Source organism: Embiotoca jacksoni, unplaced genomic scaffold, assembly GCF_022577435.1.
Source record: "Embiotoca jacksoni isolate LCO1_2020_lvr unplaced genomic scaffold, fEmbJac1.0.p SCAF_13, whole genome shotgun sequence".
In the NCBI taxonomy this organism is placed as follows: Eukaryota; Metazoa; Chordata; class Actinopteri; family Embiotocidae; genus Embiotoca; species Embiotoca jacksoni.
In genome coordinates this window covers 14,460,414-14,583,756 of record NW_027185263.1, presented here as the reverse complement: position 1 = coordinate 14,583,756, position 123,343 = coordinate 14,460,414, and the positions used below count along the sequence as shown (strand labels likewise).

Here is a 123,343-nt window from a genome sequence, read left to right as displayed (position 1 = left end):
ATCTCCCCGTGACATGTTCTGTAGTTTGCATTTCTTGTCCTTTCCAATAGTCTGTTTCCGAGACATTACAGACATCAGATCCATGATAGCAGTGTCTTGACTTGAATATTTCATTGACTGTCAGCCCAGCATCTGCTGACCTGCCTAACACGCAACATTCCCCTCTTACTGCAGACAGTCTGTCACTATACATCAACCAGTGGAGCGTCACAGTGTCCACTACCTCGCCCTCTCCTCCCCCTCCCTGAATTTCTTACAAATAAGCATCATCACAGCCAACTAGGCTTGGAAAGCAAACCGAATATGACAAATACATGTACTTGTGTGATACAGTCATGTGAAATCGTCGGTACATCCTGCGGAAGTTGACATATTTAGGCAAGCAAAAATTGGCTTTGATACACTGCCTACAGATGAAGTTGATTGAACAGCACCACTCTAAAATGCAAAATTCCTTCAGTTGCAAGACGTTTAAGAGTTTTCTTGCATGAACTGCCAGTTTCAAATTCCTGCCCAACATTCAGGTCTGGGTTTTGGACAGTGCCATTCCGTAACCCTCTGTGTCTTTTTTTTTTTTAACCATTACTTGTTGCAATTTATGTGCTTAAAATCGTTATCCTGTCAAAAAAAAAAAATCCTCTTTTGGTTCAGCTTCAACTTTTGGACAGATTGACTCACATTATCTTCAAACCATCTGATGCAGGATTTACAGTTGAATCAATGACCGCAAGCTGCCCAGTCACTGAGGTGCCAAAGCAACCCCAAACCATAACATTTCCACCCCCATGTAAACTCTGGTCAGTGAGCTGGATGTGTCTGGATGTTTTAAAAGTTGAATTAATGGTATTGATCACACCGGAGGCAAGGCGAGACTCCTTCTGTCCTTTGCTGTGTCCCCTCATTCAATGAGGTGTGATGCAGGAAGGGTAAACATCTTCAAGAATTGACATTTTGCTTTTAAAGCTTTGGGAACCTGGTAAGCATTTTTTTGGTGTATTTGCAAGTTAACCTAGAATAAGTCTGCAGCCATGCTACTCGCTCTGTGAGGCTGTATTGAGGCATGGATGTGCTTTTCTAAAATGCTAAAAATGGCAACGCATATATGCTGATGTTTAGCAGGTATAATGTATGTCATGTTCACCTATAGTTTTACATGTTAGAAAGATGGGAATGCCATCGTTCTGCAGGTATTTGGTTCTAAACCACCAACTGGAATACTGAGGGGGCATAAATATAGTATGTGGAACAAGTTTCAGGGCTAGTCTTCCGTTGGTTGAGACATTTCACTCAAAACCACAGAGAAGAAGAGTTGTGATCCTTAGGCGATACATTACGAGGGCACCATCCAATAAACTGCTATCGAGATTTTTCAGTCTGGACCAAAGTGGTAGAGAGGCTGTCTGGACCAGAATTGCTATGCTTAGTACCATACTGCTACGCTAGAGAGAACAGGTGCTTATATGTCTAAAAATGTTCACTTTGATCACCCTAACTATACTTTCTGGAAAAGTCGAGCAGACATGGGCAGATTACAAATTCCAGAAAAAAACTGAATAATTAAGTGGAGATGCTTCTATACACGAGTGGTCCCACTTGAAACTCGAGCTGTTCCGGCAGCTTGGGGAGGACTTTATTAAGACTTTATGTCGTCTTCTCCACCCGTTCCGCTCTTCTCCTCTCTCATCTGTCTTTATAACTCCAACAACAAACATTTACATGCACCTTCCAAACTCGCACCTTCTTGAAGAGCATCCCATGAAATGAAATTAGACTGCTTCTCACCTGGCACCTTCACACTCTTAGTAAGGACAGGAGCAGTGAGAGCTGTGAGCGTGGGGCCTTCGGTGAGGTCTGTCTAACTTGTTCCTTTCCACGTCTCCTGTCTCCTTCTGACAGTTTCAGTAGTGTTTCAACAAGCCTTTAATGGCTTACCCTCTGCCACTCTTGGGAGGCTCCAGAGTAAGTGTTAGGAGGAGAAAGACTTCTCCAGATGATGGGAGATGACGTGTCCTCCTTTCCTCTCTTTGCTCTAAGTCGAATAAGGCAAGAAGGATTGTGATCAACAACTTCTTTTATCATACAATTCCTTTTTTTTTTTTACTCTTGTCAAAAATTTCATTTCAGACTTATAACCCTGCTTTCATTATTATTTGATCTATTCATCAAATGTCCTGCTGTAGATAATGTCTGGCTTTCTCGTTCTGCTTTGCGGCACTGGTGTGGTTTATGGGCATCGCATGATGAAACAGGATGCTTATAGTTATGCTCATTATCTGATCTTGGCGATAGCTGCTGAACAGGGTCTGGCCCCACAGTGACGCCTCAAAACTAAATGTTCTCCTTTGTTGGCCAGGATCACATGAACGGGGCACATCCACAGGATACACTTTTAATCAGACAAGTATCGTTCATTTAGACGGCATGCTCCCCCTTCTCCTAGTACCCAATCACCTGCAGCTCAATGTCATTTTTTTTTTCTGCAGATGTGCACATTGTGTATGTTATAGACTGTACAAGAAGACCTAGCTTCAGGGTTTAAAATGTGAGGCCACTGCAGAAGTGCCTTGAACTGCGATGCCACCGACGGCCACTAGAGTTTGGCTCCAAAAGGTTCTGGCGCCACAGACTCCCATTCAATTTCTCTTTTTGAATACAAAGTCAATATATTTTTCCCCCAAGTCATAATGTTGTCATTCACTAAAGTCACTCTTTCTTATTAGTCGTCTGGCACGCCATCTGAAAATAATCACATAATTTATCTATCTATTATTAGATAGACAGACAGACAGACAGACAGATAGATGGATCTAAGCCTTTACGTTGGCTATATTTAGGCCTATATAATGTTTATTCATTTTAGGTAATTACCAGAAAAGGCATTAAAATGTAAAATCAATGTAGTAAATCAAATGCAGACATTTAATTTGAAAAAAAAAAAAAAAAAAAAACATTACAAACGTGCAATAAATTAGCACAGCAGCGAGCAGCCAAGTGCCGTCACTTCTAACATCCGACATGGTTTGTATGTTTACATTTTGTGGGCGGCAGACTGTGGGCAGGACAACGAGAAGGGTCCGGCTGTAGCCGGACCTTGTTGGAGTGAAGACGCTGTTTAAGACATTTCGAATTTAAGTATTGTAATTTCAGATGCACAGAGTTTATCTTTGTAATTGAACGATACATCTGAGAAACATGTTGATATTCCCAATGGCCTCATCTTTTGCCTTTGTCATTTGCATTTCCTGCATTACCTTAACTGTCTGCTAGTATGCTAAATTGTTATCCTCTGTGGCTTCTTGATGCCATCCATGTTGACATTGCCTTGCAGCAGTGTTCTCATCACTTGACCACTTGAACGACAAGCATCCCAACAGTGTTGGGTATTGACTAGTTATGTGTAACTAGTTACATTTAATTAGATTACAAAATAAATCCAATTGTAATATTTTTACATTACTTATTGGATTTTTGACGTGTTGCATTTTTTTTTTTTTATTAAGCTTGTGATTGGTTCACAAGCTCAAGCTTGCCAGAAGCTTGAGCCTCCACTTCAAATCCTACTTTTGAACTTTGGTGATGTTTGTAAAGTCTATGGCTTTATTTACACCAAGTATCACGTTTAACATTTTTTCTGATTGATTTGCTAATTGATTTATTAATAAGCACGATTATCACTCTGCCCCTACTGTCTTTCGATCCCAATCAATATATTTAGGTGGTCTGCTGCATATATTTTTAACATATAAATGGAAAACTGTGCCTGACAACATTATGGATGATGTACGGTTAGCTAATCCTTAGGAAGACTTACAAAAATCCAGATACAGACAGCTTCAAGTGGCTTACTCACTCATCTCAGGCTCGCACGGCATATTTCTGTTTCCGGGATCAAGTGAACTGTTAAAGAAAAGAAGGTTTGTCTGTTGATCGTTAAATCCATTTAAGTCTGAGCCAGGCGTTACAATGTCACAATAAAGGCCCAATTACATTATGGTCAGACAGGCTTAGGCTGAACTCAAAGACACCATTTACGGCAGGAAATTATAGGTACGAGAAATACGTTATGAAAAAACAGCATCTGTGAAAGTCTCTATTTTAAATGTAAAAGATAAGATTAAATAAGTTACATTTAGAAATGACAAGTTAACTTTCATTACTTTTTTTTAAATTAGTGACTTCCTTAATTAGAAGTACACCACCACACTTATTTAAAGTACACCTGGACTCTCCCACAGTAGACATTTTAACTGGTCAAACACAAGTGGAAAAAAATATCACTGCTCTGAGACGCTTAAACAAATTTAAATGATTGTTTTGACAAGAACTTTTGGTTTATAGAGGAGATGTGGCCCAAGATATACTGTGGGTTCTCATTTTGGAGTCGGATTTAGAGGTTTGGTGAGGTTAAGATTCTTAATGGGCTATAAATCCTGTGGTTGTCCCTTCGACCATCCATCTCATCTCACACACATCAGGTGCAGGTTAGAGGCCGATTAACATGTCCAGGTATTAGGATTGTTCGTGTGACCTGTGACGAATATTTGATTGCACCAATAGAGCCAATACATTTGCAGATTTGGGGAAAATGTCATAAAACATTCGGCAAAACTATTACCAAAGGTAGGTTTAGGACATTGCATTTGGCTGTCAAACATAAGGAGATTTCAAAGAATATTTTTTTCACAGACAATTTTGTTATTAGCCATTCAAAGGTAACCTGTTGGGAAGTTTATGGTTGTGTGAAGGGTGTACTCCTGTCTTTGTTAAGGAATTTTTGACAGAATATAACCGCGGCAGAGTCATGCAGGTGATGCTCCACTAATGTGTCCTTGTGGGCCTTTCTTGTTTTAAGACATCCATCTGACATCCCATAGCTGTTAAGGCTCTTACTCTGATCAAACCTCTGAAGCTGGGATTATACATCAATGGTCATCAATGTGAAACAGAGGTGAGAAGTGTGGACACCTAGAAAAGTTCATAAGTAATTCGACTGACCCGATTAAACAGCATGCAGACGTTAGCCTCATGAATCCAGGGCAACATACTGTGATGCATTAGAAAATGGGTACCAAACAGAGGTAGAAATCAAAGACGGATAAATGTTGTAACGATTTTTATCTTTAGTATGATCCTCATATTGAGTAGGATTTGACTCTTTTGCCCAAAATGTAGTACTCCTAAAGTGAAATGTAGACACACTCACTCACTGTCAGCACAGCTGTTAATCTTTAAGTCTTTATACATCACAATAAAATTATTTTATGACCAGGATTAAGTCAATTTATCTAACAATCAACCAATAAACAGTTTCTGATTTAACCACAGTCATTTTCTTGACAGTAGCTATTCAGTGCTATTATGCTTTTTGCTGATAGCCATATTTAAAATAAATCAAAGATACAATATGTCCGTTTACTAAGAAATGCAACCAGATTTAGTTTGAATCATTGAAATATAAATGCAACACTTTTGTTTTCGCTCCCATTTTTCATTAGTTGAAGTAAAAAAAAACAATACCTGATGTGACCACCATTTGCCTCATGTGTGACACATCTTCACCCAGAGTTAATCAGGTTAGAGCATTGTGGCCTGTGGAATGCAGGTCCAGAGTTCAAGGCAGTGACCACTTCAAAGCACACCTGTTCAATAATCATCCTGTTTAATCAGCATGTTCATGTGCCAGACCTGTCACGTGGATGGACTTTTGCTGCGTTCAAATGGGGTCGTATTTACTGCGTATACGAGAAGAGTCCATATGAACGACCCCCTCCAGTGGTATTCTTGACGGCGGAACTCAGAATTTTCTATAAGCCTCGAGTTCACAAGTTGTACCGTGTTTGCTGACATTTACAGAAATGGCAGAGGCCAAGTTCATTTTTCGTTGGATGTTAAGCTAATACAGTATATTATCATTTTAGTCATGTAAAATTTGTCTTCATAATTTAGATAATAGCCTACGTCTGATGAAAATGTTGATCTTCACAACAGCCTAAGTTCTTCCTCTGTACCCTTACATTTCCTGTATTACGTTCGCTTGCTAAATTGTTAGCCTGTGTGGCTTTTAGACACCGTCCATGTTGCCACTTGGACGGCAAGCATACGGTGCACGCCACTTACCATGCTGTAACCACGAGCTCATGAGTACCATTTGAATGCAGCATGTCTTGCGGAGAAGTGCTCGCTAATACCTGATTTTATCCAATTTGTCAACAACATTTTTGAGAAATACATCTTTTGTGTGCATAAAAGAAGTCTTAGATATTTTACTCGAACTCAAAATGGAAGCAAAAACAAAAAGTGGTGTGTTTATATTTTTGTCGAGTGTATACACAAATATAAGCTGCACAACTAATTAAAAATTGTATTAGTAAATCTGAATACAAATATGAACCATGTCAAAAACATCAAGTTAAAATGTAAATTTATTTAGTAAATTATTGTACAAAGCAACTCCAATAAGACAGGAGGTCTTTCATGCTGCTGCTGTTTTTCTCATCGTGCTCACGCCACATCTACATGTACAAACACAGACTCTCACAGATGCAAAAACCCAGCAGAGAGGAGAAGTGAAAAGAAACAGTTGACTCATCTCATTCCTAATTTCCTGCTGGCGACAGAGGCAGCTCTCAAGTGACTGAATCTGTATTGCTAAAATGTGTTGTCTTTTCACTTCAGATTAAGGTGAGAGTAAAGGCAGGAGGACGAGCTGGAAGCCTAGGATTTTGTCCAATGCATCCTCTGTCACTGCCAGTGTGTCTGCTGCTTTCAACACAAACACTTTCACATACTCAACACAGGCCCTTGTAAAGGAAAGCAGACTCCATCTTTACAACAACAGTGAAACAACACACACACACACACACCTCCAGCTAACCTTCAGACCAATTCAGAAATTGACATTGGAAAAGGCTTTTGCAAATTTGTCAGATATTTAAGATGCTGTTTTAGCCTAAATCAGACATCTCCAAAAAGAAAAAAAATAATTGCTGAAAAATACTGCACATTAATAATCCACAGGCTGTTTACAAAAAAAAAAATCCCATAGCCTCCAGGTCTGAAAAGAGAAGCGAACATAGGAGTGCATTGAAATGTAATACTACTGAAGGCCAGCTCCAAAAAACCTCTGGCTCCAATAGACTCCCATTCAAAAAGCGCCAACTTCTCTCATGAAAAATGATTTCCATTTTTTTTACCACAAGTCATTTTGGTGACATTAGTTAAATTTACTCTATCTGATAAGTGTCCAAATACAATCACTTTTGCCACCAAAAAAACCAAGATGGTGACAGCCAAAATGCCAGACTTGTGGCACTAAAACAGCAGTTCACAAACCAATGGGTGGCATCACAGTGAAACATTTCAAATGTCCAAGCAACATAGAACAATTTTATTAAATTTATATATTTTTCATGGTTGATAAATAGGGGACATTAAAGTATAGTATTAGCACAATTTCATATGATGATGATATAGACTATAATACAACAACTACAATTGAGAAATTGGCTTTTGACAAAATAGCCAGAAGGGAATGTACGATTTTAGCTCATCAAGCAAAGGAAATACCTTCATCGTCATACTTCATCATATTGGTGCAAAAATCCACTTTAGTCAAATGTCTCAACAACTTCTGGTTGGATTACCATGACACCTTGTACAAACATTTATGGTTCTATAATGATAGACTCTATGAGTTTCCTGACATTTCCTCCAGGGCCACCATATATATTCATACTGTCTCCTCCTTTCACTGCGTGATGTAATCATTATGACCACACAAATCTGGATGAATGTCTAAAGACGGATAGAACATCTAACTTGAGATTTCTGAGAAGTTTCTTTGAACGGATCTGACCTTAATCGAACTGCCTACGGGAACAGAGAAAGCTGGAGTGGTCAAAGTGGGTATGGGAGAGAAAGACACTGAGAAGTAGTCTTCCTTTTTGAATTTTGGCCAAACTGCGTGTTTAATGTACTACTTTATGAGGTGTTTGTGAACCCTTTAGAATTATTGATATTTCTGCATAAATATGACCTAAAGCATCATTGAATTTTCACATAATTCCTAAAGGTCTATGAAGAGAACCCAATTACACAAATGAGATTTAAACAGTATCCATGGTCATTCATTAATTGAGGAAAATGATCCAACGGCAAAAGCACGTGAACCGATTAGCAGTTAATTTGAAAGTAAAATCAGAGTCAGGTGTCTTCAAATAATAGGATAGTAATCAGGTGTGAGTTGACACCCTGTAATATTTTAATAACAGGGATCTATCATAGTTTGAGCTTTGCAACACATATTTATGTATCATGCCACTGCTTTCCAAAAAACACATTGCCTGTCTACAGTGTACTGCAGGTCATGTGGACAAGCCAGAGAGGCCGTTGGAAAAATGTTTTGTGGACAAATGAGACACAAATTAAACTTTTTGGTTTGAATGAGAAGTGTTATGCTTGGGGAAAAGAAAACACTGCAAATCATCTTGAGAACCTCAGCAGATCTGAAACATGGTGGTGGTAGTATTATGGTTTTGGCCTGCTTTGCTCAACTTGGTCGGGGACAGCTTGCCATCACTGATTCTGAATTGTACCAGTGAATTCTCATGGAAAATGTCAGGACATCTATCTGTAAACTGAATCTCAAGACAAAGTGTGTCATGCAGAAAGACAACGAACCAAAGCATGTCGTTCTATCAAACAATTGTTGAAGACGAATAAGGTGGGCAAGTCAAAGCCCTGACCTTAATCCAATGGGAGCACTGTGGAAAGACCTGAGGTGAGCAGCTAATGTCAGGAAATCCAATGAAATCTGAGAGTTGAAGCTGTTCCGTACGATAAAAGGGCTAAAATTCGTCCAAACCGATGTGCAGTTACCAGAAATGTTTAGTCGCAGTTAATGGGTTACACCAGATACTGAAAGTAAAGTTTCACACTTTTCCATTCAATCGATGAATCTGATGTTTTAGGTGGTACTTATGGAGGAATAAGGGAAATTCTAAAGGGTTCCCAACCCCTGACATTTTGCGGATTTGTGTACTTTCAAAGTCTGACTGAATAGAGATTGAAACGATTAACATAATCTTGTCTAGGGTGTTGGGTCACGAGTGGTCAATCCCAAAAGCACAGATGCGTCCTCAAACCTCGCCCACAGTTAAGAAGGGTCATAACGGGACAGAACTTGTCTGGAAAGTTGTTGCGGCACTTAAACGACATTTTATATGTTAAAAAAATCTGTTCAATTCCATTAAGACCAAGGACGACAAGCCGTTCACCCCCCAGAAATCCTCCTTGTAGGAGCCTTGTAGATAGCAATGGAAATCTGAGGTCCTCCCAGTTTACTGAGCTCTTCATCCGATAATAGACCAACAGCTCAGGCACTTTACAGAGGCATCCACTTCTGACCACGTGTTGGTGATCTTATTATATCTAATGCCACATAAAGTTGACTTGGTAAATGGAGGCTTTTCGTTGAGTCTGGTCTTTCTGTCCCACCATGGTCTGCATCATTGCAGCTCTAATCTCAGTTTACCTCTGATGGGATATGCTTTGATGTTTGTAAATGATCAGCATGTAGGTAGCACCTTTTAACTTTATTGGTCTCAAAGTGCTTTACTATTTTGCCACCCATTCACTCATTGACCCACCAATGGTGGCGAAGCTGCTCTGCAAGGTACCTGAACTTCAGTTCGATTCAGTGTTTTGAAGTGTCCATATGCTGAAGTGTCCTGAAGTGTCTTGAAGAACACTTCAGCATATGGACAGGAGGACCCTAAGACTGAACCGACAACTTTTCAATTGGTAGGCAACCAGCGCTACCATCTGAGCGATAGCCACTCCAATGTATCTCAATAGCTGTTTAAAAAACTGTTTCCATACGTAGATATTTCATATGAACACTTTTTCATACAAACACTGACATGTAGTGCAATAAAAACTACACAAGACATAGAAATGTTAGAAATAATGAGAAATAAGGTAATAAAACTACCGCTTTTAAACTAGTCACAGAACTCATTATCAATGGATGAATGAACAGATTTGGTTTGCTTTACTTACACTACACAATACTACTTTTAATCAATATGATCTGACACATCGAAACCAACTCTGATAAGTTGCACCTACTTATATCCTCACAGTTTTGAGTGAGTGGTAAATTACAAAATTTGGTATAGAATACTCAGGGCTGTCAATAGCTTAATAGATATTACAGTGTAAATGTCTACAGAAAATTTGCTAATCCCCTTCCAGGTAAACCTGGAAGAGGGATTAGCAGGTACTTTTATGTGGATTCTACGGGATTCCAGGTATACTGAAATTTGGGAGAATTCTAGGCTGAAGATTTGTTTGACCAGACTGGAGCCCATCACACTTGGTATCTGTTTGGCCGCTCCTAGTGCTATCCTAAATTTCTTCCAATAAATTACAGGTAGGTAAGATAAAACCAGAGGGGATAACAAGTGACCCATACATGCCTGACTTCAGGTCGAGACCATAGTTGGACGTTGTAAGACACGTATCAAGGGAACAGGCAGTAAGGTAAGTAAATGTAAATGCAGTTCCTTAAAGCTGTTGGTGTCTGTTGGTGTCTATGCATTTGTATGCCTCTCTCACATAAACCCATACATCGTCAGTGGAACAGCAGCCAACTACAAAGTCCCTTCTCTTGTCAAGGTGATGAAAAACATACAATAATTTTAGAGGAGTTGCAAGCAGCTGATTCTGTAGAAACTCATGACACAAGGAAGCTCAAATACCACAGATTATTTTTCCTGCTTGAATTTTGCTGCCTGCATGGCTCCATCCCCAGAAATATCCCGCCCAGGACTGGAAGAAGGTTGGCAGAGATTCCCGCCTGCATCAGGCACTTTCTGAGGTGTCAATCCAGTTTTGCAAACAGAATTAAAAAGAGGCTGACATTACGGTTTAAATTCAGTGCTGTTTGCATATAATGCAAGTATAAATATTGTAAATCAATATGGCTTACATTCAAACAAGTCAACATAATAATCCATACAGGAAAAATGCAGCAGATGTTAAGAGACACAGGTAATAGCCCTGGCTAAAGTTACATGTGTTAGCTTTATTTTATTCAGTCTATGCATTTAACTGAAGCAAGATGTGTAGCTGGTTCACACCGCATCTATTTGGAGATGGTGGATATGCTATTCTGCAGTCAACTTTCTCCATTATGGGACAGCTGACATGTCTTTCTTTCCACCTCTACTGTGCTGGCTACATCGAGTGGAAAAGGCATCCAGGGTCACAGTGCAGATTTTAATACCTTTTACTGGATCAGTGTCATCCACTCATCCTTAGCTGCACCTAAGGCGAGGTTGGAATCTCAGTATTGCTTTTGTCGGGCTGGGATATATTTGCCCTCCAAAAAACAATGCAGGTTCCACATCCCCACTGCAGCCTCCAGCAATGTTGCCATGAAAGGTGTGGGATGCCACCTTGCTACAAAATCCAGAAGTGGAGTCTCGGTGGTGTAAACCAATTGGAAAGCCTGTTAGAGGGCTGCTCATGTACATAGATTCTACTCCTCTGTGGTTTGGGAGTGAACATATGTAGGCAGTTTCTAAGCCTCCGCACGTGTGACAGGTGTAGTTAGAGGCATTATGTCTTCTGGGCATCCGTACATCCGTCCCATTCTCGTTCAACGCCTCAAGGGGATTTCTTCAGATTTGGCACAAACATCCACTTGGACTCAAGGATGAACTAAGTAGATGTTTAGGGTCAAAGATAAACGGACTGTGACCTCACGTGTCCCATTCCTGTAAACATATTATCTCTGAAACGCATTGAGTGAATTTCTTCCAAGTTGGCATAAACATTCACTTGGACTCAAACATAAGCTGAATCAATTTTGATGGACACTGTGACCAAAACAATGATCTTTTCATTAACCTAACAACATGGTTTTGATGCCAAAAGCTATAGTCACTAATTTTGGTTGTCTGTGGTTTGGGTAGGTAATGTAAATTGCACATGCACATCGAAGCTTCTTTTTTTGTTTTTTTGTTTTTTGCAGAAAACATGGTTGATGAGAATCTTATGAGGGACCCAAAATAGTAAAGCTTAGAATGCAAAACTAAATCTATGAAATACAAACAACCCATAGACCAGGGGGACCCGGGAATCTACTGTCAATTCTTTAAGAAATTATCATCAAGAAAGACCTCTTTCACACATTGTAATGTCATGTACTGCTATGTTGCTAACAAAAATAAAACATACTGTAGAGCTGATAAATAAAATAAAGCCAGTGACATCAACTTCATAGCTACTTACACCACTAACAAATCATTGCTAAAGTTGTGACTGCCTAAATAATAAAACAGTCATTGAAATGTTTTGACTAATTTAGCTTGAAACCAGTTTGGCAGTAAACATACCACAAAAATCACTCTTCCCACTGGGTGAGAAGGTTCTTTTTCCATGCATTTTCACCCAATACATTGTCTCTGCATTTCAGCAGCTGTTCAGGTACGACTCCACGAATGACATCCAAGTTGTTACTCAGCAACCTTAGTATACCTAAGGTATTACTTTATTGAATTTGTTGTTTTTTCACAAAGAATGATAGAAGTCACCAAGAAGTCTTGAAAGACTGCAAAGCAGTTAGGCGCATTAATGTTGCACAATATAGTGCATAATCAGAGGCTGTGACATTGTAGCTTCTCTATGAGCTGGAGTGCCACGCAGCTACACCAAGTGTCATGTAATATTGAGTATTGTGGAGAACTCTTGTCCTCTCAGGTCCCATCTACCACTGTTACATGCCCTCAGGCATAGAGGCAAGCTTATTTAGCTATGAAAGGTCTCTTCTGCTTTCAAGACAAAAAAAAACACACACACACACAGAAAGTGTTGAAAGGGCTATTCACAGAAGACATACCGCTACTAGGAGCTCCAAAAGAATTGAAAGATGATGCTCCAAAAAAACCTTTGGGCGAGGCCGGGTCGAGATGAGTTAAAAGGCGGTTCTACAACAGCCTTCTGCTGGCTGACTGATGGGATTTCTGACACTTATGGATCCCCGAACATGCACAGGAGTGGCAGGCTCGGCAAGACGAGGGGTAAATGATTCAAGAGCCAATCTAATGCGGCAATGCAACCAGAGAGACGCAGCATGCCAGGGATAAAGGTCTAAACCTTCATTAGCAATAATGTCCTCAGACATGACCTGTTTTATTCTCCGGCAAAATCATGAATGTGTTTTTGTCCTTCTCAGTATCAAGTTGGCTTTGTGGCTTTAGAACAACATGTTCTCCTAAATAGAACATCCAAAATGATTAATTTTAATATTTCCAGCTATGTGTGTGGTGTATGGATAGGATTTATTATTTTAGTATTGTACAGTCTCAGATAACTACAACATGGAAGCAAGAAAATTATGGTCCTGAGAAGGAGGCTTTCTTTACTATTTTATAAATGGTAAACGGTCTGCACGTATATATGGCTTTATCATATTAGCAGGCTCGAAGCACTTTACCCTGTTTAATTTCCACACAAACAGCTCCAGAGCTTCAATGCAAGGTGCTTGCCAGGCACTGCTGTTGATGGCAGGCAAGCATTTAGACAGGAGGAACTGGGGATTGAACCACCAACCTTACAATTATAGGGTAACCCTGTCTACCATCTGAGCCACAGCTGCCCTTAAACTATTATTCATGTTGTTCCAGATCAAAACTGGAATGTAGTGTGTTACACTTTGAAATTAAAACCAAAGCTGCCAAAGTTTAAATCCACAAACAGTTGTCAGTCGCTAGTTTCGACTGTCAGTTTCTCTGAAAGCGCTAATGAATTTGTAGGAAAACACATCTTCCTGTAAATCCAATAATTCAAAGCAAACAAAGTCATCGCGGTATAGTGCCTCAACAGGGAGTCAACTCTATTAAGAATTGAGCTTATTTCCAACAGAGGAAGTCTGTCTGCCACGCCAATGAGTCAAATGTTTAACTTGTTTAGGAAGCCAAAATATTTTTTAATTCCATTAGGTGAACCAAAGAGGCTTTTTTTTCCAACGGCCATTGGACATTTTGCAGCCGGTGCCACTTTGCACTGGGAGTTCACGAGGCTTTAAAATGGTTAGAATTGACTGGCGTCTCTTACAGCGTGTCTATTAGCCCCTGATTAAATTTGGGACTATATATTTATAGTCCCTGCAGCAAGAACAATGACTTGGCCCTCTCTTTATAATTAGTTGTGTCTCTGCCTCTGTTCCATTAGATTAGGTTGGCATCCCAGACACTAAGAGTCTGTGCTTGAAACACTGCTGTAAATGGGTAAATACAACCCAAAATTTGTTACTGCAGCATTAAGTTTATCTGGTAGACAAAATGTCTCTCTCAGAGGTCAGTGGATACGCACACAAGCCATTGACAGTAAATACACATGATTTTATACGCTATAAAATCAGTCCAGCTTTATCTACCTTTCTCTCCGTCTCAACTTGTGAGATCAAAGATATATTTTACATTAATAGCCAAATGATGGATTTTCTGATCATGAAAATTATATTTTGATTTTGTGATGCTTTAAATTGGTTCCAACAAACACATGCTACACAATGCACTATTTGCTTGAAATATGTGATGCCTGTACAATGAAATGTTGTATTCTGTGGTAGTATTATATTATACAAAATTTACTGCATGGTGTTTCTGATATTTTTGCCACCTCGTTTACATATGAAGTGCCCTCCAAAAGTATATTAACATTCTTGTGAAATGTGATGTTTTTCTGATTCAGGCATTTAAATTTGACATCATAACATGGCAATATTAGCTTTCATTTTACAATATTGAAGCAAACTAATTGTGTAGTATGATCTGTAGAAATACTTTTCCAGGCCTTGGAAGCAGCTGCCTTCAGTTGATGGTTGTTTTGGGGCTTTCTCTCTTCAATTTCTCTTTCAGCAGGTAAAACACAAATCCATCCTGCTGCCGCATTTATCTGCCAAAAAATAAACAAAGCAGCCACACACTCCCGGGTCACACCATTACCACCTCCTCTGATGAGCTGGAATGGTTTCAACATCTTTTTCCAAACTAACAAACACATTGTAGTATAGCCTCTGTAAGTCTGCTGTCGAAGTCTTCAATAAATTATGAATGGTGATACATTTGCATCAGGGCTCTCAGAGCTGGCCTTAATGACGTTGACTCTTGTTTTGGGGTCCTTTTTTACGGCTTAAAGGATTTTTCTGTTATCAACTGCAATTGTCTTCCATTGGTGACCCGCTCTGTGTTCATTTTAAAGTCAACCAGTGGTTTCTTTTTTAACCCATTGAACTTTCTACACTGCTGTACTCCACATATCCATTTCCTGTGCTACAGTTCTCAAATACTTTTTGTTGTTGTTGTTGTTGTGGTTTTGTTTTCTCATTTTCCATTCCAGTCAATTCTCTGGTCTTTATGTTGGAGTCTGCACTCTGTGCTCTGCAATCTCAACAGATCAAAAAGATAGACTGAAATGAAGGCTGCTGTTACATGCCCTCAGGCATAGAGGCATACAGGCATGTGTGAAACGGGGCCAGCGAGTTACACTTGTCAGTCGTTAACTTTTGCACACCTGCAATTGAAGGCAATCAGCACAATACAGCCATTTCTACGGAATAGTGAAATACATGTGCTTGTGAAGACCATTAAATGTAAGTTGATCATAATTGGAGGGCACTGTATGCAGAAGCAACCATGTTAGTACAAGACTAAGGCCCTGAGTTCAGTCCCTGGTGGACGGGTATAAGAACAGCTGTGGACACCACAGACACATAGTTTCTTTTGATACTACTTTCTAGAGTCTAGTGGAAATTATGCATTACTGCTTTTTCACTTCTTTTGGCATTAACAAGTAATGTAATTAATTCATTATTAAACTTAAATAACACAATTTCAATTCCTGAAATTTGGGTAACCTGTGTGAATGGTCTTTGTTTCCGTCTGTCTATAAGTGTTGGCCCTGTGATAGACTGGCGACCTGTCCAGGGTGTACCCTGCCTTCTCCCAAAGTGAGGTGGGATAGGCTCCAGCCCCTCCGTGACCCTGTTCAGGATAAAGCGGGTGTAGATAATGGATGGATGAAATTTAAGTAGTCTCATTATTCATTACTTTTGTCTTGCATATAAATAGTAATCAACAACTGCAGACTATTCCCCCAGTTTCCTGCCTGCCGGACTGGTGAGAGGAGAGTTGGGTACCCAGAGGCACTCGGAGGTGACCAAGTCGAAGCTACATCACCCTGCTGAGGTTAAGGTTCTAAGAGGTGGGCCAGGACCAAGTGTGCTCAGACAGGGACCCTGCACCAGCCTCCAAAATCTAAACTTCTCTAAATTATTTCTGTTTTCTTGTTTTATACTAATAGAGTAAAAAAGACAGAAAACGTATCTGTAACGCAGTGAGGCATCACCTATCTATCTCTATATATTCATCCTGCAGCTCGTTGTATCACTCAGCTCCTCTTTCATTGTATCGTTCAGCTAAGTAAGAAAAGCTAAAGTGATAGAGGATGGAGGTCAAGCGAGAAAATAGCCCGAGGCCAATCGGCTTCGGTGTTAATGACTAGACAGAGCTGATAATACTGTGCTTCAAGTAGACTGGTGGCTTTTAGTTCAAAACAAAGAAGAAGTGTGTGGACATGACCATGTGTATTCCGTGAATTATCTAAATGTTGGTCTTCAATATGCCAGTAAACATCAGGCTTTTCAAAGAGGAGGCATTGTTGAAGCGTACATGTGACAAAGACCTTCACTTCAGTGAACCCTTAAGTGAACTTGCTTCTATTGAAAACTAACGGGTCAGTTGTGCAAGCAGCTAAGATATTCTAGTTTCTAGTGCCCTACATGGGCTTAATGAAGATGAAATATAAGCCTTATTATAAAAACGTATCTTCTAGAAACTTAAGTATTTTATTTTACAACATCAACAAAATGTATTATAACAGCCTATTGAGGATGGTAGCATAGCCTCAGTAACTCTTGCAGTCAAGCAGTGAATGCACTCAACATTAACTGCAAGATTTCAATAAAGAATTGTGGTGTTTAAGTTGAAGAAAATTGAAATTAAGTTGCATGACTATTGTAACTGACACAATGGTAATAGATACAATAAGCCAATAAGGGTGAAGATCGGTGGATCAAAAAAGTTCTGATGCTGCTCCAATTGAACCTGAACGATTCACAGCACCATGATGTGCTCTAAGTGGGAGGAAGTTATACCATTTGTGAAAAAGTATTCCAAGTTTTGTTGCTTGGTCAACATCAGCACCAGAGTTACACATGTTTTTGTGACCACTGGTACGTACGTATCTGCAATTTTTCGATGTACCTGAAACTTCAGCAGAGAACATACATCAAAGTATATGTGAAATTTTGGGGAACGGAAAGACATTGCAGAGAGCCAAATCCAGCAAGCAACTTGCCTGTTGGAAAACCCAAATGGCATCGCACTGAATTTCAGCTGGTTTGCTCTGAGTGTTTTCCCTCTTACATCACAGGACACCAGAGTTGAAGTCAGTATTGGCAGTCTGACTCTTCATAACAAATTCACAGTGCCCAACTCCACGAATGTCAATGAAAATACACCATGTTGCGCTTATGACCAGACGCCCCTTTTTCTGTCTTGAACAGTGACACTCTGCCCCTCTTGAAACGCGATTGTCTCTCAAAATGTGTCATTGCTTCATTGCTGTACATTGCTGAAGCATTCAGAAGTTCGACACTAAATTTGCCGTGCGCCCTTTGCTCATGTCAAAGGAGAAATCGCGAATGTGCCCAGACCAGTGGTCACAAAAACGCATGTAACACAGGTGCTGATGTTGACCAAGCAACAAAACTTGGATTATTTACTCACCAAGGTTATAGATTCCCCTTGCTCAGTGCACGTCAAGCTGCTGCCCACTGTTCAGGCGCAACAGGAATAGTCTCTGAACTTTTGGATCCACCTCTGTAAAAGAAAAGGCCAAGAAAAAACGTAAGCCTCTTACAATTTGTGAGCCTTCACAGTCACACTCATACGGTTTTCACTGTGGACCAACGTAGCTATTAAACATTTTGATGTGAGACTGGTGGAAGTAACAAGCACTGAAAGCATGACCTCTTTGGCAGAATAAATAATCAGTAGATTAACGGATACTATTTCAATGTCATGTATGATATGATCAGTGATATGCACTTTTTACTGCATGTCCTTGTAAATTACACTTACATACGAAACACAGAAAAGATACTCCATGATTGAATACATAAATTTGCTATTTTTGTCATGATTCAGCTTCCTGCTTATGGAAATCTCAGCATGTAGATCTTACAGTCCAGATAAACAGATCCATGTGTTTGTGTCTACTATGTTACCAGTATGATGTCATAATTAAAACAAGACTCTACGGAGCCAAGACGACACTTGGAGTGACCGATCCTTAGACTTCTCTGCTCAGCCTTAAGCCTGCTCTTAGGTTATCATCCTGTCCTCTTCCTCCCGTTTGTCTTTTAAGAGTGCTCTCCATCCTTCAGATGTGATATGGACTTTACTGGCTTGCCCTTTAGATGACTTGCCAGGAATTCTCAGTGGCCTAACATTCTTCTGAATTTGTCCCAGGTGTGGACTGTGACCAGAGAGGAGAAATCCATGCACCATCACTCAGATTGATTACCTCCTTCCTGTTCTGCCGCTTCTCTCATGCTGTTGGCTGGAGCTGCGCCAGAGAAAAAATTTGGAGAAGAGGGTGTGTGTGTGTGTGTGTGGGGGGGGGGCGCCTCAGCTCATAGACCATCCCTCACAATAGTGGTGAGTGAGGGAACGCAGACCCCAACTACTGCATCCCCTTCCAAACCACAAACTTATTGTGTTTCAATGTTTTCAATGGTTGCAAGCAAACTCAAGCATGCAATTTCTGTGAATATTTACAGAAAGAGACGGAGAATGGTCTCTTATCTCCCAATCACGCCTCTCTGAACTCATTTTATGGCTTTGATTACATGTTACCGTTCACTATCTTGAAAGCCATATATCATTGGTGGGACCTGTGAGATCACTTCCTAGTCTGAGCCTTTCCGGCCTTGTAACTGTCAGGCAACACTCCACTTCACCCTGCACTCGTTGTAGTTCAGCTTTTGGTATACAGCACAGAGACAGGTTTGTTTTGGGGTTAATGTATCCAAGGAGGAAAGATGTACTAAAGAGACATGAAGCATTGAACTAAAGTTCTGCACTTGTTCTGGATTATTTGTAATAGGGTTTTATTTCCAGACTAATAGTAAAGATGTGTATATGTCCCTTTCTCTGTATGAATTAAAACGAGGGTTGTGAACTATTTTTTTGTGTAGTCTACATTCTGTGTAGCCTACATTCTTTTAGGAATGTCAATTTAAAAATACAAAAAAGGTAAAACACTTTGAAATTAGTACAAGTCATGTTATAATATACTTCAAAGATCTATGAATCCACCCATCCACTTGACCCAAATGCTTTTATGAGACGAAACATTCAAATGCGGAGTGTTTTATCTACTAAGTAGCTTCTCCAAGAATAGGCAACAGTTTCAAATTATTCAAATTAAGAGAGTTGTGTAACTGGAGAAATAGTGGTTTAATTAGTTAAAGATTTCACCTCAGAACAAAACAAAACAAGATAAAAAAAAAATATAAAAAAAAAAAAAAAGAAACAAAGATGATTAGACTTGGGAACAAAATTATGTATTTTATTTTTTTTTACTAAAAAGTAAAATAGCTGGAATTTATGGTAGCCTACTTGTTTACACTGACTTCCAATCTGTGTTTAGAATTTGTTGATTATGCATGGTTTTTTATGTGACAGAGTGTATATTACTTAGTCATAAATAAAGCTGCTGTTACACTAAAAACCTAAAAACATGTAAACCTCTCTTACCTGTATTAGGCCTCAGAATACAAAGAGGGGCTCCACTTTCCTTAATACCACTTTTCAATGTCCGTATGAGTTTACTGAAACAAAAACACAATGGGTGATTGACAAATTCTAAGAACATTTTTGGATTCAGCTGCAAAGATACATACAGACTGTTGTATTTTTTATTATGTTTTTATTGTTTTGCAGGGGACAAAATATTTGCTAACAAGTGTAATGGATGTGTGAATTATTCTGAAAAAAATGGGTACATTACAATGCAGTAGAGCTTAAACTTCAGGATTTAAACAGTGTGGTAAACAAATTTGGACATAGGTCAGTAAAAAGGCTAAACAAATAAAGTATTGTCATCACTAGAGACCCCTATGCTGAAGTTTTACACAAGCTCCCTTTATTTGGATCATTAGATTTGATGAGTTAAGATAAATGGCTACAGGCCTAATTAAATTTTTCTATGGAGGCACGTTAACGTTGTTTACCCACCTCACAATATGTGAAATGACATTTAATTACTGCTACTCTCACATTAAGTGGTTCATCCGCAACTTGCACATGTGCACATTAATTAGAAGGCCTGATGCACTTTAAAAGGAGGCTTTTATATATTTAGAGGTTGATGAGGAGAGAGAAGACATACGAAAGGGAGTAATCTGTTTACATGAAGGCTTGTATATCAGCTGAGAAACAAAAGGAGTACTTAGAAGTCAAACTGTTTTGAAAACGGAACGTTTCATGTGAATTGTAATGATTGTAATGATTTATCGTAAAAAAAACCATGAAGATTGTGTTTGATTGCAGACTGTTTTTTGGGACAGACAGAAGGTTGGGTGCATCCATCGCAGCCCGGGGCCAGTGAGGGGCTACCCGTCCTCTATTTTACTGCTACAGTCTTGTTTTCTTAAAGCAATGCAGCCTGATGTGTGCTGCTCCACAAAGGAAACTGGAACAGGCAACTTGAGGATTTGGACAGTTGCCTAAATGTGAAGTGACAGGAGAGAGCTCTTGGCTCTTTGCGGGATGCCAGCAAACCGGTGCCCTTAATTAACAGAATCATGGAGGCCCCCTAAATCAAAAACCCTGAGTGTTTTCAAGAAGTGGGTAAGTGTGGTGCCATGGCAACACAGCAGACAGTCAGGCTGCTATTAATTTCTCCATTTGTAATAATGATGATTATAATAATAATAGGATAATAACAATTATATACTGGTATACTATTTTACCACAAGTGGCAGATTAGATTAGCCTTTGGGTTTAACTCTGTAAATGACTTTAGTTCACAAGAAAGGTGCCTATTATTACATTAGTATTCGGCCTATATTTTTATTATTAGGCTATCTTTATTATCGCCATGATATCTTTGCTATACTTATTTAAAATAGTTCTGCATGTTGTCCCCGCCTTGCTCTAAAATCCGGCTATCAGGGTCTATCCTGAGCGCTGCAAGCCACGCCCACTGCTCTGCAATTGGTGCAGACAGTGAGGCACAGTGAAGAAATTTGGCCTATTAGTGTGCCATGTGAAGGGAGCACAGTCGTGTGACTGTGTAAACACAATTTCTTTGCCTCCCTCTCTGCCCTCTCCATAGGTACCACTGCAGTTTTTTTTTTTTTTGCTTTATGCATGGTGCCAAAGTGCGCTGCCCTCTCCTTGGTGGGTCCACCAGCGTGTCCTTACTTCATCCGCAACACCTGGAGTATTCTAGACACTTTCATCCCTTCTTAACACCTCTTGGTCATGCTAAAAAACTCACAAACTCTTCAAAAGATTGTTGCAAATTGGATTTGGACGCCCGTGCGCCTGCAGCAAGTGGGCTGCTTGTGACCCGAGTCTTACCGGATGCCCTGATGAGAGATCCAGTTGCCACAGCGGCTACCATGGCTTACCATCCTTTCCAGGTTCATCGATCAGGTGCCCTGTCCTTGTCAACCTTGCTCAGCAGCGCTCAACCCTCATTTCTCCCCGCAGCGCTGACTTTTCCGGACGTCGCTTCCCTCTCCGAGCCTCTGGCGGAGCAAGCCGCGTCTGACGCGGGGCTGCACCTGCACGCAGCTCTGGGACGCCAACATCGGCCGGTTCACCCGCGCTCCTTGAAGAGCCTGCAGACAGATGAGCGGCCGGATGACGACCCGAAAGTTACGCTCGAATCAAATAATTTATGGAAAGAATTTCACAAAATGGGAACGGAGATGGTTATCACTAAATCAGGAAGGCAAGTAGCCTAATTACTGCCAATTTTATCAGTGGATTAAATGCAGTTACTCTAATCATATAATTGGAGCGCTAACAGTACAAACGCCGTATACATGATGATTATTATGGTTAGGTAGTCTCATTTTAAATAATTCATTGTTTAATTAATTAATTTATCCCGCGGATTCAATTCTTTCATTCCGCCTGGATTAATTCCACTTGAATTCCTGTTCTTTTCCGACTGTTAAATCATCCGTTTTCCATCAAACATGTTCCAAAAAAAAAATACATAAGGAAGCTTCCTGCTTCAAAAAAAAGTCACAACTATTTTTAATGCTCATATATGAATTTAATTGAATTAATTATCTACCACAGGAGGATGTTTCCGCCTTTCAAAGTGCGCGTGGACGGGTTGGATGAAACAGCCAAGTACATCCTGCTGATGGACATCGTCGCTGTCGATGACTGCCGCTACAAGTTTCACAACTCCTGCTGGATGGTGGCCGGAAAAGCTGACCCGGAGATGCCAAAGCGCATGTACATCCACCCGGACAGTCCGTCCAAAGGAGAGCAGTGGATGAGCAAGCCCGTCGCTTTCCATAAACTTAAACTCACCAATAACATTTCGGATAAGCATGGATTTGTAAGTACAGTTGAGGATTGTTCTGAATTTATGGAAAATTGTCAATATTTTTCTAATTTTTTTTTTTAACTACAGACCTACTTATAAATTTGTGTCATTGCGGGTAATTATGCGAACAAAACTTATTTAAATTAAGTTGTCTTTCATTTTCCAGACAATTTTGAATTCCATGCATAAATACCAGCCCAGATTTCATATTGTGAGAGCCAACGACATCATGAAGCTGCCATACAGCACCTTCCGGACTTATGTTTTCCCAGAGACAGAGTTCATCGCTGTCACTGCCTATCAGAACGAAAAGGTAACCCCATCCTCCACATCCTCACGTGCAAAGGACACATACAGTGATAAGGGTTTTATTTGTATGGAAAAAGGTGTGACAAATTAGAGGAGTCTTGCACTTGCTGAGTTGATTTAGGAGTAAAATGTTAGAGTTGTAGGGCCTGAAAAGATTCTGCAGAAATGGGCCTTGATTTGTCCCACGCAGCTTTGTAAATATTGATATTGCACTTATCTGTCACTGTGCAAAGAGAGCTGTACTTTTGCAATGACTAACATACAGACTCCCCCCTCCCCCCCCCCCTCCCAAAAAAAAAAAAGATTACACAGCTCAAAATTGACAACAATCCCTTTGCCAAAGGATTCAGAGACACAGGAAATGGGAGACGAGAAAAGAGGTATGTACTTTGCAACTAAAGCACAGCAGAATATACAAAAAAAATACACCTATAAACTTAATCTCAATTTGTCGTCCATAGAAATAGACAGTTCAACATTTCTTCGCTGCACGACAATCATAGCAAAGCAGACCAGGACTGTGCGGATTCTGATGACTCGTGTGAGCAACCCAGTACCAGTGAGCCTTTTTATTCCCCCCGGGAACTGATCAGCAGCCCTCTAATGTCCACAACAACCTCCCAGGGTGAGTACTTTATGTTATTAAGCAGCCAATATTGCATAGTGTGCATGAATCCAACTGATTTTGTAGGACTAATTGTTGACCTAACTTTAATCTACAGTCACTACACATAGGTAATGATAATCTTTGGTTTTATAAATAGGTTTGTAACATTATAGCTGCAAAATAACTATGATTTTCAGCTTGCAAATTGAAATTTGATAATGTTTAAAATTGTCTAAACCCGGGAACTGTAGGAAAATTACTGGGGTTGGGAGGGGTTAAATCTTATAAATAAAACTTTCAAAACTGAAACTTTTGCGAGATATAACATTTAGTCCAAAGGAAACTGACAGGATTTTTGTGCTTCTTGTATAATGACGCAACTTTTATGAGCCAAATTGGGCTCTACCATCATCATTTACGGGCAATTATTTCCTGTTTTTAAATAAATACAACAGGGCAAAGATGTGATTTCAATAAAGTTAAATCTCTGCTCGACCAAGAAAACAAAACCTCCCCTAACCTTGCCCACCAGATGGTTTATTCCACAGAACCATCAGAGATCTGAGAAACAGTGTAAACTGTTTGGAAAAGGACAGGCTTTTTGAAATCGGATGAACCATCTGGCTATTACTGTTACGTCTATCACGGGATAATGTCACCCAATTGGATCATTGTTATTTTCGAACGGACTGCTGCCAGTCGCTGTGGTCACACCTAAATCACGCTCATAGCTGTCTGTAAGTCCCCATGGGATGGTGATTCATCGGAACGACTGTGATTCTAACACAAACGCACAACTTGAAGCATGACAACATGCTAGCGTCATATTTTGAATCCAGCTGGCCCACCAGGTTACCTCCCCTTAGCAAAAAGGAGAAATACATAACCCCTCACCTTTTATGAACACTGTTAAAACCCCAGCCCTACCTTACTAATTTGTTGTTGTTTTGTTTTGCTTTTATTTGGTTCTTGCTGTGTTTGAAACTTTATCTGTAGCTTGGATTCTGCCTCAGCATGCTCCCCGTATTTGCAATCTTGAACTTGAACTTGTTGTGAAAAAAGCTCCCATTTTCCCTTTTACAGCCTTTTTTTAGTGCGGTGCATTCAGGGCTTCTTATCTTAACTCTGGCAAGATCACAAAGTTAACAAAACTTTTTCACAAGAGACATTTGAACATGTCACAGTTGGAAAAGCACAGGGGTCTCCAATAACAGTAATGACGGCTTAGTTCTATTCAAATGTACAGTAATCCATGATGGTGTGACAGTAAGCCGGTGTGTTAGATACTACAACCCTTATACTGGAGCAGTTACATGGAATTTAGCCATAGTTTATTTCATTATTTACATATTTTGATCCACATTTATTTAGTTTTCAACCACTGTGTTTCTCAATTTGACAAAATAAAACTACTTTGCTTTGATAAATTGGCTGTTTAGTTACACATGAACATCGTTTTGTTCATGGTTCAAAATGTCTGCACTAAGTTCTGACTCTCAAAAGTCTTATCACCTGTGTGTCCATGGTGATACAGCAAAAATTTTCTCTTTTCACTTTTAACTATATAAAATTCTTTAAAATAATAATATCTTTTCCCCGCAGATGAGAACAATGTTGGAAGCGAATCCGATATCGATCTACAAGATGACGCCGTTGCAGAAGCCACCTGCTCCAAAACTGAACATACATTGACTTCAAGTCTCAAGGGCGAGGAGATACTTCAGAGCAAGTTTGATCTCAGTAAGAGTGACAGCAATCAGGAAGCAACTAAAGAAAGAACAATGTTTCGAATGACAGACGATAGTTACTCTGCGGAGTCAGAAAAGCAGATGAGTGAAATCAAAGATGGAGTCCTGCCTATAATGTTGCAATTGCCCAGCCCATCATCCGTCAGTGCTGGTCAACGTCAGACTTTGGATTTCTCAAGTGTGCACAGCCAACCGTTTATTAAGCTGGGAGCACCATTGTTGTTTCATCCTGGACAGCTGTCAATGAAGCCAGAGGGTTTTCCCACGATGAGTATGGGAGATGTATTTTCCTCTTTGCCTGGAGTAAGTGACTTAGAAAATGGAAGTCTGTCTTCTCGAAACATCACCTCTTCATCTCCCTTCATGCTTCATATGTCACAGCACATGCTGGCAACTCAGGTAGGCTTCACGAGGAGCACTGTATTCTCATGGTACGCATATTTGAACAGTGAACAGATGGTGAGCTGAGGTTGTTGGCTTCTGCGACCATTGTGGTCCTAAAATTACTCTCAACATAAATATGAACCCGTTACTTTTGTTTTCACCCTATTTTTCATGAAGTAAAAGACCTAAGACTTCTTCTGTACGAACGAAAAAGGATTATTCCTCTTAAATTGTGTTTACAATTATAGTTGAAATCTGTGTTAGAGAGCATTACACCTTCGTCAAGATAATTCATCCACCTCACGTGTGTAAGATAAAGATGATGATTAAACAGTATGATCATTTCGAAGGTGTACCTTGGACTGGTCACAATATAAGGCCACTCTAAAATGTGCAGTTTTATCTGCAATTTTTTAAATTACTAGGAACAAATATACAAATGGCTATGAGGGGCAGAAAACAAGTGAGTATCTGGTGTGACCACCATTTGCCATTTGCCTCCTGCGGTATGACACATCTCATTTTCATAGAGTTGATCAGGTTTGTTGATTGTGGCCTGTAGAATGCTGGTCCACTCCTTATCAACGGCTCTGACAAGTTGGTGGATATTTGGAGGAATTGGAACGCAATGTCGTATACGCAGATCATCTCAAACTTGCTCTTTGGTGAGTATGCATGCCATGCAAGAATTGGGATGTCTTCAACTTCCAGGAATTCTGTTTAAATTCTTGCATCATGGCCATGAATTATCATGCTGCAATATGAGGCAATGGTGGCGGATGAATAGCATGACGATGGGCCTCAAGATCTTGTCACGATATCTCTTTGCATTCAAATTTCCATCATTATTGCATTCCTTCAATAAATACACCTGTGTTCGTCGCCGGTAGCTTATGTCTGCCCATACCTTAACGCCATCGCTCATTAACACAGATTTCAACAAATCTGTGTGCAAAATAAACCTTTTGTGTGTATAGACAAAGTTTAGATCTTTTACTTTAACTAATGAAAAATGGGGGTTAAAAAAAAAAAAAAAAAAAAAAAGCGTTCTGTGTATAGTTTTGTTGAGAGTACATTTTAAGTGTCTTTCCAGATACAATTTGTTTGTTATTCAAGATAAACTAGCTCATTCTCATTCTCAGGATGTTCAGTAATGCTGTTTGAAGAAGGTCTTGTGACAAATTACATAGAGGGATAAAGTCAATGGTGAGATGAGGTTGTTGGTGGTTGGATGGAGCAAACCCAGGACTTCCATCTGGGAGGCTGGTTCGAGTCAATGAAAAAGCAGAAGTCAAAGTGAATTTCTTTTAAGTAACTTAAACCATGATTTTACCAGGCCCAAGCCAAGACCTTTATGTGTCTAACCAAATTCAGATTCATTATGTAGCGTAGCCAGACCCAAATTCACTGCATGAATTTATGGGTCTGGACACGCTACATAGGGAATTGTTTACAGTCCTTCCATGCTACTGGGCGTCGACCTAATGTTAATTTTAACCATCAGCATGTGCAGAAAACCAGCTAACATTTTGTTTTTAATTAACACCAGCAGCGTGTTGAGGCGATGAGTGTCGATTCTGCGCTGAGCGCTGATTGTTTGCCATTTATTTTCCAGTCACTGAGAGTTGAACAACGTTAACGCTGCGCTTGTCACTTTCACCAGCTGTCCAATCACAGCGAAGGAGGGGCTGGACAGACACAATCAACCACCGACACTGGTTGCTGATTGGTTTGCCCTTCAGAGTGACTAAGCGAACGTCAATATGAACAACATATCCAGACTATAATCACAGTGAAGAAAACTAATGCTGTGAGCGATAGACTGGCAGAGTCAGGCTATTATTTGAGGCCCTAGGAATGAGAACATGTTGGATGATCTCTGGACCTTTCTGTCACCTATTTGGCTTGGGAATCTTTCCTTGGCAAAAAGAAAACCTCCAATGAAAAAGTGTTCACAGTGAGATCTCTGGCTTGCCAAAAGTAATCAATTGAAATAGCTTTGAGCACCAAAAAGTTTATTCCACATAATGAGGAGCAGCAGTATCTTCAGAGAGGATATCTTAAAATCTCAAAACTGAAACTATCTTAATGGCTTGTGCCGCCAGGAATAGCCAAAAAGGTTTCCAGCTTCCTGCCAAAGCCATGACATCATGCCCTTAATGAACTCCCAAGTACTTCAAATTCCAAGTAGCTACAATCTGTACAGCAGAAAGAAAGTTGTGTATATTTGAGATGACATCATAATGTTACAGTTAATAGATTGCTCACCAAGAAGCACCGGGGTTTGAGACTCTCACAGGGGGTGATGAGGTGATTACAGGGTAGGAAATAATGAAGAAAATTCTGTTTATATTTATGACTTTTCTCTAAGGGTAAAATCCCTCGTCAACACAACTGAGTATACCTTATAGATCTAGCTTTGTATTATGGTATCACAAGCAAAACAGATTTCCTGCCTTTCACTTGGTGCCCAATTAGTTCTCTGTACCATTTCCGCTTCCCTGAAAAGAAAAACAAAAGTGAAAACTGACCTTTTTATTACCTTCTTGTTTTTCATTGAAAAGCAGTTGATTTATGTAAACAACAGTTTAAATGTGTAACTTAAATATGAAATTGTTAGCTTAAAGGTCTTCATAATTTTTGTCAGTGAAGCATACAGTAGGTGTTGGATTCTCTTCACACCCTTACTGACCTCATTTACCAACAATTGCCAGAATAAAAATCAGTTTAAATCAATTCCCAGAAACATGCAAGTATGTAGATTATTTGTCTGAAATATCAGGAATGTTAACAGCTTGATATTTTTTCATACAGGGACTCTCACTGTCACCTTTTGGAGGACTGTTCTCGTATCCATACCGCTACATGGCAGCACCAGGTGCAGTCGCTCCAGCTCTCCACACATGCCCTGCAACGCCTTCGCTCGCCCGAAACCACCGCTACAGCCACACTCAGCCATGGTTGCGATTCAGCCCTTACCAGATACCAACATCTGCCACCTTGGGCCAAAATCTGCTTTCAACCAGATTGCCTGGCAGGTCACACGCACAACCTGAGCTGACCAAATCTGGGAGCAGGGAGTCAAGTCCGGTGTCTGACAATCACAGTTACCAGACCAAAGCCAAGCTGAAGACTGTTCCACCCAAAGCCATCGTGAAGAGTTCCACTGACAAACTGCAAAACATACATAATCCGGTAAGAGGACTTAAAAACCCACCTCCCTCACAGTAGTCTCTCCTATATGTTGTTTTTAATCATACACGTGATGAATACATAGCTTATGAAGTTGTACATAACAATTAGCTAGAAATATTGTTAAAAACTGTATGTGTTGCTGCTATTGAACTTGTCACGATGCGAACATAAACCTGCCTCATAAACACTGATTTGGTGGTTTGCAGATCAAGACACCTTTACCAGCTATATTAACATTATATATCAGTGTGAAGTAGGTCATGTTAAAACACCAACCAGGTATCACACCAAAGCAATACACCCCATGACAGCGTGTCAGTGTTGGCGGTTGGCCTCGTTTTGGCGTAAAAAGTGAATGCACAAATATCATGTGACGGAGATCATTTGACGAAGGACTAAAATGTTGAAGTCCGTGTAGGGAGGACGGCTGGGGACGGATGGATGGATGAAACCTGGAGTTGGCGAGGACGCGATGTGGATTTCTTAAAATAAAGCATTGCCTAATCCAATTTAAGTGGTTTTGGTGTCTAACCCGATCCACGTGGCTTCGTTTTCCTAAACTTAACCACAGGTTTCTTTTCCTAAACCTTTAAACGTCACATTAACACATGTCCTGTGGTGAAGCTGCGGGTGTAATACTCGCTTTTACGTAATGCTGGGTTACAAGATGCGGCCATTTACACACTTTTAAAATGAGAGTTATACCTGTATTTCTTTCTTTTTTTTGACAAAAAAAAACACAACCACAACAACACCAATAAAACAACTTAAAACCAAATTCATTCCTGTTAACCAGATATTTGATTATCTTTTGATTTACAAAAGCATCAAATCAGTGCTTATTGAAAGTTCAATATTAATTAACATTCATTAAAATGATAGCTGCTCATTGGAATTCCCTGAAAAATGAGCCAGGTCAATGCCTAGAGCGGAATTTTCTGTGGGACAAAAAATTGACTTAATAATTCGAACATTTTTGAATGACATTATTCTTTATAATTGTGTAAATATTTGACTCTTTTCATTTTGGTTTTCACTTGCGTGAAAGTCAAAGTCAAAGCCTTTTGAGACATAATACTGTAACTGATCACAGTTGATGCTGCCAATGAGAAGAGGAAAGTGTTTACCACCTGTACTACATAGTTTCACATTCTGTTGATGCACCAAAGTTGCACCGTGGACTTGAAAGGGAAAACTCAGGATTTCTTTTTCTTTTTTTTACCAGCACCTAAGAAACGTGTCTTCAGTGAACGTAATCTGAGTATTCAGATCAATTACTTTTGTGTTTTTCACAGTTTAAATAAAGATGTTGTTCACGTTTTCTGCAGTTGTCTCAATTCATTGTTTTTTTTTTGTTGTTGTTTTGTTAAGCGGTTTACCATGGCACTCCAAAAAAAAAAAAATCCTAAAATCGTGCCTAAATGTGAAGTTCATCACTGCTTTTACACTCAATAATTCTGTTACACACACACACACACACACATACACACACACACACACACACACACACACACACACACACACACACACAGAGATGGGGGAGATCAGTATATATACTTGGACACATGCCTTTATGACTCAAGAGCTGGCGGATCCTCCATGCGGATGAGAGTCGGGACATTAGGGCACTCAGGTTAATCTAACTAAAGTAAGCTTTCCGTTTCAATTGCGTGCTTCCGTATTCTTTTTTGGCAAGGGCAGCCTGTGAGACTACTCTTGTGGCGTGTCCTTTAATCTCTGTTAATTTCTATCATAGAAATACTATGCCTTGGCCTTGTCATTCCTTCAAAATACACCATTTATTCTGATCATCTTTCTGTCACTCCAAATGAATTAACAATTAAATGAATTTTAATGCAAAGACAGCTCTTTATATAATTTCCCTAATTCGACAGTGTCAGTGTTTGTCACATATATTGTCTAATAACAGTGTTTTAAAAAGGCAAATACTTTTATTTTTTTTGTTAAATAGTAAAAAAAATAAAGGCCGGACTATTTACTTCATACTATATACTTCACTTTACTGTCTGTGTATTTCTGATCGAAGCTTCACACGACACGCTGAAAGCGTTGTTGTGCAACAGCTGCTGCTACTGCTCTCGGCCATGGCAGAGGTGGCGGAGCACTAAAGGTGAATGAGCGAGTCTGCGGTCGTCTGCACCTCATTCCGTATGCATGAGTGCGGCTCAGTGCTTGCTAGGGCAATTCCCAAAACATCACGGCTTGTGACAGCAAAGCTACACTTGAGTTGCTAATCCCTCTGCATCTCCCAGAGCTGCATGGCTAAAAACTTTTTATTTTAGGAATAATTAAAATGACATATTGACTCATATAGCCACTGGGAAATGGTTTGAAACATGTCCCATATTAAGCCTTTTTTTTTTTTTTTTTTTTTCTCCACACAGCATTCACCTACATTTGCTGAAATGTGTACAGTACACATTATATGTGTGTGTGACATACGAAAGGCTCACCAAGGACAAAGTATATTAAGAAGAAACATGATATCTGAACAAAAAGAGGAGTCATGGTGATATCAGGAATCCCTTCTTCCAAGCACATGGACTCATGGATTCAAATGAGAAAATCCTGCCCATCTCAGCTGCTCTAGAGATACTGGCACTCTGTAAACTGACAATGGTTCACACACTGGATCTGACAGTATAGCATCTTTGATTAATGAGGGAGAAAAACGAGATCCCTGAAACAGGTTCAGAGAGAAAACAATAAAACTCTGCCGTAAACTTGGCGCTTAGTGGGACACCGGGACAAAATGTCACTGACCTATTTAGAGATTATTCCATGCAGGAAAACAAATGGTAATAGTTGCATATCTACGCAAAAAGATGATGCACAACTACATTTACTCCTGAGCAGTGGCCCAGGTTTGTTGTGGCAGCAGGGTACATTTCCTGGAGTCAGTATTTTTTTTTTTTTTTAAATAATGAGCCACGGCATGAGGATTTTCCACAATAGAAACTTTTTTTTTTTTTTTTAGACTAGTTAGTTTTACACACATTTGTTTTCTTTTAGAAATGCTGTCTTTTGTATGAAGAAGAATGCAATCACCATTATTAACTTTGAAAATAGGGTGGCCATGTTGCTGTACTGTAAATCTTGTTCTCAATAAATATGTGCAGGTGGCCTGAGGGATAGAATTGTTTTTATACATTTTTATATTTATTATGATTTTTTTTTTATTTATTTATTTCTAAATTTTTGCAATTGATCTAAAATAAAAGCCTGTTTGATTATAAAAAAAAAATATCATAGGAACATATATTTTCAACATTAACAAACATTTCAACCAAATAAAATACAATTTATATAATTTCCAGTTCATGTTGAAGAGAAAGTGCAGTTTCACTTCCCAATATATGAATAATTGGTGGAACTCATCCAGTGTCATTAATACAGATGCTACATCTCGTAACAGTTAAATAACAACTATATTTTTAGGCAGTATTTTAAATTTCTTTAAAGTTTAATAGAATAATAAAGACTTACATCTGTTTATGCTTATTGTCATTCATGTTAAAATAGTCGGACAGTCATTGCAAAATTGTTTCTTTTCTACTATAGCTATTGGTGTTAAAAAACAACAAAAAAAAAAAACATGGTCACTCAGGAGGACAATTGATCAGAGAAGACCTCCCACTGTGCTGGGCCTTTCTTAAACCTCTGTTGTGTGCATTTTCTCCTCGGCTGAGCGGAGCTTCACACTGAAAGAACACGTCCACTGGATCAAAAATAAGGCGAGGAGGTCAACTGTAAAGTTTTAGAGTCAGCAGTAAACTTCCCTCCCTGCGGTTGTGGAGGCCGTCAGTGCCAACAGGAAAGAAGAGGTATTCTCCTGTCGACACCATCCTCCCTCACACACTCACACAGGAGTCTGTGCCTCTTTTGTAGGGCTATCTGAATAGGAATAAATTGTAAGGACACGGGACTGAAAGCAGCCATCTCGCACTATTATATTGAGCAGAAACACTAACTTATTAACTTATAAATAATCTAACGTTCCAACCTATGGTGTCAAGAGAAGGCAACACACTTTCAGGTCTGTAAAACTCAGATCGGGATTTTTAAATGAATCATTTTATTTTGCGTGACATCGTGTCAAAGCAACACGGAGCACGAAGGCGAACATATTCTGAGAATCTGCAGAATACTCAGTGTATTGGTACTCTTAAATTTCCTCTGAAAGGAAGTGCTGTGATAAAAAAAAATGTCAACACGGACAGCTGTTGAGATAGCCATGTGTAGCATACAATATGAATAATTTACTGTACATGGATAGCATCTAAAAGCCTGTGTTACTGTGAATAAAGCACTACTGTGTATGTTGGTTTTAGAGGGAGGATATAGAAAGGTTTGCAGGTGTTTCAGAAATCCAACAGGACAAACCATAAAAAAATAATAAGGGGCACATGCTGATGATTTTAAAATGTGGGAAGAATAACTGTCATAAATAGGTACCTTCATTCAGAAGATATGAAGGAAAAATGGTGAATTAATAACTGTGATGCTGAACAATAAAGTGCCAGGATTTCAAATGCACATGTCGTGTTACGTTTTATAGCTGATATGGAAAGATGTTGTCATTTGTATAGTTCATATCTTGTTCACCAGAAGCTGAATCGATGTTAAATGCTTTTATACTGTTAAATCTACTGAAAAATAACCCAATATCCAATCAAAGAGCAAAGAGGCACCATTCAAAAACAAAAGAAGACATCCTTCTTGTCCAGAGATAGAGACGGCAAATGTAAGGTCTCCTAAGCCATCTAGTGGATTACAACTGTAATAACAGTCCATTTTCTTTGTTTCTCCTAATATTTTGATAAAAAAAACATGGATTGCTAGGTTCCCTCCACCTCCCTCCTCTTAATTAAACTATAGTTTATAGCATGTATCTGGTTTAATTTTAACATTGGGCCCACGTCTCCGTGGTGTCAACTGCAGCTAATAATGTAGCTAGTTACTTAGACAAAAGTAGACAAAGTGTTTGTGCACTATTGAGATTGTAAAGTGCTGTATTGATTACAAGTATTATAAGCATGACAATCTGGCTTTAATGTCGTTTAATCCTTTTAAAAACACTTTGGTAAGGCTATGTAGTTTTTGGATTCTGAATCAGATGAGCTGGCCTCCATGTCAACAGAAACCTGAGCCAGGACCAGAGCTTCGACCTGTTGGGCATCTAAATCTGCTGTCGACCTTCACCGGAGAAGAAAAGTATATTCTAAATGAATTGTTAATTATTCACAATTCATTTTAAATATTACAGGCGCAACCCATTTGTAACAGCAATATTTAAGAAACAGTGGAAAAGGCTGCAAATATACTAAGCAGGTAATAATCAGTGCAATTTTTTAGTTAATTGTGTTTGAAAAAAACAATAAGAGGGCTACCCAAAACTGTGAATGCCTGTCTCTTGGTAATAAACTCAGATTTCAGGCTGCAAGCCGGCAACGTATATCCTAACTTGTGATCAGCTGCTGATTTTTAAACCCCAACTATGAACTAGAGAAATACATTTTCTGTTAGTATGAAAGTATATTCAGACATTGCTGTTTTGTTGACAGAGCACAAATGAAGCGTCTTCCTCCTGCTGCAGTTGCCATCATGCCACGGTAATAAATGTAGAGCGATCCTTGCGGTTAAACATCGTGCCAACTAAGTTTGTTCACGACTGGTCCGTCCTGAATAACAGAGAACAGAAACTGTCCAACGTGTCTCTCACAACTCACGTACCGACGACATCCCGGACATGTGCGCTTCTTCGATCACTGACAGCACACGCCGAACGTGCTTTCGCGGAACGCCTCTTCCGGGACCCGCCTCTCCCACGACGATCCTAAACTCGCCCGCAAGGTTTTTCCTGTAATTTGATTGGTCGTCTGCGAATGACCCTATCCTAGATCTAGTTGCAATAGATTGGACCTGTTTACCTTAACCCAGTGTTAGGTAGGTAGTTACTTTATTAATCCCCAAAGGGGATTTTTTTTTCTCTCGCTACAGCAGCATACAGGAAGCAATAAGATAATAATAGAATAATAAAAAGCAATAAAATAGCAGTAAAAAAATATTAAATATAAAATGCACAGTATATTTAATATTTTTGTACTGCTATTTTATTGCTTTTTATACTAGTGGCACTTAAGCCACTATAGTTTATAGTTTATTATCATGCAACTTTGAGTTGATGGAACAACGATTTTGCCATGGAAGCAGTTGATTGTCATCATTTGACTGGACAGTGCAACCTAAATGTGACCTAAATTGCACACTTACATTCATAACAGTCAAAAAGAAAAAAGTATGAAGGAACTCAAGGCAGTGAATATTGATATTAGTATTGCAACATATATGCATAGATTTCAGGGTGTTTCGTACCAATATAACACTAAAGGTGCAGCACCCAAGCATTTTTTTCCCCCCACAGCACTTAAGCCACTATAGCTTTATTACAACCTTTGTTTCACCAATGTTTGGTGATTTTTAAAAAAAAATTAAATATCACAATGACAAAAGTCCATAAGTATGTGAAAAGGCAAATGTGACCAATCTGAGCATTATATTGTTTTATTTAAGATGGAGTAGCAGCAGTTGTCATTGTCAACTTTACGAACTCCATTATTTTTCATGAAGTACCCAGACTTTGTTTTATTCATATTTTATATAAACTATAATTTCTAATACAGGGTACAATATTTCAACTCGTTTTTATGTTTTATTTTTTATTCTATTCTCTAGCTCAGTTGCACCGCAGCGTGCGTGACGTGTCTTTTCTAGCTACACTATTTCTATGGCGGAAGCGCCCGTCAGAGGTCAACGTCCGGGAGTAACCCGCCTGCGCATCATCACATCACCCCACTCTGCTGTCGGACCGTCTGTCGGAGCTGTTACCTCATCATGATGTGATTTTTTTATTTTTTTTAATTTTCATCATCACTGGACACAGAGATGTCTGATAGACATATTTAATTTATCGATCTCTGCGACTGAACTTTGTCACGATTACGTGTCGGTTTATCTCCACCGGTAAGTTATTAGCCTAAAAAAAAAAAAACTTGTTGTCAGAGTATGTTAGTTACGTTCAGAAGATTTTCGCCCATGTTACAGTGCAGTACAGTGCAGTGCAGTGCAGTGCAGTGCCAGTACAGTGCAGTGCAGTGCATTCTGCATGATCATATTAGCGCCGCTGCTGTAGCATCATAACTGTATTAGCCGCCGCCGGTGATGAGCAAAGCGTCATGAGCGCCTCGGCTTATCTACGACTCAACGGTCGCCCGAAAACGGTTTCCGCCAGTCAAAGTTGTCGGTAAATATCCGCCTCCCGAGTTCACGGTCCGGTAACGACGATGAACGGGGTCGCTCCTGTCGTTTCGTGATGCCCCCCTCGCTCGCCGTCGCGGCGTTTCTGCTTGCAGCGCTCGGCTTGTTTTTCTGGTCCCGCAAGCAGCTATCGATCGGTAAGGTGTGCCTCACCCGCCTCACCCGCCTCACCTGCCTCAACTTTTGTTTCCACAGTGTAACTGAGCAACTAAACGGCAACGCGAAAGAGAACAAGTCCACCATTATCGTTTGTCTTCAACGTGGCATACAAGTCGTCTCGCTCACTTGAGGGTGAAAGTCTTCTTTTTGTTCGCAATTGTTTTGGATGCAACAGGACTTCAGTTCAGTTTGATTTATAGGAAAGGATTCACATGCAACTTTGGCCCCGATACACTTCACACACGCAGTGGGATATAGGAAACAGCCTATTTAAACAACAACAACAACAACAAACAACCTCATTAGAAAATATAAATGTAAAAAAAAAAAAAAAAAAGTTTAAAGGGAATTAGCTAAAAAAAAAAAAAATCAATCCCAATGAAATGGAGATGTTAAATGGAGATGTTAAAACGACATTCAGTGCTGGCAAATGCCCCGAGAGCAGGGAGAGCACAAGGAGGCGATTGTGCAAGGTCAGTTTATCCTGCCCTGATTGTAAGCTCGATTAAAAAGATACAGTTTCAGCTTTGTTTTTAAAGTACGGCGCGTGTCAGCCTCCCGAACCCAAGTCGGGAGCCGGTTCCACCGGAGAGGAGCCTGGGAACCGAAGGCCCTGCATCCCTTTCTACTTTTGGAAACTGGTCCTGTTGGGATGATGGGTTACTAAGAGAGATCTGTGATATATAGTGGAGCTCGATTATTAAGGGCTTGTACGTCAGGAGCAGAACTTTATTTCCAGTTGTCTTATTTTATTTTCTGATTTTCAACAGATGATTACAGTGCATCACTTTGAATGCGTTCTTTTTTTTTTAGTAAGCGGCACAAATCGAGGGCTGCAACAACCTTCTGAACCCGCATGAAATGTGTCTGCGCTCTAAGTGTTGCAATATCGGTTGCATTATCAAAAAAAGTAAAGTTTATGTAACCCAATTTTGCAATATGACAAACAGCTTCACGTTCCAGCCAAAGCAATCTTGTGTCACACACGCGCTGTACCCTGATATGTGGACTCTGCACCTCCTTTATAACTCCTGCTGCCACTGTTCTGTTTCTCCTCAGTGTTCGCAGCCTGCTCGTGTCGCCCGGCCATGGCACAGCAGGACGGTGCTGACAAGAAGAACCCCGCTGTCGCGGCTCTGCACTCTCACTTCATGGTGGGATCAGTATCGGAGGAAAACTCGGAGGATGAAATCCAAGGGAAGCTGGACACGCAGCTGGAGGAAAAGGAGGCTCGGTCCTTGTCGCCGTCCTCAGGGAGCTCCGACAGCACGTACGAACTGGGATTCGACCACACTGATAGCGTGCAGAATCTAAGGTTAGAATTCGAATGTGGTCTGTCTTTTGACGTTTGTTTAAAAGTTTCCTTTACAAAAATATGCTGCATTTTCTCTGAACGCTTTGACTATAACATGAGTTATAAATGGATAAAGGTTTCAAGAATGTTTCAGGTTTGGAAGCATTTGTTCCCTAGAATGGAAATAGTTTTGAACTTTTGTTCATTCATTTGTAAATGTATTGCAATTAACATATTATACATTACCATACAGCTGTAAATGATTACAGTTATCTGTGTAAGGCATGCAAAGGTCAGATAAGGATAGGGAGGCTGTCACTTTGTGTGCTGTCTTTTTGGAACTTGTCAATGGGAAAAGGTTTTATGGAGCATGCTGTGTTCAGACGATGTACTTTTCCTTCACTGGGTAGCTCCTTTTTACAGCACGTGAAAAATGCAGTTTCTCTAGTTGCTAAAAGGTTTCTCAGTGTGTGAGGTTGTCCTGGAGACCAGGCGCAGACTTCTGAATATTAGTTTAAGGGAAGCTGTCAAATGTCCACACACACACACACACACACACACACACACACACACACACACACACAATTTTCCCAATCCAACAGTTGAAAGGAGCCATTCAGCACTGATGGAATGTCGTTTGAAGCCTGCAGCAATCTTTAGTCTGTCTGCCAGCTCCAAGTCTTTCACTGAGCGCCCTCAGGGTGCTTGCACATAACATTTTCCTCAAAAGCCTCGCGTAAAAGTTGGGTTTCAGGACTTAAGTTTCAGATGAGGTGTGCTTGCTCATGCAGGTAACGACGTATGGAATATCTTCCCTGTAATTACCCCCTTCATCCTTTCCCGTTGAGTTGAAAACAGCTGGACTGAAATCAGAGCATCCATTCAGTAGAAACGTATTTGCCTTGTGCCAGTAATCCCTGCAGTGATGCAACAATGCAGTGTCAGGCCACAGAAGCCAGCCAGCCAAACGAGCCGGGTCTCTGACACACCCTCCAGCTGATAGACATAGCCCTCCCCCTGTAATACCCTCTTCCTCTCATGGTTCGTTTTGGGGTGGAGCTTGATTCATAGAGCAGAACCAGTTGGAGGCACTTGTGTGCAATATATTCTACTCTTTCAGTAGTTATGCTTTAAGCAGAGTGCTTCATCCTCACATATAGCATTGTTTACCCTGTACTTTTGCTGGTGTATCACTTATGCCCAAATCATTATCATCATTTCTACGAACAGCACGTTTTTAGGTTTTGTTTGACATTTACTGATGTCATAGATTCAGATTCACAGACAGAAGTTTCTGTAATTCACCCACATCTGTAAAGTTCAAGATAAGAAACAGTAGTCAGATCCTGTCCTACTCAAGACGAGGTCTTCCTTATCATTATGAGTGATATGAGTTATCTTCTGGGCTGTAAACATGAACTGTTTTTAAAGCTCCGCTGCTGCTGTGAGAAAGTTTGCTTCTGACAGTTTAATAGCTACCTACTTCCTGTGCCATTATATATATATTCTGTATTATTTCGTTTCAAGTAGATCTAGTATGTCAGGGCTGCACCTGGTGAAACAAGGCAGAGATCGCAGGCGAATCGATCTCCAGAGGGACTTCACTGTCGCTTCTCCTGCCGAATTTGTCACCCGCTTTGGTGGCAACAAGGTCATTGAAAAGGTAACCGATTTAATTCCTGCGCTCGTAAAAAGACGCTCAAAGCGCTCCTGATAAAGTAAACCCTGTCATGTCCTGACATGAATCTCAATGTTATGTACCACCTTCTAAATAATGAAAACAAAACAAAAAAACACATCACAGCCATGGCATTTATTGACTAGTACAGTGTACAGTCATTATGTATATAAACATAGCACAACCTGACTGTCCTGTTAAGCACATAAGAAAAATGTTCATACTTTGACCTTGCATGTTTAGAAATGGAGTCAGAACTTGTGCTGCCACGACAATCGAAAGACACAATATCCTGCATATCTGTTCCATGACTTTACTGCTGTGACTTGATGACAGTAAGTCAACATTAATAACTCAACTCTTTTTGCTTATCCAGGTGCTTATTGCCAACAATGGCATCGCTGCAGTGAAATGCATGCGCTCAATCCGCCGCTGGGCCTACGAGATGTTTCGCAATGAAAGGGCAATCCGTTTTGTTGTCATGGTGACCCCAGAAGACCTGAAGGCCAACGCAGGTGAGCTTTAGCATGATTACTTGTTAGAAAAATTACTCAGAGGCTGGATTCAAAATCAAACACATCGGACATTCATTCTTGCAAGAAGGAGCAAATACACGTACCCTCAAAGAAAGATGTCCAGCATTGCTCAACGTCTCTCCTCCGTAGGGCAGCTTTTATACAGCGTGACGAGCAGTTGACATCCACCCCCATTCCCTTCACATCTGAGTTCAGTTGCAGGTCACAAGATAATGGACGTCGTAACATATGGACGTCGTAAATTAGACCACGCTGTGGACAGATAGTACTGAGTGAGGTCGTAGGGCACGAGATCAAGACACGGAGACGTCGTGTCTGAGACGTCGTGTCTGAGACAATAAGAACATGTTGTGCAACAGATAGACAAACATTCGACAAGTATGACGAGTTCATTATTTTTCCATCATTACTCCTCTAGCAAGTACACCAACTGGCATACTGGTACCAGACTAGGTTAGGATTCCTGGGCCTGACATGTCAATACAGGAGAGTTGAGATCCCGACCACAAATGTGAGAAAGTCTGATATCAGACCGGCACATCAACTTTGGAGAACAGAAAGTAAACACTCTGGTTCTTAGCTTAAATGCAGCAGCTTCATCAATCTCTCATTGAACACACAGTCTTCTCTTACTTACACAATCTCTGAACAATCATTTTCTTCTCGCAAATGTCTCTCACTGGGTTTATTTACCTCGCTGCCGGTTTCTGCTGCTTTGCATCATGTGGTGTAACAAGCTATTGCTATTTGTTGAGGAAGAAAGTGGGAAAGCTTGTTTCAAATCAGCTGATATCCCAAATGAAAATGCAGCAGAATTGTGGTCGTTTAGGAACGAGATCACATAGAGGCATAAATCAAGATCGTGTTTTTAATAATCGTACAGCTCTACTGGAATCCAGTGAGAAATTTTGTAAATGTAACTGCAACAAGATCATTTGGGGGAAATATCACTCGCTCTCAGTGTTGATAGTTACTGCTCAGTCTCGTGCTGTTGTGTTACACATAGGAATGGCGGTGTGAATACAGTTCACAACCTGGTGGGGAAACAGTTTACACTCTCGGTCTCCTGTCTTGTGGAACAGGGTTGAAAATGTTTTGAAGTTATTTGACAAATACTGTGTTTGTGTTTCATAGAGTACATCAAGATGGCAGATCATTATGTGCCTGTTCCAGGAGGGACTAATAACAACAACTATGCCAATGTGGAGCTCATCCTGGATATTGCTAAACGCATACCTGTTCAGGTACCACCAGACTCTTATTTATTCTTCCGGATTTCCACTGTAATTGATAAACTTTTTATTTTATGTTTTGAATATCTGCTGTGGAATTGTTTCATATATTATAGGCAGTGTGGGCCGGATGGGGTCATGCCTCAGAGAACCCCAAACTCCCAGAGCTCCTTCATAAGAATGGCATTGCTTTCATGGGTAAGGGAAAGTTGTCCCTTTGTTAACCATCTGTCTGTCTTTCCTACATTTTGCGGAAGATACTGAGATATTGTTGTTTTTTTTAATCCTTTTCTCAGGTCCCCCAAGTCAGGCTATGTGGGCTCTGGGAGACAAGATTGCTTCCTCAATCGTGGCTCAGACAGCTGGCATCCCAACCCTGCCCTGGAGCGGAACTGGTAGGTCATACATGGTTTACTCCCAGAGCTGTTCAGGATCAGCTTTGAAGAAGACATTTTCTGTGTTATTCAACAGTCCAGCTTTCCTGCATTTCTTTAGATTTCTATTATCTTTATGTAGTAGGTGATGGTTTGAGCAATGTCTCTTGAATGTGTTCTTATGTCTTTGTTGCAAATGTGTTTCAAGTCAGATGTCTAATAGTTCTTATAAAAAATAAAAAAGTACATCACACAACTGCATTTAAAAGTTTGCATGTCGAATATGTTGTCTGTTTTTCTCAGGTCTGACTGTAGAATGGATGGAGAGCCACCAAAAGAAGAAAGTCGTCAACGTTCCTCACGACGTGTACGAGCTTGGCTGCATCGACGACGTAGAAGACGGCCTGAAAGTAAGCCAGTCATCTAATAATGCCAGATGATTGTTGCATGTGCTTTAGTATTTTATGCATACTTGCATGTGTGCTGTACACCTGTATGTTTCTATTTCCAGGCTGCAGAGAAGGTCGGTTACCCTGTAATGGTGAAGGCTTCAGAAGGTGGTGGAGGAAAAGGGATCCGTAAAGTCAACTGTGCTGATGACTTCCCGAACCTCTTCAGACAGGTAAGAGCACATTTATACAATAGCACAATATTGTTGTGTATTTTAGTACGACTGAAAGGAACTTATTAATCAGGTGCGCAAATCTTGAGAGACGGCTGCTCTTATTGTGGTGAGAAGGAGATGCAGAGAAGGTGACTTTACACCTGTGGAAACATTTTGAGATGACGGAGGCAAAAATTAATCAGACATATCATTTGCCCAGTGATGACATTTCTGAGTTATTGAATGAACTGAATGATGATTGACCGCCAACAACCACGAGGAGCCGCGAAATACCAGCAATTAAAAAAACTTCTTACGACTCAGCATTTTCCTGGCTCTGGGTCGTTCCAGCGTGTCGCTGCTTGGATATCCCACCCAGTCCCGTTATTCAGGTGTGCTGTCACAGGTCCTGAATGTGTCCCGCAGAATTCACAGGTAGCTTCATAAGGTCCACGAGCACTCGCGAGGAACTGAATGAAAAGTCACCTGCTCATCACAGAAAGATCTGGACCTGCTGATCGGTGTTTGTTAGAGGATCTCATCCACCGTCTCTCCGGTTTTATTTGCAGACGTTATATTATTAAGCCTTTTTTTTTTTTTTTGCCTTTTTGTTTTTCCCCACAGTGTTGACTTTCTTGCTAATAATCTCCTACAAAGTGTTTTGTTCATGTTATATTTATATTTCTTCATTTCAATGGGATCAGATTTCCTTTTCGTTTTGAGGTTGCTCCCATTGCTGGAATCACTTTAACTCACGCAAACCCCTCATTTAAATACAGCGATTTGCACCTCATTTCAATGACACAATTACTCTTAGTAAATCACCCGCAAAACGGGTGCAAAAAATATGCAAACTTTTGGAAAGAACACGCAATTTAGTACCCTCTATTTGAGATCTTAGTAAATCAGGCCCTTAGTGTTTTCTTTGCATTTGGTGGCTGCAAGAATTATGTTAGAAAAATTACTCAGAGGCTGGATTCAAAATCAAACACATCGGACATTTATTCTTGCAAGAAGGAGCAAATACATGTCCACTCAAAGAAGGATGTCCAGCATTGCTCAACGTCTCTCCTCCGTAGGGCAGCTTTTATACAGCGTGACAAGCAGTTGACCTCCACCCCCATTCCCTTCACATCTGAGTTCAGTTGTAGGTCACAAGATAAGGACATATGGACGTCGTATAATTAGACGTTGTAAATGACATTGTAAATACTTCTTAAACCACAGGCAAAGAAAATAAAACTCATCTTATTTTCTTTCCATCAAATTTCCTTTGTCTTTGGTGGTTCAGGTCCAGGCAGAAGTTCCAGGATCACCCATTTTCGTCATGCAGCTAGCGAAGCACGCCCGCCACTTGGAGGTTCAGATTCTGGCCGATCAGAACGGCAATGCCATCTCCCTGTTTGGCAGAGACTGTTCTGTGCAGCGACGTCACCAGAAAATTATAGAGGAGGCTCCCGCTACCATCGCCACTTCTGATGTGTTTGAGGACATGGAAAAGGTATAACTCATCTAGAATTGTTTGAGTTGATTAATAGAGATCAAGACCAGCACGTTTCAGTCTTGACAGAGCTTGTTGTCTCTCCTTAGTGTGCAGTGAAGCTGGCAAAGATGGTGGGTTACGTCAGCGCAGGTACAGTGGAGTACCTCTACAGCCAGGATGGCAGCTTCTACTTCCTGGAGCTCAACCCTCGTCTGCAGGTGGAGCACCCCTGCACCGAGATGGTGGCTGATGTCAACCTGCCTGCCGCCCAGCTGCAGGTCAGTCTCACTCGCACGCTCGTACTGCTACAAAAGCATGGTCATAAACGGTGTGTTTTGAGACCCGCTCTGTCGCAGACAAAGTATGCACACTTCACCGCCAGCTGCTCTGGTGGGCCCCCTGTCTCTATGGCAACCGACTGCAAAAGACAGAGGCGCTATGCAGGAACATTGTAGTAGATCCAGGGGTTGTAGCAGCAACGGGTCACGTGGTGTGTGCAGTGTTTCGGAGTGTGTATAAATAGGTCAGTGGCAGTCGAGCTGAAGGGCTGGAAAGGCTTCGGCCTCAAGCTCATTGGGTGTTACTGTGGGAGTGACACACCCTCTGGCTCAGAGGATGAAGGTGTCTTTTTCAACAGCACTCTCGGTCCCTTAGTAAAATGTTTGTCTCGAAAACTGAAAATAGCTGTTAATAAATGTTAATAACCAGGAGATAAGCATGCCAGGGAAAAATTACAGGGTTCTTTGAAAGCCAATACATTCATAATCCATAGACCCTATATGGGCTGTGTATTCAGCTTGTTCACGTTTGTCCATGTTGGTTTATGAGCAGGAACACGTGTTGTGCTAATACCACTGTCTTTTGTCAGATTGCTATGGGTATTCCTCTTCACCGGATCAAAGACATCAGGATGCTTTACGGGGTCCAGCCGTGGGGAGACTGTCTCATTGACTTTGAGGGTCTGTCAACTACCCCGTCCCCACGGGGCCACGTCATTGCAGCACGTATCACCAGTGAAAATCCTGATGAGGTACGGTTCCCTCATCTTCTGGTATTCAAAATATTTGCAGCTGAAATTTTTACTTGGTAACTCGCTCATCCAATAAATAAAGACAATTGTTGTTACCTGTAAATGTTCCTGTTGTCTAAATGTAAAATTAGCCATTTTTGGTTTTGGTTCATTTTATGAGATGATCAAATGTGCTGTTTGTGTGCATGTGTGATTGCAGGGTTTCAAGCCAAGCTCTGGAACAGTACAAGAACTGAATTTCCGCAGCAATAAGAACGTGTGGGGTTACTTCAGTGTTGCAGCTGCTGGAGGCCTGCATGAGTTTGCTGACTCCCAGTTTGGACACTGCTTCTCATGGGGAGAGAATCGGGAAGAAGCCATCTCGTGAGTTAACTGAAAACATTCCTGTGTGACAAAGCTCACTCAATACATTTTTATGATTGAATACTATGAGGTGCAATCAAAATGTTCAGAAACTCTTCCTGTTGCATGTGGACGGAGAATTTAGTTATTACTTCTCTCTGCTCCATACGCATTACCGTGCTGCGCTCTGTTCACGTTTGACAGCATAAGTCTTGGACCTTTTTGATCACACCTCACATATGTTGATGTATATATTAACATTTCTGTGCAAATGTCTAATCATGTGTTGTGTCATTTTCTAGCAACATGGTGGTCGCGCTTAAGGAGCTGTCTATCAGGGGAGACTTCAGGACCACAGTGGAATACCTCATTAAGCTGCTGGAGACTGAAAGCTTTCAGCACAACACTATTGACACAGGCTGGCTGGACAGGCTCATCTCAGAGAAGATGCAGGTATGCACAGATGTTCCAGCTGTGACCACTGGACCCAGGACACTATAAAGACAAAATCCTGTTAACACACTGACCCACTTGATGCTGTCATTGCTGAAACCACACTATAGCCAAGTGTTGAGATAATTGTTGGTGTATCTTCCTGGCATCACAGTTTGTTCTGAAGCTTCAATATTTGATGTTTTCCTGTGAATGCTGCATGCAGGCGGAGCGTCCTGATACCATGCTGGGCATTGTGAGCGGCGCTCTGCATGTGGCAGATGTCAATCTGAGGAACAGCGTTTCCAACTTTCTGCATTCACTGGAAAGGTACAAATATGACATTTCAAGCAGCAGATAGTAGTGTGTCTTTTGAATGGAAAACATGAGACTCTCTTTTCTCTCTGACCAGGGGCCAAGTGCTGCCAGCGCACACACTACTTAACACTGTGGATGTGGAGCTGATCTATGAAGGTATTAAGTACGTCCTGACAGTGACTCGTCAGTCTCCCAACTCCTACGTGGTCATCATGAACCATTCCTCCGCTGAGATGGATGTCCACCGGCTCAGTGATGGAGGTCTCTTGCTGTCTTATGACGGAAGCAGCTACACCACCTACATGAAGGAAGAGGTGGACAGGTATGATAAAAAAATTTAAAAAAAAATCTATTTTTATGGAATCATCATCACTATTTTAGCTGAAACTTAACCACAGAACAGACTGAAAGCGAACATCTTTATTTTGCTAGTTCGTTGCCTGAAATTATCTTGACTCTGTTAACAGCTTTATAGGAAATAAGTGATGTACTTAAATCGTCAGATTTTAGTTTTTTAAAGACTGATTATCTTCTTTTTTTTTTCTGCAGGTATCGCATCACAATTGGGAACAAGACTTGTGTTTTTGAAAAGGAGAATGACCCCTCGCTGCTGCGATCTCCTTCAGCAGGAAAAATCATTCAGTACACAGTGGAGGATGGCGGCCATGTATTTTCTGGCCAGTGCTACGTTGAAATAGAGGTACAGTCTATTAAGGGTATATGGGTATTCTGTCTGCAAGAAATCATCATCAAATCAAATCAACTCAGAAAACAACAATAAAGTTATTGTTTTCTGAGTTGTAAAGGTGTAAACTTTCAAATTTATTATTTCAGGTGATGAAGATGGTCATGACCCTCACCGCTGTAGAGTCTGGTTGTATTCACTATGTGAAGAGGGCCGGAGCAGCCCTGGAGCCGGGCTGTGTCATTGCCAAACTGCAGCTGGATGACCCAAGCAGAGTGCAACAGGTACTCTACTGCATGTCTGATTAATGCAGTCTGCACAGGTGCATGCTGTATACCAAGTCGGATTTTCTCTGTGCGTGCTACAAAATGAACCATGATAAGTCATATTTCGTAGTTTATTTTAAAATATTGAATAGCATTTTAAGTTTGGCCATCAGTTTGAGTTTAACGCTCCTTTGAAAGTGGCTGTCGGAATAACAGACGGCTTCAATTCCATACACAAGAGCTGCACTCTGTAATTATTATGTATTAGCTGTTTGAGTGTGTGGATATGTGTTCATGACAAATGACTTTATGGAGTCAAAACATCAACGAGGCAGGACATTAAGGCTGCCAGCAAAGATGAAGGCTCAATTATCTGAGGGGAAGAGACCAGAATAATGTCGGGAAAAATGCACAGTAGACACCCACTGCTGGTACGTGTGTCACTGGTGGTTAGCCATCAATAACCATCACAAAGTGTAAACTACACATTTTCGGTATCTGTCTTAGACATTATTCATGGAAACTTCAGCTGCCTTCCACTTGCATTTAGAGTTGCTTTTTTATTTCAGAGTATGCCCCTTATGTCCTACTAGACCACACCATTGATCTGTACCTGAAGTGCATGCACAAGATCGTGACATTTGAGTTTGATGCCCGGTGGAGGGGAAAACCTGAGCATCCTTTCCATAATATCAAGGATGACCAATGCCACAGAATTGAGTTATTCATTCAATAGAAGCATGAAAGGAGAGCAGAGCCAAAACAAATAAAACAAGCTTTGATATGAGTTCACTGAAAAGAACGAAAATACAGAAAGCTTACCCACCTCCCTAACTCGCAGGAGAAATCAAGAAGGGAAAAAAAAAGTCTCTTCACCCCCGCTGCCACCGGGGGCTCTATTAATAACCATTTACAATATATACAACAATGATAATATCTGAAAATAGCAGCTTTACAGCAAATTGTTGCTTGACAAATGGGTCAGTTTAATAGTCAGGAAAAGGAGGCGGAGCAACCGGCATCGAGTAGGCATCTCTTTTAAAGTGGGCACCATAAATATGGAGTCCAATCACCGTCTGTCACCAGCAACTCAACCTACCTGGAAAAACAAAGGACAAAAAGAGACGCCCTACCATTAATAGCACCAGAAAAACATCGCAGGAGAAATATCACAGAATCTCATTTTTATGACTCGTAACACGAATATTAATTGTCTGTGTGTGTCTTGCAGGCAGAGCTGCACACAGGGGCCCTGCCTTCCATCCAGGCTGTAGCTCTCAGAGGGGAGAAGCTCCACCGAGTCTTCCACAGCACACTGGATCATCTTGTTCACATAATGAATGGCTTCTGTCTTCCCGAGCCTTTCTTCAGTGCTAAGGTAAGAATTCATACACGCGTGGGTGCACACTGGCTTCAGCTCTTCCACCGGTAAACGGCTCCTGACAAATGAACGCTCCCTGTATCTGTCCTAGTTGAAAGAGTGGGTGGAAAGGCTAATGAAAACCATGCGTGATCCCTCTTTGCCGCTGCTGGAGCTGCAAGACATCATGACCAGTGTGTCGGGCCGCATTCCCCCTGCTGTGGAGAAGTCCATCAAGAAGGAGATGGCTCAGTATGCCAGCAACATAACCTCGGTGCTCTGCCAGTTCCCCAGCCAGCAGGTGCCCCATTTAACACGCGCATACACCATGCTAGCTACGCCCACGGAATTCCTCCGACACATACCTCTGCAATTACAGTAAAACTCCTGTCAAACACCTCACAGTTCATTTTTCTTCGCCAACAATAATGGTGTTTGGTTTCCATGGTTGCACCAGGGCTTGTCAAACAGAAATAATGGTTTTGGACAAATTTACATAATCTTTGACACAAAATCTTAAGTGTGTGACAATAAATCTGTTGTATTTATTTATAGTTGTTAATTTATTACTCTCTTACTCTGAAAATTTCTAGTCTGCTAGGAAAACAGTGTCCACTTCCTGTTGCCTTTTTATATGGTTTCATATGCAGATTATTGCAAAATATTTTTTTTACATATAGTAGCTAGTCTTACCACTATTACTATTTCTAATTTCTATCTTTATAATTATGTCTTTAATGAAAACAAATCTTACTTTGGATTTTTTTTTTGTAGACATGTTGCATCTGATATGCTATTCAATTATATGAATAGCAAAGAAAGGCCTGTACACTTGCATTACTAGTAGTTAAAGGGTGTTCTCATTTACTTCTAGTTTTATTCATGAATTTCACACCCAAGATCTCATATCTTCTGTCCGTCCCTGTGCACAGTTCAGATATAACACAGACACATCAACTGAGGGGTCATCAGTGCCCGCTGGGGTTAAATGTTTATGAGTCTCTACTGCTGCTGGGATTAAATTCTTATTATGTTTATCTCCTTTGTTTCCAGATTGCAAACATCCTGGACAGCCATGCTGCTACTCTTAACAAAAAGTCAGAGCGAGAAGTCTTCTTTATGAACACACAAAGCATTGTTCAGCTGGTGCAAAAGTGAGCAACAGACCGTTCATCCCAATATAACAAAAAGTTGAATACGTGGATCAGTCTTTTCTGTATGCCTCATTAGCACAATTCTTCTTTGTGCCTGACCAGAGTGCTTTTGTTCCCAACAGATATCGTAGTGGCATCAGAGGTCACATGAAGGCGGTGGTGATGGACCTGCTCAGACAGTATCTGAAAGTCGAGATCCAGTTCCAGAATGGTGAGGAACAGCGACTGCGCACTTTAGCACTGGTTTTAAGGGTTCATTGTGGTGACATGTCGCATCAATCCAGGAACATCCAGTTGTAACTTCGCTGTGCTCAGATTTTTTTTTTCATAGGGATTGCATTGACTTTATCTCTCCATTTGGTGGAGCTCTTTCACCACAAGTCTCCTGTGCAGTATTTAACATAACTCTCATGTACTGGTCTGTTCACAGGACACTATGACAAGTGTGTGTTTACACTGCGAGAGGAAAACAAAGGCGACATGGCCAACGTCCTCAACTACATCTTCTCCCATGCTCAGGTCACCAAGAAGAACCTGCTGGTTACCATGCTGATTGTAAGTGTCCTTCCTTACTGAGTCACAACAGTTCAAAAATGGATAGTAAAAACCAGTTAAAACAGATTCACACATTCATGTTTTCCGTATTCATATTTCAGTCAAGTAAAGAGAGCTTTAATGTAGGGCATTTGGGGTTTTCATTGAGGTGCTGCATATGTTTATATTGATAATGAAAGTAATTATTAAAATACTTTTTACCCTCCTTGATTAATACAACTGCTGAAAACATCATATGTTACACCTCATAATTTTGTAAAAGTACAACATAATATATAGTGTATAACAGACTAAAATGTGAAATACGTCTAGCTCGTGATTTCATGTTGCTTTGTGTCATGCTCCGTCCTCTCCTGTGTCCAGGACCAGCTCTGTGGCCGTGATCCCACACTGACAGATGAACTGATGGCCATTTTGACTGAACTCACCCAGCTGAGCAAGACGACCAATGCCAAGGTGGCCCTGCGTGCTCGACAGGTAGGATGTGGACTCCATTTACTTGATGACAAATTAGTTTTATAGAAATTACTCAAAAACAATGGAAAAGTACTTTATATAGACAAACTACATTGTCAGGAGAAACAGAATGTGAAAGTGTGCTTGCTTAACTTAAAAGCTGATAAAAGTGCATTCTTCTTAAGTGGTTAAAGCTGTATATTACTCAGGCTAAGCCATGATCCATGGTGATAATTTTACCACTAGATGTCACTATGTACCCTCCGCTATGGCAGTGAGAAGATAGGGACTTTCTTTTTAACTAGTGCAGTGCTAGTTGAAAAATAGTCTGTTTGGCAGTATGATTGCCTGGCTTGTGGTATTGCTATGTAGCTTTATTGAGAACAGCTCGCTGCTAATGTAGGTGAAGACACACTCGACTACGTCAGCAGACATTTTCATTTTATGTAATTTTATCATTTAATCGAGGTGACGAAGAGGATTTACTTCCGGCGTGCGATCTAGCTCACGTTGAGAGGACCATAGCCAGGTGAAATAAACTGATGAACCTGTGCACCTTATAGCCAGCAATAACCTCAACATTAGTTACTTAAAGATGCTGAAAAGTTGAAATGAAAATGAGTTTTAAGTTCATCACACCACAGAAGTATGGGTTGTTAACTACCCATCCAAATTTGAATGAAAAAAAAACACAGACAAGTTTGTTAAATTAGGCTTTGAAATGGTGAGAAAATCATCAGTCTTCTCTGCTCCGAGGCTGGGGGGGAGTGTCCTGAAGGAGCTGGAGCTCCGCCCACTCGCTGGAAGGTGTTCAGTGTCCTGTATGACAGTCCTGTGGCTGCAGTTCTTTTCCCCACTAAGCGGTCCGTCTGACAACCAACCTCTCTGTGACTTTATGCATGATGTCCCACTGGTACTCTGTCTCTCTGGTGGACGGAGCAGCCTGCTTTGGGAAAACAGAATAGAATCAGAATTTATTTGTCCAATGAGTGAAACATACAGAAGCAATCAAATCCAGCTTGTCCCCCTGAGCTGTAACACAGGAGTCAAACTGGACACCAGAGACAGCAGACAGTGAGTCTCCAACTACTTCTAACACACCTGCGTTACAAGAGTGGAGATAATAAGAGAGAACGAGTTGATTTAGTTCTGTAACGACTGCAACATGAACAACGCTGCATTACATCACATCAATTCAAACTTTGAACCTGCTCAGGTCCAGCCGACAGTCTTTCTCTTTCACTGATGTCCCTCCACTTCCACTTCCACCACCTCCTCCTCCTGCTCTCTGCAGCCTCCTTCACATGTAGTCGGGCTCATTTATCCGGACCGGTACCGGTACATGTAACCGAGAAGGTCGGTGATTGTAACGCTACACCGGAGTACAAAAACAACAACCCTCATTAATCGGGAGGACTAGATCTCCTCTGGTCTTGTTTACCATCACCTCGACATGTAAAATACAGAGTTACATATATTATAATTCCTTATCGTAACTATATTGAGACGCACAAAACAATCTGCGGTTATCGGAGCATTTTCCTCTGAACTCTGCTACAAGCTCAATAGAAGCTAATTAACACATCAGCTCCCATTTCATGAAAATAAAGTTATTCTACACAGAGTAAAATCACGTTAGCGGTTTGCACCGCGGACTAAATGTAGTAGAGTTACTGTGGAAAAGTTATCTAGTATAATTATAACAAGCACACAGAACTTACGCTGAGTGGTGGACTGCTGGGGGCAGCGGGGGACCCTGCCGACGGCTTGCCAGTTTACAAACTCGGGTTTGAAGCAGATTGGACGAACTGTTGTTGAGCTATGCCAAGGGCAAACAAAACAAAACATACAAACGCAGAACTCTGAAATTATATAGAGAGATGAGTGAAATCCAAAACAATAGAAAAACTAGAAGAAAATATGTGTAATTCAAAACATGAAAGCTGGGGCAAAATGTGTAGCTTAAACTGTATGGAGGTAGACGCTGCCACTCACTGTAAGGAGATCAAGTGTATCATCTATTTAAAGAAGGACCACATTCATCTTGTGTACCCAGGTGTTGATTGCTTCCCACCTTCCCTCTTACGAGCTACGACACAACCAGGTGGAGTCCATCTTCCTCTCTGCCATTGATATGTACGGGCACCAGTTCTGCATTGAGAACCTGCAGGTAGGCTATAAAAGAGAAGTTATGGCTTCATCTATTCTTCTGAGACTTGACTTTAAGATGACTAATTCTTATTTTTTTTCCCCCTAGAAACTGATCCTTTCAGAGACATCCATTTTTGATGTTCTGCCCAACTTCTTCTACCACAGTAATCAGGTGGTGAGGATGGCAGCCCTCGAGGTGAGAGGAATAATCCCCTCGGTCTACTGATCAATTTGCTTCAACTTGGATTTAACAAACTTGCGTATCTGACTAACGCCGTGTGTGCCTTTGTCTTTAATCATCTCAGGTGTACGTTCGCCGAGCGTACATCGCCTACGAGCTCAACAGCGTTCAGCATCGACAGCTGAAGGACAACACGTGTATCGTCGAGTTCCAGTTCATGCTTCCCACCTCGCATCCCAACAGGTATCGCACATAAAAATGTCCGAACGCTCACATGCTGTGCATTACTTTTCCACTCCTCCGCCCCTCCCCCCTCCAACGGCACTGTGGAGTCAGTAATTCAAATAGTGTAATAATTAATTTCCTATTACTGGCAAGTTGACAGCACCACCATATATTATGGTAGTATAGTGTATATCAGTGTTTCCCAACTGGTCTAGCCTCAGGACCCCCAGTTTCTTTAGTCATTAAGTCACGACTCGAAGTCTTAACATTTTTGAGCCACTCAAATTTAATTCTAAGAAAAGTAGTGCAGTAACACACACTCCCGTCATGCATTAATAAAAACGTGAAATAAACAACAAAAAAAGAACTAATAGAACTAAAAACCCAGTAAAATAAAAAAGGGCAGACTTCTCTTGAATTGCCTTTCAAAGAAGTTACAACTTTTGATGCTCATCAACTTTCAAGAAACTAAATCGAACTGCATTAGATCTTTTTTTTTTAACTAAATAAAAAGGAAGACTTATTTTGAATTAAAATTAAAAGGCAGGCTTATTTAACCGTGTTTATATATATGCTTGAAAGAGAGCTAACTACTGACAATATTAGTTTTTGGTCATTGCTGTCAAAGCAACGCTGGCAGCAAATGGCTTCTACATTAACTGCATGCACACTGCGATACGAAAATGTTTGTCCTTCAAACTAAAAGCACAGCGTCAGAAAGTCTTTGACTTCAAAATAAAAGTTTGACTTTTTTTTCCTTCAACTTTGTTTTTGGTCAGATACACAAAATTATCCTGTGACTCACTTTTGGGTATCAACCCATAAGTTGAGAACCACTGGTATACATCTTAGTGGCAGCACCTGCAGCTACTGTATCCAAAGTTGTTACTGCTCACTGCTGTCTTTCTCAGAATGAGCCGCGTGTTTTTATGTCTTTTTCAAATCTACTACTGCATTAGTCGATTGCGTAGGAGTCTGTCGAGGTGGCGGTGTCACTCCAACATCTGGAAATGACTTGCTTTTTGTATTGAAACTATTATAAGATGAATATCAAAGTCAATGATAATGAGATAAGTTGTTTTGTCTCGATGTCATCCATGGTGCCACGGTCCCTCCCCAACATTCCCAGCAGTGTGTATTTGTTTTCCCTCTAAATGCTCCTCATGTGCAAGGTACTGTGGAAGACTTAAAAAATACTTGTAAATTCACTTAGAAAACATAAAGATGCTCTTGTGCCACGTAAAAGTTGAGAATCAGAGAAAAACCAGAGACACAGTCGGTATTTGTCTTGTACATGCTCAGCATTTAAAACAGCTTGTAACAGACACAGTACTGTGGTATTTCTGTTGCACTCACTTTTGGGTTTTTTTGCATCCCACCTGTGTCCAGTTTGACTTTGGTTGGGCGTGTGTATGTTTTAGTGTATTCGCTTGCCGCATTTGTGTTTTCCTTTGCTGTGTTGGGTGCAGTTTGTTTGCACAGTTAGTTGTAGAAGTCCTGCGAATGCCATCATTAACTCATTCAATTGCATGCTTGTGATTTCCTGCATGTGAATTAACCCTCATGTGTGTCTCATTAATGTGAACTACAAGACAGCATGAGAGTGTGAAACGATCCTCTGTCTTTGTTCAGAGGATAAAGGAACATGACGCATGTTATAAAGGGAGCAGTCAGGAAGTGAAATGCGTGTTCATTGCTAGACGTTCAAACCTTTTCCCTTTAATTCATCCTCCATTTTTACATTCATCGCATCCATTAAACAATGATGAACACAACAAAACGTTAAAGGACACACAAACATGCTCACACACGTGTACATACACACAAATTGCTCCACCTTGACTGTCTTCCTCTCCTGATGCCTGACACTAACCACTTAGTATCCAATGTTGTTTGATTGCAGAGGGAACATCCCCACTCTTAACAGGTATTGTAAACATTATTTTTATTGCATAGACTATTGGTGACTGTAGATTAACAAGCTGCAAATCCATAATTCAAGTTGAAATGAATTAATTGGGTTCTGCATTTCTTTTTGAAATTTCCTAAAAGGAAACAGATTTAGTGACTCAAGTGAAGTCTGATTGATAAGTGAAATGTTTCTTATTGTTACTGACAACAGCATGGCCCATGGCATTCAACCTTTGTATAAAATATTTGTGCGTGTGTGTGTATGTGTGTGTGTGTGTGTGTGTGTGTGTGAGTGTCTTGTGTGTGTCTTGTGTGTGTTATATTCCTAACTATTACTGCTCCAGTATTGTGGCGGTTTGGAAAACCATGGGATGTAATATTGCCGTAAAATAATCCAATACTATTTTGGGAGAAGTGTTGTACACCTGTGCAAATCTGTTGGAACTGAAACCTCTGACTGTCCTGCCAGGAAATTCTCTTCTCCCTTCATGGACAATGTAAAAGCACCGGACACTAAATTAGAGGAAACTAAAGCCCAGGACATTAAAGCACAAGCTAGTGAATCTAAGGATGATAGTGCTGAGAAGAGAAATGCCTCAGATTTGGAATCTTTGGACAGGTTTGAGACCCAAAACCTCTTTGAATGCTAACAGTGGGTGCAACTTCTGGGACCCCTTCTTACAATCAAAGGACTAACACCCACTAAAATGAAATGGGAATATTTATGTCTATCGGTGGTTTTATGTTTCTTTGTTTTTGTCAACTTCTTTGTCACACTACATGTTGGTTTAATTAAAACAAGGAAAATCCACTTGCACACTCTGTATTTACTTCCACTGTGTTCACTTCAATGGGTAGCCACTTGCTTTTTATATTTGAACCTCCTTCAGTTTTTATTGCAAAGAGTCTGTTACAATTACCACATGAGGCTTCCAAGGTTTTGGGGCTGGGGACATTGTGTCAAATCAGGCTAGCAGTATAGCAGATTCCAATTTGAACTGTACTCTGTCAACACCGTAGGATGTCATTCTCATCCAACCTGAATCACTACGGCATGGTGCATGTGGCCAGTGTGAGTGATGTCCTGCTTGACACATCTTTTACACCACCTTGTCAGCGTATGGGCGCCATGGTCTCGTTCCGCTCCTTCCAGGAGTTCACAAGGTAAGTCTTTGTGTAATAGACTTCTGAATTTGGCTATTTTGGTACACGCTGACAATACAGTTTGACTGACGGGTTGCGTGATTTTCTTTCCTTTGCAGGAACATAACAGATGTGTTGAGCTGCTTCTCTGACTCTCCTCCCCCGAGTCCAACCTTCCCAGAGGGAGGCAATCCCGTCCTGTACGGTGAAGAGGACAACAAGGTGACGAGAACAGACTTCTCTGCCAGTCACAAAACTGCATGAAAGTCTAACTTAGTATTAATTGTGTATTTGCTTTGTCGTCAAGGGTGTCCAGGATGAGCCCATCCATATCCTGAACGTGGCTATAAAGACTGACAGCGACATTGAGGACGATGGTCTGGCAGCCATGTTCCGGGAGTTCACTCACTCAAAGGTGGGAGCTGTTTGTTTCTCTTCTTTTCACTGGAGAGACTTAAATGTTTTAGATCGCTAAAAAAAAGATCAAGTCATGCTGACATTTTCCTCCTTTCAGAAATCTCTGCTGTTTGAACACGGCATCCGAAGGCTGACTTTCCTTGTTGCTCAGAAGGTGAGAGTTCTAGTTAATATTTACTTTGACAACCAGCTGTCTCCACAATCTGCTGCCTTGCATGTCACAGATTCATCAGTTTTGAATCACATGTAACAAAATGTTACAAATTAACTGAATCTTTAATCTTTCTTTTTGTAATTACTAACATTTTATCAGCATTCACATGGACTGACATTACTGTGATCATTTTAAAAATGATAATTTGCATTTGAAATTTAGCTTGTCTTTGTCTCTGTATCTCTTTCTGCATGCCTTGCTTTTGCTGCATTTTTGATGGCAGGATTTCAGGAAGCAAGTCAACTGTGAGGTGGACCAAAGGTTTCATGTAAGTAGATGAGGACAAAAAGAAATCTGGACAAGTATCACTGCTTTTGTGAAAAAAAAAAAAAAAAAAAAAAAACACCATTTCAAACCCATCCTACCAAGGAAGTGAGCGTTAGATATCTAGAGAGGCAGCTGCAAAATACCACTTATTTAATAAGAGACTATTGATAGAAGGCAGACCAATGAGCTCAAATGACAGTGCGTCCCGCAACTCCTTGATTTCAGGAGGAATCTTATTCAACTCTGTTTTGCCCAAAGACTGAATATAAAAGTGGATGTAGCTTCCGGGTCTGACATGAGGATGTGCCTCTAAGTGCAATACCACTGAGAGCCCTTAGGGGCTGGCTCCAAAATGCCTCTGACTCCATAGATTCCCATTCAAAAAGCATCAACTTCTAAAAGATAAAGATAAAAAGTCTGTTAAATTACTATCATTATGATCTCAATCACTCAATTCATTCCTTTTGATCAGTTTTCTGGTAGTTCTTCTGGAAATAATTCTCTAATAATTAGATATTAGGCCTGATTGTGGGTGTGTCAAGTCTCCGGTAGTAACATCCACCCCTCAAAATGCCAAACTTGAGGCTTCAAAACGGCAGTTAACAAACCAATGGGAGAAATCGCTGTGCGATGCTACTTGGTTGTGCCATCTTAAATAAACAAAATGTATCTTAATCAATAAAGGATTAGGTTGGCAACCTTTTTTTTAGCCAGTTTTCCTAGATACCATTAAACGCCCATCACTGTGGATACATGACATCACACATTTTTTCATTTTGTAAATGGCATGCAGTAATGTGAACACACATGGATAGCAAGGTCAAAGCTGAACCCCCAGTTATGGGAGCTTAGTTCCCTTGCTGATGTGCTTTTATACACAGCGCAGCATCTATCTTCCCAAGTTTGACCTATTATCAAGAGAGCAGCCACTAACATTCAGATGACAGCAGTAATGACGGGGATTTAGGGCAGGATTAAATTTAGAGAAATGCCTGATTCCTTCGCCTCTTCTGTCATTTCGACAATAGGCTTTGATTTGTCTTTTGATGGCACCACAGTCTCTGATGACATCTAATCATGCTAACTAATGCCACCATAATCTTGCCGGCCCCTGTTACATGGAGAGATTGCACCATTATGCACCCCCCCCCCCCCCCCCCCAAAAAAAAAAAAAAAGATTTTTCCTCAGTTCACTGTATTGTGGAGGGGGAATATGATATGCAATCACAGTGTCATGGCTGTGGAGGTTCCCAGTGTGTACTATTGCAACTCTCTCATCATCATGTAGGCTGAGAGTTGATGAGAGCATCTCCAATCGGTCTGGCATTGTTTTGGCAAGTGGGACACTTCATCTGATAACGTCAAAACAGGGTTAGTAGGCATTATTCAGAGGATCACATGTCTCTGAGGAAAGGAGATGTTTTATTCATTAGCAGAGTGAGGGATGCCGTCTGAGTGAATACACGCTGATGTCTTGATAGATAAATTACTGCAGTAAAAGAGCACAGGGCTCACTGCATGTAGAACAAGGTCCCGACCATCACTGCTTAACACTCAACCGTGGAGCAATTTAAACAAAGACCAGAACAGCTTGTTTCCACCTGCTGTCATTAGGTTTATAGTTGGTGTGTGTCTAACTGATTTCTCAAGCTTTTTGTTATGAACATTATGTTGACATATTTTTTTTCTTTCTGTCTTTATCTCACTATTATTCACAGAGGGAATTCCCCAAATTCTTCACATTCCGTGCCAGAGACAAGGTAGGTGTGGACATGGTGTCATATCAGGTAACATGTCATTCATCACTCTTTAACATTTTTTTATTTGAATACCCAAATTGAAGTGGTCCATATAAATGACCATAAGTGGAAAATATTAAAGCGTATCCTGTATGTTTCATTGTGACATTGAAAAGAAACTCAAAAATTCAAAAACCAACCAGACTGACCATCACCACCCCTCACCACAACAATGCTGAATTTCATTCCCTCGCAGTCAGTGATGGCTCTTCATTTCCGCCACCCCCGGTAGTTTCACTACAACGGTGGCACTAAAACTCATTAAAGTAATGAACTCTTTAATTACGTCTCCCATTTAAGAGAAATGACACCCATTAGCAGCTTTCTGAGATTGAGATTGCCCACGGTTTCATTCACTTAATACAGTGTGTGGCTTTCAGGCGCCTGTCCCCTCTTACACCCACTAAGGACTCATGACTTTGCCAAATTGAACTACTTGTGTTAAAGTGAGAGATGTTGGTGGGAAAGCCTAAATTGAGAAGAGCTGTTTTGTGTGGTGTTGCTGTTTGTGATGTTTTTTCCCCGCCTGTTTCTTGACAGTTTGAGGAGGACAGGATCTATCGTCATTTGGAGCCGGCGTTGGCGTTTCAGCTGGAGCTCAACCGCATGCGCAACTTTGCCCTGACTGCCATCCCGTGTGCCAATCACAAGATGCACCTGTACCTGGGCGCAGCCCGCGTGGAGGTGGGCACAGAGGTTACAGACTACCGCTTCTTTGTCCGAGCCATTATCCGCCACTCTGATCTGGTCACAAAGGTGAGAATACAAAACAACAAGGAACCTTTCCGCATTTCGTTTCCGTTTAGTTGCAATTTTTTGTTCTCTTCTGAGATTTTTCCACAAAGATCCATATGTTCTTTAATTATTTGATCCCCAAAATGAGTCATATCTGCCCTTGTTAACCATTATTTTGTTGTGTCCCTTTGTTAGGAGGCCTCCTTTGAATACCTTCACAATGAAGCCGAGCGTCTGCTGCTGGAAGCGATGGATGAACTGGAGGTGGCTTTCAACAACACGACTGTACGGACTGACTGCAACCACATCTTCCTCAATTTTGTCCCTACGGTGATCATGGACCCATCAAAGGTTTGTGAAACAATCCCACACACACATACCTAAGAACGCATTATGATCAGTGAGTTTGCCTCTTACTACTCTCTCCCCCCACAAACTTCAGATCGAGGAGTCTGTGCGCTCCATGGTGATGCGTTACGGCAGCCGTCTGTGGAAGCTGCGCGTCCTGCAGGCCGAACTGAAAATTAACATCCGCCTGACTCCGACGGGGAAGCAAATCCCCATTCGCCTCTTCCTTACTAACGAATCAGGCTACTACCTGGACATCAGCCTGTACAAGGAGGTCACTGACTCCCGAACGGGACAGGTGGGGCCCAAAGACCGACAGGTGGGGCACTCACACATCTTCCATCTCATCTGCTTATTGTCCAGTCTGGCAAAGGGTTTCAGCTCCATCCTGGAAACCTCAGCTCCCCCAGTGCAATTTATCAGACACTCTTGTAAAGTTGAATATAGAATTGGTCATTTTTACACATTAGAATAAACGCTTACATTTTTATTAATTTGGAGGAGAGATCCAGTTTGGTGTCTTGCCCTTAGCCTGGTGGACAATTGTTTTTAGTAATATGTGTCTTCTCGCAGCAGACCAGGTAAGTTATAGTTCATCCATCCAGCCATCCATTCATTCATCTGTTCACCCTCACTTCCATACATTCAACAGGAAGTAAATAGGTCAAATCTACATGAAACGATGACATTTTGCATGTTATTTTTCTCCTTTTTTCTTTCGTTGCTTTATTAGTTCCATAACAGTAAATGTGATAGGTATTTTATGAGTTTTCTATTTGAAGTTTGTAGACAAGGTTGAGACAGAACCTGTGGCATTTCCTTTAATTGTTTAATAAGATGAGATTCAGGAAAATACTGCACAATGTTGGAAGGTTACAACAAGAAGTGTAGTTGTTAGTGTGGAGTGGAATTCTTCTGATCTACAAAGGCATGTTGTTGAGCTTTTTTAGGATGTTGTTGGCCCTATTCACCAAAACACAAATACTATACTTCCAGCATTGTACACTTACAATCAGATGCTTTGTATTCATCAAAGTTGTGTCAGTGCAGCGGCTGTGAGAAATGATCATTGTCATAATAACCATCATGCTTAAAAATCATCCTTTTTGTTTTCCTAATGCCAAGGTTGTTAAAGAGGTCAGTATATCTGTAAAGTGACTCCCTTCATCCCTTGGTTCCAGATTATGTTCCAAGCATATGGAGACAAGCAAGGCCCCCTGCATGGCATGCTCATCAACACACCCTACGTCACCAAGGACCTGCTGCAGTCCAAGCGCTTCCAGGCACAATCTCTAGGCACCACCTATGTCTACGACTTTCCAGAAATGTTCAGACAGGTACCAAAACATACGTTTTGAACATTGGCCTCAGCTTCCAATTAAAAATAACTAAATGGTACATGATTTTATTTTATTCTAACCATTTAATTTAATCTTTCAGGCTCTGAAAAAGCTCTGGCACGCCAGTCAGGCCTACGCCCACTTACCCAAATGCCCTCTTCCTTCTGAGCTGCTCACCTTCACTGAGCTGGTGCTCGACGCCCAGGATCAGCTGGTGCAGATGAACCGACTGCCAGGGGGCAATGAAGTCAGTGTTTTAAGCTTCTTTTTTTTTTACTTAAATATACACATTGAAAAATAAGAATTACCTTTTTCTTTATCTATCCACATGCTGTTTCAAAATGTGCAGTTTCCTTTTCACTCTGTAGGTGTCTCTGTGTTTCTTTGGTTGGGTTCTGGATTGCTTGTTAAATACTTTATTGTTTTAAGCCAAAGTCTACTGTATCATTAAATAGAACAGTGCACATTAAGAAATAATACCTAAATCGAATACGTCTATCTCTACCAAAGATAAAATGCTGCTCTCTGAATCAGCCAGTCTTTTCAGCAACATTATTTGAGCCAATTTGTACACCCTCAAAATTATATATATATAAAAAAAAAAAAAAAAAAAAAAAAAAAATCATCAAATAGAGCATTTAAAATATATTTATTGAACAATATTCTGTATTTATTTTATTAAAGTGCATCTGTATTGTATATCCAGATCGGTATGGTGGCATGGCGGATGACCCTTCGAACTCCAGAGTACCCAGCGGGACGTGAGATCATCGTCATAAGCAACGACATCACACACAAGATCGGCTCGTTCGGCCCGCAGGAGGACATGTTGTTCCTGCGAGCCTCAGAGATGTCCCGGGAGAGCGGCATCCCTCGAATCTACATCGCAGCCAACAGTGGCGCCCGCATCGGCCTGGCAGAGGAGATCAGACACATGTTCCACGTGGCCTGGCAGGATCTAGCTGACCCTTATAAGGTCAGCCAGCAGTCTCAGTCACATGACGCTGTACCTGAAGGCTTCTTTCATTTTCAATTTGATGTAACTGTTTTAAGGTTCACTAACTGAAATCCAGCAATCGGTACTTTGATTTTGTTTTAGTGAGAAAACGTTTTAATTTTAAGAGTAATCCCAATCGCTGTCATTACCTCAAACATCCACCTGGTGGCTGTTTAGTTTATTGGCACAAACATATTAATCTGTTCTTTACTTAAAATGTAGGGGGACATTTTTTTGCCTTTCAAAATATGTGATGACTTTTTGTCTTTTGCGTCATTGTTTGTTGTAATTAAACTGTCAACATGTATGTCCCCTACAGGGTTTCAAGTATCTCTACCTCACACCTCAGGATTACAAGAAGGTTTCAGCTCTAAACTCTGTGCACTGCGAACACGTAGAAGATGGAGGAGAATCCAGGTACATTTTTTAACACAGGAAATGAGTCTGTCGGTCAAGTATACATCACTGTTGTAACCTTGTGAGCTTCAAACAGCAGACAACATGACAAGTGGAAAGCTATTGGGGTGGGGGGTATATCTGGCTCTTTGTAAATATGTGTGTTGTCATGCAGGTACAAGATCACTGACATCATAGGAAAAGATGAAGGGCTGGGTGTGGAGAATCTGAAAGGGTCTGGAATGATCGCCGGAGAATCCTCTCTGGCTTATGATGAGATCATCACCATGAACCTGGTAAGACTGAAGTGGGCACTTGTGTACAAAAAAAAAAACAGTCATACATGTAGTCTGCTCCTTAGTTTGAGCTGTACACTAGTGGGATTTTTCAAGACAAAGACTTACTTCATACATAAAGCTGATCAGCTGGCATGTGGTTACTTTGCACATATTTCATGCCTTGAAAAGATCACTTGCCACTTATTTTGTGGATGATGGTAAATTTGGTCAAGCTAAATCTGTTGTTCTTCTGGCACCAGCGCTGTCATTTGATGTGTACAGTGACCTAGTTGGTGGCCAGAACAACAATGTCTCGGTTAGCAGAGGGCGCTCTCGATGCTGCACCTAAACAAAAGCCAGCTCTTTTTGCTTGTGCTGCAACAACCTAGGTTTTTCTTTTTTAATATGAGCGCGGAGCAAGTTATGAACGAGGATACATTATACAGTGTTTTGGCTGGCTCGGATATTACAAAGTATACTGTCATAATATTTATCGTGAAAGGGCCAATGTTGCAGCTGCATTAACTGTGCAGGAGGATATGGTCGGTGGAGACCATCCAGAAACTAAGCTGCAGACAAAACAGTGCCTGCTGGTGCCTTTGCTCAAATTGCCCTCCAATTTGTTCTAAACAGGGACTGAATTATTGAAATGGCCTGTTTTAGTTAGATGCTGCCACCAACACTAACTAAGAGAGCCGTGTGTGCGTTACAATGCATTCAAGTTTTCTACTCACTTGAACTGACGTGTTCTGGAGAACTTCTTTAGGACAAGAAAAATGAACTAAAAACTAAAACCAGGAGGACTGAGAGAGCAGATGACCACTGAGTGACACTTAATACTGTGTTTTGTTGTTTACACGTTACAGTATATGGTCAGTACTAGTAGCTTCCTGATTACGAACCGGCATTCATTTCTTTTGCTCTCTGCAGACAATATCATCTGGTTGCTTGCTTACTTCTTCTTTTTTTTTCTTCAATGGTGCTACAATGAGAGAAACTTGGCAAATGGAGCCAAAGAATTAGGTGGTTAGGCATCAGACTCTTGCGCGCTATGCATCCTGGTACATGTAGGCACAGCTCCGCTAGCGAAAAAATAGCACTCACTGAGGAAACTATTGCTTTAGCTGACCACATATAACAGCAACACTGGGTGGACATCAACTTAAAAAATGGCGAATTTTTCCTTTAAGATGCTTGTCTTGTCCCGCAGGTCACATGTCGAGCCATCGGTATCGGGGCCTACCTGGTGAGGCTTGGACAGAGGACCATCCAAGTGGACAACTCTCACATCATCCTAACTGGAGCTGGAGCTCTTAACAAGGTAAAATGATCTAGAATAAATAGATATTTATTGCACTGTGCTCCTCCTGTAACGCAGAACGAGCACCAAATGAGCTGTCTTTAAATTCACACAATTAATACATCTGCATTTTAATGAGAAAATCTCTAAAAACCTTCATTAGTTGGCAATTAAATTTTTCAGCTATTATGAGAGGAAGCAAAACACGTGAGTAAAACAAAACATTATAACTGGATTTTCTGTTCTTCTTTTTTTATGGTGAATAAATACAATACTATAGATTCTGAAAAATAAAATAAGAGGAGGATGATGTGTGTGTACGTCAAAGAAACAAAATTAGAAAAGTGTACCGTGATCTTGAGGCTTGTTCCAACTCGCTGATCAGGCAATTTTGAGGCACGTTCCTTCTGCCTCGCTCTGTTCTACTAGGATTCCCTCTCCGATCCCAGCCTCGGGCCTGCCTGCCACTCAAAGTGGAATAATTGAAAGCGAACCATGAAGTTGTATTTGCATAGAAATAGAGTGACATGCCAGAGGCTGCAGTGCAGGACAGCCATATCATTTGTTTTTAATCAAAATGAAAAGTTTTGCTGATGCAGATTGTTTTTCTGCGTACAGTTGATTGGCCTGTGTGTGTGTATGTATGTGTGTGTGTGTGTGTGTGTGTGTGTGTGTGTGTGCGCGCGTCTGCACGCTTCACTACCTCCTCTTGTCTTGCTTTCCATTCTCTGTCCTTGTCAGTGCATTAAGATGACTCCATTTCAAATTAGATGAACGATCGCCGCATGACAAGCCATGCAAATGGCCCAATGATGGCGTACCTATTGGCTGGAGGCTCAATTGTTTTTAGATGGCCTCAGTCTTTAGCTCCATTTGTGGGAGCAGAATCATAATGATTACTGAAAAATGTCCACAATGAGTATTGTTGTAGTGATGCATAGCAATATATCAATTGTTTGCAAGACACTGTTTATTTGAAGATCCTGAAAAAGTGATTTCAATGAGAAGTAGTGTAGTTTTTTTCCCTCCTCGTTCATCATGTGGCTTCCTGGCTCTTAACTGAAACTTAATGGAGAGCAGGAGCCTGCCACCCAGAGATCATCATTTCATTAGCTGCTGAAAAGCACTCATATTTTCATGGGGACTGAATAGTAACTACTCGCACAAATACCCCAGTGAGCTGTTACTACCAGTTGGCCTCTTGTTTTCTTCCTCCCAGTCGTCTCCCGCTGCTCCTCCTCCTCCTCCTCTTCTTCCCCCTGCCGTGGAATCTTAATGAAGCTGCCGATGGCCAGAGGCACAGGGGTTTTGTGTATGTCAAGGTGACTGCAATGTTTCTCGGGGCCGCCAGCTTCCCTGACAGCTTTAGGAGAGTGCCCCAGATTTGTGGGCAGATACATAACCATTAATGGTAATAAAGAAAGTAAATGATGGCTGAAAAGGTGAGCGCGGAGGGTAGGGACTGAGTTCCTCTCTGATTTTTATGGAACCATGTCAGGGCCCTGCCACCTGTTCTCGGCCGCTTATGAAAATAGGGTGGGCTGGCAGGGAGGTTTTATGGCTTCAGATTGGCAAAGGAGCAACGTGACGACAAAAGAAGTTTGGTAGCTTCCATCTCATCCATCCATCAGTTGGAACAGAAATTGCTGTATGCGTCAGAATACATGACAACAAAAATGCATACAAGCCGGTTAAATGTATAACATTTTGAATACAAATCTTGGTTGTGAAGGGGCATGTGTTAAAGCACACCATCTGGTAGGAAGAGAAGCAGATGCTGCCCCCAACCTGTGACTGCTGTGATGGAGAGGTTTCTGGCTGTTGATCACCTGTATTGACGAGGATGCTGTCGCCCAGCATGTCTGTGTTTCAGGGTGATATCGCCGAGCCCAGTCACACAGTCCCGACACCACCTCTTGTTGTCGGCTAGTGATGCACAACATAGTTTTCTCACTTCGAGACCAGAGGGAGGCGGTTTTTAAAGGGTGAATCAACACTCAATTAGATTGACCTGTAAACTGCTGCTCCAGTTTATATCAGTGGGTTGCAAGGGAACACACTACTCTGTAAGATGTACCCTCAAAAGAATTGTTTACCTTCACGGTCCAGGGTTTTCTCTACCATTATAACACTTATGTGCAGCACACCTGTTTTTTCACATCACCTTTGCCACTCAAGCTTCACTACTAGCTTTGTTTTACCAATATTTGATGATTATTATTTTTACGGCAGACAGTGCATTCTTAGATGAATATTATAATGAAAATAATCCAAAATTACCTATAAATGCGTAGTTTTTAAGTGCAGTAACTGCCCACCACCCCCCACCGCTACCACTGCACCTACGCCCTCCAGAAACCAAAGGAAAGCCCTGATGGTATAAAATCCAGATTCAAATGGGACAGTCTGGGAGTCAACAGAGAAAAATATTACTTTTACCTTTTTCCTAACATAATATCCACTCCTTTGTGTTTTTCCTTCGTTAGGTGCTGGGCAGAGAAGTGTACACATCCAACAATCAGCTCGGTGGAATTCAGATCATGCACAACAACGGCGTGACCCACTGCACTGTTTGCGATGACTTTGAGGGAGTCTTCGCTCTTCTGCAGTGGCTGTCCTACATGCCCATGGTAACATTTAGCTATTTGGAATAAAATGTTGCATCAGTGTGAAAAATTATTTATAGTTATTGTCTGTGGCATTTGTGACTATAGAATAATGACTTTTCTTTTCTTCAGTGTAAATCTAGTCCAGTGCCCATCCTTCATGCCAAGGATCCCATTGATCGTTTGATAGAGTTTATGCCGACCAAGGCTCCTTATGACCCTCGCTGGATGTTAGCGGGACGTCCCAGTCAGAGTGAGTGCTGAGTGATTACGTATTTACATACCGCATGGTGTAGAACACATAGTTCAGGCACACAATGATGTAGGGGACTTATAGTTCTGGTGATTGACTGGTAGTTCTGTAATGACAGATCTTCAGATATTAAGTGTGGCGACGATATTTGTAATTATTTGATCAGCTTCTTGGATCCCGTGTAACAAAACCTAAAACATCTAAATTAGCTCAGTGATGAGTCAGATTTCTCTCACAATTAAATATTGCAGAATTGGTTGGTTAGTCAAGAGAAAACAAATGTTATGCATTAAGCCCCCCAAAAAATGGTTTCAGCTTGAGCTTCTCATATTTAAAGATTTCTCACATTACTTTAATTTCAGTGCCTTTTCAGTTTTGATTGTTGGGTGAAGAAAAAAAAATATTTTTGAGATGTACATTTGGGATCTGGGAAACTATAACTGGTATGTTTACCATTTTTTACATTTTATAGAATAAATATCCCGTATTAATGACCAATAATCATTCCACTAATTATTAAACCTGCAGTGTGGAACGTCCGTCTGCCCGTCAGTGTTATTACAAAAGCACTGTCGACATGTGCTTGCATCATAGGCTTCTCCCGTAGCTTACTCCATTTGGTCTGATAATATCTGGAAAGTCTACAGGAGCATGTTTGAATTATTTTTATCCCAATTCAAGTTAGCATTGAGCTAAGCAGGAAGTTGGCTGGCAGAAGTCTGTGGTGCACCTCCTTCACCCATAGAGCATGCCCAATGTGAAGCACGGGAATGTCTCACCAGACACCAGATTTAAAAAAAAAAAACTGTATGCTGTAAAATACAGACCGATTAATCTGGCAGTGATACGTTTTATCAGCTTTGTGTGAATTTGTTTAGTAAGGGCTTGAATCTAATGGACATTCATTTATATGTAAAAGTTCCACACTATAGCTTTAATGCTATTGATGTTGTAGTACTCTTATTTGCAGCCCTACATCAAAGCTTTTCTCTCTAAATCTGACCTGTGTTAAAAAGAAAAACAACCCCTCCTATTACTTTAAATAGCATCTAAGCTTTGACTATTAAAATAATTTATACACTTTCACTTTTCCTCCGCTAATCAGCAATAAGGCTTTATCAGCAGTTGTAAAAAGTCACACGCTCATTGTTTTGTGGCATCACAAGTAAATATAACGATTTATTATTACAGCCTGATATCCCAAAGAGTTAAAGGTTGAACTAATTCATTACAAGAAAGAGGCTATTAGACACTCAGAAAGAAACAGTGAAGCCTAACGTTTTGCTGCTAAAGGCAAGATCAGCACCAAAGTTGTTGCAGTGTGTTTTACACTGCAGGTCAGGACTGAGCAGGTTCCACATCAGTGTAATTACAGCTAAGGATGGCGAGGAGATCGGGGTACCGCGTGGGAGGCCAGTCAGCGTACGGCTCTGGTAGTGATGAGTGGTGAGGCTTAATTGAATGGTAACCTCGCAGGCTGGCCATGTTTGTCAGGGTGTGCAGGCAGAAAAAGAGCTGAGCAAGCCGGCTTCTACAGTCATCCATCACGGTTGTTGCCAAGATAACAGATTCTGAAGAAAAACACACACACACACACACACACACAAGATCAGACTGCATAGAGAAGAAAGGCAAGGGTTTCAAAAATAGCATGGGAAGAGAAAATAAATGCTTTCACTCCTTTTTACCTTTCTACACTCTGTTTACTCTGCTGCCCTCTCCTTGTTTAAAGCTCCGAAGGGTTCTTGGCAGAATGGTTTCTTCGACCACGGCTCTTTCATGGAGATCATGCAGCCGTGGGCTCAGAGTGTGGTGGTGGGCAGAGCCAGGTGAGCTCCACGTAAAACACTAAACCGGAAGACATATGAACCAAAAATGATCCGTTATGCCATAGATAAACATCTTGGCTTTCGAGAATGCAGTGAAGGTATTCTGTAGACGTCAATGTTGAACGACCTCTTGTTACAGACTGGGTGGGATACCTACTGGAGTGGTTGCTGTGGAAACCAGGTCAGTGGAGCTGTCAATCCCAGCTGATCCAGCCAATTTAGATTCTGAGGCAAAGGTAAGGGTCGCTCAATATCGATATATATTCAAGTGTGAACAGCAACATAAGTATTAAGATATTTACAGGCACCTCCTGTTGGTACTGAAGCTGATTTTCTGATTTGTGTATTTAGATCATCCAGCAGGCAGGACAGGTGTGGTTCCCAGATTCTGCCTTCAAAACAGCGCAGGCCATTAAGGACCTGAATCGAGAGGGCTTACCTCTCATGGTGTTTTCCAACTGGAGGGGCTTTTCTGGAGGAATGAAAGGTACTTCTGCTCCGTAAGCAGTCAGTCAATATGAGATTGAGCCCTCGCTTTATCTCATATGGATTTGTCCTTTTTCAGATATGTACGACCAGGTGTTGAAATTTGGGGCCTACATAGTGGATGGGCTGAGGGAGTACAAGCAGCCAGTGCTGGTTTATATTCCCCCGCAGGCTGAGCTGAGAGGAGGCTCCTGGGTTGTTATAGATCCCACCATCAACCCCCGCCACATGGAGATGTACGCCGACAAGGACAGCCGGTGAGTTTGACAGAAAAGGGAAAGATCTGTTATCTGTTTTTTCATACATAAAATCACCTTTGCTCACTTAAATCCTTCTTGCCTGCAGAGGTGGAGTGTTGGAGCCTGAAGGAACCGTGGAGATCAAGTTTAGGAAGAAGGACCTGGTGAAGACCATGAGAAGAATAGATCCCATCTACATGGGCTTGGCCGAAAAATTGGGTCAGTCCAGCACGTCAATTCTAATGATAGCTCTTTACGAGTGTCTTTGTCCTCCTCGGCCTTGTCCTCATTTAAGCGAGGAGCAATATGTCAAGTGGGAGCATGTGTGCATTCGCTGTCCTTCTTTATTTGGTGTTGATTGTGTCATCTTCAGCGCACTCCCCCGGGAGAGGTGTCAATCACAGCCTGTCCAGATCAATCACCAGTTCTCCTGTTTCTCCTGCACTAGACTATTGATTTTCCTTTGGTCCAATGCTGCATTGGCTCTGTGCTGTGGGCAAACTGGTGAAATGGAAATCAGTCTTTAGTGACAGCAGCGAAGGCTTCGGGGGAGCTCCAAAACAAAATGCACTGAGCAGGTGTTAATTTTCAGCTGCATTCTCATGTAGAAGCTGAAGGAATGGCGATGGGAATACGAGGTGCAATCAAAAGTTCCTGTGGTGCGCGAACGCAGCACGGCACAGTAAAGTGCATGGAGCAGGGGAAAGTACGAATTTTTGTGAATAAGCATTGGACAGTGAAGTTCTACCCTTCTTGAAAAGGGAGTGCCACTCAAAACACTTCAGCTGGCTGAGTGCTTCATTGCTGTCGGCTCTCTGAAGCATTTCAATGGTCCGTGTTGCTGATTTCAAGTTTAACACAAAATTTGACGTGTGCTCTCTGCACAACTTAATGTTGAACTTCTAAATTCTTTATGTACCATTGCTCACTAAAATGTGCGTAACACAGATGCTGATGATGATCAAGCAATAACTTGGAATATCTACTCGTGAAAGGTATTGCTTCCCTCTGCTCAATGCACATCCCTGAGCTGCGCTTTGTTTGTGTATCAAACGGTATCAAAACCTTTTGATAGCACCTCATACAAGGAAAGAGCAACACAGGACTACCATGTGTGGACAGAATTGTTGGCTTTCACTCCTGATCTCTGTTGTGTTTCCTTTTATCTATTATCTTTAAGTACTATTTCTTGCTATTTCTTGTAGGGGATGATGTGGCTCAGACGGTAGAGTGGGTTGCGCACTAATCGGAAGGTTGGTGGCTCAATCCCCGGCTCCTCCTGTCCACATGCCCAAGCGTCCTTGAGCAAGACACTGAACCCTAAGTTGCTCCCGGTGTGTGAATGCACCCCTGATGGCGAGCACCCTGCATGGCAGCTCAGTCATTAGTGTGTGAATGGAAAACTGTAAAAGCGCTTTGAGACCATAAGGTGATAAAGCGCTATACAAGTGTAGACCTTTTACCATTTGTAATCAAAACCTGCACCCGTATGGCCGTCAGTTTTATAGCAATATGTTTTTTATGGCGTTATTTTGAAACTCCCAACAGGAACCCCCGAGCTCAGCCCCCCTGATCGAAAAGAGCTGGAGACCAAGCTGAAGGAACGCGAGGAGTTTCTGCTGCCCATCTACCACCAGGTGGCCGTGCAGTTTGCAGACCTCCATGACACCCCCGGTCGCATGCAAGAGAAGGGCGTCATCACGGTGAGGACTAAAGCTATCTCGCGTTCATGTATTGCTTCAATACGAATGTGCAGTATGTGAATAACCTGAAAAAAAAGCCCACAGGGGAATATCAGTCTGGCTGTTGCCGCACCTGCCCAGTGAATAATGTTTGGTCTCACCAGGCTGCAAGACTCGTCCTCATAATTATCTTCTGATGACCCCGGTCAATCACCTTAGCAACTACAGAGCAGCCTCGGGCGGGCCCCATCTCATTCCGTGCCTCCACAGTCCCATCTTTCACATACAAACACACATACACACACTCTGCTCACATGGCCAGAAGGGTGTTTCACAGATGGAGTCAGTCAGTCAACCTGCAGTCAGGCTGTTTTTTTATTTTTTACACACTGATTACTAACTGCACTTGTCTCCATGGTCACCTCAAGTATAGCAGCTGGGAAATCTGCCACAGTGTGCATCCTTCAGTTCACTGTGTTCACTTAATTTAGACAATAACATTTTTCTGTAGTGCACATGTTTTTCAACCAGACTTTTCATTCGGGCTGAATTAGCCCTTTAAATTGTGGGTGATTTGTGTCATAACTGACGGTATTCTGAGGTTTTTTTGCATCCGCACTTAGATGTCCAGGGATTATGAAATGAGCAGCTGAATTTCAAATCAAGCCTTATGAACACTACAGACATTTCTGCTAAAGTGCCACATCCCAGTAATGAGTTGATCCACGGTCCGCCTCAAATTCTCATGTAGGAGATGCTTGCGCTTTCTAAACGTAGCTGCTTGTCCTTCTTCTTCCTCAGGATATCCTGGATTGGCCGACGTCCCGTCAGTTCTTCTACTGGCGTCTGCGTCGCCTGCTGCTGGAGGACACGGTTAAGAGGAAGATCCATGTGGCCAACACCGAGCTGACAGACGGTCAGATCCAGGCGATGCTGCGCCGCTGGTTTGTGGAGGCCGAGGGGGCTGTTAAGGTAAAAGTCACTGCACCTTTTTTGAGTTTTTTTTCCTATACTCTGACAATATTCAGTTTCCACATAGTTCAATTACAGTGTGGAAAGTGTCATAATATAGAAAACCATAATTAATATCTCATGGAATTTGGCAGCATATAAACCAAATGTTGACTTAAGAGTGAACATGTTAAAGCCGCACTCGCATATAACAAGGATTATGATGAAATTCCCATTCTGTTATTATATTGTCGTTGTCTTACTATTTATTTATCTTCCTTATATTTTAAACGTACAGTATGTTTCAAAAATAAAACAAACAATGTCATTTTTTGCTTTACCCAATGTCAGTTAAGATACTCAACAACTCTATGACAAGTTGATCAGGGCCGTTTTAGTCTTCCCAAACACAGCTGAAGTGGCCAAGTCTGTTAAGTTGTAAATATGATCCAAAATACAGTATTTTAGATTATAACATCCAAAAGGCTGAAAGTGGACAAAAACTGTAGAACAACAGTGTCCGTCCTGCAGTTTATTTTTTCATCATCTCCTCACAGAGACACAGACGTCTGGGAAATATTTGTCAGTTCATTGAACTTCAATTTATATCACACTCGTCATTTCTGATCATTTATTTTTATATTCCGTCTACTCATGTCCAAACTCATAATATAGCCCGGCTATTTTGATGAGTACTTCTGTGAGGTCTTACAAGTATGTGTTCTCAAAAACCAATATTTGTTGTTGTTGTTGTTGTTCCAGGGCAATGTGTGATGCAGAGCCCTGGGAATAATTACAGAGTACTCTATTTGACTTCTGACACTCCCATTGTTGTCCACTAGGTGTAGCAGATAAAGAAGTAGTAAGCATTCAAATTAAATCATCATGATTAAATACAGAAAAACTGGTACTTAATGAACAACTCTCAGAGATACATAAACGTGGTTCCTTCCTGGCCCGGTGTCGGGCTCAGAGGACCAGCCGGCGGGGGTGAGGGGGAGCCGGCTCGCTGTTTCAGATCTCTTCAGAAGTGGCCTCCTTGTTAGCTAATACATTACCCCAATCAGGACTGGCTGTCTTAAGCCACAATTAATCACAGCCCTGGCACGTGCAGATAGGAGAGCAACACGCTGTTTCTTAATTAAAAGCAAACAGATTAAAAATGATTAATAAGGGCATTAAATGTTCTTGCGGACCTCGAGCAGGACTGTTCATAAAAAGGCAAGAGCCCATTAAACCCCCCTCTACCCCCCAAATCTGTGCTAAGCCCTCCAGCCTGGCTTTGTTTGGGATCAAAAATGCCAGCACTCATGAATACTAATTTCCCTATCAGGTCCGGTCAACAAGACATCAAGCACCACTTTGTGCCTGTCCATCTCTTTTGTTGTTGTTGTTGATTTTTATTGGATGATTCATGATGGTTTATGTATTTTATTTGTCTGTCGGCATCCCTGGGACTTATAAAAACAAAAACAAAAACAAAAATCCCCTGTGACATATTTTTACACTAAAACCATGAGAAAAGGAGTGATTTATTTATCCATAAATAATTGCTCAAAATGATGAATCTTCTGTCCTTGAACCCTCCCTGTGTTATGCAGGCCTATCTGTGGGACAACAACGAAGACGTGGTGGGATGGCTGGAGCGGCAGCTGGCTGAAGAAGAGGGCGCGAGGTCGGTCATCGACGAGAACATCAAGTACATCCGCCGAGATCACATCCTCAAGCAGATCCGCAGGTGATCCTTCTCAACAATGCAGCTTCAACGTGGTGACGAGTTCTACAGCGCAGACTTACTGTCGGCCGCTCGAATTAACTACCTCATTTTCTTTACCTCCACCCGCCCCACCTGACAAGCACATGTCTTTCTTTTGTGTCTCCAGCCTTGTTCAAGCCAATCCAGAGGTTGCCATGGATTCCATTGTGCACATGACCCAGCACATCTCACCTACACAGAGAACCGAGGTGGTGCGTATCCTGTCCACTATGGAGACGTCAGCCTCCTCCTAGCAGGAGCCTCTCCCCCCCCCCCCCCCCCCCCCTTCCTCCTTCCCTCCCTGTCTGGCTGAAACACGGCACCGGCCACGAGCAGCCAGAGGATCCTGCTTTCAGCCAGATCTGCTGCGAACTGAGGCTGGAGGAGCCAACGTGATGGCCCTGGGCAGCTGCCAGGTTACTGATGAATCGTTGGCAATGATTCTCACCGAGTTTAGATGACTGACATAAGTTACAACATTTTGTAAACTGTCTTAAATGTTTGCTTGCGTCTTAAGAAAAATCCATGTATTTTGTATTAAAGTGCAATTAACAAAAAAAAAAAAAGACTATAGAAATGTCTAGTGATTAACATTTGATAATGTTTGGAGTTTACACAGTTGGCTCAAGAGGATGTTTCTGCTGCCATGATAATCAGTGGCCTCCATCCTTTTGAAGTGGAGTGTGCACAGCACTAAGTTAAACGTGCTGTTGTCTTGTTAGAACACACCTTGGTTTGTGACATATGCTTGTCAAGATTTGCAAGTGTTTTGATGACCAGCTACGACAATGACAACACATCGCCGGGGGACTTGGCGAGAATTGTGGTTTTTTTTTTTACACCCTTCAGTAAAGGAGCACTTGGTTACTTAACAAAGACGGGGAACGCTGAAACAGATTTGGACAGGGGATCCCAGCAGGGAGCAGGGACGAGGTTCCTTTTAGTCTCTGACTGTTTTCACAGTTAGCCTGCAGTGAGCCACGGGCAGCTCGCCTCACAACAAAACCACAGCTGTCCCCTTCTGTTCTCACCATCACGGTACATGCTGCTTTAGAGACACTTTAGTGCAGCCAGAATCAAACCTGCACAGTTTTCACCACTGCGTCTAGTACACAAACATGCATACACGCACAAAGGGATACACGCAGTAACGCACACAGAGTTGATAAGAGTTTAAATGAGAATTTACAAGGTACTAAACTGTAAATAACAGTCTGCTTGTTTGGAAAGATACTATTTTCTCCCTTTGGTTATTTTCCCCAGCTGTTTTTTTTTTTAACCAAAGAAACACAGACTAGTTGAATTTACAACATTTAGATAGTTAAAATCATAAATGACTGTGAAAAAACAAAGGCTACTGTTCATTTGACTTACATGTTACACGTGGTGTCTAATTTGACTGGTAATCCACAGAAGCTGTTCTATTTAAAGTTTGTATGTCATGTATGAAATGTTACTTATTTTTCATATTCATTTTGGAAAGTGTTTGAATCACACTTGACTCGCATTTGTTACCAATGGACAAGGTGGATAATGGAAACTATATCCTTAACAGAAGAGTACGTAATGATAGCAAACCAGCATCACATGGTTGAATTGAGCCCTTGAGATCCTCGTGTTGTTTGCTCTCCTGACAAACCAATGTGAAATGGCTTCATGTTCAGTGCTGTGCCTTTCATGTGCCCGTGTTGACATGGTGTCCAGTTGCTTTATAAGTAACTGGTTGTTACCTGTACGAAGATGGGGAAGAATGATGAGCTCTAAATGTGTCTGCAAATTTAATAAAGTTCACCCAACTTAACTTTAAAGTGTGTTTGTACAAATACTTCGAAATCTCTATTTGTGTTCACCAAAAGTAAAAGTTTCCAAGAATTTGCACTAATTTAATTTGTCAATTATTTTATATATTGATGATCCTGGGGATAGATAATCACATCACAGGAAGCCTCATTAATTTCAGTAGTCTGAACAAAGTCTATTACTCGGGAGAGACATTTTCTGATTACTTGAAAATGATAGTCTTCCCATTCCTCAATCCACAGATGATTACAGTGGTATTTTATTTCTGGCTTTAAAACTTCAACAGTATTAAGGAGGATGAAGCAGATCAAACAAATATTGAGGGATCTATCTCGTCCTTTTTTTTTTTTTTTCTTTTTTTTTTTTTCTTTCTTTTGTCTCATTCTTTCATATCATCCCCTTGGCTGTCAACTCTATTACCATCCTACCAACAAATATGTAAGACAAATTGAGTTGCATGCACCCAATACCCACCACAATTATAGAAGGCCCAATAAGAAAATGAGTCATTTGGCAGTATAATTGGAAATGTGCCTTTGCTTGGTCTCTCTGGTCTCCCAGAGGGTTTTGCTCATTTGTGGTGGCATGCTTTGCTGGCTAATTCTGCTTTTAATCACTGACAAACTGCAGGATCAGGTTCCTCTTCAACCACTGGAGTGAAGGGAACTTGATCGGTTCGTGAAACTTGCAGGGAAGTACATAATGTTCCTTCTTTAGCTAACAATGTGGACCAAATTTTCTGATTTCTAATAAGATACATTTAGTCATATTAACAGTCTTGAAAGGCTGTGTTCTCCCTGTCTTGGTCAAAAGAAATACCGACGTTTAATATATTAAGGAACAAAATAGTTATTTCTTTTCATGTTCCAACTGCCAAGTCGCAGTGACTGCTGGTTTCAGGCAGAACTGTGACAAAAAAAAAAAAAAAAACGAAGAAGGGAACGGCAAGAAATATTAATGGGAAAAAAGGGAGAAAATCAGTGTCTGTGATGAGACTGAAATGAAGGCATTAAGATAGCGCAGAGGGGAGACTCAATCATGCATCTGAGGCAACCGTAATTCCACATTCACGCGTCTCAATGTCTTGACAGCACTTGAGAGACAATGCCTGTGACCCAGTTGCAGGATTCCAATTAGCAGGGTGTATGCAACAGTTGAGAGGAAAAGAGAACAGGGTCTTTACAGAACCCCAGGGCTGTCTGATTACTGCCTGAAAACAAGAGTCTTTTGCCCGTGACAAAGAGAAGACCGACACAGAGGGAGTGCCAGGCCCCAGCTGTTAGCCCTCTTTCCAGGCAGAGGATTTTGAAGAGCTCATCTCATCTCCACCTGCCCGCCTGCCCGCCTGCCTTTTTATATTTTCAACCACTCTGGAAATGCATAGCAGCCCAGTCGCACTGAGATGCTTTTCAGATGTGTTTTATGAGTAACTGGTAGATTTTTTTTTTTCCCCGCCAGTCTGGGATGGAAGTAGATTACCTCAGGGTCAAAAGCCTCTCCTACCACAAGGTATATGCAGAATGCCATATCTTTAATCTCCAATCCTTAATCAATTAAACAATACACTGTCCCAACAGAAAATAGCATATATATTTCCATACCTATTGTATGGTATGAATGGGTGTTAAATGTGAGTGTACTTGCAGTACATTTCTTGAAAGAGTACCACTTTTTTCATAATAATGGTTTTATTATTATATCAAATATCTATTTTAAAGTGCAATTTTATGTAGTATACATTGACCTACAAACATATTTGCATTTAACTCGCCTGGTGCACTCGAGAGGATTTTCAAATCTTATATTGTGTGTATTAAAAATGTGGGCGATCACAGACCTTATAACAGATTTTAACCGATTGTTTGTGTGTGTGTGTGTGTGTGTGTGTGTGTGTGTGTGTGTGTGTGTGTGTGTGTGTGTTGATTAGATGTACTCTTATGGAGTGTATAACCATTTTAAGCTTTTTTGTTTCAGGTGCAGCCCTGGCTGTGTCAAACAGACTGGGGAGCAATAAGAAAATGAATATACAAACGTAATTCAAAGGAGCACCCAGGCTTTCATATTATAAGTTCAACAAGTACAAGACTTAAGTGCTGAAATCTGTCTCTGTTGTAGGGCGATATTGGTGTGCAAAAGCACCACGATATGGAATCTAGATCTCGTGTAGAAATTGTCAGGAAAAGCCAGAGCTGTCTGCCGGTCTCTGAAAAACTATTTCTCTCCACAGACACCCTGTGTGTCGACGCACTGAGCTCCACGGGATCTTCTACGATTAGTGATGCCTTTTTCCATGAGAATTGATTGGTGAGTAGGCGTTTCTTTTATGCTGCTGTGGAGCAGCTTATGTTCTGTCGTTAACATTAAGATTATGTCAGTAAACCCTTCGCACTGCAGAGCAGATAATTAGTTCAGACCAGCATCAACTCTGAAGGGCTTCCACGTTTGATGGGAGAGGCCAATATTGCGCCCAAAATCAGCCCGATATTCCTCCAGTATGAAGCCTGCTTAATATTTCTGAAATTTCCCGAGTTGAAACATATTTTTTTTTAAAACTTTGGAACAAATTCTGTTCACAGCACTTTATGAAAGCGCATACATCTCAAGAATAAATTGATAAAGTAATTGTTATAATTGGTACACAGAGACTCTGCGTTAATTAAATGTATTTGGGCTGAGGATAACACTTGATTTGCCTGTTCATTACAGGCAGCTGACGTCACACGTTGAAGCAAAAGTAGGAGCAGACATTAAATTTAGTACCCAGAACAACGCTGCCATGTATATATGCAATATATACAGTTTGATCAAATATACATGAATCCCAGTCCAGCTCGAGTGCAGCTCAACCTTGTAATAGGAAGTAAAACATTGTTGACACGCTAATGACTTTGTTTGAATTCGTTTTTTATGTTGGTGATGCTCTTTAGTGGGATTTGCCCCATCCATTTCAGGCCTTCATGAGTTACGATGTCTGATAGGTTTATATAATGGGGTGCAAAGTGATTTTCTGAAAAGCAATTTTCATGTATAGATCAGACATTGAAATGAGCGATTTATTGTATTTTTAATGCTGAGTTGTACTTAGCCAGGAGGTAGGAAGGCAGCCTGTCAGTCAGCAGCAGGGGTCAAAGATTACAGCAGGCAGTGATCATCACCACATAATGTAAGCATTTGAATTCTGCCTGAATCTTCACACGACGTTCTGACTTTCTTTTTCGATATCCTGTTGTATTTTTGGAATCCTGCACCTTCAGTGTCCATGTGTGCTGTGCTTCCTGCCCTTGTCACGTATTAGTTAGCTTCTGTACCCTCCACCGTGAGTTGTGTATATACCTGCATAGTCCAGCCCGGTTACCTCCCTGTTGGCAGATCGCTACGTTGAAACTTGTTGGAATTTCCAATCCGTGTTTTCAGTCACAGACTATCTTTTGGATTCTGCTCCAGCCTGCATCCTATGTTTTGGTTGAACGGTCTTATTTTCTGTGAACTGGTCTTTTTTTTTTTTTTTTTTTTTTGTGAGTCACGCTCGCTTTGCTTTACTTACTGCCTCAATTTTGTGCATTTGGGTCTTCCGCCTTCTTGTGAACCGTAACGTGTGTAAATGTTGGCTTAATATGCGGATGGCAGAGTCGAGGACTAATTCACGAGCAGGCAGAAGACACGGGTGTGAACTCCAGAGCCCATCACTAGCAAAACATTTTAATCTTCTTGATCTCACTTGACATACATGTTTTGTGTCTGTCTTCAAAAAGGGAATACACATTACACTTGTAGCTGCTTGCACGAAATGCTAGCTTGTGATCTGTCCCATAATACTCCTGCTCATGACAATATTTGTCACAGATATTAAAACAAGAGAAACATAGCTTATCCAGTATGAAGCTTAATATGCACAAAGCCCCTTATAGCTGTGCAATGCAGACCAGGTGAAGCTGCTCCCTGTACCGTGCAGCTCCCTCCCTTCCCTCCCCTCCCCTCCGCCTCCCCTCCGCCTCCTCCTCCCTCCATTCCAACATTAAAATTCATGGAGCCACTGGAGTGTGGCGAGGCGCGCACATCGAGCCAACTACTAGAGGCAGGATGAGGATGAGGAGGAGGCGGGGTGGAGGGGGAGGGGGGAGAGGGAAGGTGCCCCCCCCCTCCACACCCCCACCAGAATGAGGCTGGTGGATAAAGGGGAGGGGTGGCGAGAGATGGTGAAGGTTGCCCAGTATGGGATTGTGGAAAGGTCAGCAGCCAAGGTGCCACACCTTTGGTCATACATCGCAATTATCAATGTATGTCATTGGCTGGTATGGAAATGATAGGAGCGGTGGCAGGTCCACGTGGCACGCCGGGCGAGTAGGCAAGGCCAGGTCAGCAACACCTCACTGAAACGTGGCTCTGTGGACAGTAAGGTCGGCCTGTCGGTCTCTCACTTTGGCCAAATGAACGTTGTGCAGACATTTATGGTCTCTAGAGGGAGGGACTCGTCTGACTTTGTTGATCCCCCTGACTTCTCCTTTAGCGCTGCTGACATTTGTGAAATATCTTTACAGCTGTTGAACAGATCGCCATAAAAATTGCAACAGATATTCAAGATCTCAGTGTTCAGTGTAACATTTTTACCCATTGGCCCACTTAACAAGCAGGTCAGAGGTTCCCCCCCCCCCCCCCATATATTTTCACTGGCCCGGCAACCGAAAGATGGAAACAGGTTTTTTTCCATAATTTTGGTCATTTTTATTACCATCAAAGTACCTTTCGCAGTTCCTTGTGAATGATTTAAGAACTAAATTTATTATAAATATATGTATTGTATTTTATACTAATTAAAACAAGGATTATATACTATGTATATAACCATTGTACAATGGATAATAACTTAACTATCTACCTCGCTATTCTTATTCCATAATATGCTTTTTTTGTTGTTATTACTGTATAATTTAGGATTGCACAGTGAATACAATTACTGGACAGTGCTGACAATTAGATAGATGCTACAATTTACAGATGTTACCAAAATGACCTTGATCAGAGTGAAATAGGGTGTTTTAACATGAGACTTGTATAAGTTGAAACAGAGGAACTTTATCAATTTGTGCAGGTCGTAATCTGTCTGGGCTGGTTTTCTTTTCTTTGGTTTTCTATCATTTTCACAGCCAGCAGACACTTGACGTACACCACAATGTAATACATCAACGGATCTTATTTATGTTCCTGTGAGCTCATCACTTTATCTTACGTAAGTACTGATTGATTGACGGCTTTAAGAGAAAACTTAGCGAACACTGAACAACACCCAGTCTACTATTCACGCATGCTCACTACTCATTATGAGTTTTGGTGTTCACAACAGTTAACAGGAGTTTAGCTGAATGCAAACACGAGTCCAGCAGTGGCCTGTTTCGGGAGGCGCGCCACAATGAAATGTGTGTATGACGGACATATCAGTGGGGCGTGGAAAGACAACTCCACAAGGAACTGTTGGTTTACTGCTTCTTGTAGTTCCTGTGAAATGGATGGATTTGTGACCAGTGTCCTCTGTGTCTGAAGGACAAAGGCAGCCAACCAGGGAAATCACTGGGCTTCACAACATAGCTCATAGTGGTGCCATGTAACAGCATTGGTTTAGAACAGCTAAATCAGACTGATAAAATAGCTTAAAAGTTTGAGAATCAGTCGCGTACCCAGAAGGATTCCGGAGGAAGTAAAGGAAGAACACTCTCGGTGAAGTGACAATTTACATGGCAGATATAAGTATTGCTTTGGCGTTGCTGTTGTCTTTGTAGCGTTGCAAAACCTGCAAATGTTGTGACATTGGATCACTTTGGCTGCAAGAAGGCTCACATTTCAGGTGAATGTGCAGCTAATGAAGCTCATATGAATTTAGATTCAGCTGAGCTACTGGAGTAAATGTGTTTCCTTCATTTAGGGATTTCAAACCTGCTGCTTCGAGCGAAAAACAGGCGCAGAAGAACGCAGCTTTCATCCACTACACTTTATCAAACACTTGATCAAAACTAGGTGTTCCTGTTGCGGCGGCACAAAGGAAAAGATCATCAGAGTACAAAGCAGAGATGGCATGGACCACAGCCGATGGACCCCCCCCTTCCCCCTCCCCTTTTACCCTCACCTCCACCCTGCTCGTGCACCCCATTACACACACACATGCACACGTACATTTTGCGGAGCAGATCTTTTTCAGTCCTGGAACATTACACGCCTGAATGCAAATGAGAGAAACATCAACCTTCTGCGTGTCACGTCTTTGTCTCAGTGTTCCTACTACCTGAAGGAACTCCATGTGGAAATGGATGGTTTGTGTAAAACCAGCTGGGGACCAAATATCTCTCGGTGCCACAAAATTGGCATGGCGTCTTAGAAGATTACATTGCACGTGATCTTTTTTTTTTTTTGGATTCCTTTTGTTATCTATGTGAAGCCCTTTGATGAAAAGCAAGGTCATAGATTGTTGATTTCATGCTTACAACCATGTTATCTTGTTGTTATTATAAGCAACACCGGCAGCTGTCTCTCAATGTATGTCACAATAGTGGGACATCACTTTCTCATCAAGTAAAAATTATACAAAAATAAATACGAGTCCAAATTAAAAACGCTTTCCAAATATCCCAAAGTGACTAAAAAATATGTTAAATGGAAATGAATTTAATAGTCGTTACTTGCGCTAAAAATGAACAGCAACACTGATTCAAATCTTAACAAGCCAATTGGCCTTGTTTTTTGTGTGAATGATTTACTGTAAAGTGCTGAAATCTTCTCGGCTATTGGCCTCACAGATCAGGCACCTTAGGAAAAGAAAGTAGGTGGGGAACACTCGTGATTCTGTCCTCTTCAACTTTAATCAAAAGTACACTGACGTACCGCAGCCCCCTTCCATGTCTTTCATAATAATGGGCCGCTAAAAATTCAGGAGGCAGGCTCCACATCAATCACTCGCCAGATTTGAGTCCAATGCAATAAATATGTAAATGAGGAGAAGCCAATGTCTCGTAGCTTTGAGATCAGTACAAGGAGGGGGGTGGGGGCGGAGGGGTGGTGGCGGAGGGGGGTACGGGGGGGGGGGGGGCTGTATTAATTGCCCATGGCCAGAGGAATCCTATTACTGTGGGCATTGATTATAAAATTGTATGTGTGAATGATTTTCATGCAGAAAGTGGACTACCAAGCCTGGAGCAAAAAGTGAAGAAAGAGTCAAATTAGAGAATTGGAGCAGCGACTAAAAGGAAACAGCAACGACGGAAAAGGCCCAATCGAAGTTCAAATAAAATTTAGATTAGAGAGTAAAAAGGATCTATCTCCAAATTAGAATAAAGTGCTACTCGGTTATAATATTTGTCCTATTGTTCTTGTCTCCTCTCAGTTTGTAGATGTTTAGACAACCTATGAAAATGGGACATTTATGATATTTAATTGCAATACTTTGTTGTGTGTAATTGAGATGGTTGCCAACGTTATATCATGATACAGTCTCTTAGAACAGTGTTTTGTTTTGTAAAGACCAATAAGATGCAGGCATTTAACCCATCTCAAGTGTCAGTGTTCACCAATATTGCTCAAAGTGACCGTCTATCCATGAGTGGGGATCAGCAAAGACCCTCAGCTGTCTAAAATGTTTTTTTGGTTTTTTTACCTTTTATTTCTTTGAAAACTTTGGTGTTAATCACGTACAATATGTAAAATACAACTCAGATTTCTTGCACAGCAGTTTTGGAAAGTGTGATTTAGGATTGATTTTCCAGTATTTCAGGATCCACGCCTTTGAAAGCAGTTAAATTAGTTCTGTGGTGTACAAATCACTCCTCAGAGGATCAGTAACCTTTATTTTTCATGGTATATCCAACTGTTGCCTTTATCGCTGTCAGCTAGATTTAAATTGATTTGCTGGCCTTGTGTTTAACTTGCAAATCTCTCTCTTCATCAAAGCGTTTTGTTGAGATAAACAGGGATTACATTAGCAGCATAACATTATCGCCTACAGAGAAGGGGATGTCTAAACATTGTAGGCTTTAGTTAATCCACAAAATTAAGAGTTTGGTATTTACACATTTATCATACTTGAAACTTTAATTGCAATTTTTTTATTGGGGATAATTTAAGTGATACATTTAATGTTACTGCATAATCACCATTCCAATAGCCTTATGGCGATCCCTTTACCACACCTGATGTTGTTGATAATGATGATGATGATGCAACTTTAACTGAATTATGTCGACAAGTAGAAGTAACACGTCAGGATATTCATCACACTGACCAGCAGCTGGCAACAAAAATGAAATACCGAACAGAACTCAAATTTATTGCATTTCATCTAACGACCATAAGTGTGGTAAAAATAAAAACACTAACCATGCCAAGTTGCTTCAACATTTTTGTATGTAAAGTCTTAATAAGTAGCGAAAGTTACTTCAGGATTTTATCTCGCTATCTTATCTGCTTCAGTTAAAAGCAGCTGTAAGTTCTGTCCTCCGTATGGAAAGTTCTGCCTTTAGGTTTATTGTATTTCCTGCTTAACATTTTAATCACGCTATCCCCGGGTGTTGGTTTACTTCACTTCCTGAGCTTGTGTGTTTCCCCACTCGTGATTATCTATGGACCCCATAGTGCCTTTTTGCACTTAGCCCTAACCAACTGTGTTTTTCTTATGCTCTGTATGCTCTTCTTGACCTTGTCAGTAAGACTTTAATTTGTGAAAAGCTCCATCTATTGCTGCTGTGCCTGTGGGTCCTCTCTTTCCCTGTGAACTACTGTAACGCCTATCTGGTATAACAATATACACACCAAGTTATGTCATATTCCATACATTACAGGATTGACTCCAGATCAGAAGTTGGCTCCTGGACTATCTGGGAAATGAAAGGAAGTAAATCTTTTACAGTCAAATTCAGTGAAGCATCAAAGGGGCAAACCTCCCTCTGTTGATTTTGGTTAATTCATTAGATTTAAAGAGGGATCTTCTCCATCATAGCTGCAGCTTGCTTTTACAACTTCCAGCTTTCTTTTCCACGCTTGCCTCCCTCACCAAATTTGAAATTTTGAAACCAACTGATAAGATGGCAAACCTAAACTGAATCTTAAAAACATACCACCAGAAGAGGAATTGAAAATCCACATCCACATCCATGTTTTCCCGCAGTTTATGGTTTGTGACCCTCCTTGTCTCTTCTACCCCTCCCCCAATCAGCTCCACTAATCTGCTCCTTCAGTCTCATGCTTCACTGCTCAGTATTTCGATATTCAGCATTCGTTCTGTCCCCCTTTATGCTGCTCTCACTGTTCCTTGACTCAAAAATCATCACCCTGTCATTGGCCTTGCTTAGAGATGCCTCACTTAACATCTCACAAAATCCTATTGTTAATAACTGCACGGACAATTAGATGGATTAGACTATCCCTTTGCATAATATTGAAACACAGTTGCAAAAACACGCAACAATGTGTCATATGCACTGATCACTTTCCAGTGAAACAAATTGTCTCTGAAATGACCCTTTGCTTGTTGAACATTACCATATATTGATTTGGATAAGGAGAACAGAAAACAAACTGTGACTGGTACAAATTTAGGTCTAAATGTCTCCTAGATTACCTGAGCAGTTCGAGTTGTATTGATGCTACAGCAGCAAATACAAATCCTGCAAATGTCTCAATGGAATTTCATGTAAATCTCCTCATTTACGAGTCTGAAAATAGTAAATACTCAATGCTGAACTAAATTAGGGAAAATCAATAGCTTTTCACAATCAGTTTAAGACATTTAGGAATGTAAGTTTTTGCATCATTTTAAGTAAATTAATAGAAATGCTATCAAGTTATTGTCTCTTATCAGTTGAATATTATTCTTAATAATTATAGATTAGTAATTGTCCAATTATTTAAAGATTCCACAGGAGGGTGTTTATGACTATAACTTACAACACTGTGAAACTGCGTATTGTAAATACATATTTGTTCCTTAAAGGATCCCCTCAGGTGATTTAGTGGTCTAGTTAAAAATCATATCAAGATTAGGACCTGATCAAATCCCTGTTCATTATACATTTACAAAATCAAGAAACACTGAAAGAACGTTGACTATATTCCACCCCAAAGTGATTAACAAATAACAATCGTCATTACATGTTTTACTACGGGAAATGGTTGTGTGTTGGCATCATAACCTTAATCGAAAAATCAGCTATATTTAATGGGAAATGTTTCTGAAAGTGTAAAAGACAATCAGTATAAATAATTTGACATTTTGAAATAATGTTTTACGACAGACACCCACAGATAATTAGAATAAGTGACCACTTAAAAAAGTGATGCAACTAAAAGATTCAAGCTTTCATTTGACAATAATTTATTAGTATTTTCTGTTTTTTTGCAATGAGGACATAATACAAACTAGCACAGTGAGTGACCACATAAATAGAACAGCTACAAAAATTTGGTTTGTTTGCATTAAATGGTTTGTCCATCTGAAATTCAACCCCCTTGAACACTGGAGCTGTAGGTAAACAAGTGACTGTTCTGTACATTATTGTCCATCATTATTATATATAAGGTTGGACTCATGTTAAAGTCAAATAGTTTTCTCTCATATAAAATTTTCCGATTTATAAAGATATTGTTTTGAAGGCAAACGCGTTGTACGGCAAATAATTCAGAAAAGATGTGACCAAAAAAAATACAAAAATGAATGTTTCCACGGTCCTGAGAGACGGTTTTGGTCAGATGTGTTGAACATCACAATCATAATCTATTATCAAACCATAAATCCTTTCTATGTTTTACACTTGAACTCATGGATGGAGGGTGCGGTGCGTCAAAACACTGAAAGTTGATAAGAATACTGACATGCACTTTCATATTAGAATTTTAAGGACAATTGTCATATACAGTGCTGTGCAAAAAAAAAAAAAAAAGCATTAAAGTGAGAATGCTTTCAAAATAAATGCCATGAATAGTTTTTATTTATCAATTAACGTCATAAAAAGTGCACTGAACAGAAAAAGAAAAAAAAAAATCTATATTTGATGTGACCAGACTTTACCTTTAAAAAAAAATAAAAAGCACCAATTCTCCTACTGTTTTTATACTCGGCAGGTGGATTGTTCCAATTATCTTGAAGCACTTGTCACAATTCTTTTGAGGACTTAGGTTGTCTCAGTTGCTTCTGCCTCTTCATGTAATCCCATTCTGATTTGATGCTGTTGAGATCCAGACTCTGTGGGGGGCCACATTGTCTGTGGCAGCACTCCTTGTTCTTCTTGTCACTGACGTTTTTTCTTTTTAACACTGACAATATATTTGGATTTGTTTGTATGCTGCATGATATAAAAAAAACAAAAAAAACAACAACACTAAAAAAGACATTGCAAGTGCTTAAAACTTTTGCACAGTACTGGATGTGGCAGAAAAGGTTTTGTAAACAGTAAAAGCAGCCTATAAATGTGTTTGTTTATTGCTTGATCAGTAAGGTCCAGCACTGGGAATGAGTCAGATTCAAATGGATTATTTCAAACTATCTATTGATTGGCTAGTCAATAAACAATTGGCATTTATAAATAGTTAAATAAAGTGTAACAGAAATGCAAATAAATAAATAAATAGATTAGATAAATAAATTAAATAAATAAATGGAACATTTAAAATTTGAACCAAAAAAAGCACTGATTTGACTTCAAAATCCGAGTGTGCCTTGTAGTTCGTCATTGGCTGGGTTACCAAACAGTGCCTTCGCTCATCTCTGAGGATGGCTGTGACAGCTGGTTGGTGTATCCGTTGTCCCCGAGAGACACGGTGGTAAAGGGCGTGCTGGGGCCACACATTTCACTAGAGATGCTCTGAATGGAACCCGGTCCATTGGGCTCAGGACTGGGCGAGTCCGCGGGATGGTGAGAGACAGAGTCAGAGAAACACTGGACCTCGGTGTGACAGTGGTGCCCCGGATGGTGGTGGTCTATGGCTCCTAATGGGGTGCCACCTGGGACTGTGGAGGGCACATAGCCTAGGTCTGCTGGAGTGTGGACCTGGGAGGATGGTGGGCCTTGGAAGTACTCATAATTCCCCCCTGAGTTGTAGTATTCACCAGGATAATCTGCATTCATGGCAACGTTTAGATGAGTGTGAGGATTTTGTCAGGATTTAAAGGAAACATAGACAAAAAGAATATAACTTTTTAGCTGTTTTGTTTATGGATTTTATATGACAATATGAATTATAGTGAAGAAGGATATTTAATTGAGTATAGTCAGCCTGTATTTTAAAGAATGACCAATTTAAAATATGAAATCTGTTATCAGAACATATCTCACCTCCATAATAAGAGAAGTGTCCAAGCTCTCCGGGCTCCAGTCTCTCTCCCAGGGCCCTCATCCTCCTCGGGCTGCGGAAAAACACGTGTCTCCGGCCGCTCAGAGCGCTCAGCTGCTTCATACGTCTCTCTTTAGACCTCCGGTTTTGGAACCAAACCTTTAGGACAAATTAAAAAAAAAAAAAAAAAAAAAAAGGAAATGGTGACAAAGATGAGTAGCGTGCAGGGGACAAGCAGAAAAGCATATCGCAGATATAATAATAAGATAAGACGTAATTATTGCAGGAGCATTTTTCTGAACTCCTTGGTGAATGGTATTTCGATTAAATTGCAACGTTGGATGAAAAAAGACGCCTTAAAATTATAAAACTGAGGGAAACCCGAATTTCATTTAAAAAGAAAACAGTCTCTTTAGAAGTTGGAGCAATGGTTTGATTGGTGCTAAAAGACATGCGCAAAAACTAAATTCAGGACCACTGAGCCCACTGAAAAAAAACAACAACCTTTTAATGCATTTCGGAGTCACTAAGGATGCATCTGTCCACCAGGACATTTTTTTTTAATTTTTTTTTTTTATCAAAGGAGCTTTTTAAGAATTCCCACTGACATTAGTGCTGAGTGAGTCCTATTTTAAGTTTTTTTTTTTTTTTTTTTTCTGAGCGCAATGGGAGTAAAGATTAAGAAATTAAGAAATCCAGAATTTGGTTGAAAAAGTTCAGCCGAAAAGACAGACGGGGTGAATAAAAAAAACAAAAACCATCAGCTTGCCAAGACGTTTGGTGGCGTATAATTTTACACACATTACTTTATCCTCACAATACTCCTTTCGGCATTGTGGAGACCGAGGTGTCCGATAATGGATGTGGATTGACCAAACTGCGTTATTTCCGTTTATTTCTTTTCCCCTGTGAGCATTTTACCTGGATGACTCTCATGCTGAGACCGGTCTCCTGTGACAGCTGCTCTCGGATGTGTCTGGTGGGTTTCGGCGTGGCCACGAAAGCCGCTTTCAGGGTCTCCAGCTGCTTGGCTTTTATGGTGGTCCGAGGCCCTCGTCGCTTCCCGACGGCGCTCTGCTCGTCGTTCTCGTTGTTGCACGCGTCCTTATCGGATAAATGTCCGTTTTCGGAGTCCTTCCCGTCGTCCTGCGGGTCCTGGGAGTCCGGAGACAGACTTGGGTCGCTGCATGTTGTTACTGTCAGGAGGAAAAGAGAACAAGATACAGCATACTATAATAGTAAAATTAGCTACTTGGACCTAAATAATTACAGGATGACAGGTGGTCAAGAATATCCAGCTGAAACTAGAAACAGTAAAATACACAGGTCAGTTTGGATTGGGTGCTATTTTTTATTTTTACTTTTATTTTTTTTTTGGAGAATTGTTCAAACTAATTTCGATAATTGTTCACATGAAATCACCTGACAGGAGGATTGTGTCTTTCCCGTTGTTGTTTTGATAGTCCTCTTTACAAACAAACTTGAATTCGTCCAGGATGTAGAGCTCCTCTCCGGTGGACAACTGTTTGTTACACATCACACAGGTGAAACAGTTCAGGTGAAACACTTTGCTCTTGGCTCTGCGGACAAGATCACTGGGTAAAATCCCCTGTGCGCAACCTCCACACTTGGTCCCAAATCTCCTGTTTAAGAGGAAAATCAACAGTCAGGATGATATCATATATTTCACCGAGGAGGGCTGCTTTAGACGTTTAGCTCAATGTATTTCTAATTATATGACAACAATGACTTCAGTTGTTTCACTGTAGGCCACAAAGAAATGAAGAAACTAGCCAGTGAATATGAAATTATTTATAGGCAGCTATCATTTAATATCACCTACGTCCTTGTATAAATCGAAAGGGTGATTGCATACAAAACATACAAAAATAATGAGGTGCATATATGATGTAATCATGAGTACAAGTCCATCACAATCACGTGGGCGATTACAGTTGGCTGTTTGTAGCTGAAATAATAAAAACAAATTTATTTATTTTTTTTTGGGGGGGGAGCGTCCGTTTTTTTCGACGAATGTTTGAATAAGAAATTATTATAATTTCTTTTAAAAACACACGTAACACCAATAATTGAATGCAAATATGCAGGAGTGCCCATAGTGTAAACAATAAAGGTTAACTGGGATATAGGCCCTCATCACTGTCGGATCAACATCCATATTTCACACGCAATTTTTTTCTAGTTTTTCGAATTTAGCTCAGATTGTCTTTTTCCACGTATCTTAATTCTAAATCGCTCAAAAAAGATGACATATGCCAACAGCTATGATTCCCCCCTTCCTTTTTTTTTGTTTGTTTTGTTAATATACTGACCCACAAAGATTTTCGATGCTTACCTAAAGAAGTCATTCTTACAGTAAAGCCTCCCTTCTCGTGAAAAACACTTCTCTGTCAAACTACATTTGCATTCGCAGCACTGGACACATTTGATGTGCCACGGTCTGTCCAAAACTTTGAGCAGGAACCTATCGAGAATGGGCTTCTCGCAGTTGGCACAGTTAATCATCGTCTGAGCACTTATTCCCAGTCCAGCGTGGGAGAAGTGAAACTCTGTTTCTCCAACGTCACTTCGATATCGACTGTTTTTATATGATCCAGGAAATCCACTGTATCCAAATGATTCAGAATGATTACATCACCATCCGTGAGGTTTCTGCTCCACGGGACAACAATCCACATCCGGACAAGGGCTCCACACCACACATTAAATGTTGAACAAAAATATCAGACGACAAATTCTGGGGCAAAATTACTGACAGAAAATTATAGCAAGATGGTCCGATTTTATGGGAAAGCACAGAAGAAAACTCAAAGATCGTCTCTCGCATTAAATCATTGCGAAGTATCCTCAGTGTTGTCTAAAGTGGAGAAAAACAACCATGAAATGCTGTCAGCGCGCTCAGCATTCACATTTGTGTCCCATTTCGCCTCTGATAAGCTCTCAGTCCGAAAGGGACGCTGTAATGAGCGCACCTTGTAAAGCTGCAGCCTATTGACGGCCAGGAAAGCCGTGACGTCAGCTCCAGGGAAAACCCAATCAGCAGCGTTTAAATTCAACTCCGCCACATGTAGTTCTAGTATCACGTGAATGAATACGCAATAAGATCAAATAAAAATGTCAAACAGAGTGCACATGCAAAAGTAGTTTTAAACCTCAGAACTTTTAATTAAAATGAAATGAGAAACAGATTTTCTGCTGTGTTTCAGGTAAAATGGGGTTAAAAGAGAAACTAGAACTTTAAATACAAACACGAGAAACCTTGTAAAAGCAGGTTTTAGTTGCACATCATTGTAAAATAAAAAAGAAAGCACAGAATCACAAGGAAACATTCCTCTTGATGTTCATACAAGCAGTTTACAGAATATTGTCTGTACAGTTTAAAAGAAACAATAATTATAATAACACAAGGTAATATATTATTAACACCAACTTTCTCATGACAATAATAGTCTTTATTTTGTATCATGTAGTATTAGCTAACTTCTCTCAGGAATAGCCGACTGAGAGTCAATGATGATGTCATGTGAATGAATGATTTCCTTCTGGAGAAGGCCAGAGAGTAAGACGGAATCAGTGGCAGGTGACAAATTATCCGCAGGTCTATGCCCGCAGGACGGATGAACGTGCCGAACACAGGCTTTTCACGCAGATGAATGTTGTGGCCCCGCATAATTCTTCATTTCTCTGAAAGGACAAGGATCACTAATGGTTATAATCTGTGGCGATAGGCCGCCTCTTATAGATGTTATCGCGCCGTGTTGGTGAGCTGGGGACGGAGATAGCGCGTCCCCCCACACAGACTCCCAGTTCTGGTAGTCCCTGATAATCTGAGGTCCCGGCAGAACGAAATTAAACTGGAGTGGGTTTGCAACATTTTTCTTGAAGTACAAAAAAAAAAAAAAAAAGCGAAAAAATGATTATGATTACGATTTTTTTTGTCCACTTTATTTGGCATGCAGATCACCATGCAGTTCATATTGAAACAGGAAATCGTCTTTTTTGCAGTTCATTTGTATTGTAAGAATAGACTGTGATGTTGATTTGCAATGTGTGTCTCTGCCAATTTCCGAATTTAACATGTAGTTGTTTAAAATGTTACTTTTACATGTAGATCTCAATTATTGACAACCAAATAAATCAATAAATCAATGAGAATCATGGAAGGGGCATAAGGGATTCATGATTTATTGATCCATACAAACACTTCCTTAATGTAAGAATGTTCTTACTAAATGCTCATAGTAATATACTTAATTCATCTTCTCAATGGGAACATGAATAATGAACTTCATGAAATGCAAAGTTTTCATTAATTGCAATATATATGACAACTAGAGTGAGTTGAAACCCAGACTTGCAAATTTTTTTTTTTTTTTAATTTTACTGCACAGAAATTACTGTGTAAAAAGTCACAGTTAGTCCACAGGTGGACTCATACATCCTTAAATAATTTTATTTGAAAAATCACCGTTGGCCTTTATGTCCGTTTTACACTCAGATTTATTTTTGGTAATGAATAAAACAACATAGTAGTTTAAAAGAAAATGTTCGGGTGAGTAACTTAAACTTAAATTGACAAAATGTCCATCATTATTTCCATGTTTGGGTTGAATTTGATCATATTTCTACTGTAAATACATATAAATACCATTCATTCATTCATTCATAAAGCATCACTAAAAGCATCATAAAGCATCACTTTACACAGTGATGTTGGATAAAACCTTGCAATGAAGAATTGCAGTCGCAGTGCAGGAAGAAATATTCATCAACGTGAGTGTAAGACTGTTGTCATATCACAAAAGTAACTTGGATTTTCAGAAGAAAACTTCATTGTACAATTATGCAAAAGTAATATTTTCTGAAAGAAGAATCAAATAAATCTTAATAGGTCTGTCAACTTAGACAAAGCTCAGTGCCAGAAATGTTTTCATGTTTTATCACCGTTTGATAAGTGTCATCTTTTTTTTTTATTTAAAAAAAAAAAAAAGTTCCTGCATCTTAAGGAAGCTGACATGCCTTTAATTATACCCGTTCTCTAGTCTGGACTGGAGACACAAAAATTGAAGCGGTTCTGTACTGCAGTGCAATACCAGTGAATTATTTATGAATTATTCTTTTGTTCATATTCTTTTTATTTGGAAATTGTGTTTGGATGAGTGCAATAAAACCCAGCAGAAACAGAGATCCAGCAATAATGATCCTCTCAGCACAGACCTCTGTAATAATTAGAATAAAGACTTCGCTATTCTGTTCGGGAACCTGATCTTAAAAGTCTAAATGTAACAGTGGGTGGCAATGAAGAGGCCAGAGGGGAACGCAATTACCTCCAAGGTATACTGAAGTTGGATCCGTGTTCCCTTAGCGAGTTTGTGTTTCTCCAGGAGGGGTGTTGATTAGGAGCCTGGCCCAGGGAGTTGGCCCCCAGCACCACTCACACACACAAGAGGTCTCTGTGCAGCGCTGGAATCTGGCAGGGGACGCACTGTTTGTTTTGGAAGGAAAAAAGCGTGTCATTAGTGTTTGTTAATTGCAACTAATTGGCCCTAACGAGATGAACAAGGCCACCCACTGGGACCATTCATACAAATAATTTGTAGAAAACAAAATTAATTACTAGATGCTAATTAAAGTCAATTAAAACTGATTAGGCAGTAGTGGGATGGGAAAGTTGTAGACAGTAGGAAAATACCCGGCAACACACTATGGCATGACAAGTGTATCTGGCGGCTTATAGAGCTCCCTGCTGTGAAACAGGATCCCTCTCTTCAGTCTCTGCATGCTGAATGCAGTTGAAGATTCTCCATTGTTCAATCAGAATAACACCTAAAAGGTGTGATGATAACAGCCTGGCACAAAGTCTAGGATGAGGATTATGCTGAACAAGTTGAGTTGTGAAATCTTATTTAAAAATGAGTTGTACTTTTAGTCGCTCAACACCCCAATTGACCATGTCTATTACACTTTTTAAATTTGTTAGGAAAGTAGACCTTTGGAATTACCTTCTCTCCAAGGAGGCTACTGGCGGAAAAAAAAAAATTACCTTAGCATGTGAGTGTGTTTATGGTTGAATTTGTATTTCTAAATTAGATTTGGCTTCAGAGGACTTGCTGAACTGAATTACACATGGATTATTTAGAAAATTCTTATTTTATTCTGTCTAAAACAAGTCAAAAATAGTCTGAGGAAGATCCATCACACAACTCCAAAACACAGATGATCTTCAAAGATTGTACTGCATGTTTTGTAAATGGTGTTTTAAAGAAAGACCAAAAGACGTCAGGTATTTTTTCTCACAAATCTATTGGAAAATAGATCTCATACCAACTGTTTAGTAGAAGTTGTGAGTGAGAAATTGTGTGATTAGTTGAACAGAAGTTTTCGTTAAAGCCCAAAGGTACTTACAATTGCTAAAACATTAAAAAAAAAAATCCTATGCTGGAAGCGAGGTTAATCCATTAAATATTGCCTATTACGTTACTGAAGAATTGAGTTATATATTAGACACCCACACGTATAACACAGAAGGATTCAATAGCATCACATTCTGCAAAATGACCTTGAACCCTGGGTGAAGGGCTGTTGTATGAGACTGCATTCATTTTTAGATAAACTCCTCTATAATCCAGTTATATGTAGTGAAGCACTGCTATCTGTAACCAGTCTTAAACAAAGTTTATTATTCATATCTCGCAAAGGAACTCACCATCTGTACCTCCTCTTCTCTGTGCCAACTGACCTCAAAGCCTTGATGTTTTATTTAACAGTGGCAACACCAAGATTTGGCCTGCTGAGCAACCCCACGGCTTTTGTCACAAAAAATAAAATGATGTATAGGCTTTAAAAGAATGTATATATATTTACATATTTTTGATCATTTGAATGAGAGTTTTGGAAACTGATTATTTTTCATTGATATAGCAAGTGTAACATAAACATTCTGCGTGCCGAGAGCTTGTCAAGAGTCCGGTTGGTGTCGTTATTCTGTGGCGTTGGCTGATGTAGCTAGCGAGCCTGCTCAAGTGGAACATCGCAAAAAAAAATGGGGAACTTTCTTGCATGTCAGATATCTCGTCCCCTCCCAAGAAAAAAAATGCATATCTGTAGCTATATCTAAAATCATGCCCAATACTGAAAAAAAACCAAAAAAAACATTCAAGATGAAAGCCACACATTTTAGAGTGGTGGATGAATTATCGTGGCAAAGGTGAAGTGGTCACACACATGGATTGTAACAAATTTGGGAACAAAATTGGAAATAAATGAACCTTTTGTGTGCTTAAAAGACATCGTAGATCTTTTACTTAACCTCAACAACAACAACAAACAATAGTCTTGCATTTGTAGTTTTGTCGAGTGTAGTTTTGTTTACGCGTTTTGATAATGGACTTGGCAATGCCCCGCTGTCATTTAGAAACTACAAAGGTATCGTGAAAAAGGTCATGGCACCGCCAATGTCCCAAATTACATCCTAAAGCCTTCTAAAGAGAGCAGTCTATAAATAGTTATGTAAAAACTCCCATGTGAATAATCAAAGAGCTATCATGGACAGAGAGAAATCAGTTCTGCTGATAATGGGTCTTTTCTCTTAGAATACAGAACACTGTTAAATTTCTTTTATTCTGAAGTCAGTGAAATCTGAACTACGGCTGTGAGATGAGTATTTCATGCACAGCACTCGATTATCAAAAGCTGGTTAAATTATTGCGGTGTCGAGTGCGGCGAGTGGTGGGGTTCAAGCGGCGTCACATTGTTTGCATGGATGAGCGCGAGGTAGAGCAAGCGAGCGCGCAGACTGAGAAACACCACCGTGTCACATATGAGGGAAAGAGAGAGTGATCCGCCTGAGGGGCCGTTGAGTGAGAGGGCCCGAGGGACGGAGTGCCCACGGCCCCGGTGATGATGGTGATTGATGCAGGCACAATTCAGACACCCCAGACGCTGCAGCAAATTAAAAGGCTATTTTGTAAAGTTGTAAAAGGAGCAGAATGGCAGAGGGGAGCAATGAGCACCCCCCCCCTCCCGAACCTCCCCCAAACTCCCCCCACCCCCCACCGTGCCCGCCCCGGATCCTCTGTCATACCATCAGCTTCTGTTTGGTTTCCTTGGTGTCATCGGTCCCTGAGGGAGGAGAGCTATTACAGCCCCTTCACGCTCACTCATACTGGATACACCGCTGATGCTGATGCTTGTGCGCATATGGATGCGTGGATGAGTGTGTGGCAGGAGGGGAAATGACCACCCCTTGAAACTCCTGTTTTATTCCTTGGCATCGATTGTAGTTTTTATTCAGCACGTTGCTCTTTAAATCTCGCATATATGTTTGAGCACTTGCACTCCTCCTTTATTTTGTGTTGTAGTTTCCATGTACCTGTGAAGCACCATGTAACTCTGGTTTTGAAAGGCAGCGTAGATGTAAAGTTTACTTGCTTGCTATGGAGCAGCGGATGAACTGAGAATAATAATGAAGCATCCATCCAATCCAAGTCCTCCACTGACGACAGTGCTAACTCCTCTGTGCATTAGCTCCTTATCTGTACATGATTTACAAATCATTTATCCTCGGTTTGGAATTCCATTGACCTGGCTGACCTCAGGATGCACCCGTTTGCTGTGTGTGTTTCCTACCTAAGATCAGTGTGTGTGTGTGTGTGTGTGTGTGTGTGTGTGTGTGTGTGTGTGTGTGTGTGCGTGCGTGCCTGGGCGATAGACAGACAGACTTGTGTCAGGATAGAGGCAGAGCAGCCTTTGGGGAGGACGACTCACATGCCAGAGGTCAAACCGGTGTCAAGTGGGGAGTGAGGCCAGCTGAGCTGCCCGTGGCCCACGTATTGTGCTCATCAATGCAGCTGCTGTCAGTTATCAGGAGTGGGAGGCCAGGGGCGGGGTGCAGGCAGCTTTGATAGAAAGGAGCGTGCTTGTGTGCAAGTTTAGGGGGAAGCGGGTGGGGAATAGCTGGAGCTTGAGGGCATATGGACCTACACGCGGAAAAGGGCCCTTTTCCACGCAACACATGCCAAGTCTCTCATGAGCAGGTCACCTGCTTCAGATCTCAACAATCGAAGTTCCACTCAGATTTTTCTCCTACAATTTTGGATAAATGATCTAAAGACACCAGACTGACTTCAACTATACATTTATGACATTGTCAGGCTTTCCAATTTGTGATGATAAAAATACCAAAGAAAAAGTTAGATTAAAATTAGATCCCAGAAAACAAATGTTTCGATTCCTTGTTATTAGAGTCCGAGAGATTCTGGATTTTTTTTTTTTGTGATGTGATGTGAATGATATAAAAAAAAAAATAAAAAAAAAAAATCCAATATTGATATATTAGCCCATATTTTTATGGACTATATACAGTTTATTGTCACACTTGTCATCACTGCAATGAAACAGTAAACTTCAGTTTGCAATCTAATGATTGTAAATTGCTATAAAAAAAAAGAAATGAGAGAAAAATTTATATTTAACAACAAGCATCTTTTTTCTGCATTATGTTCTGTAAAAAAACGTTTTCATAGGCACAGATCAGCCAATATATAATCCACTACATCGGTGATAGGCCAGCATCGGCCAACAAAATCAGCAGGGCGGAAAGTTCTAAATATTCAGGTTAATCACCAAACATTTTTAAAGATAAAGCTATTTTGATAATACTAAGAAATAAGAGGAAGAGGACTTTGGAGAAAAAAAAAATGTGGACAGTGCAGAATGCAATTAAAATAGATTTTTAATGTAGAAGAGAATTTTGACGACTATTTTCATCCTTGTGTTTGCTCTCTGATTATTATTGTCTCCTCTATGGCTGCTGTGATCTCAGTCAGGGGTAATATGTTTCAGGCTGCAGTGTGGAGTCTTGACTCACGGACCCAGCAGCCCCGGCTAAGATATAATCAGCCCTGCTGCAGTAGGGTCACGACTCTAGCTGGAATGGTTTGACTGGCCTGTAGCAGCTTATCACCTGCTCCCACGCTGCCCTGCCCAACCACTGAACACTGACAACTAGGATGGAGGAAGGGGAGGGGGGGGGGGGGGGGGGCTCACTGGGCCCACTGTATGAATCGATCTGCGCTCACACAGATATGCCCCGCTAAGAGGTCACCAAGGCAGGGTAATATGTACACTGTCGAGTCAATAGTAAAATATTAGCTAAACAGCTTAACAGAGAGGGAGAGAACACAGACACCGCATGCATGAAAGGACGGATCCATGCGCGTGTCAGACGTCCCCGGTCTGCTCCTCGGTGCATCTGTCAGTCTCTGATCTCCGAGTTGTATGCAGGCAGGGGAGTCATAGATGCTGCATTAGAATAAGAGTGGACTGCAGGAGCGCCTCAGACAGACTGTGTCCTGATGCGGCCGCCCACCCTTGTCTTTTCAGCTGGGCCTTCTCATACTCGTCCCTTTCACTCCAGCAGCTCTGTGGGACCGGGCTCGTCCCAATGCACTAAACAGATGGGCGTCTCACAAAGGGCCGCGCTTCGTGGCAAGCTGGTGTCCTACATGGCTGATTACACCTAAATACAAAACCCAGAATTGATACAGTGGCTCGTGGTCACATTATGCAATAGGTTTGCTGGGCAGACAGAAAACAAAAAATGAAAAGATAATGTAGGTTGAAACCTGCCTGCATTGTTCAATTTATAAATACTGTTAAACTCCATGAAGAGTTTAAAGGCTGGTAAAAGCCATGCAGTTTATCATGCAATATATGATTTGCCAAGAAAAATACATGATGCATAGACATCGACAATAGATACAAACATTATTATGTTTATATTGTATTTGCTTAAATTTAATTTGATGTTAACAGTCATATCTTTCACTTGTCACTAGAGCCTGACCGATTTATTGGTGGCCAATTTTTTGGCCGATGTTGGCTGATGGCAGATATATTTTTTATTTCACAGAACATAATGCAGAAATAGATGCTTGGGGTGATTTATAAGTTTTTCAGTTTGTGTGTGTGTGTGTGTTTTCTTTGGTGTTGTTATTTGAAGTTAAATATAATCAGGCTATTAAATTCCCTGTGCAGTTCACTGTTTCAATGCACTGATTCATTTTGAACTGTAAAAATGTCACTGTAAAATATTCTGCCTCTGTCACATATCTTTGACACAACTTTTTTTGATAATCACGTTTCAGGGATATATTGATATTGAATATTAGATTTTTACCCCTAATATCAGTATCATTAGTATCGGTCGGGCTCTACTCCTGAGATACTGTAGATCTGATCACTTTTCTGTGTCCAGATTGGAGGTGATTTTCACCCTCCACACCATGGACCACACCGTATACCTGAAAACAGGTCAAATGCATTATGTAACAAAGAGATACAGAGAGAGACAGGAATGGCAAAAAAAAAAAAAAAAAAAAAAAAAAAAAGGAAAAGGAAAAGCAACATTAAGGCAAGATTTTCTCTGTGAAAGGATAAATATATGCCGGCTTAATAGGGCCATGTTAAGGAAAGAGAATGAAAGGACGAGGTTTTTTTTTTTCATTTTGGTAATGAAGTTCAAATTTATTCGTTAGTCGTTTTCTTGACGTTGGGAAACTAAGCGTTCGTGCCAGGCATACGACATTTCAACTTTATGCTCGAAATGCAAAAAGGAATAAAAAAAAAAGAAAAGAAACTTTGTCCTTGTTCTTAATGTGGCCCAAATACTCTTGTCGTATAAATCCAAGAATCAGGATTGGTCCTTTAAATTCAGAGACCCCCTAATCCATCAACAGCCACTCAGCGTCACACTATCAGAAGTGATAATGTCATAACTTCCCTTTTCCCTAATCACTCCTGGGTGCCACCGTCCTTCATCTTTTATCTATGAATATGAAACCATGCATTGTGGCTTAAGGTCTTACTGATTATTAGTTCCTTTTCAAAATACCTGTTGGTATAAAATTAAGCGACAGTATCTGTGATGTATGAAAACTAAAGTGCATGGTCACAAACATCGACACAGGTGCCTGATCCTCAGTGGGCTGTGGGCAATGATTTCATTCAAATCCAGTGTCCCATCCCTCCACCCACCCCTCCCCCCTCACCCACCCCCACCACTCCACTGTGTTAGGAGTGTTGTCAGTGTGTGTGTCCCTTCTCATCTGATGCTGTGTATGTGCACGTAAGATATAGAGAGGAACAGAAAGAGGGGAGCGAGAACATGCCTGTAGCCCGACTATCCACATTTTTCATCAACATAAAAAAAAAGAAAAGAAAAGAAAAGAACAAATCTGGGCTCCTTATCAGCAGCTGTGTCCTTTCCTTCCTCTCAGACTGCCCTCCCATCCCTGTCTGGCCTCCCAGATATGCTAATCGCTATGTAAGAATATCCTGTTGGATAATTACCATACATTACCCCGTGCTCATCTCCGGATTAATTCTTCATGTGCATAATCGCATTTGGGCTTCTTTTCCAGCCCAATGTTAAAGGTGAAGCTTGGGTAAATACAATTTACGCTGGTCGAACATCATTGTTTGGAATGTGTGAGCAGCTCTTACCTCCAGGATATTTTCTGCAGACTGAGATGGCTGAATGAAAAGGATTATCTCTTCTGTCATAAACTGTCCAGGCTGCGGGATCCTAGAGACTTGTAATACCACCACCTAAGGCTGTTTTCAATGGCGGATATCCTTGCATTATCCTTTGTGTTTTGATGGTTTTATATTCATTTGTACATAAATGTCTTTGTATTGATCTGCTACAGTGTAACTGCACAAAATCCCTTCTTACAGATTTAAGCTTTCTTATTTATCTCTTTCATCAGAACATATTAATGTATTTGAATTGCTAAGATTTTTCTTTTCATTTTCTTTTCAATTCATTTCCACAAGAGCTTTACAAGGTAGAGCTATTGAGCAACCAAAGACATGCGGCCATCAGTTCATCCTGTTGTCTTTGTTAATTTATTAATTGAACTATCTTTGAAGTAGGGATGGTATTATAATCAACAATATTACTCAGTATTTACTGTTAGATTATCATTCAAAGACTTGTCCCCCCCACCATTGCACGTCCGTCCACACTTCGAAAGAGAGAGACTCACCCATGCCGTAAACTCGAGGACAACTAATGCTATCAAACTTTGAAAACTCTCACCTTATTGGACAAAACTGATGTCTTTCGCCATCATATTTAAGCTGAGGGTCGGTGTTTGTTCTGCATGTTAAACTGATTTTGTTTAGTGACAAAGCTAGCCATTGATTGTTGATGTGTGGTTTGACCGTCTTCTTGGTGCTGACTGTGCATAGCTGTGGTAGACTTGTAATATGCCAGCTTTACCGAGCAGAGTTTGCACTGCATCTAATTTTGGTTTACTTTTTGTTTACCAGTACTTTTTGTTAACTTTTGTTAACTTTTTTAGGGATAATCATAAGCATTATCCTCTTCAGGATAATGCGGGTATAGATAATGGATGGATGGATGGATGGATGGGTTTGATTGCTGTTGGTAAACAGCTTTTCGGTGTATTACCACCACTTACTGGCAGTAGCAGCACATTACCAGCAGACAAGACAATAATTGCATAAACTATGCAATTTTTTTTTATTTTTTTATGATTTAATGAATATTTGGAAATCATGACCCATCCGTACTTCGAAGCTGCAATTTGCATGAAATCACAGATGAGGCATTATTCCATTTAACAATCAGACAGACAGTGTTATTCCATTTGGGCTGGCACAGCCATTTAGAAATTTCAGTTTTGATTAAAGTGTCAGAATTAAGTTGTTGAAATCATTTCCAAACACTGTGAAGTTAAAGAAATTGCATTTTCCAAATCACATGGACTTTTTAAACAAAATATGGTACTTAAGATGTGTCTGGTTGGTAAGCTGATCACTTCATTCTAGTCACACATGATGCTTCAAGTGGACCCATCCCTGTACTGATAGCCCCTCCCTGATTTTTATATCTCATTTGAATATATTGAGTGGGCCATCTGTAAGCCATTTATCTACATCAAAAAGCCGTTAGAATTGCCTTCTCCTCCCCCTGGCCCCGCCTCCAGCCCTGTCCAGACATACAAATCAACACAGGCTTACAAATGTTGCTGCACACAAGAAACACCTCCAAAACAGTTTGTATGACACACCTGAAAAGAAAGTATTTTCAAAATATTTTTACACCCAGGATTAATTTTCATCTTGAATGTTTTTTTTTTTTTTTACCATCGACATGTCATCAGCGTTCCTTCAAATCTTTCAGTTCTGCAACAGGCTCTGCAGATATCTGCCTGACAGTCACTATTGGCTTTCTCCACAGACACAGGGAGCTCTTTTAATGTGATCCTCTTGACAACTGAGGCCGACGTCTCTGTCTGCTGACCTCTCAACAAAGCTCTGCTGTGGCGGCTGCACCGCATGACCCTTGTGAACAAACCATAAAAGCACTATTACAAGAGTAATGACCAAATTTAACAGTTTGCCTCAGCACACCTGGGTTCCATACGAGGACTGTATATTTCCTCTGACAGTCCCAACATCTCTGCAGAGCGCGGCCAACCAGAACGTAACTGGCAAGGTCAATATCCCCAGAGAGAGAGAGAGAGAGAGAGAGAGACAGAGAGGGAGAGAGAGGAGGAGTTTGAAGATGGATGGCATTTGTGGGTTCTTATTTGTGGCTGCATAAAGGGCCCAGACAGCAGAGTGGAGGACACCTCTGTTAATTTTTACAACACTGGAATAGAAAGCAGTGTGTGTGCATGTGAGAGGGGAGGTTTTTTTAAACTGGTCAAGCGAGGTGGCTGGTTTTCGTTTGAATTTTCTCTGTGCTTTTGGCAAGTAAGGTCCTGAATGCAAGAAATATCTTAGTGGATCTTGTGGATTAACTGTATATTAACATGTAAATATAAAACAGTGGCTATAGTGTCTGCTGATGTCAGTGAGCAGCAGCTGCTCAAGTCACCAGCGAGGCTTCAGGCAAAGCCAGAAGTCCTCATTCATCCTCTACAGTGCTAATGTGCTAATCTGTTTTCTCCCAACATACCCCTGGGCTTTACACAGCATTAAGGCCACAAAATAGTCCTTTCCTCAAATTAGTTAATTGGTCACACGATCGGGAGGGGCGGGGACGCTAAAACAGATCTGTATTCGCTGTAATATCAAAGAGATGGAGTACTTCAAACTATATATTATAATATATTATTCATATCCCACTTGGGAGCCGGAGTCAGAGGGGCAGTCGGTGGTGAGAGTCAGGGGACAGCACAGAGAAAAGTGCTAATGGACTGACAGAGTAGAGCAGCTGATCACAGCTCTGAGTGCCCGTCCAGCCCGGTGCTTCATGCTTCTTGACTGAGACGCATGCTCGTAACAAAATACATCACAGCTCCGGCACCCTCACGGCTCTTTATTCAAACCACCTTCAGTCTCCAGGCTCCACGCTATTTCATTTGATTAACTTATGACTATCTTATTTATTTAGAATATATTCAAATTAAATAAAACAGTCATGACTTACAGAAGTAAATAATCATATTCTACGAATTAAGTAGAAACTGGTGTTAATGATCCCTCGAACTCACAATCTAACCAGTGAAATTTAAAATGAGGATAAAACAAAATGAGAATAATTAAATAAGAGTTAATCGCATTATTGACAAAAAAAACCCCACTTTTTATTAGTTATTTTAAAACAGCTTTTTTTTTTTATTTAAATTGTTTATTTATCTTAAAGAAGTGGGATATTTTCAATGTATAAAGTGACACATAATCCTTCAGTATCACCAAATTTGGAAATAAAAAGTATCTGTCACTACTTCCCTGTTATGTTGCCATGCCAACTTTTTGTCCAATGCTGCATCAATGCTGATGTAACATTTGTCATGTCAATAAAGCTATTTGCTGGCGATTGATCAGTTGCAACCTCCTGGTTCCCAAGAGGGACGAGTGAGAATTAAAGAGTGACACGGCAGGAAGAAGTGAGAATCGCTGATTCTTCACATCTGACCTCAGATAATAATACAGTACCTATTATCAGATCCTCACGGGGCCTTTGCTGCAGCACACCTATTGTCTCTACTCTCCAGAGAGAGTGAGAGATAAAAGAAGCTTGATACTGTATACCCGCCCCTGTACCAGGAGTTGTCAGAGATCAGCATCAGAACCACCTTGTAGAGATTGTAGAGTCTCTATAGAAAAGAGTCTCTGAATATTGGAGAGTTCATAGGAAGGCTGACACACTTTGGCTTTTCCCCAAAAAACAATAGTATTTCGATTTATGTCTTTTTGTGTTCCTGATCAAGCATGTAGTAGGTGATCAAACATTTCACTGCCTTGCTTACCCAGAATGCTTTAGGGTATCCCCATCACGGGAGAATAAGGAAGACGTATCTGTCAGTTGAACAAAGCTTTCCTGTTTTTTTTTTTTTTTAAAGAAGAGCGGAGATCAATGCCTATCTTCAGTTCATGGACACACAATCAATTGTGTGTGGGCCTTATCCCCTCAGTGGAGATGAAGGAACAATAACAGAATATGATTATTTCAGGGTCACAGCAGATTTTGGAAGAAAGCCTTCCGTTGTGCTGTTTGTGTTTGGCTCCTCAGCGTTGTATTGTGTATTGATTTTTGTCTTCCTGTGTGTGTCCAAGAAACTGTGGCCACTTTTACACACAGGAGGCAAATCATTCATGGCTGCTCAACTTTGTGTCTCTAAGTACTCAGAGGAAACCTGAACCTGCTCTTCACATTATTCTGATAGTGCACATATACATATTTTGTCAATTGGAATGACAACATGTATGATTAAGATATAGATGCCAGTACAGACAGTTTGATTTTAGATGAAGCAAATCCATACATGAGGCACAGTTGGAGATTAAGATAAAAAAAAAAAAAAAAAAAAAAAAAAAAAAAGGAAGTGTATGTTTTAAAGTTTGCATTTCTCCTAGGTGGCATTTGTATGTTATAAGATTGCCATTTTCATTTCTATTAATCTCCTAAAATAATTTGAAATTCTATTTATCACCCCAAGGATTAGGCTGCTTTATTCCGCTGCATCTGTTGTTTACCTCCCATGATTTGATACACTTTGATACACTGCAACAAAAAAAAGAGAAGACTGCTCCCACCATTCACAGTCTTTCTTTTTGAACCCCACATAATCCTCGATTGGCATGGTATGATCCTCCAGGGTGTTAATGTCATGTGAGCGGAGCTTCAAAATGATTGTGTTTGTATAGTCTTAGTTCTTGTTCTAACAAATTGCAGCTTGCATTCAATAATACAAATAATATTAGCTGCAGTCTAATTTCCCACAAGTTAGTAAGTAAGTGAGTAAAGTTTATGTAGTATTCCATCGTTCACAGAGCAAGGTCACAGGAGTAAAATTGTAAAAAAAGAGATTGCCATAAAAAAACTTTAAAACAGCAATAAAACAATAAAAAAAAAAAACTACTTAAAGCAATATAACAAATCAAACAGGCATTAACAACATAAGGAAAAAAAAGGACCTTAAAATCAAAGAAAAGTCATAACAGCAAAAGCCAGCTTGAAAAGAGAAGTCTTCAGTGGCTTTTTAAAGGTTTCAGCAGAGACTGTAGATCGTACATCTATAAAAGGAGTGCTCCACAGTGTTGGAGTCACAAATTCAGAGGTATGATCACCTTTTCTATTAGGCTAAGAGTTAGGGGCAGCCAATAAACCCTGCAGGTCAGAAGACTCAAGTGACCTGCTGGTGATACCAGGTCAAGGATGCCTGACTGTGCAGGTAATGTACATCTATATGTAATGAAAGGTACCTGAATCTAAAACTTGATGGGAAGCCAGTGTAAAGGATCAAATGAGTGTAATGTGAGTTGTTTGGCTCGACTTGGTTAACGGCTTTGTCACAGCTCGTTTAGGCAGGTGAAAAGGGAATAACTCAAGCTGGAATGATACAAAAGCATAGCTCTAGTTCGGAGTTTGTAAGTGTTTCTCAAATGAAAGACACAGACAGGCCAAAGATTTAAAATGCTGATCCAATTGTATTGCCTGTTTAAATTTGACACCTAGATTTCTAGGTTTCACCTTGAGATCCCATACAATGAAAGTACCTAGAGCCACCGGTGGCTGTACTGTCTGCAACAATTATAAGGACCTCAGTGTTATCTTTTTTTACCGGTAAAATAAATTGCTAGTCATCCAGTCCTTAATGGCAAGTATACAGTTGTGCACAACAGGCAGTTTATCGATGTTAACAGGTTTAAAGCAGACATACAGCTGAATGTCAATAGGCTAATAATCTGATTTAAGGAAAGCATATTCAGCACAAATTAAATACGCTCCAAGAAAGAACCCTGGGGAACACCACAAGAGAAAGCAGGAGATTGAACTCCTGTCTGAGAGATGGAAGGAGAACCGGTCCAGAGAGCTCACAGAGACACCCAGCCACTGCTTAAGCTTTTCAATTAGGATGCAGTAATGTACTGTTTCAGGTAAGATCAAAAGCACCCAAACAGAACACGTGAGAAGACCATGTGAGAATGCTTCTGAATTACAACACATTTAAAGAATAACTTTTGATGTTTTTTTTAGCATAGTGTATCTTCTCATCATAAAACTCATCAATTCCGTGTTATTTAACAAACGGTCTCAATGTTAAGTGCGATGAGAAAGTGAAAATATTCACTGTTTACAGAATATACTGTAGTGCCCACTCTCTAATAGGTTTTTAGGATTGGCCCAACACATTCAAATACACGTTATTGTCTCATGCGCTGCAAGCATCGACTTCAAATAGAGAATAAATCAACCTGTAGAGGATGTAAAGCATTAATGAGCTGAGGGGCATTGTGCAGGAAGATGGAAAATGAGAACTGGGACCATCTGTCAGTTCTCGTGATGGATAGAAATGGACCTCTTCTCTCCATTCTCAATGCTCTAGTATTTTCCACCGCCTTGGATGACGTTTTTCTCATGTTTTGTACATTTGTTGCAAATTACTCCATCAGACATTGCTAGCACCTGTCTGTCCGACAAAGGGGAAACTTGATGTCTCCCAGACAAGTGAGTGACAAGGACGGGGAAACCAACCAGAGGCAGGAGTGAGGAAGAAATTAGGTGAGAAAAAAGAATGAAGGATGAGAGAAGCAGGGACGCCTTTGAACATGAATGAATTCCCCTGGGTAAAGCAGTATCAGTCAATCTGGGGCGAACTCATGTAAGAGTGTGTATGTTATCTCCTTCAGAGGCCAGCAGAAGGTTGATAAAACTCAAGTAGAACTGAAGTTGGTTTCACAAGTGAGCAAATAAAACACGAGTGAGGAGAGCAGGTATTATGCTGGGGCTCTGACTTTCATTGATACTACTTTAATGATGAAACAGACTCTGGTTGTCTTTTATCTTCCTCCGTTTGGTTGGAAAAGCCCCCTTATTCTCACTTGTATGCTGCCATCTGTCCTTGACAAGCAACCTATATTCAATTCTCCTCATAAAAAGAACAATAACCAAGTTTATGAAATTTTCAAAAGTACTGTTTTTTATAATCTGCAATGTAGAAACTTGTATAAAGCCCCTTTTCCACTGATGCGGTGCAAGATACTCATTCTCAAAGCTTTAAGAATTAGACTAAACAACATTTTTCAAAATCAACACAACCTTTTTTTCTCACACTTGGCATGATATGTTTAATGTTTTACTGTGATATGCGAAGACAGTTTCAACTACAGAGAAACTCATTTTCAAAATGCAGATTTGGAGTGTGTGTAGAGTGTGGGATTGAGGAGATTCATTTGCTGCAACAACAGCACACTTTATGGGCACATCAAACCTTTTCAGTCTTTGGAAGTACTGCATGCCATATAATTTTCAAATTTAATGGGAATATGTTTTTTGGAGACTACAGTTAGTCACCCACACGTTCATCATTTTTGTGAAAGTTTCATAACCTAGAGTCCCAACTATGACGCTATATTCGGTTCCCAAACCTGTTGAAATGCAGGCACAAAGACAGAACTAGCTCTTTGTTTTTGTTTTACTCAACTAGTTGCAAATTAGATAATCTTGTTTCAGTCTCTCAAAGTCATATCATATAAAGAACAACAGCATTTGTACAGCTCCCTCAGCGGCAAATATTAAGTAATCTCTCAGAACATTATGTTTGATTGGATTTGTATCTTTTTTTTGGAGAAACTTAAAAGACAGATGCCAGAGAAACAAAGTATTTGTTGAGCTGATAAATTAGTTAATTTATCCAACTCAGTTTAAAAAACATCATAGCTTTTATGGCTTTTTCTAATATGGTTTTACACCATGGGAAGCCTTCAGTCATCCAAGTTAATAGATGTTATGACCCCCCCCCCCAAAAAAAAAAATCACTGTATTTTTATATTCGCCGATTGAGGCAAATCACAATATGAAAATATATTTATAATCATGTTTCCTTACATATTTCCAATTTGTTTTCCGCTTTCTGTATAATACCTGTAAAAACCAGCAATAAAGGAATAACATTAAATAGAGAAAATGAGCAGAAGGAGATTGGCGGAGCAGCACCGGGTTGTCAGTCAGAAGCAGGTGAGAAAGTAGAGCAGATGGTGACGCGGGGGCTCTGTGTCGAGTGCATAATGTGGCTGTGGGACTGGGGAAGCAATGTCTAAATTAATATGATTTGTCCACCTTTGATATTTAAGAGGATTATACCTTATGTCCAAACACACGTTTCTGAATAGCCCCGGATGAAAAGTGACACAGAGCAGAATAGAATTAGCGGCTCCTGAAGGACTTCTTCATTCATTGTTAACTTCTTGCTTAATCCTTATTAGGATGTACAGGTCCGAGGGAGCTGGCCGTGGCTACGGGGACATGTGCCCCTATTGTGTGTCTGATGGTTAATTGTGCTGTCATGGCAGGAGGAGGGGAAAGCAAATGGAAAGAGAATTAGGGATCAAGAAAGCACATAAAGGCCTCCTGCTAGTTATGGGTGTTACTCAAGCCCGCTGAGCTCTGATCCTCTGCGGCATTAAGTATGAAGTGCAGAGCACACTCACTGGCTCCCAGCATGTGCACATGAGGTTTATCATATATGTGGTCACACACACAGATCTGTAAATTGCATGCAGGGCCATTGAGGCTTCCCCCACTGGTTCTAACTCCGGGTGTAGAAATCAACTTCATTTAATATTTGTGATCCTGGCAGCGTATTTCAGTGTTGTGCAAGTAATTATTTATTTCTTCACAGCTGGCCATTTACAAACTTTTAAAGAGAAATCAACAGGCTTTTACTTTGGAAGAAATGTTGGTGTTTATGTAGAAAACTGATGGAGAAAAGTCTTTAAAATTAGCAGAATCATATTTTTCACAAGAGGGCAAGAGAGACGAGGTAAATGTTGGGAAACAAGAACTTTCAGAAAAAAACTTTCCATGTGCTGAAAAGGCGGCCTCTATAAGGGCCTCCTCTTTTACGTGCTTTGACTGTCTCACCTCAAGGACCCATGAGACAATACACAGTCTTATTTCCTGACACCATGGCAGGTCTGTCCAACAGAATCGAGACTATCCATGTAAAAAAAAAAATCAATGGATATCTTTATGTTACTGTTGGGTATCATACATGCAGATCATACCAGGACTTTTTATAATCTGGCTTCAACCATGCATCAGTAATTAAACTTTATTTTATTTTTTTCTTCTTGTCATCACATATTTGTAATTGTGATACAACATTGTCCAGACTATAAGCCCCGTCTTTGTTTTGGCTGTCTTCCTAAAAATGACCACACAGGTCTTTAAAGTTAAGCGACCTCTAGTGGTTGTATAGATAACGACAATCTGGTGTCCCGGAGGAGTGACAAAGTTCAGATGACGTCCATATAATATTAATGTTTCTTTGTTAGGAGTAGGAGGGTTGGGTGGATGGTTGGTGTTCGCTTCCCTTTCCCAACCCTGAATCGGGACAGTTTTTTTTTTTTTTTTTAAACCTACGCATTCTGTTAACATGACGACAAAGGTTGTGGACTTTAGTGCAAGTGACCAATGTTCGCTTCCTATTCCCAACCACGAGTTGGGACAGTTTTTTTTTTTTTTTTTTTAAATGCTTGCACTGTTGCCATGACAATGAAGTTTGTGGACCTGGATGTGGGAGACCTGTGTTTGCCTCCCAGCTTTCAACCTTGAGACAGGACAGTTTTTTTTAAAACCCATTATAGTTGTCATGACAATTACGGTTGCATAAATTTAAGGAAGTCGTAACTTTGAGCCACAACACGGTTAAAGTCATCATTTGAACCCAATGTGGGTCTTATTTAAGGCTTGGAGTAAATGACCTGTATGGTTGTTGCTGTGTTCAGCGTTGTGCATCATGTCTTCACTTCTCAGAAAAGGAAGCGCAGTAAAGTGAATGTTTTATGTTTGTATTCCTCGGGGTCTGCAGCTCTCCCCCACCCTCACCCTCCCAAACACCACCATCACCACCACATTCTTCTATCTAACGCCACCGTGCACTAGTTTGATCCCAATGTGCTCACAGAGACATTTTGGCAATACTATCATGTAAATGAGTCGGCCTCATTTCAAATGCCTTTGGGAGAGTGCTGGTTTATCAGAAAACAACGCCTGCCAGCTCAGTATTGTCCATTCACATCAGTGCACAGCGAGCGTGTGGGAGTCGCATTCGCAGCCCAAAGGTCAACATTAGTTCTGATGCACATGGAGCCGCATACAGGAAAATAAATTCAGGTTGTTGCTGTATTGTTGTTGTCATGCTCTGCTCTACTTTAATAACAAGAGGACATAATACAGCATATAGAACCCTCTCTAAAACATAAATGTCAGTAGTATTTGAAAATAATAGATAGTTCACATGGGTAGTAAAACAATGATAACCAATCAGGTTTGGGAAAAAGAACACTGGACTATTTATTGAGTTGAATTCAGTTTAATATCTGCACTCTCTTAATACACCAAACAGTGCATGACACTTACAGAAATGTTCCCTCTTGGTTATTCTTACGCTTGCAGCTCATCAGCAAAATGTAATTAAATTATGAGCTGATACACATCGGGCCGTCATGCTTGTTTGTTTATCCATTATTTGATGCACAGCTAGAGCTTCCATGCCGTGAATATGAATCAGGCAGACTAAAGTGCCATATGAGCCACACAAGTGCAGGAAAGTACATTTAAACAATTGTTTTATAGATGGAAACACCCAGATTATAAAGTGTGTGGTTTACACACAGCACATTATGTATCACTGCAACTTCTTTCCATCAGTGGTGAAACATTTTATTATAGATATGTTAAAGAGATGTTAATATTTCATTTAAATAAAACAAGCTATTGTGGTTGAATTAAGTGACCGAGACTATTTCCTCAAGTTAAAATACATGGAAAATAACAAACTCTGATCCTTTTTCAAACAAGCAACTGAGACTTTAACCCTTAAGTCGCTTTGAAAAAGACCTTTTGCAAGACTGTTGACAACACTCTTGTGATAATCCCTTTTCCCCTCGCTTCCTTTTGTTCACCTGCTTGTTTACAGCTTTTGTTGGGAGTGAAACATTTGCCCTGCTTTTTGTTTACACATGGAAAATTGGAGCCACCTTATGCTTTAAGCGTGAAATTTACTGCAGAGTCGTGCAACAATTCAACCATAGCCTTTGTTCAACAGCCAATACAAGTTATAATAAGCGATATTGTTGTTGCCATTTAATATACTGTATGTCTAAAAAAAATAAATGGCATAATTGTAGCGGTTAGAGCAAATTATGACACTTGTGGTTGTGGGTAAACGTTCTGTAAACTGCCATTAGAGGTGAGGAGGCTGTCTGTTGCACTGTAAAACAGCACAGAGAGCAGGTGGAGAGGCAGTAGCCTTTAGCCCCCACAATCTGCCATAATAACCCTCCCATTTACTGTACTAACATCTCCCATCTCCCATTCTCCTTTGTGATTGAAGCAGTTTGACAGCTTCAGCAGTTAGATGGTCTACTTATCTGTATCAGACACATTATGTGTTTAAACTTTCTGTAGAGTATTATAAATGCATTTTCCAAGTAGTTTCTTAGTCTTTTTTTTTTTTTCTAAGAGAGCTTTCACAGCCTTGTTTGGTAAAGACCTTCAGGCTTTTCAGTTTGGTCCAAACCAAAACAGATCCAAGTACGGACCAAAAGAGGTGGTCACGGTCCGGGTCAAACTGAACCATTATTCGGTTCGTTTCCCGTATGAAATTTGTTTTTGGTTTGCTTGGACTTCTGGACATATTGCAGCAAGTTGAGGCAGGCTATTGTCATTATTCAATAATAGAAGAAGAAAACGAACTGGAAGAGAAGTAAAAATGAGCCACAGTAGCACATGGGGAGAGGAGGAGAGAAAGTATTTCATTGTAATTTGATGGAAAAAAAACAAAATCGGAAATTCAGCTGAAAAAGATCCATAGAAATGCTGAAACTTATACATTTTCTAAGTGGAAAATAAGGAAGAAAGTAATGCCATAATAATTATAATAATCATAGCATAGTGGCAATGAAATTAATCTGTTTATTTGTTTTTCTTACAGAAAAGCCTAACGGCTGCATTGTCAACAGACTGACATCAGACGCACGATCATCTATGAACCAGTCAATGGAAAGTAGAGACGCAGTCCATGTAGGTGATGACGACAGGACGAAGGTATGTCATAAAGTTCTATACTAGGCTCATCAAATTTCAATGTAAACCAGTCCAGACTTTCAGATGTGAAAATGCCCTTAAATAATCAGAAATCATCATGTTTTGCTGTTAAACCTGATGACTTGAAGTATTTTTGACTTTTCCAAGACTTTTCCAAGCTTCAAAATGTTTGTCTTTCCTCCCAAACCAGGGCTTGGCAATATATCGTTCTTATATTAATATCATGATACGAGACAAGCTATTGTCTTAGATTTTAGATATCGTAATAGTTTGATCTGGCAAGTGTTTTCTTGGTTTTAAAGGCTGCATTACAGTAACGTGATATCATGTTTTAGTTGTTATATTATCTGCCTATTTATATCCACATTCCCAATGATTATATATCGAACATAGAATTGTGTAAATATTTTTTGAAAGCACCAATATTCTTCCCTATAATATTGTTGCAACATCAATATTAATGTATTTGGTCAAAAATATTGTGATATTTGATTTTGTCCATATCACCCAGCCCTCCCCCAAAGCTATATTTAATAATTGTAAGACACTTGGTGTTGTTCTTGAACTAGTTAAACAGAAGGACAGAAATGGTCCAGAATTTTTCAATTTTAATAACCATTTCAGGTGCATATCTACTGTCCAAAGTCAAAGGGTGAATTTCTCCTTAATTACTTGTAAGAGCTCTTCATTTCAAGAGTCTCATATTTTCCTGGTCACTCCTCTCAGGTATGGTACAATTACAACAATTACACAAGCAAAGTGGCACTCTGTCATCAGCGAGAAAAAGTGTGTAACGTGACCGTCGGGCTGATTTCCATTTCCACTCAACGCTGCAGCCATAATGAGAGTGGAGTGCAGGGCTGGCTGAGGTTATGAACTCTAGCTGGACTTGTGGCGTAGTGGTATTCATTACTCTGTTGATGTTCACTGATGTGATAATGATCCACTTAGGTCTGCCATGGATCCCCTCTTCTTAATCACCGCATGAAAAGAATGTACATGAAAAACGCCTGCTTTCACCAGTAGAATTTTAATGCTGACACTGTAAGAGGGAATATAACCAACTAGATATGCAGTTTGCACGTCAAAGAAAATCAACGTTTTTAATAGTGGATGTTGATTATATAGTGATACTTTACATTTTATTTGTGTTCATATAAGCTGTTTAGGTAATGTGTGATGACACACCTGACATATACATATATATAATCTGTGCAAAGTATAATTTAATGCGTTGAGTCATGTGTGTGTCTTTGTGGCATAAGAAGCCAGGTTGTGCCAGTTACCGAATCCCCTTATTATTCATGTCTGGGCTCAATCGTTCTCCTTCAGTAACTTTTGTCTCACACACAGATTTGATTCACAAATACCACATGCCTAGTTTCTAACGTCTCTTTACCCACAATGTTGTGACAGAGTTGTGTGTTTGTCTGTTTTTGTGTTTCAACTAAGTTCTGAAAGTATCTTCACTTCTTGACTGTTCTTATGCTGGACACACTGACTATCCTTTTGATTGTTGTTTGGTTTTCCTTCTTATTACACATATCACTACCCTCTGTAGTATCATTGTGTTAATCAGTAAATCTACATTTTCTCTTTCAACTTAAAGCACAGCCAACTTCAGACAGTGAGATAAACTACTGACTAACTTTCTCTTTGACCCTTGTCACTGTTCCACTTAGTGACTTCTATTTATTATCATTCACATGTGAAACAAGGGGCAGTTGGCAAGATTGTATAACCATGTTGTTAAGCAAGATGCATCTGAACTGTGTAGCAGTGTATTTTGCGCGTTCCATCTAAACTGGGAAATACAAATTTGGAAGCCGTCCTGGAGTTGGATTTCCGACTGAAAGTTTGACAAGACTGGACGGTCTGTGCATCACCAGTAATGAAAGCTGTAATGCTCATTGTTAGCACTTATGTCCTATTCGTGTCTCTTTAAATCAGCTGTACCCACAGTACACACCAACTTCTATCTCTGGACAGGTTGCTACCGAGTTTGTATGTGCAAAATACTGCGTGTTGCATTGTTATCAACTGATATGCTGGCAATGGCTAATAATAGTAACATGGCTTTTCCGACTTGTACATGAACGTGATCAACTTGGGCTCGATGTTAATTCCAGCTCCGACTTCCTACTTCCAAGGTGAGTGGAACGTACCATTAGTGTGTGAGAGTTGGCACTGACAACAAAGGACATGTGTTTGTTATCCCGGTAGGATTATAACAGAAGTTAGGCGATACTTTCTATTATAACGCTTAAGCAAACTCTAATCATGCACATGTCAGTCACCACATTATGACATGTGCATGATTAGAGTTTGCTTAAGCGTTATACTATTTCATGTTTTTTTTTTTTTTTTTTTTTAGCTTAACAGAATAAGACAACGTATAGACACTTACTTCCTGTTATTACCATGGTATACAAAACAATATACGTATGTTTGTGTTATTTTGTCGCTACTTAACGGATTGATTAATGACACGCTCTGATTGGTTACCATGCTCTGTCTGACGACTAGTCATTAGACAATAAAACTCCCATTATAGGGGAAGAAAATAGCCTCAGGCTTCAGAGATAGGATTGGGTGTTTGTTTAAGGAAACGGTCTCCTTTACCTGTCATGGTCCTGCTGGAGCACTGATACTGCAGTCATGATGATGGACTCCCTGCAGCACTAGAAAACTACCACAATAGGGTTGCCCAAAGCTTCGGATACACTCCTCTGTTATTATAATATCAATAGCAAGATATCTAATAACTATAACGATGCCAATTATCAAACAAAAGAGAGCATTTTCCTTCTGATTAGATTAGGAGCTGTGACAGTCGGAGGAGAGATCTGGAATGTAAAACCAAAGGCCAAAAAGGCACTTGGAGTGAGCTCAGTGACAAGCTCATACTTTATCCTTAGTGCAGTACAGTCCATTACCCAAAGCCTAGAACACTGCAATTAACCCTGCAATCATTTATTTAGGCTCTATATGTATGGGCTTCATACTTAATCCCCTCATATGTAGTTAAGGCCGGGCATCATCAACTAAACCTGTCAAGAAGCTCGTCTGGCTCATCTTCTCGACCCCCACATCTTTACAGTCCTCTCTTCTAGTCAGCAGAGGTTCATTACCATAGCAGAAAATCAGCCTCTGTGACTGATATATTATTATAAATTGTATTAACAGATTGTTAATACTGTTTTAAGAGATTTTTACTTCTGCTGCTCGAGTTTGATTACATAAGGTACAGTTATACCTGTATTCTAGTCCAGTGAGTCTCAACCGAGGGGTTGAATCACCTCAAATCTGTATTCGTTTTTGGACTATTCTTCAATGTCTTTGTACGTTTTTCACTTCTTTTTAAATATCTGAGATATATTTTTTCTCATGCTGGGCAATATGTCCAATAATTTAAATGTGTATTTTTTTTTTCTCAGATTCTGGCGGTTTAATAGTATATCACGGTATTTTATGTTTTCCTTTTGCATGACTGGCCCATTTTTATAATAACCTATTATACCATCTAGAATACCTACAATATAGTGACATTTTAATTGTGTACTATATATTGCTCTTGAATAGACTCTGTGAATTATTATTTTTTTCCTTGACTTGGTATGCTGCATTTTCCACAGATAGTCGTCAGACTGTTCTGTCCAACCTCTTTTTCAACACGACTGTATATGTCTTGCCATCGTGTATTCTGGACAGAAGCAGTCACTTCAGGGTATACTCGCTAATGTGGCATTAGTGGGTAACAATTTCAATCCAGTTCCAATGCCTGAGTGCAGGAAGTGGAACTTTGTGACTATTTGCTAGTTACACAACACGTAGCTCGAATCCAGTGTTATAATCATTGCTCTGAACACGTCTTTCTCAACTGTCTGCAACAAGACCGTGTCCTTGCATAGGTGGATTGTTATTGTGTATGTAATGTCACTCCACCTCTTGCTTTTCCTGTCATGTTCACCAAACATGACATTATATACTCTTTTGGTTTATGATGGATTTTTATAAAACCCCAGATTTTCCAAACAGCAGATACAGCTTTTAATTTGGTCTCTCCTCTTTATTCTCCATCGCTCTTTTCTGTTCTTAAATGTTTTGTCGCCACGGAGACTTTTCCTGCTGTTGACAGACTGTTATGCCACCTGGTGAGCTAGCTATTGTACCTGGTTGTGTCGTTTTGTAAATGTGAAATTATTAGTGTTACAAATTTGTTATGGGTCATAAATTGTTGTGTGCCATGGTGTTTTGCTCTGTAAAAGAGTGTTAGTTGTTGGTCACAAGCTGTCAAAGAAATGTAATTCAGCAAAAAGTACAATATTTCCCTGTTAAATATAGCAGGTATAAAGTAGCATAAAATAAAACCACTCAAAGACAACCTCACAACCACTTAAATTCACTTTCCACCAGTGAATGTCACAATAGAGAAGAAAAATCAAACCTTCCACTTGCATTGAATTACATTTGTTATTCTCATAGAAACCAAAGGTAAACAAGCTGTTAATTCAGACTGTAGATGAGAAACTAAATTAAGTATTCAAAAAGTGAGTGAGCCCACACAATGTAGGTCATCGTATTTATGTATAGCATATACTATATTACTTTACAATATTTTAATATCAGTATATATATGTACACATATATATATGTGTGTGTAACGTGTAGTCTAAAGCGTCAGACACCTTCAACAAGGTGAAAGAAAATGAGAATGGACAGGAAATTACTAACACAAAAATAACACAGCCATTAAGGAGGTAAAATAGAATCAATAACTAGAGTTAATTAATATTTAGACATTGCTTTCCCAAATGGATGCTGCTAGACTTCTTGCCTAATAGGCTGACACACTTATATTACATTGCTGTTTTACAAATGACTTTGGAATTGCATATACACAGTGTGAAGCTGGCATTGGGGATGAATGAGGACTCACAAATCAAACCTCTGCTAAGTTCTTCTGGCATTATGAATGTTGCATTAACAGAATGTCTAGTAAAACACATTCAAGCATGAGATAGTAGCAGTTGGCTGATTTAACAGGATAAAGAGTAAATATTGCGTCCACATTTACATACAACGACAAACATTTTTGTTAATAAAGAATCAAATTCTTTCCATGAACATTTCCTTTAGCTCTTGTTCATATTCAGCCACAAAAAAATGACTCATTATAGTATAATTTGAAAATGCATTTGCTGCCTAGCGATTAATCAAGACACTTGTAAAATATAGTCTTTTAGTCCCTCCTGGTTAACATATTAAAGAACGTATTAAAGTTTAATGTTTAATTATAAAAAGATCTCAAATTAAATATTTATGACTTTTAATGATTCAGGTACTGATTTTGATTCCTGTTTGTAATATGGGTGCTGCTTTCAGAGCTTCCTTTGAAAAACCATAACTATAAGTTCTTAAATATTAAAAAAGGAAATAAAAAAACAACAACATTATTTCCTCAATGTAAATGTTTTTTTCTTACACTTTTAAATGATCCCTTGCCACAGCACAGGTGGACAGTGGTGTGTACTGTATGCTAATGGTTTAAATGTAGAGCACTTGACAAATGAACTTGAAATTCAAATCTGCGACAGAGTGATTAATGTTTAAATACCTGCTCTGCTTGGTCAAGTTAAAGTGGTCTCTCCTCTTTGTCCATTTTTTTTTTGTTCCTCATTACCTGCTGCAGGGCTTCTCCTCCACTTTGGTCCTTTGTTTTTAACTTTGAGGTTTTATTAAATAGTTTTGTAGATGTTTTATTGGATGCCAATTTCTTATTTTACTTTACTTACACTTTAATTTGGATTCTGGGTGTGGGCGACTGAAGCCTGTAGTGCTAAAAATTTGGTACTGAATGATGAGGGATTTTTTGATACTAGATGATATCACAGTAATTTGGTCGGTGCCAGTAAAGTACCAACCCCTAGAAGCTTGTTGGTTTTGGAGTTTTTGAGCTAAACAATTTTACAGTGCTTGCTCGAGTGTATCCTTTTTCCTAAAAATATTCCCCCCCCAGTGTCCATATAAAGCCAAAGATGGCTGTACAAAAACTCTGCAGACTCCTTATTGTTTACTTCTCTTAGTACCTCATGCATCCAAATTAAGCCATGTGAAAACAAACTCTGCCTGGCATCCCACAAATTCCAAATCAGTAATGGTTGATAATGATTATGCATCACAGTACTGAGCCGAAATGTAGGGAGGAGGAGTGACGAGAGGCTGAAATCGATATGAACTGCACATTCCTCCCCTCCATGGCAGAAAGGGGATCTATTATGGAGAAATCATGATTTATGTCAATGGCAGGAGGGATGTCAGGTTGAGCAAGGGATGGAAGTACGAGCCAATAATGATAAATGCCTCCGTGTACATGCCGCCCCCCCCCCCCCCAAACCCTCCCACCCCTCACCCCCATACGCTCCTGTGTGTCCAGAGGTGAAGATCCTCAGCTCTTCAGAGCATCTTTTCACTCTATCCCGTCACTGTGATGTTTCTCCTCAGCATTTGTACCACAACACCCTCATCCAGTCTTGTGCCTTTTTCCTATCAGGTATAGTCCCCTCGTCGTCTCCGTTGTGTCGCACATCTGTTGTTGTCTCTTCTATGTGATCTGTCTGTGTGGAGACCGGTGCTACTGCCCATGATGGATTCCAATGATCCAGCGCTTTAGGGAACACGGAGCGAGGCAGTCACCTTTAAGCTGTGGCTGAACAATCTGTCTCTGTCAGACATCTCCCATACATGTAACACACGCCAGACAGGGAAGAAGCAGAAGAGGTGGTGTTGGAGAAGAGGAATGTTCAGGGTGGTGCACGGGAGAAGATCAAATATACTCAGGGAAAGAAATACAGAATTGAGAACAATGAGAAAATCATTCAAAAGTATTTTAATTTGTATATTTCAATGGGTTTGACATTTCTAAGGTTGATCATTTAATTTAGTTTGTATTCGTATTGCGTTCTGAATCAATAAACTCAGCTACAAATGACAGCTTCATTCATTACAGAAAAACACTGAATTGGTTATCATTGAGAATTAGCATCAAACTAAGAATTTATTCAAACGCATCATCGATATCGATATTACACAGGAATGGCTTCCGTTTATATGAATAATTGAATATGTATTGAAAACAATGCTCAGTGATTACCTGCCCCCATGTTTGCATATTCTTTCAATTTGTATTTCCTCAATTTACGTTTCCTCCAACAGTCTAAAAACAGGTCAGCACAGCTGAAACCATCGTACTGAGTCCTTAAGTGTGAGTGAGTGATTGCCAATTTGTATTAGCTCTGTGATTGACTCCCCCCACCTCCACACACCTCCACACCAATGGCACTCAATAGGAATAAGCACGTTGATACCAACAAATAAAACCACGATTGTATCTTAAAGCCGACAATTCGCTTCACCAAAATAGCTGCTCGTCACGCATTCGGCGAGTGTCTGTTTTGGATGCTTTGTAGGATCTTTTTCATTGTATGGTTGCAGGAGGGCAAGAGGCAGCTAGTGTGAAATTGATGGAGACAGATAGCAGTCAGGTGTGATTAGTTCCGGTTTGGTGAGCAGTCCATTGCTGGCATGGAGAAAACAGAAGTGCAAAGGCAGCAGAGAAAAGAACCTCTCCGTTTGGACGTCTCGAAAACAGATATTACATACAGCATAGTCGACCTACCACTAAATGCCTCTCTCAATTCAACTGTAAGATTCATAGTTTCAGGTAATTTACTATATACTCCTCCTGACATTTATACAGTTCAGTAAATCAGACTTAATGGAATATTGCCAGCGGGACCACGGCCAAACAGATCTGACATTTACTGTGCTTATACTTTACATTAGTTTGCACCTGTCACATACAGTATTCTGTATAAATACAGGCTCTTTGCTTTATATTGACTTTGGTAACATGACCTTCTGTACACGCTCTCCAATATGCAAATGGACTAATTTATATATTTAGATAAGCATGTTTTTATCTTTCACTGCAATTCATTTACATATAAAAATGCCCTAGCTGATTGTCAAATGATTTAAATAAGATCTATTTAACATGCAGAGTTGCATGAGTAAATAAGACAGCCCTGGACACCCACTCCACCCACCCCAACTCCATATTTGCTATGTGGCACACAAATACCTTCCTTCTCTTAAGCTTCTAGCAAACAGAATTCTCTGCTGCAAATTTACATATAGGATGGAAAAGCTATGATTTCCCAAAGCACTTGCACTCTTGTGTTAAAAACATTCAAAGAAGTCCAAATGTGATTTAGCAGTTGCCTTTCTAATAATAGAAAAATAATAACTTTACAAAACCCCAAATACTCATATTCTGGAATACTTACAATGCTAAAAATGGCAATAAATGCTGTAACTCAATTTTAGGCACGTTTTCAAAAGAATTGAACCCTTATATGACCAATAAACACTAATGAGTAATTTAACAACTTTAAATGTTAATTTAAAAGCAAAGATCTGCACGATATTTTTTTAAGATGAACATTGATTGCATTGAAAAGAATTAGTGTCCTTTTTAATAACTACAGAACCGTAACAGAAGTTGAGAATTTACTTGTGGATGTGAGTTACGCGAAGTGTGACTGATGTGCATGTAGAGACCCATGCAGTTTAGAGGGGGAGAGTGTAACTTGTCCCACATGCTGCCCCACACAAAAGTCCCACATGCAACTGAAAACTGTGAAATAAGGTGTTATAATGCCCCCACCCCCCACCCCCACCCCCACCCCCCATCCCAGAAAGAATGACAAGACTAAGTCAAAACTACAGTGGAGTGCTTTAAATTGAAAATGTATTTATTTATGTTGTTTACGTAATTTATAAAAAAAAGAATTGAAGAATACTAAAATGGTTTCACCAAATATACTGGTTGCTGGTAATATACTGTACCTGGGTGGCCCATCCTAATACATCCCATATGTGGGAATTATTCCTAGTTGAACAATGAATCTATAAAGACCACGGTCAGTAATTAGATTTAATGCACTGTAAAGATTGTATTTGTAAGGATTCATGGAGATACACTGAAGACTGATTTAAAGCTGAGGTATTGGTGCGCACACAGTTAAAGAAATGTTTCTGCCGGGCAGTAACATGATCTAAATACTAATCAAACATCATTTACAGCTGGCTTTATTTGAGGCCCCTTAGAGACTGTCCTGTCCTGCCTCTTTGCCATGGTAACCAGGGATTCATTTCAGAGGTGTCATGCTGCATTATCATCTCACCAGCTCATCCACTTCCCTCCGCCCTCTGGCTCGCCTGCTTTTGTCCCTTCTCTGTTCAGACCCTTCAATCTCAAACCTGCCCAGCATCCTGGAAAGAAAACATCTCCTATCTTGCTCTAAGCTCAGCTAATACACAGATGTGATTTTTCCGCCTCATTCAGACACACACTGACACTTGCACACATAAAAAAGCATACTGCATGCAGAAGACACACTTTAAGGCTATCTTCACAAACACTTGCTTGGGTTACCATGAACTATAAAAGGAGATGTAGCTGACGGCTGAAAAAAGATAAGGCCGATGCGGAATAGCCTTAAACTGCAATACCACTGAGTACCACTATGGGTTGGCTCCAAACAGCCTCTGGTTACATAGACTCCCATTCAATTTCTCTCATGAAATTTGAAGTCAATAAATTTTTTTCTAGCTAAAGTTGCTCCATCATAGTTTGCTGGTGGTCCATCTAAAAATAATCCTTTCAATAATTAGAAAATAAGCCTCAAAAAGCCGTGCTTTCGGGGGCGTATGTTGGATTGACAGGCCTTTGGTTCAGTCAGGTTACAGCTATCGGTGTGCGAAATGTAGTATCGTCGGCTTTCCAATCCAATCAAGTCAGAGATCACTGCTCTCTCATCAAAATATGGTCACTTCTGGCTCCAAACCGCTCCGAATAAGCAAGATTGATTGCCGCTTGGCAGCTACACATATCCAACCACCTACCCAAACAGACCAACATACACTATTGCGAGTACATTTAAGTAACACACAGTATGTTTATGAAGCATTTGGACTTCTGACGGTTTGTCAGACAGTGAAGCTCACTTTTACCTGATTCACTTGCCCTATGCCTCAACTTCTTGATTCATCATGATCATTATACATTCTTTGTACACGGTCATCTAAACATCCATTCAACCGTGCATTTGTCATCTCACTCCTGTCTACATTCAGTTTTGTGCATACCTCTCCCCTCTGTCCTTCATGCTGAGGCTATACGTTATCTGGATCTACAAGAAGGCTCATACCTGAGGAAGTCCCCATTATCTTCATCTTTCCTAGACTCCTACTTATTTGTCACAGTGCAGCAAACTTACTGCTGTAAGCCCCTCTTACATCATTTATCACCTCTGTGCAACCATTTATCATCAGGACCTTTAACGCTAGCTTTACGCCATTAATCTTTAATCATCAAGTGGTTTTGCAAGTAAACAAATCACTTCCACTTTACATGTATAAGGGCACGACATGTGCTATTTTTGCGACATCTCACTTGTCAAAGGTCAAGCCTCTGGCTGCATCTGACCTTAGGTGCTATAGGAAGAGGTAAAAAATAAACAGTAGAAGAGTCATGTAAAGCAACATATACAATGGAACAGAATAGCCTTTATAATATTGGTTCCTGAGTGATACTTTTTGTGGAACCTATTTTGTCAAATCCATTTTAAGGAAGAGAAAATTACCTCATGGTACCAATCTTCATTTTCCACGCTGTTAAATAGGGATAGTGTTACCCAGGTTGTTTTCTGTAGCTACAATTAACAGATGTCCCAAAAATGGCTTGCATGGAAGCTAACGTTAGGCGCTACAAAGCGGAAAAAAAAAATTCCATTTCGTTACTT

General features: G+C 40.4%; 3 protein-coding genes across 9 annotated transcripts; 2 read left to right on the top strand and 1 right to left on the bottom strand.

The window, feature by feature from the left end:
- Window positions 1–21,733: 21,733 nt before the first annotated feature.
- LOC138195962 (T-box transcription factor TBX3-like) lies at window positions 21,734–30,252 on the top strand. Its single transcript, XM_069145616.1, has 8 exons — window positions 21,734–22,098; window positions 22,455–22,722; window positions 22,877–23,023; window positions 23,323–23,399; window positions 23,481–23,644; window positions 25,229–25,773; window positions 28,573–28,953; window positions 30,179–30,252. Exons 1-8 carry the CDS (start codon window positions 21,734–21,736, stop codon window positions 30,212–30,214), a joined length of 1,983 nt encoding a protein of 660 aa, XP_069001717.1. The 3' UTR covers window positions 30,215–30,252.
- Window positions 30,253–36,064: 5,812 nt separating this feature from the next.
- acaca (acetyl-CoA carboxylase alpha) lies at window positions 36,065–75,561 on the top strand. 7 transcript variants are annotated; one of them, XM_069146822.1, is made up of 55 exons: window positions 36,065–36,428; window positions 37,510–37,765; window positions 39,275–39,407; window positions 39,799–39,937; window positions 41,093–41,202; window positions 41,307–41,388; window positions 41,487–41,585; window positions 41,868–41,974; window positions 42,076–42,186; window positions 43,460–43,669; window positions 43,759–43,929; window positions 44,520–44,681; window positions 44,881–45,044; window positions 45,326–45,476; window positions 45,682–45,785; window positions 45,868–46,095; window positions 46,323–46,473; window positions 46,608–46,742; window positions 47,956–48,102; window positions 48,197–48,385; window positions 49,138–49,238; window positions 49,361–49,449; window positions 49,669–49,793; window positions 50,157–50,270; window positions 52,306–52,419; window positions 52,507–52,596; window positions 52,706–52,824; window positions 54,710–54,733; window positions 55,187–55,336; window positions 55,738–55,881; window positions 55,980–56,082; window positions 56,168–56,275; window positions 56,375–56,431; window positions 56,715–56,759; window positions 58,477–58,518; window positions 59,098–59,313; window positions 59,488–59,643; window positions 59,735–59,959; window positions 60,822–60,977; window positions 61,081–61,227; window positions 61,687–61,956; window positions 62,297–62,394; window positions 62,549–62,669; window positions 63,862–63,972; window positions 66,438–66,581; window positions 66,690–66,810; window positions 68,543–68,639; window positions 68,779–68,875; window positions 68,991–69,126; window positions 69,205–69,382; window positions 69,471–69,583; window positions 70,913–71,067; window positions 71,848–72,018; window positions 73,599–73,735; window positions 73,881–75,561. In XM_069146822.1, exons 1-55 carry the CDS (start codon window positions 36,347–36,349, stop codon window positions 74,005–74,007), a joined length of 7,332 nt encoding a protein of 2,443 aa, XP_069002923.1. In that variant the 5' UTR covers window positions 36,065–36,346; the 3' UTR covers window positions 74,008–75,561. The 7 variants fall into 7 exon arrangements, with proteins under 7 accessions (XP_069002923.1, XP_069002921.1, XP_069002926.1 ...); XM_069146820.1 differs by having other exon boundaries at window positions 39,272–39,407; XM_069146825.1 differs by lacking the exon at window positions 55,187–55,336.
- Window positions 75,562–85,920: 10,359 nt separating this feature from the next.
- LOC138195961 (LIM/homeobox protein Lhx1-like) lies at window positions 85,921–90,769 on the bottom strand. Its single transcript, XM_069145615.1, has 5 exons — window positions 90,216–90,769; window positions 89,282–89,502; window positions 88,781–89,055; window positions 87,862–88,018; window positions 85,921–87,644 (listed from the first exon to the last, which is right to left on the bottom strand). The coding sequence occupies exons 1-5, from the start codon at window positions 90,383–90,385 to the stop codon at window positions 87,268–87,270; spliced, it is 1,200 nt and encodes a 399-aa protein (XP_069001716.1). The 5' UTR covers window positions 90,386–90,769; the 3' UTR covers window positions 85,921–87,267.
- Window positions 90,770–123,343: the final 32,574 nt, after the last annotated feature.

Coding starts and splice junctions, on each gene's coding strand:
- LOC138195962 (XM_069145616.1), top strand. CDS start 21,734: ATGAGAGATCCAGTTGCCACAGCGGCTACCATGGCTTACCATCCTTTC. Junction 23,645..25,228: donor GTCCACAACAACCTCCCAGG/GTGAGTACTTTA, acceptor TTTTCCCCGCAG/ATGAGAACAATGTTGGAAGC. Junction 25,774..28,572: donor AGCACATGCTGGCAACTCAG/GTAGGCTTCACG, acceptor TTTTTCATACAG/GGACTCTCACTGTCACCTTT.
- acaca (XM_069146820.1), top strand. CDS start 36,347: ATGCCCCCCTCGCTCGCCGTCGCGGCGTTTCTGCTTGCAGCGCTCGGC. Junction 41,203..41,306: donor CTAAACGCATACCTGTTCAG/GTACCACCAGAC, acceptor CATATATTATAG/GCAGTGTGGGCCGGATGGGG. Junction 58,519..59,097: donor CATTCCGTGCCAGAGACAAG/GTAGGTGTGGAC, acceptor GTTTCTTGACAG/TTTGAGGAGGACAGGATCTA.
- LOC138195961 (XM_069145615.1), bottom strand. CDS start 90,385: ATGATTAACTGTGCCAACTGCGAGAAGCCCATTCTCGATAGGTTCCTG. Junction 88,019..88,780: donor TCAGCATGAGAGTCATCCAG/GTAAAATGCTCA, acceptor TTTGTCCTAAAG/GTTTGGTTCCAAAACCGGAG. Junction 87,645..87,861: donor ACACTTCTCTTATTATGGAG/GTGAGATATGTT, acceptor CCATGAATGCAG/ATTATCCTGGTGAATACTAC.